Source organism: Hyla sarda, chromosome 3 (genome assembly GCF_029499605.1).
Source record: "Hyla sarda isolate aHylSar1 chromosome 3, aHylSar1.hap1, whole genome shotgun sequence".
Classification (NCBI taxonomy): Eukaryota; Metazoa; Chordata; class Amphibia; order Anura; family Hylidae; genus Hyla; species Hyla sarda.
In genome coordinates, this window is record NC_079191.1 from 282,990,771 (window position 1) to 283,121,874 (window position 131,104).

The 131,104-nt window shown below is 45.0% G+C and overlaps 1 protein-coding gene and 1 non-coding gene across 4 annotated transcripts; both read right to left on the bottom strand.

Annotated features, from left to right (window-relative positions):
- Positions 1-25,687: 25,687 nt before the first annotated feature.
- On the bottom strand, positions 25,688-88,558 carry KATNA1 (katanin catalytic subunit A1). 3 transcript variants are annotated; one of them, XM_056566769.1, is made up of 11 exons: positions 88,405-88,558; positions 76,662-76,825; positions 66,088-66,245; positions 62,982-63,165; positions 50,976-51,097; positions 50,747-50,852; positions 43,114-43,272; positions 37,415-37,541; positions 31,758-31,892; positions 26,214-26,340; positions 25,688-26,046 (listed from the first exon to the last, which is right to left on the bottom strand). In XM_056566769.1, exons 2-11 carry the CDS (start codon positions 76,818-76,820, stop codon positions 25,848-25,850), a joined length of 1,476 nt encoding a protein of 491 aa, XP_056422744.1. In that variant the 5' UTR covers positions 76,821-76,825; positions 88,405-88,558; the 3' UTR covers positions 25,688-25,847. The 3 variants fall into 3 exon arrangements, with proteins under 3 accessions (XP_056422744.1, XP_056422745.1, XP_056422746.1); XM_056566770.1 differs by lacking the exon at positions 88,405-88,558 and adding an exon at positions 85,411-85,430; XM_056566771.1 differs by lacking the exons at positions 66,088-66,245; positions 88,405-88,558 and adding an exon at positions 85,411-85,430.
- Positions 88,559-88,756: 198 nt separating this feature from the next.
- Positions 88,757-88,827, bottom strand: TRNAG-GCC (transfer RNA glycine (anticodon GCC)). The gene has a single exon. It is a non-coding gene; the product is annotated as a tRNA-Gly (tRNA).
- Between the last annotated feature and the right edge of the window lie 42,277 nt (positions 88,828-131,104).

Here is a 131,104-nt window from a genome sequence, read left to right on the forward strand (position 1 = left end):
TTTTCCGTATAAGCGGCGGTATGAGGGCTCATTTTTTGCGCCATGAGCTGTACTTTTTTTTTATACCACATTTGCATAAAAAAACTTTTAATACATTTTTTATAATTTTATTTTTTAATAAAATGTATAAAAAAATAGCAATTTTTTACTTTTTTTTTTCTTTTTTACGTTCACTCCGTTCACCGTATGGGATCATTAACATTTTATTTTAATAGTTCGGACATTTGCGCATGCGGCGATACCAAACATGTCTATTAAATAAATTTTTTACGCTTTTTGGGGGTAAAATAGGAAAAAACTGACGTTTTTACTTTTTTGTTGGGGGAGGGGATTTTTCACTTTTTTTTACTTTTTAATTTTAATTTTTTTTTTTTTTTTAACACTTGAATAGTCCCCATAGGGACACAATACCATGATTGCTAATACTGATCTGTTCTATGTATAGGACATAGAACAGATTCGTGTTATCAGTTATCTTCTGCTCTGGTCTGCTCGATCTCGGACCAGAGCAGAAGACGTCGGGAGCCGGACAGAGGCAGGTGGGACCTCCGTGCGGCGTTCTGAATGATCGGATCCCCGCAGCAGCGCTGCGAGCGATCAGATCATTCATTGAAATCGCGTACTGCCGCTGATGCCGGGATCTGTATTGATCCCGGCATCTGAGGGGTTAATGGCGGACGCCCGCGAGATCAGCAGCCGGGATCAGCCGCGCATGACACGGGCATCACTCCGATGCCCGCGGTTATGTACAGGACGTAAATGTACGTCCTGGTGCGTTAAGTACCACCGCACCAGGACGTACATTTACTTCCTGCGTCATTAAGGGGTTAATCACTATCTGCCGAACGAACTGACCATCAATTTTCTCTCCCAATCTCTCCATACACACAAGGGTTGGGCAGCAAAAATCAAACACGCCCAAGCCTTCTTTCCACCGACCTCTAACGGTGGGAGACTGCAGTACACTTTAGCAGGATTTGGCTGACTTTTGGGAGAAAAAAAAACTAGTGCCAGAAAATTGTACACATTTGTAAATTACGCCTATTTTAAAGCGTACCTGTCATTTCAGGATTAGCTGTCCTGTGTGCGTACATGAAGAGCAGCATTATTTCTGGCCATTATATAACTTGTATGTAGTATTTAACAGATTTCTGCTCTTCAGGCTTCATCTCTTGCAGCTCTTCAGGCTTCATCTCTTGCAGTTCTCCCAGAGCTTGTGGGCGGAGCTCCCCTCTTCATAGAATTGTATTGCAAACAGAATAAGGCTGAGTTGACTTTCAGAGAAGAAGATTTGAACAGCAGTTGGGGGAGGGGAAAAATGTTAACAGGACAAAGAAGCATCTTTGTCTAATAAGATTATATTCATTTGAACTACTGATCTATACAATGTTTGATCAAATGACAGTCATATTTAAGCATTCTAGTACTTATTAGCTGCTGTATGCTCCAGGGGAAGTTGTGTAGTTCTTACCAGTCTGACCACAGTGCTCTTTGCTGACATCTTTGTTCATGTAAGGAACTCTCTAAAGCAAGAGAAATGTATCCATATCAGGGAACTGTGCAGAACAGGAGCTAATCCCAGTAGCGCTGTGGTCAAACTGGAAATAACTACACAACTTATTTCCGGAGATGCACAAGTACTTTATTATTTAAGGGTGCGTTTACACGGAGTAAATGAAGAGTAATTCACGCAGAAAAATTTACGTGCGTAAATTTTTTTATTTTCGTGCAAAATTTGTGTGGAATTGCGCGCGGACATGGGGAGAAAGAAGTGAAGTGTTTTTCAGCGATTTCCACTTAAATTGCCCACGAATTCCACGCGAAAACGATGTTGGGCGGAATTTTTTTTTACCATTCACTTCAATTGATTTCTGCTAGCGGATTCCGCGCAAAAACGATGTCAGGCAGAATTTTTTTTACCATTCACTTCAATTGATTTCTGCTAGCGGATTCCGCTTGAAGAATGAACATGTTCTTTCTTCAAGTGGAACGGAATTCAGCGTCGGAATTCTGCTAGCAGAATTTCCGCAGTGTGAACAGGCCAGCAGAAATAACATTAAAGTCAATGGGCAGAGGAAATGTGCATTAGTTTGTAGCGGAGAATTCAAGAGGTAAATTCCTCTTGAATTACTCAGTGTGAACGCACCCTTAGGGAGAAGACTGTTAACCAATATATCTTTTCGGTGTTGTTCAGACTTGAGAATAGCAAAATTACAGTAAGTATACACTTGTAATATTTTGCCCACAAAAACTTTCAATACCAAAGTTAGGGTAACATTTTTGGCACCACACTATAAAAAGTTTATAATATAGTAACGGAAAAAGTAAATATGGTAAAATTTATTTAACCCCTTAAGGGAAATGGACGTAACTTAACCCCTTCCCGACCTATGACCTACCTGTACGTCATGAGTGGGAAGGTGTTCCCGACCCTATGTCATGAACATTTTTGCCGCTACTCGTGGCATCCCGCAGCGCCCGGTAAGATGGTGGCCACTGATAGCCAGCCATCTTACCATGCGACCACGGGGGGTTTCATCTCCCCCCCCCCCCCCAGCGATCGCTGCTATCAGCTAGTCAAATCTGACTAGCTGATAGCAGCGTTTCGCTATCAGAATACTTAGTAGCGCGGTGTGTGAGTTCCGATCACGGGGATCGGGACACACACCGCTCTGCTAAGTGTCCCTGACCCGTCCCCCGGCGTCACTTACCCGTCCATGCGGTGTCCCGAGCGGTCCCGGCGCGAGCGGCGTCCTCCAGGCGGTCCCGGTGGTGGTGCGTCCCGGCGGTGAGTTTGCAGCAGCAGGGTGGCATCTTCATTGGCAGCAGTGAGAATGCCGTAAAGCGATCTCACTGGTGCCTCTGGGAGTTTCAAAACTGCAACTCCTAGCATGCCCAGACAGCCTTTGGCTTTCTGTGCATGCTGGGAGTTGTAGTTTTGCAACATCTGGAGGTCCACAGTTTGGAGACCACTGTATAATGGTCTCCAATCTGTGCTCTTCCAGATGTTGCAAAACTACAAATCTCAGCATGCACAGTCTGTCCAGGCATGCTGGGAGTTGTAGTTCTCTAACATCTGGAAGAGCACAGATTGGAGACCATTATACAGTGGTCTCCAAACTGTGGACCTCCAGATGTTGCAAAAGTACAACTCCCAGCGTGCCCAGACTGCCCAAGCATGCTGGAAGTTGTAGTTCGGCAACATCTGATCCTTCAGATATTGCCGAACTACAACTTCCAGCATGCCTGGGCATGCTGAGAGTTGTAGTTTTGCAACAACTGGAGGCACACTAGTTGGGAAACATTGTCAGTTTCCTACCTCAGTGCCTCCAGCTGTTGCAATTGTTGCAAAACTATAACTCCCAGCATGCACTGACAGACCATGCATGCTGGGAGTTGTAGTTTTGCAACAGCTGGAGGCACACTGGTTTGGAAACACTAAGTTTGGTTGCAAAACACTTTAAAGTTTATCACTTAACTTAGTGTTTCCAAACCAGTGTGCCTCCAGCTGTTGCAAAACTACAACTCCCAGCATGCACGGACAGCCAAAGGGCATGCTCGGAGTTTGCAACAGCTGGATGTTTGCCCCCTCCCCCCAATGTGAATGTACAGGGTACACTCACATGGGCGGAGGTTTACAGTGAGTGCTGCAAGTTTGAGATGGCGTAAATTTTGTGCTGCAGCTCAAACTCCCAGCGGCAAACTTGCTGTGAACCTCTGCCCATGTGACTGTACCCTAAAAACACTACACTACACTAACACTACATATACACATACCCCTACACAGCCCCCCTTCCCAAAAAAAATGAAAAACGTCTGGTACGCTACTGTTTCCAAAACGGAGCCTCTAGCTGTTGCAAAATAACAACTCCCAGTATTGCCGGACAGCCATTGACTGTCCAGGCATGGTGGGAGTTTTACAAAAGCTGGAGGCCCCCTGTTTGGCAATCACTGGCGTAGAATACCCCTATGTCCACCCCTATGCAAATCCCTAATTTAGGCCTCAAATGCGCATGGCGCTCTCTCACTTTGGAGCCCTGTCGTATTTCAGGGCAACAGTTTTGGGACACATATGGGGTATCGCAGTACTCGGGAGAAATTGCCTTACAAATTTTGGCGGGCTTTTTCTTCTTTAACCCCTTATGAAAAGGTGAAGTTGGGGTCTACACCAGCATGTTAGTGTAAAAAAATAAATTTTTTACACTGACATGCTGGTGTTGCCCTATACTTTTCATTTTCACAAGAGGTAAAAGGGAAAAAAGACCCTCTAAATTTGTAATGCAATTTCTCCCGAGTACAGAGATACCCCATATGTGGGCGCAAAGTGCGCTGGGGGCACACAACAAGGCCCAGAAGGGAGAGTGCGCCATGTACATTTGAGGTGATTTGCACAGGGGTGGCTGATTGTTACAGCAGTTCTGACAAACGCAAAACAATAAATATCCATATGTGACCCCATTTTGGAAACTACACCCCTCACGGAATGTAATAAGGGGTGCAGTGAGAATTTACACCCCACTGGCGTATGAAAGATTTTTGGAACAGTGGTCTGTGAAAATGAAAAATAAAATTTTTGATTTGCACTGTCCACTGTTTCAAATATCTGTCAAACGCCAGTGGGGTGTAAATGCTCACTGCACCCCTTATTAAATTCCATGAGGGGTGTAGTTTCCAAAATGGGGTCACATGTGGGGGGGGGGGGCACTGTTCTGGCACCATAGGGGCTTCCTAAATGGGACATGCCCCCAAAAACCCTTTCAGAAAAACTCACTCTCCAAAATCCCACTGTCGCTCCTTCCCTTCTGAGCCCTCTACTGCACCTGCCGAACACTTTACATACGCATATGAGGTATTTCCTTACTCGAGAGAAATTGGGTTACAAATTTTAGGGTGATTTCTCTCCTTTTACCCCTTGTAAAAATTCAAAAATTGGGTCTACAAGAACATGGGAGTGTAAAAAATTAAGATTTAGAATTTTCTCCTTCACTTTGCTGCTATTCCTGTGAAACACCTAAAGGGTTAAAACACTTACTTGATGTCATTTTGAATACTTTAGGGGGGTGCAGTTTTTATAATGGGGTCATTCAAGTGGTATTTCTAATATGAAGACCCTTAAAATCCACTTCCAACCTGAACTGGGCCCTGAAAAAGTACGATTTTGAAAATATTGAGAAAAATTGGAAAATTGCTGCGGAACTTTGAAGCCCTCTGGTGTCTTCCAAAAGTAAAAACTTGTCAATTTTTTTATGCAAACATAAAGAAGACATATTGTATATGTGAATCAATATGTAATTTATTTGGAATATCCATTTCCTTTCAAGAAGAGACTTTCAAAGTTAGAAAAATGCAAAATTTTCATGAATTTTTTTGATTTTTTTTACCAAGAAAGGATACAAATATCAGTGAAGTTTTGCCAATAACATAAAGTAGAATATGTCACGTAAAAACAATCTCGGAATCAGAATGATAAGTAAAAGCATTCCAGAGTTATTAATGTTTAAAGTGACAGTGGTCAGATTTTCAAAAAATGCCCAGGTCCTGAAGGTGAAAATGGGCTGGGTCATGAAGGGGTTAAAGGGGTACTCCGGTGGAAAACTTTTTTTTTTTTTTTTTTTTATCAACTGATGCCAGAAAGTTAAACAGACTTGTAAATTGCTTCTATTAAAATTTTTTTTAATCCTTCCAGTTAGAGATGAGCAAAGTTACAGTGATTCGATTCATCACAAACTTCTCGGCTCGGCAGTTGCTGACTTTCGCCTGCATAAATTAGTTCAGCTTTCAGGTGCTTCGGTGGTCTGAAAAAGGTGGATCCAGTCCTAAAAGACTCTCTCTCCTAGGACTGTATCCACCTTTTCCAGCCCACCGAAGCACCTGAAAGCTGAACTAATTTATGCAAGCTAAAATCAGCAACTGGCGAGCCGAGAAGTTTGTGACAAATTGAATCACTGTAACTTTGCTCATCTCTACTTCCAGTACTTATTAGCGGCTGTATACTACAGAGGAAGTTCTTTTCTTTTTGGATTTATTTTCTGTCACGACCACAGTGCTCTCTGCTGACACCTCTGTCCATGTCAGGAACTGTCAAGAGCAGGATCATAGCAAAGATATGCTGCTCTGGACAGTTCCTAAAATGGACATAGGTGTCAGCAGAGAGCACTGTGGTAGTGACAGAAAAGAAATCCAAAAATAACTTCCTCTGATTTACAAATCTGTTTAACTTTTTGGCTTCAGTTGATTTAAAAAAAAAAGTTTTCCACCGGAGTACCCCTTCCCGACCCATGACCTATATGTACGTCATGGTTTTCCCGACAGTACAGCGCCGCGCCCGGTAAGATGGTGGCTATCACTGATAACCAGCCATCTTGTGTCGGGACCCAGGAGGGTTTCGTTGCCCACCCCCCCCCCCCCCCCTCACCGTGATCGCTGTCATCAGCTAGTCAAATCTGACTAGCCGATAACAGCATATCGCTGGAAAAATCCCGTTACTTTGCCCGGTAACAGGGATCATCTATGATGTTTGGCGCTGTAAAACACAGCACCAATCACCACTGAGGTTTAGATTAGGCCCAGTGGCGTTGCTAGGGTTGGTGTCACCCGGTGCGGTAGAAAATGGTGTCACCCCATACCTAACCCCCCCCCCCCCCCCCCCCGCATAAAAGTTTTTAGCCTGTTGTGACGGATGCCACTGGTGTAGCGCATTGTGAAAAATTCCAGTATAATAATTAAATATACCAATTGCCACAGAATGGGAAAGCGCTAAAAAGGTTTTCACCATTTAAAACTACAACTCCCAGAATTACTTAAATGGGTACTCCGCTGGAAATTATTTTCTTTTGAAACAACTGGTGCCAGGAAGTTAAAATCTGAATCCTTCAAGTAAGTAATTTACAAACCTGTTTAACTTTCTGGCACCAGTTGATTCAAAAGAAAATGTTTTGCAGCGGAGTACCCCTTTAAGCAGTGGTGAGGTTATGCTGGGAGTTAAGTTTCACTCATCTAACTGCAGAACTTACAAGTGACTATAGCTCTGATAGGACATAATGAGGAGAATACACAATGATATCAGTGACTACAGGTGACGTCTTCTCTATAGTGAGGAGAATACACAATGATATCAGTGACTACAGGTGACATCTTCTCTATAGTGAGGAGAATACAGAATGAGATCAGTGACTACAGGTGACGTCTTCTCTATAGTGAGGAGAATACACAATGAGATCAGTGACTACAGGTGACATCTTCTCTATAGTGAGGAGAAAACAATGATATCAGTGACTACAGTTGACGTCTTCTCTATAGTGAGGAGAATACACAATGATATCAGTGACTACAGGTGACGTCTTCTCTATAGTGAGGAGAATACACAATGATATCAGTGACTACAGGTGACGTCTTCTCTATAGTGAGGAGAATACACAATGATATCAGTGACTACAGGTGACGTCTTCTCTATAGTGAGGAGAATACACAATGATATCAGTGACTACAGGTGACGTCTTCTCTATAGTCTTTCCTTATCTAATTCAGATGGAACATACCACCGGGTCCAGCTAAATGTTCTCTCTGCAGAATGTGACGCCCAGATGTCTCCTCACTATGTCAGCGCATTCTGATCCTCTATATGAAAATAATAATTATTATTATAAACCTGCCAGACACTGTATCCTCTAAATATAATAAACTAGTATACACTAGGGCTGCACGATATATCGCAAAAACAATCGAATCGCAATTTTTGCCATATATCGATATGGCCCCCGGGAAAATTTGCGATTATCTGCTCGGGCAGATCCCGTGTGCGGCTGCAGTGCGGGCCGGCCAGGGCAGATAAAAACAAATTTTAATATTAAAAGTCTGTGTTTCCCAACCGGGGTGCCTCCAGCTGTTATGAAACTACAACTCCCAGCATGCCCGGACAGCCAAAAGCTGTCCGGGCATGCTGGGAGTTATAGTTTCACAACAGCTGGAGGCACCCTGGTAGAGAAACACTGATCTAAGTAAAGGGCGCAGGGATAAAAAATAATTAAAACATTATGCTCACCTCTTCCCGGTCCCTGCATCTGTACACCTCCGTGCGGTCCCGGTGTCTCTATACAAGCTGTAGGACCTTTACCTTTAGCCAGTCACTGGCCGCAGCAGTGTCACATGTAAAGCCAGTGATTGGCTAAAAGGTAAAAGTCCTCAAAGGTCTGCAAACACACACAAACATAGGGGAATATGTGACAAGGGGTGGAGGGGGCAGAATGTGACAAGAGGGGGAATATGTAACAAGGGGGGGGGAATATGTAACAAGGGGGGGAGGAATATGTAACAAGGGGGGGCAGGGGGAATATGTGACAAGGGGGGGAGGGGGAATTAGCTCAGCGTGTACTGCAGGCACGCTGGGCATCTCCACTTTAGTATAGCCAATCAGAATAGGCTGGAGTACACTGGCCTTGATGCACAGTAGATATATACTAGTTCAAACACTGAGCTACCGCTCTGCTAATTTTTAACTCATGTGAGTCTTCATTATATGTTTATGCACAATTACTTTAATAAAGCTTGTGGGTTCACCATAAAGATAATATATATGGGAAATTAGGGATTTTTGGATTCCTATTAATAGGGATCTATAGGTTGATAAATTAATTTAACCCTCCATATATTGGTCCGATAAGTGAAGAGGGGGAATATGTAACAAGGGGGGGGGGGGAATATGTAACATGGGGGGGAGGAATATGTAACAAGGGGGGGCAGGGGGAATATGTGACAAGGGGGGGAGGGGGAATATGTGACAAGGGGGGGAGGGGGAATATGTGACAAGGGGGGGGAGGGGGAATATGTGACAAGGGGGAGCAGAATGTGACAAGAGGGGGAATATTACAAGAGGGGGAGGGGCAGAATGTGACAAGAGGGGCAGAATGTGACAAGAGGGGGGGAGATGTGAGATGTGAAATGGGCGGTGGGCATAAAATGGGTGAATAGTTGTAAAATTGAGGAGATTGGACATGAAATAAGGGGATTTCACTATTTATTTATTACATTGCATCACATATCGAAATCACAATATTTAGGCCCAAAATCGCAATCGCACATTTTTCTCATATCGTGCAGCCCTAGTATACACTACACTCTATGAATATAAACCTCACACACCGTGCCCCCAGCAGTAGCACCCCCATCATCCACCAGCTGATGCTATTACCACAGAACAGGGGGGTAGGGGGAATGGGCGGGCGGGGGGTGCCCTGGCAACACCCTCCAGCAGTAGCACCCCATCATCCACCAACACCCCCCCATTCCCCCTATGGTAATAGAATCAGCTGCTGGATTATGGGGGTGCTACTGCTGGGGGAGGGTGCTGGTGGATGATGGGGGTGTTACTGCTGGGGGGTGCTACTGCTGGGGGGGGGTGCTGGTTGATGATAGGAGTGCTACTGCTGGGGGAGGGGGGCGGGTGCTGGTGCATGATGGTGGTGCTACTAATGGGGGGATGCTGGTGGATGATGGGGTGCAGCCTCATCATCCACCAGCAACACCTCCCCCCCAGAAATAGCACCCCCATCATAAACCAGCACCCCCCACCCAGCTGGATGATGGTGATGCTACTGCTGGGGGGTGCTGGTGGATGATGGGGTGCAGCCTCCTCATCCACCAGCAACACCTCCCCCCCCCAGAAATAGCACCCCCATCATCCACCAGCACCCCCCCCCTTCTGGATGATGGTGGTGCTACTGCTGGGGGGGGGGGTGCTGGTGTATGATGGGGTGCAGCCTCATTATCCACCAGCAACACCTCCCAGAAATAGCACCCCCATCATAAACCAGCACCCCCCACCAGCTGGATGATGGTGATGCTACTGCTGGGGGGGTCCTGGTGGATGATGGGGTGCAGCCTTATCATCCACCAGCAATAGCACCCCCATCATCCACCAGCACCCCCCCCTTCTGGATGATGGTGGTGCTACTGCTGGGGGGGGGGGTGCTGGTGTATGATGGGGTGCAGCCTCATCATCCACCAGCAACACCTCCCCCCCCCCAGAAATAGCACCCCCATCATCCACCAGCACACCCCCCCCTGCTGGATGATGGTGGTGCTACTGCTGGGGGGGGGGTGCTGGTGTATGATGGGGTGCAGCCTCATTATCCACCAGCAACACCTCCCCCCCCAGAAATAGCACCCCCATCATGAACCAGCACCCCCCACCCAGCTGGATGATGGTGATGCTACTGCTGGGGGGTCCTGGTGGATGATGGGGTGCAGCCTTATCATCCACCAGCAATAGCACCCCCATCATCCACCAGCACCCCCCCCCCCCTTCTGGATGATGGTGGTGCTACTGCTGGGGGGGGGGGTGCTGGTGTATGATGGGGTGCAGCCTCATCATCCACCAGCAACACCTCCCCCCCCCAGAAATAGCACCCCCATCATCCACCAGCACCCCCCCCCCCCCTGCTGGATGAGGGTGGTGCTACTGCTACTGCTGGGGGGGTGCTGGTGAATGATGGGGGTGCTATTTGTGGGGGGGGGGGAGGTGTTGCTGGTGGATGAGGAGGCTGCACCCCATCATCCACCAGCACACCCAGCAGTAGCACCACCATCATCATCCAGCAGGGGGGGGGGGGTGCTGGTGGATGATGGAGGTGCTACTGCTGGGGGGTGCTGGTGGATGATGGGGTGCAGCCTCCTCATCCACCAGCAACACCTCCCCCCCCCTAGAAATAGCACCCCCACCCAGCTGGATGATGGGGTGCAGACTCATAATCCACTAGCAACAACCCCCCCTCCCCAGAACTCCCACAGCACCCCTTTTTTCTCTGTACCTGGCTGGCTCGGCTGCTCCAACTGTCCCCGGGCTCAGTAGTGTGGGCCTGATCAGTGCGGACGGCGCGTGATGTTAGCGCCGTCCATCTAGCTCCGCCCGCCGACGTCCCGTCACAGGCCGGGACGTGTGCCGGAGCTACGGGGGGGGGGGTGTTTGGGGTGCTGTCAGCGCTGCGGACCGGGTGAGGGGGTGGGTTCTAGCTGTCAGCGCCAACTGAGGACCGGGGGGGAGGGTTGGGGGGTGCTGTCAGCGCTAACTGAGGACCGAAGGACCGGGGGGGGGGGTGCTGTCAGCGGTAACTGAGGACGGGAGGGGGGTGCTGTCAGCGGTAACTGAGGACCAGGGGGGGGTGCTGTCAGCGCTAACTGAGGACCGAAGGACCGGGGGGGGGGGGGTGCTGTCAGCGGTAACTGAGGACGAGAGGGGGGTGCTGTCAGCGGTAAATGAGGACCAGGGGGGGGGTGCTGTCAGCGGTAACTGAGGACGGTGGGGGGGGGGTGCTGGCAGAGTGGTGTCACCCCATCAGCCAGGTGTCACCCGGTGCGGTCCGCACCCCCCGCACCCCGGTCACAACGCCACTGATTAGGCCGCTCATTGTTGCTTTGGCTGCGATTGGATGGTCTAGGGTGACCAAGCCAATGGCAGCCAAAGCACTAAAATGTAAATAATAAACACCACTCTGCTCAACCCCATTCTGTTTCCCTTCGGCGAGCAGAGCGGTGTATGTGATCTGACCTCCATGCCCAGTAATCCTCCTGAGCCCCTCCATGTTCCAGTGTCCCTTAACAGAAGCTTGTCCCTCTTCTCTGGCTGCTGTGGCTGCCCTGCAGCTTTCTTCACTTCAGAGTGAAGATCTGTGATTCCCCACCCCCGCTGTTACAGCTAGTTAGCTGTACAACAGCTCCCCCTACAGTCATAAGCCTGCCACTACAGTGTTTTGTAGAGCAGGATTTTTTAAAACATTTTTCTGTTATTAAAAAAAAAAAAATAATTAGTTGTTAGGAGTTAGGTGGCGGATGTCTAGATTAGGCGATAGTAGTTGGCGTCTGTTTTGTAAAAAAAGAATATATATATATATATATATATACACACACACACATTAGATAAGTAGTTTAGTTTCCTGTTATAGGCAGGGTGTTAGGGTAGCAGACGTCTAGATTAGGCGGTAGGAGTCGGTGTCCAATTTATTGTTAAAAAATATATATATTAGATTAGGAGTTTAGATTCCTGTTCTAAGCAGGGTGTTGGGGTAGTGGACATCTAGATTAGGCGGTAGGAGTTGGTGTCCGTTTGTTAAAAAAAAAAAAAATATATATATATATATATATATATATATATATATGGAGTTTAGATTCCTGTTATAGGCAGGGTGTTAGGGTAGAGGACATCGAGATTAGGCGGTAGGAGTTGGTGTCCGATTTTTGGTTAAAAAAAATATATATATTTGATTAGGCGTTTAGGTTCCTGGTATAGGCAGGGTGTTAGGGTAGCAGATGTCTAGATTAGGCGGTAGGAGATGGTGTCCGATTTTTGTTAAAAATATATATATACTGTATATGAGATTAGGAGTTTAGGTTCCTGTTATAGGCAGGGTGTTAGGGTAGCAGACATCTAGATTAGGCGGTAGGAGTTGGTGACCGTTTTTTTGTTAAAAAAATATATACAGTACAGACCAAAAGTTTGGACACACCTTCTCATTCAGAGTTTTCTTTATTTTCATGACTATGAAAATTGTAGATTCACACCGAAGGCATCAAAACTATGAATTAACACGTGTAATTATATACATAAAAAAGTGTGAAAATCTGTCATATTCTAGGTTCTAGCCACCTTTTGCTTTGATTACTGCTTTGCACACTCTTGGCATTCTCTTGATGAGCTTCAAGAGGTAGTCACCTGAAATGGTCTTCCAACAGTCTTGAAGGAGTTCCCAGAGATGCTTAGCACTTGTTGGCCCTTTTTGCCTTCACTCTGCGGTCCAGCTCACCCAAAACCATCTCGATTGGGTTCAGGTCCGGTGACTGTGGAGGCCAGGTCATCTGGCGCAGCACCCCATCACAGCCTGGAGGTGTGTTTGGGGTCATTGTCCTGTTGAAAAATAAATGATGGTCCAACTAAACGCAAACCGGATGGAATAGCATGCCGCTGCAAGATGCTGTGGTAGCCATGCTGGTTCAGTATGCCTTCAATTTTGAATAAATCCCCCACAGTGTCACCAGCAAAGCACCATCACACCTCCTCCTCCACACCAGCACACCTGTGAAGTGAAAACCATTTCAGGTGACTACCTCTTGAAGCTCATCAAGAGAATGAGTGTGCAAAGCAGTAATCAAAGCAAAAGGTGGCTACTTTGAAGAACCTAGAATGTGATATATTTTCAGTTGTTTCACACTTTTTTGTTCTGTATATAATTCCACGTGTTAATTCATAGTGTTAATGCCTTCAGTGTGAATCTACAATTTTCATAGTCATGAAAATAAAGAAAACTCTGAATGTGAAGGTATGTCCAAACTTTTGGTCTGTACTGTATATATATTAGATAGAGGAGTTTAGGTTCCAGTTATAGGCAGGGTGTTAGGGTAGCGGACATCTAGATTAGGCGGTAGGAGTTGGTGTCCGATTTTTTGTTAAAAAAAAAATATTAGTTGAGCTTAGGTTCCCGAAATAGGCAGGGCTTTAGCGACGTTTATGTAACGTGAATAAATATAATATTTCTTAGACCCCCCCCCCACATGTGGTAAATCACTACATACACACTACATCACTACCTAACATATCCCCCACACGTGTGAAAACATTACATACACCCCACCCCAAATTAGAAAAACATAAAATGTACCGACCAACCCGCTCATCTTAAAGGGTGTTTGCAGTAGAAGAGGCTTATGACATTCTTGCCTTTCATACGGAGACGGCCAGTGATGCAGAAGAGGAATACGCCCCATTCCTCTTGCCCTCCTCATCCTCCAGTAGTGATGAGGAACCGCGACAAAGGCGTCGCAGGACACTGCCTGAGCCAGCACCCTAAACAAGTGACCCTGTGTGGACCCCAGTCCCAGAAAATGTATGAGGCCCAAACTTCTGAGTTCATGGCCTGCTCAGGAATCCAGTTTAATACAGATGACATTACTGAAATTAATAATTTCCCCCCAAATTTTTTCGGATGAATTGGTGAACATGACTGTACAACAGACTAATTTATATACCCAACAATTTTTGCCCCAGAACCCCACTTCATCATATTCAAACTGGACCCACGTCACTTCTGAAAAAAGGATGAAATTAAGGGGTCTTGTTCTCCAACTAGGCATTATTGGAGTGCAGACACCCTGTACAGCAACACCATGCTCCGCAAAAGATTTGAGGCAATCCTCAATTTCCTCCATTACAATGATAAAACCCAATGCCCACCCCCAAATTACCCCTCTTTTGATCGCCTCTATAAACTTTGGGCAATAATTGACCATTTCATTGCCAAGTTTTCAGAGGCATACATCCCAGAAAAAGACAAAGGCCAGCTTAAATTCCATCAGTACCTGCCCAATAAGAGGGCCAGGTACAGAATTAAATTGTACAAGCTGTGTGAAAGCATCTTGGGGTAAATTTAGAGTGTATGAAGGGAAAGACAGCCCCCCCGAATGCCCCCCTCTCTTGGTAAGTGGGAATATTGTCTGGGACATGGTGTACCCACTTTAAGACAAAAGGGTATCACCTTTACATGGACAATTTTTATTCAAGCCTGCCTCTCTTTCAGTGCCTTGCTGCCAGAACTACTGTCGACTGTGGCACTGTTCACAAGAACCACCAAGGCCTCCCTAAAACATATTGCGCAACCAGTGCCAAGAGGTGAGAGCAGGGCACTTTGCAGCAATAACCTCTTGCTGCTAAAATATAAAGACAAAAGAGATCTCCTTATATTGACATCCATCCATGGTGGCTCCACCCAGGGGCGGATCCAGAGTCGAGTCTCGGGAGGGGCACTATTAGAGTATTTTGTGTTGGCGGACAGAAAACAAGGTGTTGCTTACGGAACGTACAATATTATTAAATGTATCATACAGTCCTAACCTTGTTTAAGACTCTTAGGCCATGTTCACATGTCAGAATAATTATCAAATATACCAATTGCCACAGAATGGGAAAGTGCTAAAGAAGTTTTTACCATGTAAAACTACAGCTTCCAGTATGACCTAAGTAGTGGTAAGGGGATGCTGGGAGTTGTTGTTTCACCCATCATTACTGCAGAACTTCTTCAGTGACTACAGCTCTGATGGGGCACACAGAGGAGGATACAGAATGACATCAGTGACTACAGGTGACGTCTTCTCTATGGTCTTTCCTTATCTAATTCAGATGTACATACCACCGGGACTTGTTTCAGCTAAATGTTCTCCCTGCAGAACTTGATGCCCAGACGTCTCCTCACTATGTCAGCGGATTCTGATCCTCTATATGAAAACAATAATTATTATTAATACTGGCACATACCTTCTGAATATAATTCTGACACACTGTACCTCCTGAATATACAACACACTGTACCCTCTGAATATAATACTACCACACACTGCGCCATCTAAATATAATACTACCACACACTGTGCCCTCTGAATAGAACACTACCACACACTGTGCCCTCTAAATTTAATACTAACAAACACTGCACTCTCTGAATATAATACTACCACACACTGCACTCTCTGAATATAATACTACCACACTGTGCCCTCTAAATTTAATACTACCACACGCTGCACTCTCTGAATAGAATACTACCACACACTGCACTCTCTGAATATAATACTACCACACACTGTGCCCTCTAACTTTAATACTACCACACACTGCACTCTCTGAATAGAATACTACCACACACTGTACCCTCTGTATATAATACTACCAAACACTGCACTCTCTGAATATAATACTACCACACACTGCACTCTCTGAATATAATACTACCACACACTGTGCCCTCTAAATTTAATACTACCACACACTGCACTCTCTGAATAGAATACTACCACACACTGTACCCTCTGTATATAATACTTCCACACACTGCACTCTCTGAATATAACTTGCTGTGCAGTGCACCCTCTGAATAAAATACCCAAATGTATTGTGGCCCATAAAAAAATGTACCACCCCAGAAATTGCTCATAATCTACAATATACTTCTGAAATGCAAAACACTCCGTGCCTTCACATATAGTAATAATGCCCCATCTTGTGCCCCTACATATAATAATTATGACCCGTCCTTTTCCCCCCACATAATAATGCCCTGTGCCCCTAACATATATTGCCCCCTGTGCCCTTCACATATAATTCCCCATTCTTTGCCCCTCACATATAATGCCCCCATCATGCGTCCCTCACATATAATGCCCCTCACATATAATGCCCCCCGTGCTGTGCCCCTCACATATAATGTCCCCTGTACTGTTCCCCTCACATATAATGCCCCCTGTACTGTTCCCCTCACATATAATGCCCCCTGTGCTGTGCCCCTCACATATAATGCCCCCCATGGTGTGCCCCTCACATATAATGCTCCTGTCATATGCCCCACACATATAATGCCCCCTGTGCTGTGCCCTTCACATATAATGCCCCCCACATATAATGCCCCCATCATGCACCCCTCACATATAATGCCCCGTGCTGTGCCCTTCACATATAATGCCCCCCACATATAATGCCCCCATCATGCACCCCTCACATATAATGCCCCGTGCTGTGCCCTTCACATATAATGCCCCCGTTCTTTACCCCTCACATATAATGCCCTCATCATGCGCCCCTCACATATAATGCCCCCTATCCTGTCCAGTCAGGGGGCATTATATGTGAGGGGCGTATGATGGCGCATTATATGTGAGGGGCACAGGATGGGGGCATTATATATGAGGGGCGCATGATGGGGGCATTATTTGTGAGGGGCACAGCACAGGGGGCATTATATGTGATGGGCACAGAACAAGGGGCATTATATGTGTGGGGCACAGCACGGGCATTATATGTGAGGGGAACAGCACAGGGGACATTATGTGTGGGGCACAGCACAGGGGGCATTATATGAGTGGGGCACAGCACAGGGGAAATTATGTGTGGGGCACAGCACAGGAGGCATTATATCATATAATGCCCCCTGTGCTGTGCCCCACACATATAATACCCCCTGTGCTGTGCCCCACACATATAATACCCCCTGTGCTGTGCCCCCCACACATATAATTAATATGTGTGGGCATAGCACAGGGGGCATTATATGTGTGGGGCATAGCACAGGGGGCATTATGTGTGTGGGGCACAGAACAGGGGGCATTATATCATATCATATAATGCCCCCTGTGCTGTGCCCCACACATATAATACCCCCTGTGCTGTGCCCCACACATATTATGCCCCCTGTGCTGTGCCCCCCACACATATAATTTATATGTGTGGGCACAGCACAGGGGGCATTATATGTGAGGGGCACAGCACAGGGGGCCCCCCTGTCATGTGCTCTTAACATATAGTGCCCCCAGTGCTTTGCCCTGCAGCACCTCACATTAAAAATTCCCCTTTCTCTCCCCACTAAGTTTTTAAATCCCCCTCCCCTCCTATACAGTGCCCTTAACAGTGGCACATATTCCAAATCCCAAATCCCCTGGGCCCTGAGCATACTCTTCTTACTTACTGTATGCTGGCCGCGGGGACGGGATTTCCGGGCGCCGGCGCGATGATGTGACGTCATTGCGCCGGCCTGCAGAGGATCGCGTCCCCGCAGCTCACACGCTGTGTACTCACAGCGTGTGACTGCCTAGGTTAGTGAATGGTGGAGCGGAAGCTTACAGCTTCGGCTCCACCATTCTAGGGGGCGGGGGACAGCAATCTGGGGGGGGGGGCAATATGCCCATTGCCCCCCCCCCCCCCCTGGATCCGCCACTGGCTCCACCACTGTCCCTGTACGAGGCACAAGTTCCACAGTCTCCAAGCCAGATTGCATTCTGGATTATAACAAATACATGGGAGTGGTGGATTTATCAGATCAAGTCCTAAAACCATACAGTGCCATGAGAAAAACAAAGGCCTGGTACAAAAAGCTTGTGGCGCACATTGTGCAGATGGCACTGTAAAATGCATACGTGATATCACATAAAGCAGGTCAGGACAGGACATTTTCTTGAGTTAAGAAATTATTAAGGCCCTAAGTTTTGGACACCAAGAGGAGGAACGCCCCAGTACCTCATCAGGGAAGGGAAGGACCCAGAAGAGATGTAGAGTCTGCTACAAAAAAGGCATCAGAAAGGACACCACTTTTCACTGTGAAACTTGCCCCGAAAACCCTGGCCTGTGCATAAAAGATTGTTTCAAAGAGTTCCACAAATCCCTAAATTACTAAATGTATCTTTTATTAACCCTACTATCACCTTTTTATCCCCATTCTCTGCAGTTTCTATACGTCCCCACATCTAAAATCCAACCTTAATTTGGCACCCATAACACATTCTGTAATCATTTTAATTTTACCCCCAAACCATTCAAGCACAATCTGCGGTACTGTATGTCGGAATTTTTTTTATTGTACCCCAAAACCATTCCAGCAAAATCTGTGGTACAGTATGCCACAAAGTTTTTCATTGTACCCCAAAACCATTCCAGCAAAATCTGCGGTACAGTATGCCGCAAAATATTTAATTGTACCCCAAAACCATTCCAGCAAAATCTGTGTAAACTAAGCACAACATATTTGGCATTTAAATGGCATATCTGTGATGCAATCATAATTTTTCTTTTGCACAATCCCTAAGAGCATTAGCTTTTGGAAAACCTCTGTTGGATAAAAATGCTCAATTCCCCCTTTTATGAATTTCTTGAGAGGTGTAGATTCTAAAATGGGGTCACTTCTCCATTGTGACCAAAGTAGACCTGAACATGGGCTTGGGCTATCTCTCTCCTGAGCCCTGCCGTCTGCCCAGTCAGAAGATAACATGCCGCAAATGGGGTACTGGCGTGTTCAGGAGAAGTTGAGTAACAAAGTTTGGGGTGCATAATCCCTGCATTCCTTGTGAAAATGAGCCAACTTGTGCTAGATGTGCAATTTGTGCATAAAAATTAAAAATTTTAGTTTTGATGGCCTAATGTTAATAACTATCCTCAAACTACCCCCCTAAATGAATTCTCTGAGGGTTGTAGTTTCCAAAATGGGGTCACTTATTGGGTTTTTCCACTGTACTGGTACCACGGTGGGCATGCAGCTGGTGTGAGAAAACACATTCTTCAAAATCTGAGTCAGGGACTGACCAGGGGACAGGGAGAGTGAGCCTTAAACTGACCCTAAAACCGCTCTCCCTGCCTACTTGCCCATCCACCCTAAACGGTGGATCTACAACTGGGTGCCTGTCCCTCCCTGAACTAAAGTGCAGGGGCCTAATAAAAACACATACTAATTAGTAGTCGGTCACAAACCAGAAACACAACAGGAACATAGAACTCAATAGTATAAGTTCAGAGGACACAGATCAGTGAGCAGCACAGGGGACACTATGGATCAGCGGTAATGTACAGAACTCCAAAGATCATAAATCAAGAACTAATAAAAATTGAGTTCAAAACACCAGACAGGAAAATGGATAAGTCAACAGACTATAGGAACAGACAGGAATATAGCATAATCCCCCAGAAAATCCAGAAGACACAAGGTCCCCATGGACCAGAAGCAGGGATCTATCGCTAATCAGGAATATTCGCATTCCCTATGCAAAACCTCCAGTAGACACGAAGTCTCCAATGGACAGGTAATAAGGATGCCTAGACACACAGGATATATTTATAGAACATTGTTCACACTGAACACAAGACAGGAATAATCGCAATCCCTTCAGAACACTTCCAGTAGACAAGGAGTCCATGGAGCGTTAACAGGGATGCCTAAATATATTCATAGAACACTGTTCACACTGAACACAAGACTGGAATAATTGCAATCCCTTCAGAACACCTCCAGTAGACAAGAAGTCCCATGGAGCGGTAACAGGGATGCCTAGATACACAGGACACTGTTCACACTGGACACACAAACTGGACACTCCACTCCACTATAGGAGTAGCCATTAGTAATAAATCCAAATAGACTACTGGCCAGAGGCACACTCCACCGTGTGGTCAGGATGTTGGCCCAGTAGGAGAACAGAAATATAAAACAGAACTTCACAAACGGATACAAGAGAAAACAAAGTGTAAACAGACATATAGCAGAAAGATATACAAATCCTAAAACCGACTAAACAAACGCAGCTTAAAACCCACTAAGAGCATGCCACCTAACATGACTAAAACCAGAAAATACAAGGTGCATGCTAAAACAGAGATCGTAGATTAAAAGCTCAAACAAAGTGTTTCACCAAGCCTCCATTAGCAGCATAGCCAGCATGTTAGCAAGTCAGGTTGAAATGAAGTCAATCACCAGAACTGAGGCTAGGCTGGGTGGCCTTTAAATAGACACACCCTAAAGGCAATTGGACAACAGAGGCTGAGGCTGAAAAAGCCAGAGACATTAACCCCTTAAGGACTCAGCGTTTTTCCATTTTAATTATTTCCTCATCACCTTGTAAAAATCATAACGCTTTCAATTTTGCACATAAAATTCCATATGATGGCTTATTTTTTGGCCACCAATTCTACTTTGCAGTGACAGTCATTTTACCCAAAAATCCACGGCAAAACGGAAAAAAAATTCATTGTGCGACAAAATTGAAGAAAAACGGGCTTCCGTTTCTACGCGGTGCATGTTTCGGTAAAAATTACACCTTATCTTTATTCTATAAATCCATACGGTTAAAATGATACCCTACTTATATAGGTTGGATATTGTCGTACTTCAGAAAAAAATCATAACTACATGCAGGAAAATTTATATGTTAAGAATTCTCATCTTCTAATCCATATGACGCCGTGTTCTAAAGTTTTTATTGGTACCATTTTTGTAGTGATCTGACTTTTTGATCGCTTTTTATTCATTTTTTCATGATATAAAAAGGGACCAAAAATACGCTATTTTGGACATTTTTTTGCGCGTACGCCATTGACCCTGCGATTTAATTAACAATATATTTTTATAGTTCGGACATTTCCGCACTCGGCGATACCACATAAGTTTATTTTTATGTACACAGTTTTTTTTTTTATGGGAAAAGGGGGTGATTCAAACTTTTTTTTTCACCTTTTTTTGCAGTGCTATAGCTCCCATAGGGACCTATTGCACTGCACACACTGATCTCTTATGCTCATCCCTGCAAAGCCATAGCTTTGCATGGATCAACAAGATAGGGGCTTGATTGCTCAAGCCTGTAGCTTAGGCTTGGAGCAATCAAACCCCGATCGGATGTAAGGAGACCTCCGCTTCTGTCCTAGCTGATCGGAACATCGCGATTTTATCGCGATGTCCCGATCAGCCCGACTGAGCTGCCGGGAACAGTTTACTTTCACTTTCAGACGCGGTGGTCAACTTTGATTTAATTTTTAATCTATGTGTATATCTTGCTGTAACTGGCACGGGTGGGGCTTCTCTAAGTTAACTGGCACTGACGTCAGGGCCGCTTATGAATATTCATCCCCCCTCCCTCTAGTTCTCCCTCTCTTTGCCGCTCCTAACTGGAGGGACGGGGGATAAATATTCATAAGCGGCGCTGATGTCAGTGCCAGTTAACCTGCAGAAGCCCCGCCCATGCCAGTTACAGCAAGATATACACAGATTAAAACTACAATTGCGGGCAAACGGACAGACGGATCCGGGCGAGGTAGGGCTCGTTTTAATCAGCGTCTCCCGCACTATCCACCAGTAGTGTGGATAGTGCGGGAGAAAATATCTGACAGTTTTTCTGTCTTTAACTATTCCCTGACCAGGAAACATAAAACTGCTCACACACAGCAAATCAATAGCTGTCTGTGCTGTGAAAATGAGACAACTTGTGCTAAATGTGCAATTTGTGCTTAAAAATGAAAAATTTTATTTTCACGGCCTAATGTTAAAAGCTATCCTCAATCACCTGTGGGGTCAAAATGCTCACTACCCCCTACGTGAATTCTCTGAGAGGTGCAGTTTCCAAAATGGGGTCACTTGTGGTTTTTTTCCACTGTACTGGTACCAAGGTGGGCACTGCAAAATATCCTAAGAAATGTGCTGCATCATGTCTAAGACCTGCGTGTGAGTCAGGGAGCACACTAGGACGACATATGAGATATTTCAAAAATCTTTAGAATTGGGGTAATACATATACATTTCAGTTTTTTTTTTTTTGTTAATACCTTCCATGTCACCGAAAAAAATTGTTGACACAAGAAAAATGCTAAAGAAAATTTTACATTTAAAAATGTCCCTTCACTTTGCTTTATTCTTGTGAACCACCAAAAGGATAAATACATTTTTTAAGTGTCATTCTGAATACTTTGAAGGGTGGGAAGTTTTTAAAATGGGGTGATTTTTTGGGGCTTCAAGCATACAGGCCCCTCAAATCCACTTCATAACTGATGTGGTCACTAAAAGAATGTTATTTTGAAATTACCATAAAAATTTTTAAAAAATGCTCATAATATTATAAGCCTTCTAATGCCCTAAAAAGTAAAAGAATGTATATAAATGATGCAAACATAAAGAAGACATATTGTGGAATGTGAATTAATAATTTATTTTGCATAACTATTTCTCTTACAAGTAGATCATTTCCAAATTTTTCACGATATTTTTGAGTTTTTCACAAAAACTGCTGCATGTATAAACAAAAATGTACTACTATTATAAAGTACAACAGGCAGACTATGAAACAGCTGTGCTTGGTCCGTAAACAGCTGGTACCAGTTACAGATGAATAACAGAGATCGCCATTCTCCATCCATGACTGGTACCAGCTGTCACTTACCAGTACATTAACCCCTTAAGTGGCATGATCAATAGCATTCACGCCATTTAAGAGCCGCAATGACTGTGTCCCTAACCAAATGGCACTACTGCAGTGTTAGCAATCTTAATATTACATGTAAAAGTCTCCTATGGGGACTTAAACCATTAAGAACGCAGGGGGGAAAAGTGCACTGCTTAGAAACTGAAGCCCCCAAATTTTTTTTTATTTTTTTCAATTTTGTAAATGATTCATTACAAAGTAAAATTGGTAGCACATAAAACAAGCCCTCATATGGGTCTGTAGGTGGAAAACAAAGTGTTATGATTTTTAAAAGGTGAGGGGAAAAAGCTAAAGTGCAAAAACAGAAAAACCCTGAGTCCTTAAGGGGTTAAAGTGTAAATAAAATAAAACATTTTTAAAAACTTTTCTAATGAAAGTTAAAAATCACCCTTTTCTCATTTTACAAACAAAAAAAAAAAACTTTTGTATCACCGTGTGCGGAAATGTCTGAACTATTAAAATTGAATACAAAGTGATTAAAAAGTAATGTGCAAAAGAGGTACCGACAAAATCTATAGATCATGGCACAAATATGAGCCCTCAAACAGCCCCATATATGGAAAAATAAAGTTAGGGGGGGTCTGAATACAACAATTTTAAACAAAAAAGGTTAAAAAAAAAGTTAGAATTTTTAAAAAGCAGTACAAAAATAGGAAAACGATGTAAACATTATTATTATCGTAGAGAGAGCGGCATCAAACCTTACGTATAATTATACAGTATTAATACTTGGAATCTGAACAGAAAATTACTTTCAAACACAGTAGGAAACAATTTCCATTTCACTAGAATATTGAAGATGAATTTACTGTATAAGTTAAAAATTACTTCTAAAAAAAACTATTATACCAAGTCAAGAAGCTAACCTGTCTTTCCAGTAAAGGTGATTTGGCTAGAAGATTGTGTGCACACACCCTCCCATCAACCAATAGTCTCTGTGATGGAAGCCAATCACACAGTGTCTGTGCTAGCAGGTCCGCCGAAGCTCTGCTGACTCAGCGCTTTCATTTTCGTCTGAGGCATGATGCCTGATGGAGGAGGGATGAGGCGGGATGCCGTTTTGGCTGAAGGATAAGCGAGGTACAGCTGACAACTGAGGATGTCCTAAAATGGACACCGTATGACACTAAGTGACAGATAAAAGGAAACACTTGATATAAGTAAAAAACTGGTAGAGATGAAAAATGTGCACACATCTACACTTTTTCAGGCTGATTAGGATGTAAAGATTGTTGTAGTTGAGGATTTGATTCCACACAAGGTCTCTGGGACAAATGTCTTACGGATAAATCAGTAATGAATGGCCCTGTCATTAGACTCTAGTGCTTCGGGATTTAGTCTACAATTTCCCACAAGGAGAAAAGAAAAGATGTTAAAGGGGTACTCTGGTGAAAAACTTTTTTTTTTTCTTTAACTTTCTGGCACCAGTTGATTTAAACAAATTTGTAAATTACTTCTATTAAAAATTCTTAATCCTTCTAGTACTTATTAGCTGCTGAATACTACAGAAGAAATTATTTTCTTGTTGGAAAACAGAGCTCTCAGCTGACATCACGAGCACAGTGCTCTCTGGACAGTTCTTAAAATGGAGAGAGATGTCAGCAGAGTAGGAGAAAATCCCCATAGAAAACATATGCTGCTGTGGTCAGTTCCTAAAATGGACAGAGATGTCAGCAGAGAGCGCTGTGCTAAAAGAAAAAAAATTTACTCTGTAGTATTCAGCAGCTAATAAGTACTGGAAGGATTAAGATTTTTTGATAGAAGTAATTTACAAATCTGTTTAACTTTCTGGTACCAGTTGATTAAAAAAAAGAAAAAAAAAAAAAAGGTTTACACCGGAGTAGCACCTGCTGACAGATGCTTGTAAGAGCCGCTACCATGAGCCCTAGAGTACCTTTAATATGATGATGTGCTCTTGTGCAACGTTTATCTGTAATATCAGTTTTTAATATGCAAATGAAGTAGTTTAGTGCACTGAGGGCGCTCCTCCTACTTCTTGGTGGACCAAAATGGAGTCAGCCTTTGCACAGCAAACACCTACAGGACGCACTAACTTGATCTCCTGTCTACTTTGAATCTTTTAATCTTAGGGATTGTGAGGCACTATGGTTTCATGCTGCCGCCAACTCCAGGCTGTGTCATTCTGCTGCCACCTCTAGGCTCTGTCATTGTGCCGCCATGTGACTCCTTGTCAGATTGGGTTTTGTGGTCATACAGTATTAGTTCAAAGTAAACGCCAGGACATTAAACTTGGGAATCTAATAGAAATCTTAAATAAAATAAAAAATCGATGTAATCTTTTCAAGACTGAGGCCCTATGGTCGTCGACATCATATTACCTGTGCAATTATCACAAGAATCTAATGAAACAGCTTGCTGTGATAACAATGAACCATAACTGATTAAATGAAACATTCGCACTTTCACAGGGGGGCGCTGAGAGGCAGGGGCTAGAAAAGGTGGTATCTCACCCGGCAGAGGACCACCAGCTCGATGCTCACCAGAATGGGTAATCAAAAAATGTAAATAAATTCAAATCAACAAATAAAAATTACATAAAAAATCTGCCACATCCAGATGCTCTGCAGCAGTGATTCTAATATCGATGCCTGTAATCTGCATGTCATACTGAATAACAGTATTATTTCACTAACACAGCACACTCCCTATGCATGTTAGGACAAGGCAAAGTGTTCTATACCCCTATTGAGCCTCTCTGTAGGCCAGAAATAGTTTTTAATAGCGATTTGCCGCAAATAAATTCGGACCGAACTGAATTTTTCAGAAATACGCTCATCTCTAGTGACAGTGGTCAGATTAGCAAAAAATGCTCTGGTCCTTAAGGTCATAATGGGCTTCATCCCCAAGGGGTTAAGACTGGTTGTCTTCTAGTATAACTAATTACCACACAAATACCAAGTAGTAGAATCAAATAGTGCTTTTTATTACTTTAAGAATCATGGCAGTTTACAAAAGGATTTAAAAAAATAAAGCAGCCAGTGCCAAACTCTACAGGGACATAAACTAAAGAAACCAGTTAAGACTTGAGGCAGATAGTTTTCTTCTTTAAATCAAGTTTTAAAGTCAAGTTAACAGGACCCAAACTCCTCTATCCACTTTTCATACTTTTCTATGTCTGAGGCAGACACAGATTTAGATACTTTTTTCAAAGCCATCTCAAAGTCTTCCATTGTAGTGGGCATGTGCATGTCATCTCTTGAAAGATTGCGAATTTCTTCGGGAGTTAAACCTTCAATACGTCTTCTCATCGCCATTAAAGAAGCATCTCTGTGGAGACACAAGCATTGATATGATTAACTACATGACAACATTTTCTTCTGTTCTTCAAGAGTATGGCAGCTTCATTTTCTTCTGTTTTCCCCCAGGCTGAGTACATAAAAAATGCTCTGAATACCCCTTGAACTCCTAATACATTTCACTTTTGGAGCACATACCTGCATACATTGGTAATATCTGCCCCAGAATAACCATCCATGTTTTCTGCTATGGTGTCGATGTCAACATTATCTGCCAATTCCAACTCCTTAAGGTTTATTCTTAAGAGTTCTCCTCTGCCTTTAGCTGGAAAAGAAGCATCAAGTATTACACACTATGCTTAAAAAATAGATATACAGTGATCCTTATCAAATAAATATTTTCACAGTTCTGTTTTTTAATATTGAATCGTTTTAAATTTTTATTTAGTCCTATTGGAGAACGTACACTTGCCTAAGCCCTAGGCTGCCAGTATATAAATGTAAACCAATACAATTCTAATGCCAGAGCACACAGTCAAGTAAAAAAGATAACCTCTCTATGTCATCATTACTACTATAACCCCTTAAGGACGCAGGGCATACCCATACGCCCCCGTTTCAGAGTCCTTAACGACAGATACGCCCTGCGTTCTTCTGGCCCCTGCCGCTCGCCGGGCGGGGACCTGACCGGGATGCCTGCTGATATCGTTCAGCAGGCATCCGTGCATATCGCCCAGGGGGGTCCTGAGGTCCCCCCATATCGGCGATCAGCGCAAATTGCTGATCAGGTCTCTGATGACCCAACAGCCCGGAAAATAGGGATGATCGAAGATGTCAGAGACATCCCCGATCATCCTGAAGGATAGGAGCGAGGTGGCAGTGATGCCACCTCCTCCTATCCCCTGCCATTGGTTGGTTAGGACTAACCAACCAGTGACAGTTGGGGGCAGGGGCTTACAGTTGAAATTCCCGCTCTGCCCGCCCCTGGATGTTGGGCAGAGCAGGGGGGGAGGAGATGGCAGTGGGTACTGGAGCAGTTGAGGATGGCGGGGGGATCGTCGGCAGGATCTGCGGCAGTGAGGAGGAGGCGGCGGCGGAGCAGCGGTGAAGATCAGTGGTAAGTGACCTTCACTGCTGTCTTCTAGGAGTTGCCAAACTACAACTCCCAGCATGCCCAGACAGCCAAAGGCTGTCTGGGCATGCTGGGAGTTGTAGTTTTGCACCATCTGGAGGGCCACAGTTTGGAGACCACTATACAGTGGTGCCCAAGCTGTAGCCCTACAGATGTTGCAAAACTACAACTCCAAGCATGCTCAGACTGTCCAGGCATGCTGGGAGTTGTAGTTCTCTAACATCTGGCCCTTCAGATGTTGCAGAACTACAACTCCCAGCATGCCTGGACAGTCTCAGCATGCTGGGAGATGTAGTTTTTCAACATCTGGAAGATCACAGATTGGACACCACTACACAGTGGTCTACAAACTGTTCTCCAGTTGTTGCATAGCTACAACTCTCAACATGCCCTTCGGCTGTCTGGGTATGCTGGGAGCTGTAGATTTGCGAAAACTTTAGGCACACTGGTTGGGAAACATTGTCTGTTTCCTAACTCAGTGGTTCCAACCCGTGTGCCTCCAGCTGTTTCAAAACAATAACTCCCAGCATGCAATGACAGACCATGTATACTGGGAGTTGTAGTTTTGCAACAGCTGGAGGCATACATGTTGGGAAACACTAAGTAACAAACTCAGTGTTTTGCAACCAGAGAGCCTCCAGCTATTGCATAACTACATCCCTCAGCATGCACGGACAGCCAAAGGGCATGCTGGGAGTTGTAGTAGTATGCCTCCAGCTGTTGCATAACTACAAGTCCCAGCATGCCTGTCTGCTGTCCGTGCATGCTGGGGGTTGTAGTTTTTGCAACAGCTGAAGGCACACTGGTTGCGTACCACAGAGTTTATTAGCTAACTCTGTTTTGCAACCAGTGTGCCTCCAGCTGTTGCATAACTGTAACCCCAAGCATGCATGGACAGAGAAAGGGCATGCTGGGAGTTGTAGTTTAGCAACAGCTGGAGGTTTGCCGTGAGTTTCTCGCAGCAAGTTTGAGATGCAGCTCAAACTCCCAGTGGTAAACTCGCTGTGAACACCCGCCCGTGTGAATGTACCCTAAAAACAATACACTAACACAAAATAAAGGGTAAAATCACTAGATATACCACTACACATTTACACCCCCAGCCCCCAATAAAAATGAGAAATGTCTGGTAAGGCACGGTTTCTAAAACGGAGCCTCTAGCTGTTGCAAAACAACAACTCCCAGTGTTGGCGGACAGCCATGGACTGTCCAGGCATGCTGGGAGTTTTGCAACAGCTGGAGGCACCCTGTTTGGGAAACACTGGCGTAGGGCAATTTTGGTATCAGAAGCAAGTGTAATTCTTGTATCCGGGTCGGTCCCTATGCAAATCCCTAATTTAGGCCTTAAATGCGCATGGTGCTCTCTCACTTCGGAGCCCTGTCGTATTTCAGGACAACAGTTTAGGGCCACATATGGGGTATTTCCATACTCTGGAGAAATTGCCTAATAAATTTTGGGGGGCTTTCTCTCCTTTCCACCCCTTATGAAAATGTAAAAAATTTAATTTTTTACACTAACATGCAGGGGTTTCCCCATACTTTTCATTTTCACAAGTAGTAAAAGGAAAAAAAGACCCCCAAAATTTGGAACGCAATTTCTTCTGAGTACGGAAATACCCCATATGTGGACGTAAAATTCTCTGCGGACGCACAAAAAGGCTCAGAAGTGAGAGCGCCATGTACATTTGAGGCGATTTGCACAGGGATGGCTGATCGTTACAGCGGTTCTGATATAAACGCAAAAAAAAAAACACCCACATGTGACCCCATTTTGGAAACTACACCCCTCAGGGAAAGTAACAATGGGTATAGGGAGCCTTAATACCCCACAGGTGTTTGCAGAATTTTCGTTTAAGTTCGACGTGAAAATAAATTTTTTCTTCTTTTCACTAAAATGCTGGTTATCCCAAATTTTTCATTTTCACAAGGGGTAATAGGAAAAAAGTCCCCCAAAATTTGTAACCCCATTTCTTCTGCGTATGGAAATGCCCCATATGTGGATGTATGATGCTCAGAAGAGAAGGAGCGCCATTGGGCTTTTGGAGACAGAATGTGTCTGGAATTGAAGGCCATGTGTGTTTACAAAGCCCCCTGTGGTGCCAGAACAGTGGACCCCCCACATGTGACCCCATTTTGGAAACTACACCCCCCCCTCACAGAATGCAATTAGGTGTACAGTGAGCATTTACACCCCACAGGTGTCTGACAGATGTTTAGAACAGTGGTCCGTGAAAATGAAAAATGTAATTTTTCATTTGCACAGCCCACTGTTCCGAAGATCTGTCAAACGCCAGTGGGGTATAAATGCTCACTGCACCCCTTATTCATCAAAATTCTCCACAAGTCCAATGGCGCTCCTTCTGTTCTGAGCATTGCAGTGTGCCAGCAGAGCACTTAACGTCCACATATGGAGCGCGGGAGAAATTGGGCTTCAAATTTTGAAGTCCATTTTCACCTATTACCTCTTGTGAAAAAGAAAAATTTGGGGTAACATTACCATTTTAGTGTTAAAAATCTAATTTTCCATTTTCACGTCCAACTTCAACGCAGTCGTCAAATACCATACTCGAGAGAAATTGGGCTACAAGTTTTGGGGGGGCTTTTTCTCCATTTAACACTTTTAAAAATGAAAAAAAAAAAGGTTAGTGTAAAAAACGGAGATTTAGATTTTTTTCCTCCACGTTGCTGCTATTCTTGTGAAACACCTAAAGGGTTAAACTTTCTGAATGTCATTTTTAATACTTTGAGGGGTGTAGCTTTTATAATGGGGTCATTTATGGGGTACTTCTCACAGAAAGGCCCCTCAAATCCACTTCAAGCTTAACTGGTCCCTGAAAAATTCAGATTTTGAAATTTTCGTGAAAATTTGAAAATTGCTGCTATACTTTGAAGCCCTTTGATGTCTTCAAAAAGTAAAAACATGTCAACTTTCTGATTCCAATATAAAGTAGACATATTGTATATGTGAATGAAGATATAAATTTAGTTGTAATATCCATTTCCCTTACAAGCAGAGTTTCAAAGTTATAAAAATGCTAAATTTTCTACATTTTCATAAAATGTTGGTTTTTTTCACCAAGAAATGATGCAAGTAACAACGAAAAGTTACCACTACATTAACCCCTTAAGGACCAAGGACGTACCGGTACGTCCTTGGTCCTGCTCTTCTGATATAACGCGGGGTTACACAGTAACCCCGCGTCATATCATGGCGGGCCCGGCGTCATAGTGAAGCCGGGACCCGCCTCTAATAGCGCGCAGCGCCGATTGCGGCGCCGCGCGCTATTAACCCTTTAGCCGCGCGCTCAGAGCTGAGCCGCGCGGCTAAAAGTGAAAGTTCCCGGCTAGCTCAGTCGGGCTGTTCGGGATAGCCGCGGCTAATCGCGGCATCCCGAACAGCTGACAGGACAGCGGGAGGGCACCTTCCTGCCTCCTCGCTGTCCGATCGCCGAATGACTGCTCAGTGCCTGAGATCCAGGCATGAGCAGTCATGCGGCAGAATCGTTGATCACTGGTTTCTTATGAGAAACCAGTGATCAACATAGAAGATCAGTGTGTGCAGTGTTATAGGTCCCTATGGGACCTATAACACTGCAAAAAAAAAAAAGTGAAAAAAAAAGTGAATAAAGATCATTTAACTCCTCCCCTATTAAAAGTTTGAATCACCCCCCTTTTCCAATAAAAAAAAAAACACAGTGTAAATAAAAATAAAAATAAACATGTGGTATCACCGCGTGCGGAAATGTCCGAATTATAAAAATATATCATTAATTAAACCGCTCGGTCGATGGCGTGCGCGCAAAAAAATTCCAAAGTCCAAAATAGTGCATTTTTGGTCACTTTTTATATAATTTAAAAATGATCAATAAGTCCTATCAATGCAAAAATGGTACCGTTAAAAACTTCAGATCACGGCGCAAAAAATGAGCCCTCATACCGCCCCATACACGGAAAAATAAAAAAGTTATAGGGGTCAGAAGATGACAATTTTAAACGTATAAATTTTCCTGCATGTAGTTATGATTTTTTCCAGAAGTCCGACAAAATCAAACCTATATAAGTAGGGTATCATTTTAATCGTATAGACCTACAGAATACATATCAGGTGTCATTTTTACCGAAAAATGTACTACGTAGAAACGGAAGCCCCCAAAAGTTACAAAACAGCGTTTTTTTTTCAATTTTGTCGCACAATGATTTTTTTTCCCGCTTCACCATAGATTTTTGGGCAAAATGACTGACGTCATTACAAAGTAGAATTGGTGGCGCAAAAAATAAGCCATCATATGGATTTTTAGGTGTAAATTTGAAAGAGTTATGATTTTTTAAAGGCAAGGAGCAAAAAACGAAAATGCAAAAACGGAAAAACCTCCGGTCCTTAAGGGGTTAAAGTAGAATAAGTCACGAAAAAAATCTCGGAATCAGAATAAACGGTAAAAGTGTCCCAGAGTTATTAATGCATAAAGTGATAGTGGTCAGAATTGCAAAACAGGGCAGAGTCCTTAAGGGGATAAACACACCAACGATCAATACCACCATATTATTATTGATTGAAAAAACAAAAACACAGATAATTTCAAACTAAAAGGAAAGGATAACAGCCCACCTACCACATGGCAAAGGAATATAAATCCGCTTTTCCAACCGTCGTCTTAAAGCTTCATCAATATCCCATGGAAAATTGGTGGCAGCAAGGACCATTACCATTTTAGATGGATCATCGTTTTCAGAAGCCCCGCCCACACCTTAACAGGAAGAATAAATTACATTCTTGTTTATTACATTACTAATACTGGGGGAGATTCATAAAGGCCTGTGCTGAGGAAAAGTCCAGTTTCTCATAGCAACCAATCAGATTGCTTCTTTTATTTTTCAGAGGCCTTTTCAAAAATGAAAGTAGCAAGCCGATTGGTTGCTATGGGCAACTGGTCAACTTTTGCTCTACAAAAAGGTTTTAAAGGGGTATTCCAGGGATCAAAAACAAGATCTTTTTTCTTTCAAAGACAGTGCCCTTCTTGTCTCCACTTTGGGTGTGGTATTACAACTTTGCTCCATTCACTTCAATAGAACTGAGCTGCAGAACCACACCCAAACTGGAGACAAACAGGGAGTGGTCTTTGAAATAAAAAAAAAAAAAGGCCTGTTTTTTTAATTCCTGGACTACCCCTATAATGAGTCTTCCCCAATATGTGCATAAATATTCACATGAAGTACATATATAGATATGTACAATGCATAGGAAATGTTTAAAGACCCGATCACTTTTTTCACATTTTGTTAGGTTGCTAATGAAGGAAAAATCTATTTTCCCCATCATTGTACACTGAATACTTCATAATGAGCATGTGAAAACAGAATTTTCGATTTTTTGGCAAATTTATTATAAAAAGGAAAAAAATAATTTTTCATTGACACAAGTATTAAGACACTTCATATTTAGCTTGGGGGCCTCTTTTTTTTTATCATCTTTGAAATATTTTCACACCTTGATTGGAGTCACCTGTGGTAAACCAGGTGATTGAACAGGATTTGGAAAGACACACCCCTTTCTATATAAGGTCTCACAGCTGACAATTCATATCAGAGCAAAAACCAAGACATGGAGGCAGAAAGAACTGCCTGTAGAGCTCAGGATTGATTGGAAGCACAGGACTGGAGGAGGGTAAAAAAATAATATTCTGCACTGAAAGTTCCCAAAAGCACAGTAGCGTTATATACTAATAACGATAATTCTTAAATGAAAAAGATAATTCCTAAATGAAAAAGAGTTTGGAACAACCAGGACTTTTCCTTGAGCTGGCCGCCCCAGAAAACTAAACCAGGAAAAAGGGCCTTGGTAAGAGAGATAACCAAGAAACCAATGGTCACTCTCACTGAGCTCCATAGAGCCTGTGTGCAGATGGGAGAAATGTCCAGAAGGCCACCACTGCAGAACTCCTTCAATCTGGGCTTTTTGTCAGAGTGGGCAAAATACGTCTCTGCTCTCGGAAAGACACATGAAAGCCTGTCTGGAGTTTGCAATAAAGCACCTAAAGGACTCTTAAGTTTTCAGATAAGCACCTTAATGTAAGAGCCAAGATTTTCTGATGTGATGGAAGTTATGTATAGAGGAAACAAGTCACTGCTCATCACATGAGCAATACTATCCCTATAGTAAAGCATCGTGGTGGTGACAGCATTATGTTGTTAGTGTGCTTTTTAGAGGTTGGGACAGGGAATGTGGTCAGAATTGAGGAAAAGATAAATGGAGCACAGAGATATTCTTAAGGAACACATGATCCAGTGCTCTGGACCGCAGAATAGCCCAAAGCCCAGGAGTGGCTTAGGGACAACTCTGTACATTTCTGAGTGTCACAGACAGAGCCATGACCTGAACCAAAGCAAACATCTCGGGAGAGACCTAAAAATGGCTTCCACCGACAGTCCCCACCCAAAGCTTGAGAGGATCTGCAGAGAAGAGTGGTAGAGAATCCAGATGTGCAAACCTTGTGGCATCACACCCAGGAAGACCCAGGAATAGCTGACAATGGTGCTTCAACTTCAAAGTGGGTTAAGGGTCTGAATACTTATGTCACACATTTTTTTCATTTATAATAAATTTCCAAAGATTTGAAACACTGTCAGTATAGGGTATTGAGTCCAGAACGGTGGGGAAAACTTGAAAAATGTATTTTGTTTTAGCACTAAGATATAACAAAACACGAAAAAGCAAAGAGAGCTTGAAAACATTCTGAACACACACTATATCAATATGTTTGTGGAAGTCTGAGTATTGTGTGCATATATATATATATATATATATATATATATATATATATATATATATATATCTATCTAAGAAAACGGCTGCAGCACACCTATCCAAAAGTGCAAAAAAAAAAAAAGTTTTATTCCAGCTAAAAATAAGACAACGTTTCTGTGGTCTCACACCACCTTGACATGAGAAAGGCGATGTGAGACCACAGAAACGATGTCTTATTTTTAGCTGGAATAAAACTTTTTTTTTTGCACTTTTGGATACTCCGGTGTGCTGCAGCCATTTTCTTCGTTTTGCAAATTTTGGACCCAGGACCGGGGTCCCTGGAACTACTTTTTTTTACTCTCTCTTTTTGAGAGTGCTGCTTCTACCTTTGGTCATATATATGTATATACACACAGACGAAGGTTGCGTACCGAAACGTACGTTGGTGTGGTGCTATCCCGGTCTCTGCCATTGCTGCTGTACATCTTTATATTGGTCTGTATCCCTGAAACATTCTACCTCTTCTCTTGTTTACATGCACCTTGCACTTTTTACTATTTGTAGCACTTTGATCTCACTTAAGATATATGCAATATTTCAATGTTCATGTGCAATCATTTATATGTGTGCAATTTGTGTGCAGTCTTTCATTTTTTACTCGTTGCATTGTAGTTGATACAGATAATTTACTATATATACACACCACAGATAATGTTTTATGTGCAGAGCCGGTGATACCACCGTTTTGTTGCTGCATTCCTCTTTTGTATCATATAGTTGTTACTATTTATTGTATATTCTACGGAATTAATAAACTTAGCACTTAGTTCATTTTATAAGTGACTCAGTTTTCTCTCTCTGGTATTTTTTGTAATATGCATGGAGTTTACATATCTATGGCTTACACTTGTGCCTGGGGTATATGAGATCTATTTCGCCATTATATTGGCATGATCCTACACTATTATATTTTTTTCTCCCAGGTAATATTGTACGGTTCTGTTCTATTTATCCTGTGCACGGACATGTATGGGCCCCTTAACTATTATGGGGCTGCGGACCCGATCATAGCCAGCTAGTAACTAAGATCTGGTCATTTTCTCACCATGGTTAGCCACAATTTTCAGCCCGACAACATCCCAAAGCACGTATGGGTCATCAGCTATGACAGTCCCTACATGCAGGGCTGAGCGCAGCGCATGCTCAGCCTGTTGTAGTGACTGAGCAGGCACATCTCATAAAGCAGCCGCCGAATTACATGCCTGTTATACTCCATCCGTGAGAGGCTTTGGAAGGAGTCACACATTTTATTATATTATACACATACACACATATTTATTTATATATATATATATATATATATATATATATATACACATATATATATACATATATATATATATATATATATATATATATATACACACACACGTATATATACACAGTGGGGGGCAAAAAGTATTTAGTCAGCTGCCAATTGTACAAGTTCTCCCACAAAACAAATGATAAAAAAAAAAAAAATCATTAAAATCACTGTCTGATTTTTAAAGAATTTATTGGCAAATTATGGTGGAAAATAAGTATTTGGTCAATAAAAGTTCATCTCAATACTTTTTTTGTTATATACCCTTTGCTGGCAATGACAGAGGTCAAATGTTTTCGGTAAGTCTTCACAAGGCTTTCACACACTGTTGCTGGTATTTTGTCCCATTCCTCCATGCAGATCTCCTCTAGAGCAGTGATGTTTTGGGGCTATCGCTGGGCAACTGCCTCCAAAGGTTTTCTATGGGGTTGAGATAAGGAGACTGGCTAGGCCACACCAGGACCTTGAAATGCTTCTTACGGAGCCACTCCATTGTTGCCCTGGCAGTGTGTTTGGGATTATTGTAATGCTGAAAGACCCAGCCATGTTTCATATTCAATGCCCTTGCTGATGGAAAGAGGTTTTCACTCAAAATCTCACGATACATGGCCCCATTCGTTCTTTCCTTTACACAGATCAGTCATCCTGGTCCTTTAGCAGAAAAACATCCCCAAAGCATGAGTTTCCATCCCCATGCTTCACAGTAAGTATGGTGTTCTTTGGATGCAACTCAGCATTCTTTCTCCTCCAAACAAGACGTGCTGAGTTTTTACCAAAAAATTCTACTTTGGTTTTATCTGACCATATGACATTCTCCCAATACTCTTCTGGATCATCCAAATGCTCTCTAGCAAACTTCAGATGGGCCTGGACATGTACTGGCTTAAGAAGGGACACATCTGGCACTGGCGGCGTAGTGTGTTACTGATTGTAGCCTTTGTTACTTTGGTCCCAGCTCTCTGTAGGTCATTCACTAGGTCCCCCCATGTGGTTCTTGGATTTTTGCTCACCGTTCTTGAGATCATTTTGACACCACGGGGTGAGATCTTGCATGGAGCCCCAGATCGAGGGAGATTATCAGTGGTCTTGTATGTCTTCCATTTTCTAATAATTGCTCCCACAGTTGATTTCTTCACACCAAGCTGTTTGTCTATTGCAGATTCAGTCTTCAGTCTGTGGAGGACAGAGACTCTTGAAGAAGTTACAGGTCTGTGAGAGCCAGAAATCTTGCTTGTTTGTAGGTGACCAAATACTTATTTTCCACCATAATTTGTAAATAAAGTCCTTAAAAATCAGACAATGTGATTTTATGGATTTTTTTCTCTCTCATAGTTGAGGTATACCTATGATGAAAATTACAGGCCTCTCATCTGGGAGAACTTGCACAATTGGTGGCTGACTAAAAAAAAACTTTTTTGCGTGTGTGTGTGTGTGTGTGTGTGTGTGTGTGTGTGTGTGTATGTGTATCTGAGGACTCCAGTCATATACTGTTAACCACGAATACACAAGAAATTACTGCTGAATTACTGAATTGGGAAGCACAGTTGTGTCTGGGAGAAATTCTGTATTCTCCACTATTGATGTGTATTGGGATTAGATCCTATGCTACAGATTCTCTCTCATATATTCGGGATACTAAAGATTTAATTTACAAGTCTGAGTGTCCATCTTAGCATCTTTTGAATTTGTATATTTTATATTATATTATATATATATATACACATACATACACACATATATAAAGCAAAATCATCGGTAGTTGCAGTATCTTGTAATACCTTCTTTATTGGACTAACAAGATTTTGTAGAGACAAGCTTTCCCGAAAGCTTGTCTCTACAAAATCTTGTTAGTCCAATAAAAAAGGTATTACAAGATACTGCAACAACCGATGATTTTGCTTTATATATGTGTGTGTGTATATATATTATATATACACATACATACATACATATACACACACACACACACACATTATATAGTGTGATACAAAGGGAAAAAAATAAAAAAATTCAGGCAATGGTGTCACACGAACAGTCCCAAGATCATAGCAGCAGGGCATTTTAAATTATACCTTCCAATTGCATATTAGAAGTTCCAGAAATGTTGCCTGTTACTAGACACCCCTTTAAGTATTCTTAATGCAGTAAAGAGCAATAGTTACCATCCATCTGAACTAGGAGCTCTGATTTTACTCTTCTACTAGCTTCATGTTCTTCTGAGGTACCGCGCCGGCTACATATGGAGTCAATTTCATCAATAAATATAGTTGTAGGTGCGTAGAATCGTGCCTAAAAGCAAAGAGTTCAATCAGTTTACAGTAAAGAAATGCTCTTTCTTGCTCAGTAATGTAACAAGTTTTAAGTGTACCTGTACTTTTGAAAGAATTTTAAAAACCTGCATGTTTTGTTAGATTAACCTTTTAGTTCTCTTGCTGCTGTTACTGAGCCCCTTCCATGTTTCAAAGCCACAGTGCTCCATTAAGTAAAATGAATTGGTTCCAGCTTGTTAGCTGAAACTATTGTGTTTTAAGATCATAAATTTGATCTAAAGCCCCAAAACAAGAAAAAACTAAATATTCAAATTATTAAGAAAGATTGACCAGATAGCTAAATAGAGATAAAACCAAGTGCTTACATGTTAATGTTAGAAATATGTATGCATGGATGAATGGAGCTTCTTCAGGGATCTGTACAGTACACACAGTGTGCCAAAAAATAAAAAAACAACATCAAGCTGCCCTCACATAGTGTCCAAAAGAGCAGCTAGTCCTGGCACTGGTAAAGAACAGGACAGAACATTTAAACCTGCACTGTACAGTAGAGAGGCACTGCCAGACAGCCAATAAGTGCACACACTCCAATATTAAAAAGTTTTTTTCCCAGTAAATGCAAACTCTGATTTATCTTCTAGTGATTTACACCTGGGCCTTCAGGTTCAAACATTTTTTGATATATTAGGTTATTAAGTTGCAAAATGAGAAAACATTTTTAAAACAAGCAGGGGTGGAATTACATATTCCGTTGCATTCCACAGATCATTTATAAAGGATATATTTTTATTTTGTTTTTATTTTAGCCAATGCATCAACCTGTTCTTTGCAAAAACAGAGACAAATTATTGGTCATACATTTTTCTCTAGAATTTCATTATCCAAGGAGAGAAGCATTTTCTAAGGTTCAAGTGGACAGAAGAGAAAACAAAGATAAACAAATACTTCTAGGAGGAATTCTTGCACAAGTATTTCATATACACCACAGCTCCACAGAAGCTAATACATTGCAGAAAATATAAATATGTAGCATTAACATTCACCGCAACACGAATAAAGATCAGCATGCTGTAAATGTATATATTACTGATATGCTGTACACTGGTCAACAATTTGCAGGCTTCTATGGAGCAGACACTGTTCTTATCAATATAAGTAATGGTACGTTCATATTGAAGTCTTTCTTATGAAGCTGAAATTAGCGTACGTGATAACATATATACGGACAATAAATACTGGGCACATATACTATTGTAAACGCGCCAGAATTCTGGTGTAATCTCTGCTAAAAAATGGTTTACATGACTACATTTGTTATAAGAGTTCATCATTTTAAATTCACTGTTGCACCTCGCTAGGGTGAAAGGGGAAATGGCTTCTCAAAAATGGGGTGTGGATTTATGGAAAGCATTTACCGTATACACTCGAGTATAAGCAGAGTTTTGTGCTGAAAACACCCCCTTCGGCTTATACTCGAGTGAACTCTCCGCCTTCAGTGGTCTTCAACCTGCGGACCTCCAGATGTTGCAAAACTACAACTCCCAGCATGCCCAGACAGCCGATGGCTGTCCGGGCATGCTTGGAGTTGGAGTTTTGCAACATCTGGAGGTACGCAGGTTGAAGACCACTGGATTAACAGGCTGTGATGATGAAGGGGGGGGGATGATGACAGGGTAATGATGAAGGGGGGGTGATGAAGGAGGGGATGATGAAGGCGGGGTAGGATGATGTATTTCCCACCCTAGGCTTATAGTCGAGTCAATAACTTTTTTTCTGGGTTTTTGGGGTGAAATTAGGGGCCTCTGCTTATATTCGGGTCGGCTTATACTCGAGAATATACTGTATATAGGAATATGCACATAATTGTGGCATAACATTCTGGAGTGAAAGAAGCCAACTTACAGTTGGGCTAAACTGTCTGAGACACTATAATTAAACTAGCACATTTTTAGACTGTTTTTAGAAGTTTTCACTGACTCTTGCACATGATTAGTAAATCTGTCTCAGTCTTTTTTTTCGGTGTTGTAGCCATTTCATTTTTATTCATGAATCCTATCCTGTGTGGTTTGTCATGTTGGGAAAGCTTGCTGCCTGTTTTTCCTGTAGACACAGGCTGGGGTTATAAAAATATCTGTGTGGACATTTCACCGACAGCGAAGCGCTGGCAGAACATGCCAGCAGTATGACCGCTTGGAAATGTATTGTCTCAAAGATGGCAATGCATTTCCGTGCGGACTCCAAAGAAAGAATAGACATGACTATTATTTCTTCGGATGCCAGAATCAGAATTTTCGCGCCAGAAACATCTTGCATGGAAATTTTGCCATGTGAACAATGCAGCAGAATTCCATTGAAATCAATGGGACTTTGCTGCAGAGGAATTCCACACAGAAATTCCATTGAGTGAACGTAGTCCGAGTGTGCTTTATGGTAGCTGAAATGAAAAAGATTGACATCGAACTGATTACCCTTATAAGCTGTACTGGTCAGCAAAGCTGATAAAGTACCGAAAATGGCAACTTGCTATGGCTGCTTGAGTGGCCAGCCTAAAAACCAGAATATTTTTGAATGTGGATAAACACATAAAAAAACACAACAAAAATGTTTGAAATATGGGTACAAAATTAACTTGATTTAAGTAACATGTCATTTTCTAAACTCTTCCAGAAATCTGCTGTACATATATGGCACTGTCGACAAGTACCGTACTTCTGGTTATTAATGACCATGGCAGTAACCAATAATGACAAAACCCTGGCAGCTAGACATTAAGAGGGAGACTCGTCATTTTTTAAATGATGATATAGTGTTTTATTGTGCAAAATTATGAAACTTTTATTATATGTTTAATGTATATAAAAAAAAATGTAAAAAAAAAAAAAAATGGCTCTCAAAAGGGATTTTTTTTTTTTTTTTATACTACAATACCTGATTCTGATGCATGTTTTTATTAAAGTAAACCGTGCAGTTCAAAGTGATATTAAAGGACAACTGCAGTGGTATGACACTTATCCCCTATCCACTGGGACCCCCCCCACGATCTCCCTAACGGGGTGCTGCCATTAGCGCCCGTCTCCTCCCCGTCCCCATACAGTTCTATGGGGGGAGATGGGGAGGCACGAACGCTGCCTCCCCGCCTCTCCCATAGATATGCATGGAGGAGGCGTGCTGGCTGCAACGCCCCCCTGCAATGGACAGCCGTGGCCCCGTACAGGAGATCACAGGGGGTCCCAGCAGTCGGACCCTCTGTGATCAAACACTTATCCCCTATCCTGTGGATAGGGGATAAGTGCTAATCACGCTGCAGATGCCCTTTAACAATAGGTATGTCCAAGCAGAATTCCGCCAAAAAGAATGAACATGTTTATTCTGTCAGGGGAATTCGGATCCATGTCAGAATCTCTGGTGTGCACTGAGCAGCAAAATCCCTTGAAATTAACCCCTTAACGACCACGGACGTATATTTACATCCTGTGGGCGGCTCCCGATCTGAGAAGCGCGCTTCATATCTGCGGTGTCCCGGTTGCTCTCAGCAACCAGGACCCGCGGCAAATACCGGACATCACTGATCGACCTGATATCCGGAATTAACCCTTTAGATTTCGCAATAAAAGTTGATCTCGGCATCTAAAACAGGAGAATACACTACCGGAATTTTTTAAAACTTTTTTCTTTTAATTTTTTTTATTTTTTTATTATTATTATTGTTTTTTATACTTTTTATGTCCAGAGCAGGTGACTACGGGAGACGGACGGAGGCAAGTGAGGGGACCTCCGTCCGCCATTATAGATGATCGGATCCCTGCAGAACCGCTGCAGGCGATCTGATCATCTATTTTAACATGCGCACTGCTGTGATCTGTACTGACGGCGGACGGCGCGGATGTCGGCCATTACCGGCGGGTCCCCGGCTGCTGCTAGCAGCCGGAACCTGCCCTGTATGGCGCGAGCACCGCTCTGATGCTCGCGGTCATACACAGGACGTAAATGTATGTCCTGGTGCGCTAAATACCGCTGCACCCGGACATACATTTACTTCTGTGGTCATTAAGGGGTTAAAAGGGATTCGGCTGCAAGCAGATTCCGCTCAAACTTAAAGGAGAACTCCAGAACATAAAAATTGTCCCCCATACTGCCGGCAGTAAAAAAAATAAAGATGTACATACCTTCCTTAGCTCCCCCGGAGCCTCTGGTAACCGGCTCCGGTCTCCGCCACGATCCTCTTCCTGGTGGTCGGAGAGTCATACTGCGCTCAGCCAATCACCGGCTGCAGTGAAGTCCCGGCGATAGTCTGAGCGGCAGTGTGAACGCTTCAAGACACAAAATTCTTCACTACACCGGCACACTGCCGCTCAGCCTATCATCGGCCGAGCCGGGACTTCACTGGGGCCGGTGATTGGCTGAGCGCAGTATGACTCGCCGACCAACAGCAACCAGGAAGAGGATCGTGCCGGAGACCGGAGCCGGTTACCGGAGGCCCCGGGGAGCGAAGGAAGGTATGTACATCTTTATATTTTTTACTGCCGGCAGTATGGGGGAATTTTTTGCCTAAAGTCTATGTGCATGTTATACGTCGATACACCCCCAGGAAAGGCAGGGGGAGAGAGGCCGTCGCTGCCCGCTTCTCTCCCCCTGCCTTTCCTGGGGTCTAGAGCCCTGCTGCCGGCCCTTCTCTCCCCCTGGCTATCGGCGCCGCTGCCCGTTCTGTCCCCCTGACTATTGGTGCCGGCGCCCCATTGCCAGCGCCGATAGCCAGGGGGAGAGAAGGGGCAGCGGCACCCATTGCCGGCGCCGCTGCCCCGTTGCCTCCCCCCATCCCCGGTGGCATAATTACCTGTTGCCGGGGTCTTTTTTTACCCAAATATCCTTGGTAAAACGAGGGTGCGTGTTATAGGCCGGTGCGTGGTATACCCCGATAAATACGGTATTTATAGTGGCATAGACTCATGGTACAGGGACATGATATTACTGCTTTATAAAGCATTAGTGCAGTCTCATCTGGAATATGGTGTTCAGTTATAGGCACCGGTTTAGAGAAAGAATGTCCTGAAGCTGGTAAAAGTACAAAGACGTGCAACAAAACTAATAGGGGGCATGGAGCATATTAGTTATGATGAAAGGTTTAAAGATGCATGCTCAACTTATTTAAGTACATGAATGGACCATAACAAAATATGATGAACAGGGGGCACTTTTCTTTACCATAAGAAATGTAAATCTTTGGACAGTCTACCTCAGGAACTGGTAAGAGCAAAAACTGTTGAACAAAATAACATTCATACATATGTAGAAGTATAGACTTTGTGTCTATAGTTGCACACATTACCTTCTTTATTCTCCAACACCCCTTCCCTTCATTCATGTTTTCCCCTCCTTGGAAGTACTTACAGGACTATTCAATCTATCAGTGGTTGTGCATTTGTGTTTTGAGCTCTGTGCACTAGGATGTAAATATGCACATCAATCTTGGTACTGGATGGTGTTACAGCTATTTTTTCTAACTACTGTCTTAAGTCAGTAAGAGGCAGGGCAAGAAAAAACATTCCATGTAATACCTTGCTGCTCAGTGGAATATCAAAACAAGTGCTTACCATTTCAAACAAAAGGCGGACAAGCTTCTCAGATTCTCCTCTGTATTTGGATGTAAGTGTAGAAGATGAAATATTGAAAAACGTAGTCTTGCATTCTGTTGCCACAGCTTTGGCTAAGAGAGTCTTCCCTGTTCCTGGCGGTCCAACCATCAGAACACCCTTTAGAGAAGATGTATAACTGAAAGTAACTACGTCTGTATGTTCAAGAATAACTTGCGAATGGTTAGAGATACTTCAATGAAACTTGGCACACATGTTACTTGGTACATATGTCAACTAAAAATAAAGTACAGTTAAAATCACCCCTAAAAACAAAGGCCCATTTGCAAGGTGAGGTTTTTGTCTGATGTCCCATGAAAGTCAAAAGGGTTTCCCAGTACACCTCCTAATCGCATTATTCTAGGGCTGCAGAGATTGCCCAGGATTTTTAAACATCATGCCGACTGTCCGAAAGACAGGTGCAGAGAATAGTTAGTGTGGAGAATGGGATATGGGGACAAGAGTCATTGTTGCTTTTCCAATCTTACAAAGTTTAGTTATGAAGTCAGGTGCTTAAAGGTTTTTTTTTTTGTGTCAGATTTACTGAACAGGACATTGCCAAGAATCATTTTTAACATAATTTCCATAACAGAAGCTTGCTTCCTGCCCCGCAGCACTCCTTCAGTTAGTTACATTACATCCACTGAGATGTGCACAATGATAAAAATGAATCATGGTACACCATGACAGGCCCTGGCTCTGGAAAGAGTTATTTTCAAAACAGTAGGTATATTGAATGTACAATGGAGATCAAAATTAGAGAACAGTTTATGAACACTTTTTTCAGAAATAATGCAATCATCATTTAAAGGATTTTTTTGTAAGGGGTATACCATGCCAATTGAACAGAGTTTTACAAAATAACCAAAGAACATCAACATAAAAGCTTTATTTTTCAAAAAACGTGATGATCCTAATTACAGAACAGCAATGACTGTAGCACAGAGAAAGATTGTAAGTAAATTTTCTGAAGGTAACAACAGTAACCAGTGGGAAGTGTACAGGCCTTTACTTTGAATGACTTCAGCACATCTGTCCACTCTTGTTCCTGTCTCTTCCACAGTTCTGTGACTGTTGTGGGTTTCTTGGCCACAACTTTTTCACCAAGGATTTTCCAGAGGTTTTCTATTGGGTTTGGATCAGGACTCTTGGCAGACATTTCATAGTTTCAATGTTATCAGTTTCAAGGAACGGCTTGAAAATTGCTGCTGATTGAGTGATGAAAGCAAGGAAGGAACCATGTGTTATTGAAGAAGGTTCTGATACACACTTACATTCACTCTGTAGCCATGTAGCTGTACGAGAGGTCCAACGCCTGCTACAGAAAACATTCCCCAAACCATGACACTTCCTCCTCCACCTTTCAAGGACTTCTTTACACACTTTGGGTTCAGTCTTTCCCCAGTTTGTCGACGAACATAATGTTTTCCATCAGACCCAAATAAATTAAACTTGTTTTCATCACTAAAATGAACTCTTGACCACTTCTTCTCTGTCCACACAACATGCTCCTCAGCAAAGGTGAGTCTAGCCTTTTGATTCTTTCTTCTAATGAGAAGTTTGGTTCCTGCAGAGTGGGCTTTCAGTCCAAATGCTCTTAAATGTGCACTCTCATTAAAACTAATTTTTACTGTCCAGAGCACATTTTCCCCCCATCTTTTGCATAGACTTTGGACTCCTGCTGGCCTGGCAGAAGTCCAAAACACACATTTAGTTTTTTCCTGCTATCCCTGAGGGGTGCCCTATTAGGATCCTTTTTGTGTGTGTGTGTGTGTGTGCAGGCCAACATCTTCTGCACGGTTTTAGAATTAGGGAACGGGAAACAGGCAGTTGCCAGGGTTGTTTTCCTCCCGGGTGACCGCTTATAGTATAAGTACACTAGAGATAGTAAATAAAAAAGAGAAAATGAGGAGGGGAAAAAAAAAGTAGGAAGATTGATGGTGGGTTCACAGGACGCAAGTAAACGGTCGATATTGAGTAATCTATTGAGGTCAGAAGGCTTAGATATAGCATTCCTTTAAGAAACACATTCATTTACCCACTCAAAAGTTTAAGCTCACCAGTAAGAACTTTCTAACTGCATACCAGTTATACGGATAATCCCAAATCAAAAGGAATTATCATTTTCATTACACAAAACATCCCGTGGGTATATTTAGATAGTTTTAAAGACAAAGGAAGGTATATTTTAATGAAGGGGATGATAGCTTCACAGAAGGTAACTTTGGCATCAATATACCTCCTGAATATTAAACAGGGGCTAGTACTACGCCAAATATTGTATAAACTGGAAAATTCTAATCTTGGGAGGGGATTTTAATTTTGCATTGGAACCCCAGGTGGACACATCGCGGGGATTGTCGTATATGAGTTTATCTGCGGTACGGCAATGCAAAAAGATGTTGTACGACTGTCAGTTGGTGGATGCCTGGCGCATTTTACATCCGAGAGGGATTACTCCTGTTATTCAACTGTGCATGGCTCATTTTCTAGGATTGATTTTTTTTGTTGAAACAGAGAGACCTGGAACTGCGACATGCAGCATCAATTGACAGTAAATTTTTCTCGGATTCACCAAAAGATCACCGAAGTGATCCACTAATTCCCTATATTTCCCATATATTTGTTGAAAGGTATAATCTTTATTAATTTCAAAACACCAACAAAAAAGGAGTTAAAATTTGCAGTGTATCTCTCCTCCTGTATTATTAATTATCTGTGCCAGCCAGGCATCACCTATTATCTACCTGTGTGTACCTGCAGTGTACACACGGTTAGTGGAGGAGTCTGCACTGTATATTAAAAAACCTATCCTATGCCCCCCTCGACATGTTTCGCCGCAAGACGCGGCTTTGTCAAGAGGCTTAAGGGCACTTAAGCCTCTTGACAAAGCCGCGTCTTGCGGCGAAACATGTCGAGGGGGGCATAGGATAGGTTTTTTAATATACGGGATTAGAATTTAATATACGGGATTAGAATTTCAAGCAAAAGTGAAAGCTTATATAGCAAATTCAGGGTTGCCAAAGCTAGAGAGATGTGAAGTAGAAGAATTAGAAAAGGCCATCTCGGAAGAGGAATTAAATCATGCTTTAAGTTAAATGCAGGAAGGGAAATCACCAGGGCCCAATGGGCTGACATTAAGCTATTATGAATGAATAGCTTAATGAACCTTTTTTTTCTTAAAAGCTTTAACTCAATAGCCCGAGGGTGTCAGGTACCTAAAGACACGACTAGAGCATATGTAACAGGGATACTTAAGGAAGGGAAATATGCCTCACAATGTATGAGTTATAGACCTATTTCCCTCCTGAACGGTGATTTAAAATTATTCTCAAAGATACTAGCTAGAAGACTATCTGCGTTTATGGAAAAGATAGTACACTATGATCAGGTGGGGTTTATTGAGAGAAGGGAGGCTAAGGACAATACCATCAGGACTGTTATTTTGGTCCAGTTCGCCCGGCCAAAGAAGACTCCACCGATGTTGTTAGTGACTGATGCCAAGAAGGCATTTGACTGGGTTAACTGGACCTATATGGAAGAGACCTTAAGACATTGGGGCCTAGAAAACAACTTTTTAAATTTGATTCTGGGACTGTATCAGACCCAAACAGCTAAAGTAAGAGTAAATGGAACACTATCAGATGACTTGGAGATAAGAAATGGAACTAGACAGGGGTCTCCCCTGTCCCCCCTAATTTTTACATAAATTCTAGAGTCATTCTTATGCAAGATCAGAGCGAATAGAGATGTGGAAGGGTTGGAGATACGCTGAACACAATGTTGTGGCCTATGCAGATGACCTAACATTCTATATTGCAAAACCACATGTTACATTGCCCATATTAATGTAGAAGTTTGTAAAATACGCTAGACGGTCTAATTTTAAAGTTAACTGGGGGAAATCAGAAGCTCTCAACATTACTCCGTGAGAGGAAGTAATAACACAACTTCAACTAGTGTTTAAGTTCAAATGGGCAATACAGACAATTAAGGTCCTGGGAATATAGATTCCCGCAGATCTAAGATTGCTGCATAAATTTAATTATGCCCTGCTAATAACAAACAGCCAGAGTCAGTGCGTGAAGTGGTCATCAACATTTTTTTAATGGTTTGGGAGATCTGCGCTTTATAAAATGACTATTTTACCGCGGATTTTGTAAATTTTCCAATGCGTGCCAGTGAGATTACTGCAGGTGTTCCTTGGGACCTTGGCAAAGTTAAGAGGGTACTATACCGCAGTTCATCTGGCACAGGTAGTAGAGTGGTGCATCCAAAAACAAAACTCTGGGTCTAAGTAGAACAAGCTACAACATCAATTCCATTGAATTGTTTACCTTGGTGCCAAGGTACAGAACTGAAAGAGCTACGACAACACCCCACGATTGGGGCTACATTGGAAATCTGTGGTGAGGCAATAGTACGGAGGGAGTTGATGCCGATTAACTCGCTAACTACCTCTATTATCGGAAATCCGATGTTTTCTAGGTGAGGAAATAGTACGGAGGGAGTTGATGCCAAATAACTCGCTATTGACACCTATTATCGGAAACCCGATGTTCCCTACTAGTGTGGGGGACCCGATGTTTCTGCAATGGATTGAGGGTGGAAAATTTCGAGATCATTTGAGAAAAAGGGATGCGCAGGATGAATGGACTTAAGAGGGAGAGGCAGCAGACCCTGGGCCACTGGGTTTTTGGAGAATTTTGCAATTGAAACATTTAAGTTGCCCAATCCCAGTTGCTATCTGAAAAAAGCAACGGATTTAGAGGAACGTGCCGTTCAAGAGAACCCGTAAAAACATGTTCTCTCTAAGATCTATAAAATATGTCTCGCTCTTCATGGACAGCAGCAACATTGATACACAGTTAAGTAGGAAAGAGATTTAGGAATTTCATTATCGGAGGAACAATGGTTTGGCACACTCTTCCTCAGTTAGTGCGCGCATGCAAGAGGCAAATTATAAAAGGTACTAGCTAGGTGGTACAGGGTCCCAGGCTTGATCTTCAGTAAGCGAAAGGAAATGTGGGGAATCTGAAGGAAATATCCTCCATATCTTTTGGTCTTGTCCAAAATTAAAACATTTCTGGAATAGGGTACAGGAGATAATTGCTAAAATAACATAGCAACGTACCTATAAAGCAATATAAACACTCCCTACTGGGGTTCCCAACAATGACAGCTAGGAACTGCATTCCCCTACTATGGAAACAAGAAAGGGTCCCTACATTGTCACTTTGGTTCAGCAAAGTTAATGAGGTGTGGTTTATGGAAAATCTGAGATCTGTGCGACAAAATACAAACTCTGAATTCTTCTGCACATGGAGGAACTGGGTACAATTCCAAGATTATGAAGATTATGAGACACTAATGAAAGAGTAGGTCTAGGAAGAGGAGTGATAAGGAGGAGAGGATAGGAGAGAAGAGGAGGGAGGGGGTTACAGGGGGAAAGAAGGGAGGGAGTAGGGAATATATTTTGATGTTACCCACCATGCTAGGTTGAGAAATGTATTTAGGAAAAAGATATTGTGTACATACATTTCCTATGAGAAACCATTGAATGATTTAAAAGATCAGTGTGTGCAGTGTTATAGCTCCATATGGAAGCTATAACACTGAAAAAAAAAAAAAAAAAAAAAAGTGCAAAAAAAAAAAAGTGAATAAAGATCATTTTACATCTTCCCTAATAAAAGTTTGAATCACCCCCCTTTTCACATTAAAAAAAATAAAAAGTGTAAATAAAAATAAACGTGTGGTATCGCCGCATGCGGAAATGTCCGAATTATAAAAATATGTCATTAATTAAACTGCGCGTAAAAAAATTCCAAAGTTCAAAATAGTGTATTTTGGGTCACTTTTTATATAATGAAAAAATGAATAAAAAGCGGTCAAAAAGTCAGATGAATACAAAAATGGCACTGCTAAAAACTTCAGATCACGGCGCAAAAAATGAGCCCTCATACCGCCCCATACGCGGAAAAAAAAAAAAAGTTATAGGGGTCAGAAGATGACAATTTTAAACTTATACATTTTCTTGCATGTAGTTATGATTTTTTCCAGAAGTATGACAAAATCAAACCTATATAAGTAGGGTATCATTTTATTCGTATGGACCTACAGAATAAAGAGAAGGTGTCATTTTTACCGAAAAATGTACTGTGTAGAAACGGAAACCCCCAAAACTTACAAAATGGCTTTTTTTTTTCAATTTTGTCTCACAATGATTTTTTTTTCCGTTTCGCCGTAGATTTTTGGGTAAAATGACTGACGTCATTACAAAGTAGAATTTGTGGTGCAAAAAATAAGCCATCATATGGATTTTTAGGTGGAAAAATTGAAAGAGTTAGGATATTTTAAAGGTAAGGAGGAAAAAACTAAAATGCAAAAACAGAAAAGCCCTGGGTCCTTAAGAAGTTAAGGATGTGGGGGTGATAATGTTGTTAATTAGGTGTACGTATTGTTTAACTGTAAGGGTGCTAGAATAAAAAATAATAATAATTATATTCCATACAAAGGAAATCCAGTCTGGAGTGCTGAGGGGGGGGGGGGGGGGGTGTCCAGCCTTATCCAATCATAGTTCCTTTCACACTTAACTGCCGTTTGCTGTTGGTTGTAGATTAAGGTAGGAAGTTCCCCCCTGTATGTCAGATGATGTAACACCTGCTGGGCAACGCCCCTTCCCAGTTTTTGAACCTGAACCTGAGGCTGAGCAGAAAATACAAAGAAATATCAAGGTAGAAAACTAACAAATAATAAAAATAAAGGCAGGGGGTGGTTTATCATGAGGAGGGCAGTAAACTGGGAGGATTATTAAATGTATCAAGTTAATGAGATGCACTCTTTAAACGTTGAGACTCTGTATGATGAGACATCTGCAGTGTTGAAACAATTACCCATGGAGATTCTCCGCATTATCCTTTCCTCTCTTGCATTTGTCTTTCGAGGGTGACCAACCTTCCTGGGGAACTTGAATGAGTTTGTGTAGTTGTAAAGATGCTATATTCTAGAAATCACACAGACTTGGAACGACCAACTTCTCTTGCTAGACTGATATGGTCACCCCTTTGGCCTTCATTAGGACAACCTGCTGCCGGAGGGTTTCAGTCACTTTGGAACGGCACACCATTTTTGCAAAGTCAGCAAAAACTGGAAAGTTAAGCTGCCAGTTAAATAGGGTTTGTCAGATAATTAAGGAAATTAGCACCAGTTGCCAGATTAACACCAATTACTTGCAGGTATCTGAAAGTGTTCTCTCATTTTTATCAGTGTTCTTTTTCAATTATCTCATTTACATTTTTATTCTGTGCTTTAGATGAAATACAACTTATGAAATAATCTTAAAATACTGCTATTTTACTCATGGTAGGATATATTCACATAGGACTTCACTATGACCTTGACATTTAGGAAATTGTGTGTTCTCTAATTTTGATCTCCAGTTTATATTCATTTTCCAAAATCATGTGGAGTAAAGGGGTTTTCATAAATCTATATTAGTCTTGAAAAACTTAAAGTATACTATATGCATCCTGTTCATGAAAGGACTAATAACTGCATGATAAAATGTATTCAAAATGTTTCATTTAATCTTTACCTTCCAGGGTCGCCTTATTCCCTTAAAAAATTCTGGCATCCACATTGGCAGAACAACAGCTTCCTTCAAAAGTTTTTTGGCTTCTTCCAAGTCTGCAATGTCATCCCTATGTAGAAAATGTCTACATTTAACTAAGATATACATACATATAACTTCTGTAGGTACGACAGTACACACTGCGGTCCAGGAACAAAGAAGCAGGCAAAACTGTACTGCTAGTCACACTAACCATCGAACATTGGGATTCTGTGAAATGATGTCTCTTTCCAAAGCTTCTACGAGATCCTTATCGTATCCAGTACCATCAAATCTCTTGGGCTCATTCTCTGGTTCATCAGCGGATGGCTTATTCTACAAACAGATTGTTAAATTGACAATTCATAAAAGTAAGCTTTTACCGTTGTTGAATTTATTGACAGAGTAACAATTCTCTATAGATTAGCATGTAAACTAGACACACAATGAAATGTACTTGCCAATACTATATAAAACACAAAAGGGGAGGGGGGGAATTTATTAAAGGTTTTGTGTAGATTTTGGCCAAAAAATAAAAATAAAATTGTTGCAAATTTGTGGGCAATCACTTATTTGCACAATAAATTTGCTACTTTTTGTTGTGTTCTGTACGCCCTGACGTCCTGGTATTTAAGGACACAGGGCGTACTTATATGCCCATGGGAATTCCTGTCCCCGCCGATCGCCGGCCGGAGACCGGACCAGGATGCCTGCTGAAATAATTCAGCAGGCACCCTGTACAAACCCCCGGGGGGGGGGGGGGGGGGGGGGAGATTTGCAGCGATTCCGGGTCAAACGGGTCCTCTGTGACCCGGAAAATTAGGGTGATAGGTGCCGTCCGGAACAGCACCTATCATCCTTTAGCAGCAGGAGTGAGGTGGCACTGGTGAATCAGGACTCCTGCAATGGGGGTGTGCCTAACGGCACCTGCTCTGCCTCTATTCCCTAGGGTACCCGGTATGGAGTCAGAGGCAGCAGGAGGAACCGGCATGTGCAGCAGCAGGAGGTAAGGCTGGCCTCCTGCTGTTGCTTTGCAACAACTCGCAGCATGCACAAAAGGGCATGCTGGGAGTTGTTGTTATGCAACAGCAGAAGGCACAACTACAACACCCAGCACCCTGCATTGATAGTTGCATGCTATGAAAAAGTCCATTCTATGAAAAAGTGTGCCTCCAGCTGTTGCACAACTACAAGCCCCAGCATGCACAAACTACCAAAGGGCATGCTGGGAGTTGCACTAGTGTGCCTCCAGCTGTTGCATAACTACAAGTCCCAGCAAGAGTTGTTGTTTTGCAATAACTGAAGGCAAACTGGTTGTACAACACAGAGTTTGTTAACCAACTCAGTGTTTTACAACCAGTGTGCCTCCAGCTGTTGCAAACTACAGCTCCCAGCATGCACTGACAGACCGTACATGCTGGGAGTTGAAGTTTTGCAACAGCTGGAGGCACACTGGTTGCTAACACTGAGTTAAGTAACAAACTCAGTGTTTTGCAACCAGTGTGCCTCCAGCTGTTGCTTAACTACAACCCCCAGCATGTATAGACAGCCAAAGGGCATGCTGGGAGTTGTAGTTGGGGGTTGCCCCCCCCCCCCCATGTGAATGTACAGGGTACATTCACGAGGGCAGGGTTTACAGTGAGTTTCTCGCTGCAAGTTTGAGATGCAGCAAATTTTCAGCTGCGGCTCAAAATCCCAGTGGGAAACTCCCCACCTGTGTGAATGTACCCTAAAAAACACTACAATACACTACACAAAATAAAGGGTAAAACACTACATATACCCCTACACAGTTACAACCAAATAAAAATTAAAAACATTTGGTACGGCACTGTTTCCAAAACGGAGCCTCCAGCTGTTTCAAAACAACAACTCCCAGTATTGCCGGATAGCCATTGACTGTCCAGGCATGCTGGGAGTATGCAACAACTGGAGACACCCTTTTTGAGAAACAGAAGGGTAATTTTGGTATTGGAGGCAAGTGTAATTCTTGCATCTAGTTCCGTCCCTATGCAAATCCCTAATTTAGGCCTCAAATGCGCATGGCGCTCTCTCACTCTGGAGCCCTGTCGTATTTCAAGGCAACAGTTTAGAGCCACATATGGGGTATTTCCGTACTCGGGAGAAATTGCCTAACACATTTTGGGGGGGCTTTTTCTCCTTTTTCACCTTATGAAAAGGTAAAGTTGGGGTCTACTCCAGCATGCTATTGTAAAATGTATATTTTTTTACACTAACATGCTGGTGTTGCCCCATACTTTTCATTTTCACAAGAGGTTAAAGAAAAAAAATAAATAAATAAAAGACCCCCAAAATTTGTAACGCAATTTCTCCTGAGTACGAAAATACCCCATTTGTGGACGTAAAATGCTCTGCCGGCGCACAGCAAGGCTCAGGAGTGAGAGCGCACTATGTACATTTGAGGTGGTTTGCACAGGTGTGGCTGATCGTTACAGCGGTTCTGACAAACGATTAAAAAAAACAAAAAACAAAACATCCACATGTGACCCCATTTTGGAAACTACACCCCTTATGGAACATAACAAGGGATATTAGTGAACCTTAACACCCCACAGGTGTTTGATGAATTTTCGTTAAAGTTGGACGTGAAAATGATTTTTTTATTTTTTCACTAAAATGGGTAACAGGAAAAAAGCCCCCCATAATTTGTAGCCCCATTTCTTCCGAGTATATAAATACCCCATATGTGGATGTAAAGTGCTCTTCTGGTGCACTACAAGGCTCAGAAGAGATGGAGTGCCATTGGGCTTTTGGAGAGGGAATTTGGCTGGAATTGAAGGCCATATGCATTTACAAAGCCCCCATGGTGCCAGAACAGTGGACACATGTCCCCACATGTGACCCCATTTTGGAAACTACACCCCTCACGGAATGTAATAAGGGGTGCAGTGAGTATTTACACCCCACAGGGGTCTGACAGATTTTTGGAACAGTGGTCCGTGAAAATGAAAAATTTAAATTTTTCATTTGCACAGCCCACTGTTCCAAAAGTCTGTCAAACGCCATTGGGGTGTAAATGCTCACTTACCTCTTATTACATTCCATGAGGGGTGTAGTTTACAAAGGGAGGGGTCCATCTTCACTGCAGGGACCATCCGCATTCTGGTGGGGAAGGCGAGCTGGTCCTGGCCATCCATCTTAACCGGGAGGCACTCTTCTCTGCTCCGAGCAATCCCCGGACTAGTGATGCTGCATTGACGCTGCCGCGCAAGGATGCCCATGCTGGGCAGACATATGCAGCGTCACTAGTCGAGGATGGCCCAGAGCAGAGAAGGCCTCCAGGTGAAGATTGACGGCCCGGCTCAACCTCCCTGGATGGTCCCTGCAGCTACTAGAGCAACAACTGGGGAGGTGAGAAGAAAATGAAAGTGGGGTCTGGAGGATGACAGGGGGGGGGTGATATGGACCAGGGGGGGGGTGATATGGACCGGGGGGGGGGTGATATGTACCGGGGTGGGTGGGTGATATGGACCGGGGGGGGGGGGGGGATATGGACCGGGGGGGGGGGGGATATGGACCAGGGGGGGGGTGATATGGACCAGGGGGGGGGGGGGGTGATATGGACCAGGGGGGGGGGGGGGTGATATGGACCGGGGGGGGGGGGGGGGGGGTGATATGGACCAGGGGGGGGGGGTGATATGGACCAGGGGGGGGGGTGATATGGACCGGGGGGGGGGGGGGTGATATGGACCGGGGGGGGGGGGGGGGGGGGGGTGATATGGACCAGGGGGGGTGGTGGTGATATGGACCGGGGCGGGGGGGAGTGTGATATGGACCGGGGGGGGGGGTGATATGGACCAGGGGGGGGGGGGGGGGGGGGGGGGGAGTGTGATATGGACCAGGGGGGGGGGGGGGGAAGTGTGATATGGACCAGGGGGGGGGGGGGTGATGATATGGACCAGGGGGGTCTGGATGATTATAGGGGTGGAGGAATGATATATTTCCCACCCTAGGCTTATAAGTTTTCCTAGGTTTTTGGGGAGAAATTAAGGGCCTCGGCTTATATTCGGAACGGCTAATACTCTAGTATATATGGTAAATTTTCCTGCATGTAGTTAAGATTTTTTTTCCAGAAGTACGACAAAATCAAACCTATATAAAGTAGGGTATCATTTTAATTGTATGGACCTACAGAATAAAGAGAAGGTGTCATTTTTACCGAAAATGCGTAGAAATGGAAGCTTTCAAAAATCACAAAATGGCGTTTTCTCTTCAAATTGGTCGCACAAGGATTTTTTTTCCCGTTTCGCCGTAGATTTTTGGGTAAAATGACTGATGTCATTACAAAGTAGAATTGGTAGCGCAAAAAATAAGCCATCATATGGATTTTTAGGTGCAAAATTGAAAGGGTTATGATTTTTAAAAGGTAGGGAGGAAAAAAATGAAAACGGAAAAACGCTCGGTCCATAAGGGGTTAACAGTGGTAAATTTTCGTCCATACTTGTATCCTTTCTTGGTGAAAAATCCCCAAATTTCATGAAAATTTAGCATTTTTCTAACTTAATAAATTATATATTGATTCACAAATACATAGCAGCAAAGTGGAGGAGAAAAATCTAAATCTGCATTTTTTTACACTAACATGTTCTTGTAGCCCCACTTTTTTCATTTTTAAAAGTGGTATAATGAGAAAAAGCCCCCCAAAATTTGTAGTAAGGAAATACCTCAAATGTTAACATAAAGTGCACTGCGGGCTCACAGCATGGCTAAAGAGGGAAAGAGCAACTGTGAGATTTTTGAAAACGCATTTTGCTGAAATGTTTTTTTTGGAGGGGTCATGTTGCATTTAGGAAGCCCCCATGGTGCCAGAAAAGCAAAAAAAAAAATAAAGAAATAAAAAAAAAAATATATATATGGCATACTATTTTGGAAACTATACCCCTCAAGGAACGTAACAAGGGGTATAAGTGAGCCTTAACACCTTACTGGTGTTTGACGACTTTTCGTTGAAGTTAGGCGTGAAAATGAAAAAATAGATTTTTAACACTAAAATGATGGTGTACCCCAAATTTCTCTTTTTCACAAGGGATAATAGGTGAAAATGGACCCCGAAATTTGAAGCGCCGGACATCTCCTTTAAGAAAACACCCCATATGTGGATGTTAAGTGCTCTTCTGGCGTACTACATGTCACCCCGATCAACGGATCGCTAAGGAGTCGGGGGCCGGCCACCACAAATGTCCAAGAACTGAACCATCACCAAGGTTAAAGGAATCGGAGAGCCGCTTAAAAGGAAGGCACACCACAGCACTGCAGGACAGAGTCCAAATCCAGGGGACCAACAGCAATAGATCAGAGTGGTCCGAGTAGACCTGAGCAGCCCCAAGAAACATCCCATCAGAACGGAAATGGAGGAGGACCAATGATATCCCAGCTCGAAGACTGTGGAGTCAATGCAGTGCAACTGACCCAGATAAAAGGGGTAGAAGGACATACAGAGCCCTAGGAGGCAATAGCGGACAGAAAGCTCACAAGCCTAGATTGTAAAATCCACTGTCGAATGCATCTTAGCAAAAACCAAAGTCCCTCCAGAAGGGAAAAACCAAGGGTGGTTGAGACGACAACTCAAGTAGAGTCCTATGACAAGCACCCTGGTCCCCGCATCCCAAGTGAAAAGGGGGAGCGGCAAGCGCGCAAGGAGCAGGGAAAAGCAAATACTGGTCCAGGCCCCAGCAGCAAGCCTCGCCACCCGAAGGAGCCACGGTGCGATCCAAGAGAGATCGGAGCCCTATACCCCGAAGCCAGGCAAAAAATACAAGACCTGTTGAGGATTAGTTCAGACAGTCACGAGGAGTCACCCCGGACAAGAACACCCGGAAGGACAGGGAGGGGCTGAGCCGACAGGCGTCCCAGCAGGCCCCATGGCAGAACAGAGGTGCTCAACCGCCACGGAACTGCAGGGACCGAAAGTCCCTGGGCGCACTCACCGTACAAAAGGAAGATGGCTCGAACCTACAAAGCGGTCCTAGCATATGTAGGACCCCACGACAACAGTGGCGTACCAAGACCGCGGACACGGGAAAAACGCAGACATACAAAGGACCAGCAGGAAAGGAGGTATGCCCACAGCAGACCAACAGTGCAACATAAGAAAGAGGAACAGAGTGACGCAGCTGTTGCTGTGAAAGGCCCTGGAACCCACAGATAAAAAACCCACACCCCATCTCCTAATGGTGCCAAACACCAAGGCTGCAGCCGCAGACACAGGAGATGAAGGAATGTGGAGCAGGAAAAAGGCCGACACCGCATGACCTATAGGAAGAAAGGGTCCTAAGAACCCACATGCACACGCTCTGTGGGACTGCACCTGGGAGAGAGACAACGGACAACATCTGCAGTGGCAGCCGAATGTGGGAGGTGACAGGTGGATTATAACACCGAGCAGACACAGTCTGGCTCTTGGTCCAAGAGACCATGGGTACGTCTGGTCCCGCACATGGAGACACACGGTGGTGGAAGATGACCCAAGGTAGCAGTCTCGCTGAGCAAGGGAACAGCCAGACCGGAGATAACCGAGCACCTACGACAAAGAAGGAAGGGCAGGGAGGCTAATAAACCCTGCCCCCAAGAGAGAGAGAGGGAAGCAGAGGAACTGTGGAATGCATCCCTGACATCCCGTATAGTGTCCGTGGGACACGCTGGGTCAGGTCCACGTATACCACGCACAACAGTGGGGTATTGGAACACTAGCCGCCAAAAAACATCCGCCATGGGGCACTCGGCAGAGGAAAACATGCAGACAACTGTCTGGCCAACTGGTGCGAGTCCTCAAGGGACAGCGAGTCGTCCCGGCGGAAACCCCACACCGTAGTGAGGTCGTAGAAGACCATCGCAGAAACACCGGAGACGTGATGTGTAACAAGTGGCGCAGGAAACCAAGCAGACCACTACCTGGCTTACAGGTATATGATCATAGAAGACAAATCATGTTATTGGCACCTCGCTCAGCAGTGAGGCACCGGAACTCCAGCCTCAGATACATCAGGCGTGTGATGTATGACAGGCGGTGCAGTCAACCATACAGACCACTGCCTGGCTCACTGGTATGGGTCCATAGCAGAGAAAGGAACACTCCGATGGGCGCCTCACACAATAGTGGGGAACCGAAAAGGCAGAAACACCAGGTGGTTGATGCAGGACAGGCGGTGAAGACAACAAAGCAGACGAGTGTCTGGCGTACTGGTATGGGTCCAAAATAGACAACGATGCATCTCACCAGCAATGAAGTCCCGGAACCCAAGCTGCAGATACACAAGATACATAAGCAGTCTAAAGATTGACAGACGGTGCAGCATCCATGCATATCACTGCTTGACCAGACAAAAGTCATACCCTCGGCACTTCGCCGAGTAGTGAGGAACCGGAACCCCAGGCGCAGAGACATCAGCCATGTGATGTATGACAGGCGGTGTATACAACCATGCAGACCACTGTCAGGCTTACTGGCATGGAGTCACCGAAGACAATTATGCATCCCAACGGTACCTACCCGGTAGAGAGGGACTGGAACGCCAGCCTCAGAACAGCAGCAGGTGGAAGTATAACAGATGGTGTAGTCAACTATGGATCCACGGAAGAAAACCATACATACCATCGGTACCTCGCTCAGTAGTGAGGAACCGGAAATCAGACGCAGATGCATCAGTGGTGAATCATGTGACAGGCGATGTAGGAAACCATCCGGACTACCGCCTGGCTGACAGGGATGGTCCATGAAGACACATTGGGCAGACTTCCATATACCGCACACAACAGTGGGGTATTGGAACTGCAGCCACAGGCATCTCAGCCGTGAGACGTGTGAGAAATGGCAGAGGAAACCATGCAGACCACTGTCTGGCTTACTGGTATAGGTCCTGAAGAAACATTGATCAGTTCTCCAGATACCGCACTCAGCAGTGGGGTATTGGAACTGCAGCCACAGGCATCTCTGCCGTGAGACGTGTGAGGAATGGCAGAGGAAAACCATGCAGACCACTGACTGGCGCACTGGTAAGGGTCCTGAAGACATATCGGGGCAGTCCTTCATATACCACACCCAGCAGTTGTGCCGGCCCAGAGGTATGGGTGAATCATCAGACACCTCGCACAGTAGAGAGGCGCTGGTGGGCCAGCCGCAGGTACTTCAGCTGCTAGATGAGTGACTCTAGGAACCCAGGACCGTAGGCATGAACATTGAAAAGTAAACCAAATATAAGGCAATGCAAGGATTGGCCACAAGAGGGTGTGCCCGCAATCAGCGGGCAGCCTCAGGAGCGGCGGCGGCCGGAGCAGCAGCTTAGAAGCATCTGCTAAGCCGCATAGCTCCGAGGCTAATAGAAGCAGAAGCAGCCCGGACGGGAGAAGCTCCCGCAGGGCCGCAGCTTCGGGAGGCCGGTGAAACAAAACGCTGCCGCCTCCCGAAGAGGTGGAGGGGGTGGAGCTGAACTCCGCTGGAAGGCACCGCCGGTGCCGGATAACTGAAACCGAAAGCGGCCCGGACAGGAGTAGCTCCCGCCGGGCCGCAGCTTCGCGAGGCCGGTGAACAAAATGCCGCCGCCTCCCGAAGAGGTGGAGGGGGCGGAGCTAAACTCCGCTGGAAGGCACCACTGGTGCCGGAAAATTGAAACCGAAAGCGGCCCGGACAGGAGAAGCTCCCGCCGGGCCGCAGCTCCGGGAGGCCGGTGCACAAACTGGAGTCGCCTCCAGAAAGGGCGGAGGGGGGCGGAGCTAAACGCCGCTGGCACTGTAGTTCCAAGTGCTAGAAGGGAGCATGGGGCACAGAGCGCCCTTGGAGAGGAGGAGCTGTCAAACCCATCGGCTCGTGCGGGAATCAGGGGAAGAAGGGCGGAGCTATGTGTCGCCATAGTTCCCCAACTCCCACCAGCCGAGTGCCCCGGAACGCACCCCCGCCTGAACCGCATAGCGGATGGAGGGGGGACGGCTCCAGTTGGCAGGACGAGCCGTAAGTCAAAAGGCAGCCCCATCCCCCCCCCCCGAGCCCATAGATGCAGTCGAGGCTGCATGAATAAAATAGCGAGGGTTAACCCCTCACTGTCCAGGCTCCTCAAAACAGCCCCAGAAATAGTAGAACACAACCGCTCGTATTGCTAGGGGAGAGGGAGAGAGAGGGGGAGGGGGATATACTTACCCGACCATCTTTACATACTCACCTGTCTTCTTATACTCACCTAAGATGTCTTCGGCCAGCATTTTAGTCACCTGCATCACGTCATGCTGCTACAGCCCAAGACGAGCAGGGAAAATAGGGGGACCTGGACCCACGATGCAACCCCAGGAGCTAGCCGTTGGCGGGAAGGGGTTGACGGTGCATTGGAATCTTCGTCAATGTCCCATGCCCCTTAGCCGCATATGGGGTAACAGGTAGCGCCATGCTCCCGAATCGCCACTTGAAAAAAGGAAACAAAAAGGAGTAAAGAACCTGACTAAACAGCCCTTACTGGAAAATAATAAAAAAAAAAAAAAAGACCAGGTCTGGAGAGCTCCAGACCTGTGTGTCTACCTCCTAAGTGACACTAGCTAAAACTGGTTGCCTCACTGCAGGTGGGCGGGTATATCCTGCCAGGGAGGAGTCGACTTTTTTCTTTCCTAGTGTCAACGCCTCCTAGTGGCAGGAGCATATACCCATCAGTTAGGTGTCCCCCAATGAAGAGCGACCGAGAAACAGGGCTTAGGAGTGAGACAGCACCCATGAGATTTGAGGCCTAAAGTGGTGCTTGCACTGCAATGGTTGAGGTTCTGACATAAAATGTAAACCATGCCTGGGGGGCTTGACTAGTATGAGCGCCAGAGGGACTCATACTAGCATGGGGCACAGGCTCAGGAGCAGAGGAGGTTTGCGGTCTCGCATGGTGGCGACTCAGCCGCCTTGGTGGCTCATCATCAGAACTAGATGATGAGGAGGACAAGGAAATAAGGAAGCTGGGGTCTTCCTTGTCCTCTGTGGAGCTTTCAGTGTCAGAGGCAAGTATGGCATATGCCTCCTCCGCTGAAAACGCCCTGCGGGCAATTTGCCTACTCTAATGGGGATAGGGGGTGCGGGAAAAACATTATTTGTGCATGTGCTGTGTGTGTGGTGTGGTGCGAGACTACCTCCCTAACCTAACTAAACCTACCCTAACAGAAAAAATATAAACGGACAAAAAGGGGGAAAAAAGCCATGCGCCCAAAAAAAAGTTTACCCATAATCAGTGGTGTGCACACTGATTAGTGCTTGGTGGCAGCAGTGAGTGCAGAAGTCAGTGGGGGGGGTCAAGCCAGAACAGTGGCTGGTGGCAGGTACAGATCCCCACACAAAATACCCCCCCCCCCCCCCCCCCCCAAAAAAAACAAAAAAAAAAACGCTTAACCCCGAAAAAATGCACCCGCTTGAACCAGAGAAAAAAACATTGATCAGTACTAAGGCACAGAACAATGCCAGATGGCACTTTTATGACTGGGGGGTGGGGGGGGGGGGAGAGATACAGCACGGGGCTCCGCTCTCATCAGCACCAGATGTCAAATGGTGCAGAACAGAGCGGAGCAGCATGCTCCTGCTCTCCTCCCCACTCAATGACATCTGTACGGGGGTTATCGGGTCTCGGCGAGGTGCCGGGATGCCTGCTGAATGATTTCAGCAGGCATCCAGCTCCGATCCCCACCCACTGGGCAGGGAACGGAGTCACAGCAAATAGCCGGTCTAAATTGACCGGCGATTTGCAGCAATTGCCAATATGGGGAGACCTCAGGACCCCCCTCGGCGATGTGCCGGGATGCCAACTGAATTATTTCAGCAGACATCTCGATCTGGTCCCCGCCTGGCGAGCGGTGGGAACCGGAAATGCTCAGGGCATACAGGTATGTCCTGAGCATATGCCCTGCGTCCCCAAGAGGTTAATGCTTAAAGTGACAGTGGTCAGATGTGCAAAAAATGCTCTGGTCCTAAGGTCATAATGAGCTTGGTTCTTAAGGGGTTAAAAGCGTTGCACGAAAATTTGTGATTTTTTTTTTTTTTTTTTACACATCAGTTTTATGGTGAAAGCATATATGGAAACAGTCCTACTGACTGTTTCATATATTTTATTTTCTTAGTCCAATTAAGCACAAAAGTAACATAGGTACCTAGGCACATAGGTAACGGGTAACACAGTATTCTTGGTTTTGGGTCCTTTCTGTCCCTGTAGAGTTCCCAGATTTTTTATTTATTTATTTATTTTTATCTATTTTCTGGTGAAAGCACTGATAAATGCCTCCCAGAGACTTGTCAGTCATACACTAAAAATGTATGTATCAGTCAGTTTGTTGCCAAGAAGGGAAGCTGCATTCCAAAGGATGAGAAAGAGGATGGATATAGCACACTTTACAAGTGACACTAACTGAACTATCAGACATGGATGCAACATGTTGCATCTTGCTTTCAAATATTAAACTAACAAACAGCATACGCAAGATGAGCTTGTCTAGGACACTATCAACATTTCTAAATTGATTTTTTCTTGGTTCGAAACTGTATTAAATTAAATTTAATGTTATGCTGCATATAATTCCTGAAAGGAGACCCGAATTGGACTTAAAAGGAGAACTACGGGATTGAAAATTTTATCCCCTATCCTAAGGATAGGGGAGAAGTTTCAGATCGCGGGGGGTCCGACCGCTGGGGCCCCCCACGATCTCCCGTACGGGGCCGCGGCTCTATGCATAGAGAGCGCGTGTCGACCACCGCACGAGGCGGCGGCTGACACGCGCCCTCCATTTCCGGCTATGGGAGAGCCGAAGCGCTGCCTTCGTCAATTTCCGGCTCTCCCATAGCAGTGTATGGAGGGGGTGTGTCGGTTGCTGCTTCGTGCAGTGGTCAACACGCCCTCTCTAACCAGAGAGCCGGGGCCCCGTACGGGAGATCGCGGGGGCCCCAGCGGTCGGACCCCCCACGCTCTGAAACTTATCCCCTATCCTTAGGATAGGGGATACATTTTTCAATCCCATAGTTCTCCTTTAAAAAGGACCTGTTAACCATTACATGTATGGCAGGAGTTAAAAGCCCTATCAGGTAGCCCGATACTCCCTAAAAATGAGCGCCAATTTTGAAGATTATTTTTTTTATAGGCTTCCAGGAAAATTTAAGAGGAAAAGGACAGAATGGACTTGTTTTGTGACAGCCCCTTTTCCAGCAGAATTAGATATAAAAGTCATCAACAACAATACTGTAACATTTAGGAATTACCTTTTCTTTTACTTTTTGCAGTGGATCTTTCTTCTCTCGTGCTCTGGCAGGCTTTACTTTCTGGTTATTGGAATTTTTTGAAGATGAGGGATTTGCAACTTTTCCAGCTACACTTATGCGGTTGTTATGTACACGATTGTCACTGAACTGGGCAGACTGTCGTTTTCTGAGTCCTGGTGAAGGCCTAAAATAAATTTGAGACATGAAAACAACAATATGAAAGAAAATTATTCACAATATGATGCATTAAATGTCCATGTAGGTGAACATATCATACTGTCATGCAACACAAAGAGAAACACAGCCGCACATCCACCAGTTGTGATTTGATTTACTTGCTTCTCAGCATAATTTCAAAAACTAACAGGTTGTTAGTATACATTTTGATCAAAAAGTACAAGCCCACTCGCCATGTCAAGGCCACCTCGTTAGAGAAGCAGCGCCCACGGGTCATATGATTGGGGGGGTGGAAAATACCGTTAAATACTGTGGAACCGCCATAACTTACAAAAGTACCGCGACACACATTTTTGGTCATACCGCCCAACTCTAATTCAACTATTAGATTTCTTCGGATGAAAATGTACAATAGAAAACTTTGTAGCATACTTCATAAATTATGCTCTATTACCAGGTCCAGATCTTCTCTGTTTGCAAGCAATGCATGGGATATTATGTCACATGACCACAGAGGTGACAAAGAAGACCTGGGACAGTGTGGGAAAGGGTAAATATACAAAGAGCCCAGACAACCTAAGTTATTTTCTCTCATTTACAGAAAGTCTATGGTCATCTCTACTGCATCACGTATTAGGGTGCATTCACGCCACGTTTTTGCAATACAATTCCCATATAAGTTTTCAATGTGAAAACCATATGGAACCGTATTGAAAACCGTATGCATTGACCCTCCATTGAAAACCGTATGCCAAATGATGCATCAGGTTGTGTCTGTTTTGCATCCTGTACGGTTTTGTCAGTTTTTCTTCCGTACCCAAAATTGTAGCCTACCTCGATTTTTGGTCAGGGTGAAAAATCGCATTAAAATCGTATGTTTTTTTTTTTTTTTTTTTTTTTTTTTTTAACATGGGTGTCAATGGGAACCGTACAGAACCGTATGTGCGTACGGGTTCACCCGGTCTTCACCATACAGTTTTTGACTTTGCACAGGTTTTTTTTCTTGGAATTTCAATCATACAAGTGAAACTTTATTAATAATGGAGTGAAAAGTAAAAAACGTATACCTTTTTTCTTAAAAAACAGGTGAAACTGGAATTTTTTTAAACCGTATATGGTTTTTAACAGTATACAAGTTAAAATTTGTACACACGTTTTGATACAGTTTAGCCCGGTTTTGAGGAATACGTTTTTCATCAAAAACCTGATACAGGAACTGGATTGCAAAAACGTTGTGTAAATGATGCCTTACACATTCTGAAAAAAATTGTAGTGTTGTAGCTTTAATACTGTGCCGACTGAGGCTTTCAAGAGACATAGATGTGAAGTGTCCATTTGAAGATTTTGAATAAATTCTACAGCACCAGGTAAAATAAATACAAGCTCTGTTTGAAAATATGAATCCTATGCTTCTTGCAGTGAAAGCTCATACATTATAAAGGCATTTTCTGGGATTTTAAAATAGATGGGCCATTAATATTAGATCAGTGGAGATCTGACTCCCAGCAACCCTGCAGGTCGGCTGCTTGAAGGGGCTGTGGTGCTCATGCAAGCACTGCAGTTTCTTCAAGGTCAACTTCCACTTGCCCTTTCAGTCAACAGTCTTGTCCCATTCAAGAGAATGGCCAACTTAAAATTTAAAAGGATATCTGTCATTTTAACAAACTTCTGACAATTTTCTCTTTCTGGGGGCCCAGGAGCGGAGACTCTAACCATCTCTAAAGTTGTGCGCTGTAACCAAGCTAAGCAGAAATGATCAGGCACAACTCTAAGCGCAGTGCCTCTGCCTCTCTATTTTGGTGATAAGTGGAGGTTTCAGCAGGAACCCCACACCAATACAAACTTCTGGTACAGGTATACTTTAAAATACCTTAAGCAACCCGAAAGAAAGAATCAAATTACCCCATCCCCCTCCTCCAAAAAAAGTCACATATCCTCTTAGCAGGTAAGTCATTAAAAGCTGCGATTTGTCTTTTTCCAATTATTTAAGGGACTACAATACATTTATCAAAGTATTATCAGGTAACTAGCAATTTGTTTATAGGTAAACCTTAGCTCAGTGGTTCTTAACCTGGGTTCGATCGACCCCCAGGGGTTCAGTGAGTCAGTCTTTCGGGTTCGGCGGAGGTCAAGACACACACCCGACTCCAGGCCCGTTGCAACAGGACAGGCAAACCAAGCAATTGCTTGGGGCCCCAAACAGAGCCGGTGTTTGCCCGTCCTGTAGTGACGGGGCAATTCCCCCCATCACTATTAACTCCCTGTGGCCCTGCGTTAAATTTAAAAACGCAGGGGCCGCCGGGAGATAGCGCACACCAGGACGTCACTGACGTCCCCGTGCGTGCGCCCATAGAAACGAAGGCACCGAGGACCGAGAAGGAGGAAGACGCGCACTGGCCAGCTTGGTAAGTGACCAGCGGCACGACATCTTCAGTGCTCCGACCACCGGTCCCGGGACCTACTGCTGTGAAGTGGGCAGTACACAGGCATATAGCCTCCAGCCATACACTGTATATGGCTGGGGGATGTATGTCTGTGGGGGAACACTGCCTGCGCCTAATGTGTCTTAATGGTTTTGTTCTTTAATGGTTTTGTTCATTTTGTGCACCTATGTATAAATATATACCTCCTATGTTTTGAATTTGAAAAAATCATATTTTATTTTTCCAATTAAGAAGGGTTCGGTGAATGGGCACATGAAACTGGTGGGGTTCAGTACCACCAACAAGGTTAAGACCCACTTAGCTATTTAAGGAGCAGCCATACAATTCACCTTGTCAAATACCAAAGATAATTTTTACATATGTTGAAAAACTAAACATTAAAACTTTCAATAGAAGTGTAAAAAGTAGTGTAAGAAGCAAGAAAAAATACAACGCACAACAAACTGAATATTTTCTGCAGTACAATTAATTAACTTTCAGCTCACCTACGTTCAACTGGCACTGGTAATGACCAGACCTCCCCGTCCTGAGCTGGAAAATCATGTTGTGCCGCTTTCACTGGAGAGCTGTCCAACTTAAAACTTTCCAGAGTAGACATAATTTCCTTCACATGTTTTGCTTCCACACTGATCTCATGCCAAACCTGCCAGATAAATAAAACTTGGATCACAGAAATAGCAGAACAGACAGAGAGTGCCAGAGACTATTAGCATTGAATAGTTTTAAAGTTAAAGGGGTACCCCAAAACAAGAAGAAAAAAAATTCAAATCAACTGTTGCAGAAAAATGTACAGATTTGTAAAGTACTTCTATTATAAATCTTAAGCCTTCTAGTAATCTCCAGCAGAGAGCACTGTGGATAGTCTGGAAACAGCTACACAACTTCCTCTGGAGCATAAAGCAGCTGATAAATACTGGAAGGCTTTTAAATAAAATTAACAAATCTGTATAATTTTCCGACAGTCAATTTTAAAAGTTTTTTCCACCATAAGGTTATTTTAGTACTTACCTGCCTGACAGTAATCGACATGCTAAGGAAGCATCTGTGCTTGTCTTGAGGCTAATTGGCTATTTTGTGATTCCACTATAATGCTGCAAATTTCTTTTTGTGAAATGGCTATTTGCTGTTGAAGTTCCCTCCCTCCAACTACAAGTCCCAAAATTCCTTGTTTGTAAGTGTGAGGTCACTTTTCTCCCTCCCACACATCAGCCACCCGACCTATTGAACCACAGGTGTGCCGACTTTTATGCTCTGCTGTAAACAAAAGACCAGTGTTTTCTAACCAGGGTGCCTCCAGCTGATGCAAAACTACAATTCACTGAAGAATGATATCCTTCCCACCCAGCGGTCACTCCACCCATTGAAGCAGACAGGCTCCCTATGAACACCTGACTAGTGATGTAATATCCCATGCCACACTGCAACCTGGGAAAACCTGAGACTACATTTATTTTGTATGCTGTTTAAAAAAAAAAAAATTTATTTTTTGTACTCCCCGTAAAATCTCTCTCTTGTAGCCTTTACTGGGGGACACAGAGACCATGTGTATATGCTCTTGCCACTAGGAGGCACTGACACTAGGAAAAAAAAAAAGTTGGCTTCTCCCTGGCAGGATATACCCTGGAAGTGAGGTAATCAGTTTTGTCACAAAAGCAGTAGAGAAGCCAACCAAGAAACAAGTCCGAAGGACCCTAGAAAGGAATCCCAGAGAAACACTCAAGAACCGGAAAAGGCTATCCGGACAAGAATGAAGACATAGGTGGGTGCTGTGTCCCCCAATGAAGGCTACGAGAAATAGATTTTACGGTGTACAAAAAATTAATAAAAATAAAAATCTCCTTTTCTCTGTCGCTCTTCATTGGGGGGGACACAGACCATGGGACGTACCAAAACAGTCACTGGGGTGGGAGGAACAACACCAGAGGAAGGCAGTAAGTCCAGAGACTGAACCCCAGCCGGTCGTAAGACTCACAGGGACCATGGGCTAAAAGGCAATCGAGGCCTGGAACTGAACGTCCAGCAGTTCCTACTGTCCATGGAGATAGATTAGGACGCCAAGGAAGGGACCGTCCTTAGAAGAGACTCTAAACTAGCAGGCCACAGAGAGAGACAAGAAGGGGTGATACAGAGACACGATGGGCAGAACCAACCTGGAAGGAGGTAGGAAACCAACTCCAAGAAGCACAGAACCAGACAGAGGGAGAGCCCGGTTGGGAACAAAAAAGGAAAAGGGAACGACAAGAGAACCCCATACAGATGACCAACTGAAATCAGAGAACCTGGCGAGAAAATGCTAGGGAGAGCCGAAGGCGAGTCAGTCAAGGTGAAGACCAGAAACTTGTGGAAAATAGAGACGGGAACCGTCTCCGGAGAGGCATAGTGCAGAAGATCTGAACCAAAAAGCTGTAGGTGCCAAAAAACACTGTCCCAGGGGCACAGCATGAGCACCCTCGGAGAAGAGCGAACTTTGAGAGGATGCCACACAGGCTGAACAGTGGGAAGAAACCACAGCCATGCTGCAGCTGAAAAATGACCCGACTGGAACAACCTGGTAGACAGACTTGCCATCCAACCCCGGAGTAAATGGACCCTGAAGGAGGAAAAGGAAAGTAAGGAGTAACCCGCAAATTAAAAAAAATTGAAAAGGAGACATGGAATTAGAGACTCGAGACACCGGGAGGAACACCCCCTGTAGGGGGAGCAAAATCAACAACTGCAAAACGCTCCGGGAAACCTACTGCTATGTCGGGACAAGAAGAACAGAGCGGTACAGAACGACCTCCCCACAATGGAATCGTTGAGGAGCCTGGGCAGGAACACTACACATGACCGGGACAGCAATCATCACAAATGCCCGAAAGGACTAGGAGGACCGACCCAGAAAATAAGGTACACCACAGCAGTCTAGGAGAGAGCCCAAAACAAGGATTAATTGGTCTTGGACCTAGGGCTGGGCGGGATGACCAAATATGTGTATCACGGTATTTTTTTTTTACTTACGGCGGTTCCACGGTATATAATGGCATTTTCTCACCCCCCCCCCACCCACCCCAATCATGTGACCCGCCAGCGCTGTTCTGTCCCCCCAAGCCCCCCCCCCAATCATGTGACCCGCGTTCGGCTCCCCTCCCCAAATCATCTGACCCGTTAGCACTGTTCTGCTCCCCCCAATTAATTATCAGACCAGCAGGGTACTACTCACAGATGTCAAGCACTGCCCTCCTCCTCTTTGTTGGGGGCCGCCGGGGATGGAACTTACATGGCAGTGGGCTCAGCCCATGACTGGCAGGGGCGGGACATCGCTCCGGCCGGTGATAGGCTGACGGCTGTCCGGCATTCCAGGGCCGACATAGGCAAGTTAAAAGTTTATTTTCTTTAACTTTTGCAACCGGCATAGGGATACAGGGTACAGCAGTGGTCTCCAACATGAGGACCTCCAGCTGTTGCAAAACTACAACTCCCAGCATGCCCGGACTGCGGTTGCTCTCCGGGCATGCTGGGAATTGTAGTTTTGCGACATCTGGAGGTCCCGCAGGTTGGAGACCACTGGTACAGTATAGCGTTCCAGCGCCCGGTGGCCCCCAACAAAGAGGAGGAGGGCAGTGCTTGACATTTGTGAGTAGTACCCCGCTGGCTGGGCTGATAATTCGGGGGGGGAGCAGAACATAGTAACATAGGATTAGTTCCCTGGGGACAGCGCTGCGCTGATAATACATTTCCAAGGGGGAGGGGCCCAACCGGTATTGCGGTATGGGCTAAAATTCATATCGTGCAGCCCAAAAATGTCGGTATTCGGTATGAACCGGTATACCGCCCAGCCCTACTTGGACCCAGCGATCGGAGCGAACCAGAGCACTCCCAGCAACGTCTCGTCAAGATGGAAATGGAGGGAAAAGCAAAAGGGGACCCAGCTTGGACTCCCGGACTCTGGGCACACGAAGGTTACTCCAAAAGATTGGAGTGGCAGTGTAACGCCACCGACACTGACAAAGGGAAGGATGAGCACACCCTTCCCGGATATTGCGCCAAGGAAGGAAGAGAGCAATGGCAGACTGGCTGTTGCTGAGCTATACACGATTGTATAAACCCCTCCTACAGAGGAAAATGCCCTAGCTGCATGAGCAGCAGTAGACAACCAGAAACAGGAGGAGAGCCAGGCTGCAATAGTAAGCACACAAGCAGGGCAGGTGAAAAGCACTTCCGATCACTCCCAGCAACAACAAAAAAAAGACCAGCAAGGTACACCACCATGTAGGGGGAAGTGTGAGATCTTGGCAGAAGAAAGTGCTCATTTAAATAGTCCCCCTAGTGGAGGTGGAGACAAAACTCAGGCACTGACCATGCCAAGCTTCCTGATCCCAGTACCCCCAGTGAAAGGGAATTTCCCAAGAGCGCCATGTACTGTAGGAGTAAGGAAACGGATCAAAGCACTGGGTGGATGTAGCCTCCAGGGATCCTGCGAAAACACACCGAGGCACGGAGGAGCCATGTTGTGTCCGCAGAGGGATTTGAATCCTGGACACTGGAGCTGGGAGATACAAAGACATAACTACTAGAGATGAGCGAACTTACAGTGATTCGATTAGTCATGAACTTCTCGGCTCGGCAGTTCCTGACTTTAGCCTGCATAAATTAGTTCCGTTTCCAGGTGCTCCGGTGGGCTGGAAAAGGTGGATACAGTCCTAGTAGACTTTCCCCTAGGCTGTATCCACCTTTCCCAGCCCACCGGAGCACCTGAAAGCTGAACTAATTTATGCAGGCTAAAGTCAGCTACTGCCGAGCCGAGAAGTTTGTGACGAATCGAATTACTGTAAGTTCACTCATCTCTAATAACTACGAATGCAAGTAAGAAGCACATGTAGCAACCTAAAGCATTGGGAGGAAACACCCAATTAAGGCGAAACCTTAGAACAGGCAGTTGCCCCAGCAGACCCCATGCCCGAACAGAGGTGCTCAACTGCCACAGACCTGTGGAAACAATTACACAGGAAGGCCTGAGGTACACCCCACTGAAAAGGAGGGGAGGAAGGCTCTACATGAACAGGGTGTTCAGAGCATATGTAGGGACACAGACATGGGCACCTCATGATAGCAGAGAGGTAACAAGACTGCCACCACGAAGGGAACCACAGACATCCAAATGTCCGGAAGCATGGAAACTAGCCTCAGCACTCAATGGCGTGCCACAACCATGCCCTGAGAAGACTAACATTACGCTGTTAGAAAGGGGAACCAAGGGTGCTGCTGCGAGGTCCAGATACAACCTGCAGGAAACGCCCACACCCCATCTCTTAGTGGCGCTAGACAGCAGAACTGCAGTTGCAGACTAAATATATGTAGGACGAACGAGGTGCAGGAAATATGCAGACAGTCTAACTTACCGGTAGAAAGGTCCACTCAATCCACAGAGCCACTTCTTCGGAACTTCACAGTGAAAATGAGTCACCGGATGTCTGACGCTGGAGCGGCAGGAATAGGGAAGGAGACCTGGTGGATGAAAAAAACATGCAGACAGTCTAGCTAAAATGGCACAGGGACCGTGGACACATCAGTCCCGTCCTTGGAACCACACTGAAAGTGGCTTACCAGCCCTTATCCGTGATAGCAGCAGGCCTGTGGAGAGTGACCTGAGAAAGTAGAGAACCCTGCAAACCACTACGTGGTGCATTGTTAAAGGCCCATGGAGCAACATGGGGTCCCTTGCTCAGAACTACATCTTGGCAGTGGGATACCTGAACTTCCGCCAAAGTGTGGGAAGTGTATGGTAGGTGGCCCGATGTAGTAGTAAACCACGCAGACCACCACCTGGTTGACTGGTATAGGGTTCCTGAACGCACTTCTGCGAACCCTCCCACCAAATGTGGGGTACTGGAGTGTGGCCATGGACAACCCTCAAGCAGAAGAAAGTCTGTGACTGACGTCAGTCCTGTGTACCTGCAGGGGACCCTCTTCCAGATTTCTCCCACCAGAAGTAAGGTACTGGAAACCCCAGCAATGCATGCGGCAGCCCATGGATGGAGGCAGACTGCGTCGGAAACAGTGCAGACAACAGTCTGGCTGAACGAGTACACCTCCAGGTGCTGGCGAAAAATTAACAACAGTCATATCGCCGATCACTATGCCCCCTTGGTCGCAGGTGGGAGGACAGGGAGGCCTAGGAGCCATGGATAAAATTCCCGCCAGCCTGGGAGATCAGGGGAGACTGAAGAGCCATGGATGGTATCCCCGTCGCCCTGCATAGGGTCCATAGGACACGTTAGGGCACTTCTTCGGATACTGCGCACTGGTAGTGGGGTACCGGAACTCCAGCCGCAGAGACATCAGACATGTGTGAAATGACAGGCGGTGTAACCACGCAGACCACTATCTGGCTTACTGGTATGGGTACATAGTATGCAACAGGTGACTCCGTTGGACATCTTGCACTGGCCGAGGGGTAACGGAATGTCAACCGCGGATGCGGCAGATATGAGATTGGTGACCTGTGGAGGAGGGAATCATAGTGTATGCACCTGCCAAGAACCCTCCTCTGATAGATGACCGTCAGAGGAAGAACCCCGAACCAAAGGCAGTCGGTTGACAGCAGTGCCCTGCTAGACAGGCTTCTGCTGAGCTGGAGGAGAAATTGTCCTGAACCAGGGAGTTAGAGGAGGGAGACAGCCTCTGACATCCCTGGTAGCATGAACAACTACTGCAGCACCCTAAGCCTGGAGTGCACGCTGCGGCATGAGGGGCGGAGCTAAACTCCGTTCATGAGAGGCGCAGAAAGGCGCTGGGCCTTTTCTGTCTGGCGCTCTCAAAACAGCTCGGACAGAGGGGGAGAGAGTCCTCCCTCAGTCTCCAGATTTCCTCGCCAAGCATGGGGAACTAATTAATTTTTTTGCTATTTCACTCCTTATGGTAAATAAAGAAAATCTCTCATGTACTTTGTTTTAAAAAAAAATATACTAGGTGTCCCTCTACTTGTCCAGAGCACATTTCCCCCACATTTCTTGCACAGACTTTGGACTCCTGCTATGGGAGCCTAACACACACTAAAGAGAACTGTGTTACACACACACACACACACAGTATAGGTGGTCACGTGACATACGCACAACCTAGGGCTGGGCGGTATGACCAAATGTGTGTATCACTGTATTTTTGTAACTTTCGGCTGTTCCACAGTATATAACGGTATTTCCAACCCCCGCCCCCCCAATTAATTATCAGCCCAGCGCTGCACACATCGGGGTAAATACATGTCACCTGCTAGCGCTGCCCTCCTCGTGCTGTTTGTTGCAGCCGCCGGCGCTGACACAAGGTAAACAAAATAAACTAACGGCATGTTCCGACGCCGGCCTTACGCTGGGGACAGGAACGTCGGAAAGCCATCAGCCTATCACCAGCGGCAGCGATGTTCCGCCTCGGTCGCTGATAGGCTGAGCCCACTGTCATGTAAGGAGCTCTGGATGGCTTCTTACAAGACAGTGGGCTCAGCCTATCAGCGGCCGAGGCGGAACATCGCTGCGGCCGGTGATAGGCTGACGGCTGTCCGACGTTTCCGTCCCCAGGAAGAGCGTAAGGCTGGTACCTGACCAACGGGAGGTAAGATAAAGTTTATTTTGTTTATTTTTTGCAGCCCGGGCATAGGGATACCACACAGTATAGAGTAGTGGTCTTCAACCTGCGGACCTCCAGATGTTGCTAAACTACAACTCCCAGCATGCATGCTGAGAGTTGTAGTTTTGCAACATCTGGAGATCCGCAGGTTGAAGACCACTGGTATAGAGTGTCAGCGCCGGCCGCCGCAACAAACAGGAGCATGGGGATAGCGCTAGGCTGTTAATTATTTGGGGGGGGCAGAACAGCGCTCGCGAGCAACATATGATTAGTTCCCCAATGTGGGGACAGCGCAGCGCTGGGCTAATTCATTCATTCCCAAGTGGGAGGGGCCCAACCGGTATTGCGGTATGGGTTAAAATTCATATCATGCAGCACAAAAATGTCGGTATTCGGTATGAACCGGTAGCCCTAGCACAACCCCCCCCCCCCCCCCCCCAGAACCAATGGTAGAGGGAGAGTGTGCGCGTGTCAGTCAATAAAGCATCCTTAGTCCAGCACTGAAAAGTGCCAAGTCATCTATGATATTCTGCATCGAAACACAGAAATTTTTGGTACACCTGCAGAAGTCCAAAAATCAGGAAATGCAGTCTGGAGTGTAATTGGGGGGGGGGGGTGCAGCCTTAGCCAATCATCGCTCATCTCATACTGAACTGCTCTGGACTGTGTGTAGCAGAGTGAGGGAGGAAGTTCTCCCCTGTATGGCTTCAGATGATGTCACACCTGTGAATCTGACAGACTGAGCAGAAAATACAGAGCAATATCAAGGTAGAAAACGAAAAAATTATAAAAATAAAGGCAGGGGTGGTTTATCATGATGGGGGCAGTGAACTGGGAGGATTGTAAAAGGTAACAAGATCATGCCAGGTACTCTTTAAGGCTTTTGATTTCTGAGCACCACAGCCAGTGTGTAGGCAGACATAACTCTCACTGGTCAGGACATGTCATTTCATGCACACAGCAGGTACATTCTCATGCAGTGAGGCACACTACAGTAATGAACTCATGTGGGTGGAATGATAACAGCTTACAACCAATAAAAACAAAACCATATATTGCTATAACACATCAGTCTACTAAATAAAAGATTGCTCATACATATTATTATGGTTATTAAAGAACTCTAATCACAGCTCGCATGTGGCAAATCTACTAATGTGTACAAGTAAAACTACATTAAAGGTGTACTCCTTTGGGACTAGCTGGCTAAACAAAGTTCTACAGATTTGCACATCTCAAGCCTTCCATTTCTCATAAGCTGCTGTATGCTCTGGATTTGTAGTCTTTTCAGCCAGACAGGAGGCTATCCCTGTTGTGAACTGTGCAGAGAAGGAGAGGTTTGCTCCTGTTGTAGACAGTTCCTGACACAGACAGATGTGGCAGCAGGGAGCACCATGTCTGACTGAAAACACAACTTTCTCCAGGGCATCCAGCACCAGCTTACAATAATCCCAAACGGAATTGAATGTTTAGGGCCCAGAAGAGGGAAAAAATATTATCCACCATATCTTTATTAAATCCTGAATGTTTGAGTTTGGCCTCAGAGTAAGCACCCTCCCAGGCATGGAATTGACCAGGACTGATCATAAAGTAGAAAGAGAACTGTTTTGGCTAAACCCACAATTTGCCAGCATTTCCATAAGTTTTTAATTGGTGTTTTTCACAGAATTTAAGGGATTTAGAGTTTAAAAACACAATAGAAAAAATGCTTACTACAAATGAAATAAAAAAAGGCCAACAATAAAGTGTAACAATCAGGCTGTAAAGAAGTTAAAGGGGTACTCCACTGCTCAGCGTTTGGAACAAAATGTCCCGAACGCTTAAAGCCGGCGCCGGGAGCTCGTGACATCATAGCCCCACCTCTCATGACAGCCGTTGCACCCCTTCCCATTGACTTGCATTGAGGGGGCGGGGCTATGAAGTCACGAGCTGCCAGCTCTAAGCATTCGGAACATTGAGCAGTGGAGTACCCCTTTAATTACAAAGTTCTGAGCAGCTTTGTAATTTACTTCAATTAAAAGGGGTTGTACAACATTAGAAAATCGCTGATAATTTTTTTTGCACAAACAGTACCATTCTTGTTCACAAGTTGTGTTCGGTATTGCCTCTCAGCACTGAAGTGAGTGGGAGTGAGCTGCAGTACTACACACTTACCTGTGGACAAGAGTGGCCCTGGTTTTTTCAAACAGGCATATCACATCTAACATGCTGACTGGAGAAAAACACTGAATGTACAAATTACCGTTTTTCTGGATATTGTGATATTTAGAGGTTAACAGGACATTATTGCTAGGGTTTAAAATATTTCAGTGTGGGCAATAACCTTTTTCTTACTTGGAGCCAAAGTATTGGATTTACGCTTTAGACCGTTACCTGGACAGTAATCAATAAAAGGCTTAGACACACTGTATCCGGAATTGTATGTCCTTCTGCACACTTGCATTCTCCCAGCCTCCATTGTTTACAGAGGCACTGCAGCTAGCAGGAGGCATAACTTTTAATTATGTAAATTACCCTTATTTTAAAGGGGTACTCCAGCCCTAATACATCTTATCCCCTATCCAAAGTATAGGGGATAAGATGTATGATCGCACCGGTCCGTCACACCCCCTCCCATAGACTTGCTGTGAGGGGGCGGTGCGTGACAGCACACGGGGGCAAAGTTGTGACGTCACACTTCACACTCTGAGCCTCCAGCGCTGCAGAGAGCTCACAAAAGGTGGGTGCGGAATAACAGATTGCGGGGGGTCAGCGGCGGGACCCCCGCGATCATACATCTTATCCCCTATCCTTTGGAATGGGGCATAAGATGCATTAGGGCCGGAATACCCCTTTAATGTTGTTCACCTGCACTATAACCCAGTATATTGGGATTAGTGCGGGTAACAGGCCGTCTGTTTCCCTTTAAAAATAAAGTCAGTACCAAACCCATGCTAATAAACACAATAAGAACTACAAAAACAAAAATAATAAAAAGGGACACAATGAATACAAATCATGCAAATACACGCTTACCTACATCTCAAACCTCCAATGATGCTATGTAGGAGGATAAGAGGGGAAAAAATAGCTCTCTAAATTTCCACAGAATAAATTCGTACAAAGCTTTCCCAAATGCAACCAAACATTTCTGATTTTATATATATATATATATATATATATATATATATATATATATATATATATATATATATAGACATATATAGACATAACCGTTTAAATTCCAGTTTCTGACTACATCTAGTTGTATTTCTTATTTAAGAAATCATGATATAGACCAGTGTATCTCAACCAGGGCGCCTCCAGCTGTTGCAAAACTACAACTCCCAGCATGCCCGGACAGCCTTCGGCTGTCCGGGCATGCTGGGAGTTGTAGTTTTGCAACAGCTGAACAGCTGGAGGCGCCCCAGTATGGAAAACAATAATATAGACTGTTCTGAGAAACCTCATAACTTACCTGCTGCCATTTCTGTTGTAGGAAGGTGTCCTTGACATATAAATATTTATTCATCTGATCCAATACACCTTGATAGTAAACCATGGCGGAATCATAGTTACCCAGAAGAGCATACTCTCGTGCTAGCTTCACGTTCTCACTTATCATAAGCAGACTCATCTCAACTGCAAAACCAAAAAGGACAAGAAATTAGTTAAATACCAGAACCGGAGGAGTAAAATGTAATACTGCACCCATAATAATATCTTGTCAACCAGACTTATTTTGGGCCAGGGCATCAGTAGATATACCTAGCACATGGTCACTAAATATTGAACAGTGCCGTGATAAACACATCTGAGGTGAAAACCTTCATGGCCGTCCGAACACAGCACACATTTAATGCGGTTTTATTTTTATTCACTAAAAATTCTTGACAGAGTTCCTGTACAGTATTACAGTGACAACCCTTACTTATCACAAACCTGCGGAGTAACAACCTGTACACAGAAGGACATAACACCTAAAAAATCAGAGAGAAAAATGAGTCATGGTGAGGTGAACAAGTACATTAACCAGCCATACAGGTGCACGTGCAGTGTATATGTGTGCTGGTAAAATACATTTCTGATGGCACACTCATTACACTGTGCACATGTTCTTGGAGCACTCCGTGTCCTTGTAGAACTCTACATACTGTATGTCCTAAATGAAACATTGTGGCCGTCATGGTTTATGTAACTATTCATGTTCTGCCTACTGAACGCAAGGGAATATATTAGAAGTATTTTTTGACAATTAATCCTAAATACACTGAGCTCTCTATATTCAGTATGTAGGAGCTATATTTTACCAAAGAGAACCAGTCGATGTCATTTGGGATAGACATGGTTCCCTAATATGTCTGAGATGGAATGGGTGCACTAAGAGTACAGATGCCCAGTGTCCAGAAAGACTGTTAGGTCGGTTATCGATTCACACAGTCTCTTTGGATATGATGTCTGTGGATAACATAACAGGGAATATGATTAAAGGGGTACTCTGTCCGTAGACATCTTATCGTGACGTCAGGATTAGAGATGAGCGAACTTACAGTAAATTCGATTTGTCACGAACTTCTCGGCTTGGCAGTTGATGACTTTCCCTGCATAAATTAGTTCAGCTTTCAGATGCTCCTGTGGGCTGGAAAAGGTGGATACAGTCCAAGGAGACTCTTTTCTAGGACTGTATCCACCTTTTCCAGCCCACCGGAGCACCTGAAAACTGAACTAATTTACGCAGGATAAAACATCAACTGCCGAGCCGAGAAGTTCGTGACGAATCAAATTTACTGTAAGTTCGCTCATCTGTAGTCACGATCTTCCATCCCCGTGGTCGGGAGGAATTAGCCCGAGAGCCTCCAGCGCTTCCGGAAGCAGTTACAGGTGGGTGCTGCTTGCCAGCGGCGGGACCCCGGCGATCTGACATCTTATCCCCTATCCTTTTGATATGTTGAAATATGAAAGTTATCACCCCCAACATGTTAAACGTTCCTTACCCTTCGGAAAGTTCATTAAATTAAAGCGGATTAATTCCAGAGAGGAGTCATTTGAACCACAAGCACGGGAGTTGTGGTGGAGATTAAGACAGAGGGGGTATCCAGAAGGAAGTCTTAATGAAGCTTTAGATAAAGGGATTCCTCGTAAGCAATTACTCTTGGGTAATTCAAAAAAGTGGAAAGAAAAATCTAAATCTAAATAAAAATAAAGAAAACATTCAGAAAGAAAAAAACGCATCATGTGAATCAGGTAGTGAAGTGCGAGGTAAGCGGTTTGTTTTTTGTTTGCTTTTGGTCCTATGGAACAAAATATTATAACAGCCATATATAAAAATTGGTATCGATTTCAAAGTGATGAGATCTTGAGCTCGTTGAATATAGGTAGGCCACTGGTTTTGTTCAGTAGGAGCATAAATATACGAGATATACTGGTTAATGGATGCTTAAAAAATGTACAGGACAATTGGCCACATTTAAAATTACCTTCCACAACGCAATTTTAAATGTGGCCAATGTAATGTGTAGTTATTGTTCCAATGTAAAAAACGTCCGCTTAGGTATGCATGACATAATCATTCAAGATTTTATTACTTGTAAAACAAAGTACCTTGTACTGTGGATGGGATCACATTGGAAAAACAATACGACCACTCCATGTACGTGTCCGAGAGCATTTTTGATCCCTACAAACAGGACGAGGATGCCGTCGTGTCATAGAGCATATGAATAATGTTCATCATAATAAGCAAGAGGATTTGAGCTTCATGGGACTTGTAGTAGTGAGAACACATAAGAGGAGACAGACACAAACAACTATTGCAAAAAGAAACGGAACTGATACTTAGAAGAGACGCGTTATGTCCGGTCGGTCTGAACGAATGAGGGGACCCGAGCGTCTTTGCGCATTAACAGGTGCGAGTTAAATCAACCTTAACACCTATACTGTTCCTTTCCAATTGTAGGTACTAGTTAGAAACTATCATTTCTAAGTGTTTTTATGGATTATTCTTCATTTGAGAAAATACAGAAAGTGCAATGAACCCTGAAAAAAAAAAAAAAAAAGAAAGACTATTTCATGTTTTTAATTGTATGTGATTTTTGTGTTTTTGTACTAATAAAGTTGTATATATAAGGGGAAGGGTTTATGCAATTGTTAGGGTGCATGCACACCATGTTTTTGCTATCCAGTTCCCATATACAGGTTTCAAGTTAAAAACCGTACGGAACGGTATAGAAAACCGTATACATTGACTTAACATTGTAAACCGTATGTCAAACGCATCATCCGGTTTTGTCCGCTTTGCATCTCATACGGTTTTGTCCAGTATTTTTTACCCATACCCAAAACCGTAGCCTACCACGTTTTTTTGGTCCGGGTGAAAAACTGCATTAAACCATATAAGTTTTTTTTTTTTTTTTTTTTTTTTTTTTTTAACATGGGAGTCAATGGGAACCGTACAGAACTGTATGTGCATACGGTTCCATCAGGTTTTCACAGGGATCGACCGATATCGGATTTTTAGGGCAGATGCCGATAATCTGTGGAGGTTAGGGCCAATAGCCGATAACTTATACCGATATTCTGGTATAAGTTATCGGCTATTTAAACCCCCCCCCCCCCCCCCATAGACCACTGCCGCCGCCACCCGCTTCTCTCCCCCTGCCTGTCCGCGGGTCCTGAGTCCTATCACCGCCACCGCCCCACCCCACCCCTGCCGCACCGTGCCCCCCACCGCACCGCCCCCATTGCCTCCACCATCCCCGGTTTTATAATTACCTGTTCCCGGGGCCCAGGGTCCACTCTACATCTGGCTCCGGTGGCGTACGCCTGAGCTGTCACTGTGCGCACTGCCGGTGATGTCACGTCACTCGTCAGTGCGCACAGCAGGACACAGCAGGAGCCAGAAGTAGCGTGGACCCCGGTAACAGGTAATTATAAAACCGAGGATGGGGGAGGCGATGCGGTGCGGTGTGCGGTGCGGTGGGGGGGGCGGTCGTGGTGCGGTGGGGGCGGTGCATTATCGGCATATCGGCAAGGTAATTGCCGATACCGATAATGCCCAAAATCGTGATTATCGGCCGATAATATCGGCCAAACCGATAATCGGTCGATCCCTGGTTTTCACCATACGGTTTTTGACTTTGCACAGTTTTTTCAATCAAACAGGTGAAACTTTACTCAAAATGAAGTGAAAAGTTAAAGACGTATACGTTTTTTTTTTTTTTTTTAAACGGATGAAACCGGACATAATTTTTCAAACCGTATACGGTTTTACAACCTTATATGGGTTCAAATTTGTACACAATTTTTGATACAGTCAGGTTTTGAGGAATCCGTTTTTCATCAAAAACCTGATACAGGAACTGTATTGCAAAAACGTGGTGTGCATGTACCCTTAGAGGTCACGATTAAGCTCCCTGCGTGGCGAGAAAACAGCCCATCGGCCTTGTTGTATCCTTTACCGGATGGATTTTTGATCCTAAATCCAGATACCTTCATGGGAGAGCGCCATCGTTCATTGCTTCTATCTATACTTGGTGATATCTCTACATAAGGATAGAGCACCTCTCAAGGAATTTTGGACTTTCAACGTGAGCCGTTCTGATGTTCAAGGTGCATATTGCAAGTAAAAGCAGCAATGCCGATTGTGCATCTTTCTGAACACCTGAAAGATCAATGTGGGTATGGCATTCGGCAGTGGTCTTCAACCTGCGGACCTCCAGATGTTGCAAAACTACAACTCCCAGCATGCCTGGACAGCCAACGGCTGTCCAGGCATGCTGGGAGTTGTAGTTTTGCAACATCTGGAGGTCCGCAGGTTGAAGACCACTGGCATACGGTATTGCAGCATAATACACTTTCCCCAGTCTGTATGCATGAATCTGTCACACTACCTAATGTGTATAGGACAAAGATCCATGTGATTGTCATTTTTTCTGTTTTGGATTCTAATTCTCCATATAAACGAGATGACAAGCTCCTAACATGCGCCCATTATGGCGGCATCATTGCATTTAGTATTCCTCCCAGTAAACAAGCATGAACAGGATCAAGGAGGTATCTACACAGGATGTTTATAGGAAAGGTGCTGATCCGCCTCTACTAGAGACAAGGTAGCATTTTCTAATAAAGCTTCCCACAAAACAAATATATGGGTGGATGAAAAATGCTTTCACGGCTAGATTCCTTTCTTCACGCTCCAAAACCAAACCTATTATCATTCTAGTCTACAACATCTAATGAAAGGTTACTCGAAAAACAGAACTAAATGCATCATATAAAATGTGGCTGTATAAACCTAAAGAGGGGTTGTCTAGTTTAGAAAATCCACATTTATACCTTAGGGTATGATTATTACATGTGTGTGTTTTCTGCTGCAGATTTTCTGTAGTAGATTTTGCTACCTATGGAAGTCAATGGGCAGCAAAATCTGCAGCAGAAAATATGCATGTGTGAACATACCCTAAGGGCTGAGTAAATCTAGCTGAATCTCCGCTTGCGGAATTCAGCATGGCAGCCCCCGTAGAAATTCACTGACTGCTATGCAGTGCTCGCAGACTTCTGTGCAAAGAATGAATATGTTCATTCTTTGCACGGAACAATTTCAGCGGAACTGTCCGCCGCTGAAATTGCTCAGTGTGAATGGGTCTTGTGGAAGACTTTGGCAAGGTTCAGACTACGGAATTTCCATCTGCAATTCCGCTTTGAAATTGCAGGTGGAAATTCCGTTTGCTAAAATGTATAGTATAGTGAATGGGTTTCCGTTCACAAATTCACACTTCGGAATTTGTGAATGGAAAATCCGCTTGGAAATTTCCGCCTGAAGAATGGCGTTACTCTTTCTTCAGGTGGAAATACTCGCGGAACACATTGCAGTCTATTGGAGACTGCAGTGTTTGCGCGGTCCTAACGCCGACTGATTCACTCGGAATCTCCGGGCGGATATTTTCTGCCTGGAGATTCCGTAGTCTGAACCTAGCCTTATTCACACTGATGTCAAAGTTCACAGCGCGTAATTCCGCCCACAGAATTTTGCAGGAATTAAATAGTGTGAACGCACCCTAACAAGGGTACGTTCACATGGGTGGACTTTGCTGCAAACTTTTAGCTGTTATTTTTTTCTGCTTATTTTTGTTCGTAAATCAATGTAAAAAAAACAAGCAGCAGAAAATATGCAGCAACATCTGCCAGTGTGAACGTCTATTCACAGGGGCTGATTTCCTATGGATTTTTCGCATTGTATTTGCTGCAGAAAATCTGCAGCAGATATAGCTATTATTGACTTAATAGTGCTGCGTCGTCAAGTCTTCTGGTCCCCCCGCTGTCCTCTGTTTCCTCTTTCCAATATAGTTTGGTGCAGGCAGTGACTGGCTGAGCAGGCACAAACAACATTATTGGAAGGAGTAAGAAAAGGACTGCAGGGGGGGGGGGGAGACAGCAGGAGCTGTATGGGAATGTAAGTATATAGTCTTTTTTATGTTTAGTGTATCGGGAGGCAGGCACATTTATTTTTCACCAGGAAACCTTTGTAATAAAAGGAGGTCCTCTGTTAGGAAACATCATCTCTTGGCTAAAGAAGAGAACTCCTATAAAGGAAGATTTTTCCTCTAGAAGACCTGTCCAGTATTACACAAACAACTACTGGTAACTGATATAAATGGACATTGTAAAAAATAATGGGCACTACAAGGTAAAGACTTAAAGGGGTACTCTGGTTATGCAAAACTGAGGCAGGACATGACTGCAGCTGGTGATTGGCGGAGCAACCAGCCAAGACAGAACAGTTTGTCTTCAAAGTTGTGTCTGGAACTGTAAGAGACGGCCCTGTTCTGGAAATCACACAATTAAAGGGGTTCTCCGGTGCTTATACATCTTACGACCACAGGGCCAGCGGTGTATGATGTCACGCCTCCGCCCCTGTGTGACCTCATGCTCTGCCCCTCAATGCAAGTCAATGGGAGGGGGGCGTGATAGCTGTCACGCCCCCTCCCATAGGCTTGCATTGAGGGTGCAGAGCGTGACGTCACACGGGGGCGAAGGCATGACATCATACACCGCTGGCCCTGTGGTCGTCGGTAATCAGACTCGGAGCGAACATGCACTGGGGACTGATTACAAAGGGGGTGCTGCGTGCAAGATCACGGGGGTCCCCAGCGGCGGGACACCCGCCATCAGGCATCTTATCCCCTATCCTTTGGATAGGGGATAAGATGTATAAGCACCAGAGAACCCCTTTAACCCCTAATCTGTGAATAGGGGGATACATTTTGCATAATCGGCATACCCCTTTAGGATGTCCATATACCTTCAGTAACTGTAAGACAAGCAGCCTACATTTATTGGTAAATTGCTGCGTCCACTAGTGCTGGCAATTTACAAATACTTTTGGGCTGCACATGGACTTGCCCCTGCTTAAAGCGGCAAGTCCTGGTCCAGCCTGCAATTATTGACGCAGCGTCACAGCCACTAGTTCTGCATGTAAGGGCACCTAAAAGGCATGTTACCTTGGCATAACCCAGGGAACTATGCTGCCATGGCAACTTATCAGATCCCCACAATCAAGTCAACAGTCAAGCTGACAGAAGCCCAATCCGCTGTCTAACCATTTAGATGCCATAGTTGCAGCAGTGTGACAGCTGTATATTATCATCCCCTTAATGTAAGGGTTAATTCACATGGGTTAATACTGCATAGTTTTTATATAGTGTTATGACTCGCTCTTGCAAACAGGTGCGGTTGCAGTATAGAGGCAAGGAGAATTAAAGTTCAGTGTTTTATTCACACTTGGCACACAGCAAACAGTCTTTAAATGTAGAACAAAGGAAAACGTAACAAAAGTCCACCTGTATTCCTTAGGTGTTTGTTCACACCTGAGTTCATGCCATGCGGCGTCAAGCAAGTCTTTTCCAAGCCTCCAGCTAGGCTGTCCCGCAGCTTCCACTCCTGGAGCTACCACAGGGAAGAACTCCACACTCAGCTCTCTCTGGCAGTGTGAACTGCAACTAGCAAATCCCCCTCAGCTGGCGAGGCAGCCTAGCTTTAAGGCCAACAAAAGGCGGCCTGGATTGTAGGGAATGACCCCCACCCTGCACTTGGTCATTCCCAGTAAGAGCCGTCCCGGATTGGCCTTCCAGCCATACTACAGCAACAGTATCAGTCTGCACCACAGCACAGACACTGGAAAATTACCGGCTCTTACTTCAAGGCCAGGAGCCCTGGTGACACATGTCGCCCATCAACCACCATGCCTTTCACCTTCTCACAACAAAAACAGTCCATTTCTACATGATAAAAAAGAAGTTTTCCCTTAAAGGGGACAGATATCTCTCCAAAACAGCCCCACACCTGTCCTTGGGTTGCATGTAGTATTGCAGCTCAGTTCATTGAAGTACGGTAGATGTTGTTGTAATACCACATGCAGCCTTAGGACAGGAGTGGTGCTGTTTTTAAACCAAACTAGCTCTGTTTTGCCCTTCCTGGATAACCCCTTTAAAAACCCTTTTTAATTATTTCAATGAGGGAAAATGTGTTGCAGAAAACAGTACCGACATGACACTTTTTCTGCATCATTCAACTTTAAGCTCTCATTGAAATTAATAGAAACTTTAATAAAACTGCACTGGAAAAGAAAATCAAAAACAGAAACAATATTTGCATGGCAGATTCAGCTCCATTTTTGATGGAATTTTCAGTACGGTTTTAGTCTTAAAGGGGTAATCCAGTGGAATTTTTTTTATTTTTTTTTTTTAATCAACTGGTGCCAGAAAGTTAAACAGATTTGCAAATTACTTAACACTTCCAGTACTTATTAGCTGCTTAATACTACGGAGGAAATAATTTTCTTTTTGGAACACAGTGCTCTCTGCTGACATCTCTGTCCATTTTTGGAACTGTCCAGAGCAGCATATGTTTGCTATGGGGATTTTCTCCTACTCTGGACAGTTCTTAAAATGGAGAGAGATGTCAGCAGAGAGCTCTGTGCTTGTGATGTCAGCAGAGAGCTCTGTGTTCCAAAAAGAAAAGAATTTCCTCTGTGTTGTTCAGCAGCTAATAAGTACTGGAAGGATTGAGATTTTTTAATAGAAGTAATTTACAAATCTGTTTAACTTTCTGGCACCAGTTGATTTAAAAAAGACAAGTTTTCCACCGGAGTACCCCTTTAACTGTATGTGCCATCTACTGGATAATACTGTACATCCATTTGCGGGAATGCACTGCCAAAATGTTCATACAGTTGTGTCCATTTGCAGAAACCCATTAATCTAAAGGTTTGGGGTGAAGATGTGCACCACTGCCACAATTAGAAATTTCCATCCTACGTTTAAAAAATAAAATAAATCAACCAACTCTCCACATAGCTTTTGGAAGGATATATTGGGGGAGATTTATCAAAACCTGTGCAGAGGAAAACTTGCCTAGTTGCCCATAGCAACCAATCAGCTTGCTGCTTTCATTTTTATGAAGGCCTGTGAAAAATGAAAGTAGCAAGCTGATTGGTTGCTATGGGCAACTGGGCAAGTTTTCCTCTGCACAGGTTTTGATAAATCTCCCCCATTGTGTGCATGTTCTGATCCTGCAGTTGTGCATTCCTCTTCCCTGTGCCGACTGGCTTCTAACCATAGGAAGGCATTTGTGGTCAGTGCTTCTGCACATCTATGGATTATTTATGTATGTGGCTGTATTCAGTTGTTCATACAGGTATATAACCCCTTTACTGTACCTCTGTATACCTCTATTTATTAGTCAGTATCCGCTATCTCTTGTCAAAATAGCGCATTCTTCGTCACCCTCACTGAACAATGGAAAAGCATGGTATCAAAGCACAATATTTTGCTTCTAAGACACGACCAAAACACAATACATTGCAATACATTGTAGGTAGCGGCTCTATTCAGTTTAAGGTTACATCCACACGTACAGGATCTATCTGCTGCTGATTTTGCTACCCATTGACTTCAATGAGTAGCAAAATCAGCTGCAGAAAATATGCAGCAAATCCTTTACATTTAAAGGGGTACTCCCATGGAAAACTTATTTTTATTTATTTTTTTTTAAGTCAACTGGTGCCAGAAAGTTAAACCGATTTGTAAATTACTACTATTAAAAAAAAATCTTAATCCTTCCAGTACTTATTAGCTGCTGAATACTACAGATGAAATTCTTTTCTTTTTGAAACACAGAGCTGTCTGCTGACATCATGACCACAGTGCTCTCTGCTGACATCTCTGTCCATTTTAAGAACTGTCTAGAGTAGGAGAAAATCCTCATAGCAAACATATGTTGCTCTGGACAGTTCCCAAAATGGACAGAGATGTCAGCAGAGAGCACTGTGCTCATGATGTCAGCAGAGAGCTGTGTTCCAAAAATAAAAGAAATTCCTCTGTAGTATTCAGCAGCTAATAAGTACTGGAAGATTAAGATTTTTTAATAGAAGTAATTTACAAATCTAAAAAGGATAAAGTATGCCAGTCCTCAGTACATTAACTCTTCAAAAAGTTAAATGATATCTGTCTGGTATCACCAAGAAAGGAAATAGATATATTGTTCCAATGAATATAGATTTATTATATATAAAACTCAATATATGAGAATGAAATATTGATAAAATACAATAAAAAAAAATCTGGGGAACAAGGAAATGGGTGTCCTGTCAAAATAGAGCAGCAGGATGCCCATGCATGCCACAGCTTCATTTATTTTCTGTGGGGGATGGACAAATGCTGTACTGCTGTACTGTACCCCCCTCCGTGATCAGACGCTTATACCCTATGTTTTAATGGAGTATCACTTGTATTTAGCTGAAAATAAACTGCTGTATGCAAGGCGGTGTAGAGAGTGGTTATGCACATCCTTTATATCAGTGTTTCCCAACCAGGGTGCCTCCAGTTGTTGCAAAACTACAACTCCCAGCATGCCTGGACAGCCTTTGGCTGTCCAGGCATGCTGGGGGTTGTAGTTTTGCAACAGCTGGAGGCACCCTGGTTGGGAAACACTGCCTTTTAATACTTCACAAGGCACTAAATAAGTGACTAAAGTAACAATGACCTTATGTTTTCCTGACAACTGAAACTGATGTGTAGTCTTTTCTGAAGCCCGTAACTAGTGAACTTGGATAAGCAGCTTAATCTTCATGAAACGTGAGACATTTATTCAGGCTTTGCTAAGGACTCTGTTCACATCACCTTTGAGCTTTCCATTACAGCACATAGAGAAATCCTTTCCACATAGGGCAATTGATAGGTCGCCCATAGTGTCCCATACAAAACGTATAGAGTGCGGTATAGTTTTCTCTGTATTAAAGGGCATAAACAGAGAAAACCTTTCCACATAGGGCAATTGATACGTCGCCCATAGTGTCCCATACAAAACGTATAGAGTGCGGTATAGTTTTCTCTCTATTAAAGGGCAACAACAGAGAAAACCTTTCCACATAGGGCAATTGATACGTCGCCCATAGTGTCCCATACAAAACGTATATTGTGCGGTATAGTTTTCTCTCTATTAAAGGGCATAAACAGAGAAAACCTTTCCACATAGGGCAATTGATAGGTCGCCCATAGTGTCCCATACAAAACGTATATTGTGCGGTATAGTTTTCTCTCTATTAAAGGGCATAAACAGAGAAAACCTTTCCACATAGGGCAATTGATAGGTCGCCCATAATGTCCCATACAAAACGTATAGAGTGCGGTATAGTTTTCTCTGTATTAAAGGGCAGACTGAAGAAAAAAAAGTATATTGGTGAATGCCCCAAAACATAGGTCACAACGACAACCCAGTGACATGTCAGGTAGATGCGGCCTATAGGATGTGGTCAGTGTATGGACAGTTATGGGGGAATTGTTTACAGGCACAAAAAAATACTACACAATAAACTAAGTCCATATACAACCCAATCTAGGTCTGTGTCCCCCACTGCCCCCATGTCATCCCTATCTCCATATGTGAAGAATAGGGACCTAGTTACCCCATATAGACAGGGCAGTAAAGGGGGCACCAGAACATTTCCATACAAACTATTAAAAAAACAGCTGCCAACCTGCCGCCTAGTATGTGCCCGGCCCTACACATTGAGGACACACAGTCCTGGAGAAGACGCTCCCTGGCACCGTACAGGTGGCACACAGATACCCCGGCGTTCTATAGGAAACCTCTATACATGGCTGTACACAGACGAGGAGTGATCTGGCAATATATATGGCATCACAACACCTATTGTACATTACCTGGAGGGCTTCGGCTTCCTCTCCACTGCTCCTGACGGGACCGAGAAGTGACACTGAAAGTTGCCCAGACTACACAGCTCCCTGCTGGCTGCTCATTTCCATATCACCGCCTCCTCCTCAGCACATTCAAACAGCCGCAACGTCACTTCCGCCCGTCCTGCCGCCTATCGAGCGTCACCTGCACGTCCCTCCTCATTGTCCCCAATAGACCAGAGCGCTTCCTGGTCTAAATATTGTCTTCTGATAACACAATCATATGCTTACTGATAATATAATATATAACTGGTTAATATGTATATACAGTATTCCTGGGCAGAAATCTAGTAACGCATTAGAATAAAAAAAAAGTAACTGCATTGGCCGGGAATCGAACCCGGGCCTCCCGCGTGGCAGGCGAGAATTCTACCACTGAACCACCAATGCTTGTTATTCTGTTGAAAGCACATATGCGCATCTGATCTATGTACATTCTATGTGTATGTTTCTTTATTATTTTACACATGTTCACACGGCCATTTGCCCCCGTTCCGTTTAAAAATAAAAAAAAAAAGGATTTCAAAAATGGATAGAAACGGCTGATCAAATGGGTATCCATTTTGAACCGTTTTTAATCCTTATTTTTTTTTTTTTCAGCCACCTACAGACTCCCACAGCCAGGATTACTACTACTCCCATCATGAAACAGACTTGTTTCCATGGGGGGAGTAGTAGTTCCTGGCTGCAGGAGTCTGCTGGCGGCTGGGAAGGCAACATTAGTGCTTGTACTACTATCCCCATCATGGAACAGACTCTGTTCCATGATGGGGGTAGTAGTACAGGGGCTGAGGGATTGATCGCACTGGGTCTCACTTCTGAGACCCGATCCGATCAGAAATTATTATGCAGAGGGAGCGGACGGCATGGTCAACAACCCTGCGATCACCAATGTATTTTACTTCTATTTTTAAATTCCCCACAGGGAGCTCGGAATGGCCAGTACCGAGGAGCCAATCAGGGCTCCCTGTGGGGATTTCAAAATGGACAATGTATATTAAAAGTGCTGTGGGGGGGCAAGATATACAGCGCTATATATCTAGAAGTGAGAAGTGAGACCCAGTGCGATCAATCCCTCAGCCCCTGTACTACTACCCCCATCATGGAACAGAGTCTGTTCCATGATGGGAATAGTAGTACAAGCACTAATGTAGCCTTCCCAGCCGCCGGCAGACTCCTGCAGCCAGGAACTACTACTCCCACCATGGAAACAAGTCTGTTCCATGATGGGAGTAGTAGTAGTCCTGACTGCGGGGGGGGGGGCTAGATATATAGCGCTATATATCTTGCCCCCCACAGCGCTTTTAAGATACATTGTCCATTTTAAAATCCCCACAGGGAGCCCTGATTGGCTCCTCGGTTCCAGCCATTCAGAGCTCCCCGTGGGGAATTTAAAAATGAAAGTAAAATACATCGGTGATCGTAGGGTTGCGGACCATGCTGCCCGCTCCCCTGCATAATAACTTCTGATCGGATCAGGTCTCAGAAGTGAGACCCGATGCGATCAATCCCTCAGCCCCTGTACTACAACCCCCATCATGGAACAGAGTCTGATCCATGATGGGGATAGTAGTACAAACACTAATGTTGCCTCCCCAGCCACCGGCAGACTCGCGCAGCTAGGGAATTACTACTCCCATCATGGAACAGACTTGTTTCCATGGTGAGAGTAGTAGTCCCACAACACTGTAGGAGTCTGCCTATGTCACCTCTTCTAAGCATGCTCAGATGTAATTACGGATATTTTAAACCCGGGTGTGAACGGATGACATTAAAGGTTCATCCGTTTGCCATAGACATCAATGTTAAAATTATAATATCCGTGTTTTCTTTGTTTTTTTTCACGGAAGAAAAAATATTGCATGTGCCGTTTTTTTCTTCCATCAAAAAAATGGAAATGAGTGCAGACGGATGTAAACGGATTGTAAAAAAAATCCCATTGACATGAATGGGAATTTTTTTAACCGTTTTTAATCCGTTTACAGTCTGCAAAAACGGAACTGAAACGGGGATAAAAAAAAATTGGGGCAAATGGCCGTGTGAACGCACCCTTAAATGGCACCAACAAAAACTAAAAATCATCCTGCAATAAATAAATAAATAAATAAATAAAACAAAACATTATAGGTCTTAGGCTACATTCACACTGCCTGTTATTTTATGATCGGGAAAAGCCGGAGAAATAATAGTGCTTGCACCGTCTTTTTCTCAGATTTTCTCTCCAAAAATAACGGCACCCGACGAACCCCATTGACTTTATTGGGGTCCATCGGGACCCGTTATTGGCCGTGATGACCTGTCAGAATTACGGCCATAAAACTGCAACAAAAAAAAGGGAGTTTGACGGCCATATTTGGCAGTGGGAAAGGGGCCTGATGCTGTTTTTTAAACCCCTCAGAACAGGCCCAATTTTGGCATTAAATAAAAGAGACATGTCAATAGTTTTGGTAGGTTGCTAGAACCAGCTTTTTCCACGCTCGTTCTAACAATCGGTCTAAACCTTAAGACCCAGACAGATCAAAACTTTTGACATGTGTCTAGGACATGTCAAAAGTTTTTTTTTAACTCCCAGAGGACACACACATACCTGTACACCATGGCTGCGCAAAAGGACACTGTGTTTGTTTCACAGAAAGCGGGTCCTGTCCTGTTGCAAATGGGGGACAACAATCACGCTAATGCACGCCATTAACCCTTCAGATGCTGTAATCAATCCTGATCACGTCATCTTAACACCTTAAGGACTCAGCCCATTTTCACCTTAACCCCTTAAGGAGATAGCGTTTTTCCGTTTTTGCACTTTCGTTTTTTCCTCCTTACATTTTAAAAATCAATTTTGCACCTAAAAATCCATATGATGGCTTATTATTTGCACCACCGATTCTACTTTGTAATGACATCAGTCATTTTACCCAAAAATCTACGGCGAAACTCAAAAAAAATCATTGTGTGACAAAATTCAAAAAAAGAATTTGGGGGCTTCCGTTTCTACGCAGTTCATTTTTTGATAAAAAATGACACCTTCTCTTTCTTCTGTAGGTCCATACGGTTAAAATGATACCCTACTTATATAGGTTTGATTTTGTTGGACTTCTGGAAAAAATCATAACTACATGCAGGAAAATTAATACGTTTAAAATTGTCATCTTCTGACCCCTATAACTTTTTTATTTTTCTGCATATGGGGCAGTGTGAGAGATCATTTTTTGTGCTGTGATCTGAAGTTTTTATCGGTACCATTTTGTTTTGATCAGACTTTTTCATCGCTTTTTATAAAAAATTTTATGGCATAAAAAGTGACCAAAAATACGCTATTTTGGATTTCGGAATTTTTATGTGCGTACGCCATTGACCGTGCAGTTTAATTAATTATATATTTTTATAGTTCAAACATTTACGCATGCGGCGATACCACATACGTTTATTTTTATTTACACAGTTTTCTTTTTTAAGTGGGAAAAGGGGGGTTATTTTTATTTAATACTTAATCATCTTTATTAACTTTTTTTATATAATTAATTTTAAGGAAGGCGCCTTCCTGATGCGTCCTAGCTGATCGGGACATCGCATTTTCAGCGCGATGGTCCCAATCAGCCCGACTGCGCTGCCGGGAAGCTTTCACTTTAACTTTAGATGCAGCGATCAACTTTGATCGCCGACTCTAAAGAGTTAATGCCGGGCACCTGCCTGAACGGCGATGTCCGGCATAAGCCACGGGTCCTGGCTGCTGATAGCAGCTGGGACCGTATGGTATGATGCGAGCTCAGCATCAGCGTTTTGCGGCAAAGGGTTAAAGGAGAAATGCAGCGCAAAACTTTAAACTTTCCCTGTGCCCAGGCTCCAAAAACTAAAAAAACTAACTTTAACTTACCTTCCTACATTTCTCCGTTGCGCCGGTATCGGCGTCCCGTTCCTCTGGCTCTGATTGACTCCCTGCTTCTTAGGCTCGGGACATCACACTGCGGTCAGCATATCGCTGGCCACAGTGACATCCTGCCTCAGCCTGTGATAGGCTGAGCGCACTGTCATGTAAGGAGCTCGGGCCGGCTCCTTTCATGACAGTGCGCTCAGCCTATCACCGGCCAAGGCGGGACATTGCTGCGGCCGGTGATAAGCTGACCGCAGTGTGACGATCCGAGCCTAAGAGGCAGGGAGCAGAGCAGCACCATATAGGGGCTTGTTTTTTGCGCCACCAATTGTACTTTGTAATGACATCACTTATTTTATAACATAATCTGCGGTGAAACAAAAAATAATTTATTTGTGGGGTGAAATGAAAAAAAAATGAGGCCATTTTGCAATTTTTTAGGGTTTCCGTTTCTATGCAGTGTACTTTTCGGTAAAAATGACACCTTATCTTTATTTTATAGGTCCATATGGTTAAAAGGATACTCAATTTATGTAGGTTTTATTTTATTTTACTACTAAAATTATAACAACATGCACTAAAATTTTTATTTTTAAAATTGTCATCTTCTGACCCCTATAACTTTTTTATTATTCCACATAATGGGATATGTAAGGGCTTATTTTTTGCACCATGGTCCGTAGTTATTGGTACCATTGTTTTGATGGGACTTTTTGAACGCTTTTTATTAATATTTTTATGGTATATGAAGTGACCAAAAATGCACAATTTTGGACTTTGGTATTTTTTTACATGTAGCGGTTTAGCTAACCTTATATTTTAATAGTTCGGACATTTATGCATTTATTAACTTTCTTTTTTTTTAACGCTTTTTCCTCTTTTTTATTTTTTTGCCCCCCTTAGAGGGCTATACCATGCAACCTTTTGATTGCATAAACTGTTCAATGCTATGCCATACCATAGCATTGATCAGTGTTATCGATGCTCTGCTGCTCCAGCCTGCATGAAAGGCTTGGAGCAATAGAACACCGATCGGACGGAGAGGAGACAGGCCCTCCCGCCGTTGTCTAAGCTGATCAGGACATCTCGGTTTCGTCGTGATAGTCCCGATCAGCTTCGCTGAGCTGCCAGGATGCTTCCACTTTCATTTTAGACACAGCAATTAGAGATGAGCAAATCGAAGCTGACAAACCTGAATTCGTTACGAATTTCATGAAATATTCGATTCGCAACGAAAGCGAATATCGTTGCGATTCTATCGCGTGAATCACTTCATGAAACTCCATTTACTGTGGTCCAGGCTCCAGGGCATTACAAATGGCGGACCCACATGTCAGTACATGGGGCAAGGAACACTGGGAAGGCGGGAAGGCAAGGCGGGAAGGGAAGAAGGCGGGATGACCCTGAATCACATGCAGGATGCAGCCTATCAGCAGTCAGTCACCCCTGTGATGTCACAGCCCTATATATTCGGCAGCCATTTTGCAGCTCATCATATCATTCATTACACTGCAGAGAGATCGGACGGACATCGCTGTGTGTGTTACACAGAAAAGCTTGTTGCAGCAGCGTTTCACCTCAGCCTTCTGTAGGTCAGAGCACAGCGTATTTGCACAGAAATTAAATCTTACTGCAGCGATTAACCCCTCAGTCACTGTGAACAGCATTGTATTACAGAGAGGAGCAGAGAGCTGAGTGTTGCCTCAGCTGCAGAAACATTTTCACAGGAGGGAGAAATAATTTTTTAGGGCAAATCTGTGTCTTTGTTCCACAACAAATGGTCTGCTGGTTATACTAGTCTGTAGACGGTATAATCCATACCCAGCAGTCCATTCCTAATAGTATTTGAGAGAGAGTCTTTTTGCAATTTGGGGTTTAGTAAACAGTGACTGTGTGCTCTAGCATTGTTGTATACTGCTGGTGCTGTGGGCAATTATTTTTTTTTGCGCACTGTAGCGCATTATTCTTCCCTCATAAGTGCATACCACACACCTAAATCTAAGTGGTGTACTATTTTGTACCTGTTAATCTGTCAAGGGCCTACATACTGTGAAAGGACAGCCAAAAGTGATCACCGACTGGTGTTTTACTCCAATACATTTATTAAGTGTACTCTAGCGCATTTTTCAGTCCTCATAAGTGCATACCACATAGCTACATCTAAGTAGTGTACTATTTTGTACCTGTTAATCTGTCAAGGGCCTACATACTGTGAAAGTACAGCCAAAAGTAATCACCGGCTGGTGTTTTACTCCAATAGTTTTTTTTTAAACGTTAATAGTCTGTAAAAGAGTGCAATTTTATGTTTAGTACACAGCAACTGTGTGCTCCAGCAATGTTGTGTACTGCTGGTGTTGTGCAAAAATAAGGTTTTTTTAAAGCGTTTTAAGCGTACTGTAGCTTTTTTTTCTGCCCTCACAAGTGCATACCACATTCCTACCTCTAAGTAGTGTACTATTTTGTTCCTGTTGTTACACCAAGCGCTCCGGGTCCCTGCTCCTCCCCGGAGCGCTCGCGGCGTTCCTCTCTCTGCAGCGCCCCGGTCAGACCCGCTGACCGGGAGTGCTGCACTGACACTGCCGGCGGGGATGCGATTTGCATAGCGGGACGCGCCCGCTCGCAAATCGCATCCCAAGTAACTCACCTGTCCCGGCCCCCGGCTGTCATGTCCTGGCTCCTTTAAAGGGCCAGTGCACCAATGATTGGTGCCTGGCCCAATCAGCCTAATTAGCTTCCACCTGCTCCCTGTGTATATTACCTCACTTCCCCTGCACTTCCTTGCCGGATCTTGTTGCCTTGTGCCAGTGAAAGCGTTTAGTGTTGTTCAAAGCCTGTGTTCCAGACCTTCTGCTATTCCTATTTGACTACGAACCTTGCCGCCTGCCCCGACCTTCTGCTACGTCTGACCTTGCCTCTGCCTAGTCCTTCTGTCCCACGCCTTCTCAGCAGTCAGCGAGGTTGAGCCATTGCCGGTGGATACGACCTGGTTGCTACCGCCGCAGCAAGACCATCCCGCTTTGCGGCGGGCTCTGGTGAATACCAGTAGCAACTTAGAACCGGTCCACCGACACGGTCCACGCCAATCCCTCGCTGACACAGAGGATCCACATCCAGCCTGCCAAATCGTGACAGTAGATCCGGCCATGGATCCCGCTGAGGTGCCGCTGCCAAGTCTCGCTGACCTAGCCACGGTGGTCGCCCAGCAATCGCAGCAAATTGCCCAACAAGGACAGCAGCTGTCGCAGTTGTCCACCACGTTACAGCAACTTCTGCCACTGCTACAGCAGCAACCATCTCCTCCGCCAGCTCCTGCACCTCCTCCGCAGCGAGTGGCTGCTCCTAGCCTCCGCTTGTCCCTGCCGGACAAATTTGATGGGGACTCCCGACTCTGCCGTGGCTTCTTGTCTCAATGTTCCCTGCATATGGAGATGTTGTCGGACCAATTTCCTACAGAACGGTCTAAGGTGGCGTTCGTAGTGAGTCTTCTATCTGGAAAGGCTTTGTCTTGGGCCACACCGCTCTGGGACCGCAATGATCCTGTCACACCCACTGTCCAGTCCTTCTTAGCTGAAGTCCATAGTGTCTTCGAAGAACCAGCCCGAGCTTCTTCTGCCGAGACTGCCCTGCTGAACCTGGTCCAGGGTAATTCTTCAGTAGGCGAGTACGCCATCCAATTTCGTACTCTCGCTTCCGAATTATCTTGGAATAACGAGGCTATCTGCGCGACCTTTAAAAAAGGCCTATCCAGTATCATCAAGGATGTGCTGGCCGCACGAGAGATTCCTGCCAACCTGCAAGAACTTATCCATTTGGCCACCCGCATTGACATGCGTTTTTCTGAGAGACACCAGGAGCTCCGCCAGGAAAAATACCTTGATCTCTGGGCACCTCTCTCACAGTATCCTTTGCAATCTACCCCTGTGCCTCCCGCCGAGGAGGCTATGCAAGTGGATCGGTCTCGCCTGACCCATGAAGAGAGGACTCGCCATAGGGATAACAATTTATGTCTGTACTGCGCCAGTACCGAACACTTCTTGGTGGATTGCCCTATCCGCCCTCCACGTCTGGGAAACACACGCACCCAGCTCACGTGGGTGTGGCGTCTCTTGGTACAAAGTCTGCTTCTCCACGTCTCACTGTGCCCGTGCGGATTTCTCCTTCTGCCAACTCCTCCTTCTCAGCCGTGGCCTGCTTGGACTCTGGTGCTTCTGGAAATTTTATTCTGGACTCTTTGGTGAATAAGTTCTGCATCCCGGTGACCCGTCTCGTCAAGCCGCTCTACATTTCTTCGGTCAACGGAGTGAAGTTGGACTGTATTGTGCTTTACCGCACAGAACCCCTCTTAATGTGCATTGGACCCCATCACGAAAAGATTGAATTGTACGTCCTTCCCAACTGTACCTCTGAAGTCCTCCTCGGTCTGCCATGGCTCCAGCATCATTCTCCCACCCTTGACTGGACCACCGGGGAGATCAAGAATTGGGGCCCTGCTTGCCGCAAGAAATGCCTCACGTCTGCTCCCAGTCCCGTCAGGCAAGCCTCAGTGCCTCCTCCTACACCTGGTCTCCCCAAGGCCTATCAGGACTATGCTTTGCCTCCTCATAGCCCCCGTCCTGGTAACACTCTGCCCCGTGCCAAGCTTCACCCTCCCTCCCCATTCCCACTCCTGCTGAACTGCCTGCCTTTGATGAGGAAACCCTACAATCGCTCCCAGTGTCCTCGTCCCACATGAAGCAATTACCGGACAAAAAAAGGGGGAGACCCTAAGGGGGGGGGGGTACTGTTACGCCGAGCGCTCCGGGTCCCTGCTCCTCCCCGGAGCGCTCGCGTCGTTCCTCTCTCTGCAGCGCCCCGGTCAGACCCGCTGACCGGGAGCGCTGCACTGACACTGCCGGCGGGGATGCGATTTTGCATAGCGGGACGCGCCCGCTCGCGAATCGCATCCCAAGTCACTCACCTGTCCCGGCCCCCGGCTGTCATGTCCTGGCGTGCACGGCTCTGCTCCTTAGGGCGCGTGCGCGCCAGCTCTCTAAGATTTAAAGGGCCAGTGCACCAATGATTGGTGCCTGGCCCAATCAGCCTAATTAGCTTCCACCTGCTCCCTGTGTATATTACCTCACTTCCCCTGCACTTCCTTGCCGGATCTTGTTGCCTTGTGCCAGTGAAAGCGTTTAGTGTTGTCCAAAGCCTGTGTTCCAGACCTTCTGCTATTCCTATTTGACTACGAACCTTGCCGCCTGCCCCGACCTTCTGCTTCGTCTGACCTTGCCTCTGCCTAGTCCTTCTGTCCCACGCCTTCTCAGCAGTCAGCGAGGTTGAGCCGTTGCCGGTGGATACGACCTGGTTGCTACCGCCGCAGCAAGACCATCCCGCTTTGCGGCGGGCTCTGGTGAATACCAGTAGCAACTTAGAACCAGTCCACCGACATGGTCCACGCCAATCCCTCGCTGACACAGAGGATCCACATCCAGCCTGTCGAATCGTAACACCTGTTAATCTGTCAAGGGCCTAGATACTGTGAAAGTCAAGGCAAAAGTAATCACAGGCTGGTGTTTTACTAAAATAAAAAAAATTTTAAGCATACTGTAGCATCAGCATCTCGTATTGACTTATTTTTAGGCAGTAGAGAGGTGAGGGGTAGAGTTAAAAAGATTATATGCTATCCCTGTTCGATCTCTGACCATACCCCAATGGTCTTGTATTTGGAGACTGGGGAAGGTAGGGAACCCAGATTGCCTCTAAGGATTAACTCCCACTGGCTTACAGTCCTTGGGAAGGATGAATTCTTGGATGAGGAAATTAAGGCCTTTTGGCTAATAAATAAGAAATATTGGAGTAGGCTGGGATGCGTTTAAAGCTTTCTTTAGAGGATTGCTGGTTTTTGAAATTAATAAAAAAAAAAAAAGGGGTTTTAGGGAAAGAGAGGAGGAGCTGACTAACTTAGTTAGGGATGCAGAAAATGAATTCTCCATACTTAAAACCACTACTAACTAGAATAAATTCAAAGGTGCCCAAGGGAAACTGGCTATGTGGCAAAGGGAGAAAGCACAGAATAAGGTATTCTTTGCAGGCCAAAGGTATTTTTGTGAGGTAGGAAAGCCGAATGCCATGTTAGCCCGCTTACTTAAGTCCCAGGGTTCTAGCCAGGTTAGCGGATCTATATATGATAATAATGGGGATTTGGAGAATGTGCCCGAGAAGGTAGTGGAGGTGTTTGAGCAGTCCTTTAAGAAACTATATACCTTGGAAGTTCGTGTGGGGGAGTCTGACTGTAGGTGCTTTCTTGAACAGGCTAATCTACCTAGAATAACGCCACAGGAGTGATTGGAGTTGGACTCTCCCATAGAATTGAGTGAGGTGAGAGAAGTTATCCTCTCCTCTCCAGTTAAATCAGCCCCAGGCCAGATGGATTGCCCTTTGGTATTTATAGGAAATGTATTAATGTACTGGTCCCTATAATTTTAGATATAATTAATGAATCCTGTAAGGGGGGGACACTCCCCAAGTCCATGTTAGAAGCTCACATCTTACTAATCCCGAAAAAGAACAAAGATTTGTTATTTGCTGAGTCATATAGACCAATATCTTTACTGAACTCTGATGCAAAGATCTTTGCTAAGATCCTGGCGAGGAGATTCAGTCGCGTTATTGGAAATTTAGTTAATAGGGATCAGTCTGGCTTTATTCCGCAGAGAAGTTTATTTACTAATATCCAAAGGGCATATGAGAATATTCAAAGGGGTGAGGGTAGGCTCCGCTCCATCCTGTCTTTGGATGCCACAAAGGCGTTTGACAGGGTGGAGTGGAGCTTCCTGTGGGAAGTACTGAGGGTAGTTGGGGTTGGGGAAAGATTTATAGCTCAGATTAAATTGTTATACTTATCCCCATCCGCTAAAATCACATGGGGTAAATATCTATCTAGAAGTTTTGTACTAGATAGAGGGACTCGTCAGGGTTGCCCCCTGTCATCCCTCCTCTTCTCATTGTATATAGAGCCCCTGGCTAACCTGATTCGATCTCTATCTACGGTAGAAGGATTTAGATTATATGGTGAGGAACATAGACTTTCGTTATATGCGGATGATCTCCTTCTCTTCGTACAGGACCCGAGAGAGGCTTTGCCAGAAATTATAGAAATATTTGTAAATTTTGGAAAGTATGCAGGGTTGGAGATCAACTGGCAGAAATCATATATTATGCCTATCGGGTTCAGTTTGAAGGAAGGGGATGTACCACTTAGAATAGTGAATGAGGAACAGAGCTTGGAATACTTGGAGTCAAGATTACAGTCAACCCGCAAAGATTCATGGAAGTTAATCTGAACCCCCTAGTAAAGAAAATTGAGAAAAGGATGCAGGTATGGGGGAGATTTCCCCTCTCTATGGCTGATAGGGTTGCCCTGATAAAAATGATAATTCTGCCCCAGCTTCTTTTTCTGCTAAATTCGGCTCCAGTCTGGATTCCAGAATTTTGGTTCGACCAATTCCATAGGAAGTTAAATTGTTTTATTTGGGGGAGGAAAAGGCCGAGACTGAAATATGAGGTGCTGTGTGCAAAATCTGGGGAGGAGGGTTGTGCGGCCCCGAACTTCAAATTGTATTACCTGGCCCGCATAGTTAAACTTATTTTGGATAAGGATAATTGGTTGGGTTTACAACATTGTAGGTGGATTAATTCATGGGGTGGTTTTGGAATATTGGAGAGTTTAGAGGCTAATCAAATAGATTCCTCTTTCTCATATGGAAGGATGATTTTGAAGGGTTGGGTTTTACTTAAAAAAGTTATTGGGATTAAGGGGTGCACAGAGATCACACCTCTATGGTATAATCACAATTTGGCAGAATTTATGAAGATGGAAGATGCCGGATTTTGGATAAACCTTGGAGTTAAATATGTTTCACAAATACTAGAGGGAGATAAGATGGTCACGTTTGATACTTTATTTGATATATATGCACTAAATAGGAACCAATACTTTAGGTTTCTCTTATGGAATCACGCTTTTCGAAGTATAGAACAACAAGAATGATTTACTCATTCAGAATCACGGTTTGTTAGAGTTAATAAAGATGAACACTTATGGTAAGAAAATAATGGTTATAATATATGGGTTACTATTGAAAGAAAATAAGAAGAAAATATATTTGAAATATAGTGCAACTTGGGCTAAGTGGTTGGGAGAGATTTCAGAGTCCCAGTGGGGCAATATTTTGAGGAATGTCCCCAATATTTCGATTAATAATAATTTTTGCTTTACTCAACTACAGATTTTGTATAATACATACCTATCCCTGAAACTATTGGCCAAGATGGGGCCTAATGTAGGCACAACATGTCCTAGATGTACGATGAGTGAAGCGGATTTTATACACATAATATGGGGGGGAGGGGCAATTTGGGAGGTTTTACTATGTATTCGTTGTACCATCTATGTATTATGGATTTGTTGTATTTTTATAGTCCAAGTTTCTGTAAGTTTTTGATTGTTTGATAAAATAAAATTTGCAAAAAAAAAAAAAAGCATACTGTAGCACATTTTTCTGCCCTCATAAGTGCATACCATATATGTACATCTAAGTAGTGTACTGTTTTGTACCTGTTAATCTGTCAAGCCTAGATACTGTGAAAGTCCAGGCAAAAGTAATCACCCGCTGGTGTTTTACTCAAATACAGTTTTTAAGCGTACTGTACCGCATTTTTTCCCCTCATAAGTGCATACCACATGCGCACATCTAAGTAGCGTACTATTTTGTACCTGTTAATCTGTTAAGGGCCTAGATACCGTGAAAGTCTAGGCAAAAGTAATCACGGGCTGGTGTTTTACTCCAATATGTTTTTAAGCATACTGTAGCGCATTTTTCTGCCCGCTTTGTTCCACAACAAATGGTCTGCTGGTTATACTAGTCTGTAGACGGTATAATACATACCCGGCAGTCCATTCCTAATAGTCTGTGAGAGAGTGCAATTTTGGGTTTATTACACAGCGACTGTGTGCTGCAGCACTGTTGTGTACTGGTGGTGTTGTGCAAAAATACGTATTCTCCCCCCCCCCTTTGTTGGGGAACACCAAACACCCCAAACTTTTTCAAAGGGTATGTTTTTTCAAACTAACCGTTTCACTTTTTAATTACTGTTCAAGGGTGCTGACTTCATTTTTCACTTAAGAGCTGAAAAGTGTCAATTCAGTTTTCTAATACAAGAAAACAATTATTTAAATCACAAAATCTTTCAAATATAAATAACAATTACAAAACAACACAATCATACATTGTGACTCCAAACAAACAAATATATAAAATAGTTATAGACACTTTAAGCAAGTGCCCTGAGGAAAACTCTTGTATAAAAAAAAATGGAAATATATATAAAAATATGTTTTTTGCTTATAAAAATGAAATACTGGCGAAACATATTAACTTTTGATAATATAATGCAAAAACATACAAAAAAGTTAGCACAGAAATGTGCCAAAACTACAAATGTCATTGCCATAAATAGTACTACTGCAAGTATTCAAGTACAAATTTTTTGCAATTAAAAATTCAGATATTGAATCCAGAGATCATTGTCTTGTTTCTTCATTATTGCCAAGAACTCCATGGCCAGCCTGTATTTCCAGTAGAACTGTAAGAGTATGGATTTGTCACTGGATTCTGATTTGAAGAAGAGGATGGATCTGCATAATTGTATGGCAAATTGGCACCAAAAGGGCCAGAAACTGAATACATCTGTGCTTGAATCTGTCCGTTGAAATCAGAGTAAGGCTGGTTTGTATTATAGGAATTTGGCATTGCAAATGCAGATGACTGATTATAAGGATTGGTTGACTGCGTATTGTAGGAAACATGTGGGTATCCTTGAGTTACTTTCCCAGCATTATTGCCATGTCAATACCAGTAATAAAAGGAATATTGCAAAGGACTAGCAGAAACAGGGAACTGTGGATACTGACCACCAGCTGTTGGAATTGACTGACAATCCCAGGAGGTAGATTTACCATTTTGAAGTTCCTCAGTTCCAGTAGGCTTTAAGTCATTCATTCTTTGTTGTGGTTATTCAGTTGCAGAATTAAGTTATATCATGTTTTCCTGTTCCTCGGATGAGCTAATGTCACTGGAACACACAATACTCATATTGAGGGGCATTCACTAAGGGGTTTAGTCATTTTTTTCTGACTATTTTTGGCGATAAATTGTCGCAATTGCGCCTACCCTATTTTTCGTGCGACTTTCTCTAGCAACAGCTAGAAAGTCAATTTTTTTCCCGCTTGATTTACGCTAGTTTGCATTTTTGACTTGCAGTGGTCAACTGCGACAGTCGCAGCTGCACAATAAACAGTCGCAACGGCCGTAAAAATTGACTATATTTACTCCAGCTCCAACATGGAGCAGGAAAAGCTACTGCCGCCCGGGCTCCGACATACTTTCTTCCCGCTACCCTCACTTCGCTACAGGGACACTGCAGTGATTTACATCCCCCTCCCCCCTTTCACCTGCCAGCGCCACACAACTCCCATCTGTCTGCTAACTGTTGCAAGACTACAAGTCCCAGCATGCCCTTACAGTGAGGACACGCTGGGAGTTGTAGTCTTGTAGCAGTGGGAGCTGAACGGTGCAGGCGGGAGACAAGGGGGGATGTATATCAGTGTCCCCATAAGTGAGGGTAGCGGGGAGGCAGTATGAGGAGCCCGGGCAGCTTCACTGTAATGTCAGACCGGGCTCCTGCCCTGACAGCCAAAGGCTTTGGCTGTCAGGGCATGCTGGGTGTTGTAGTTTTGCAACAGCTGGAGGTCCACAGTTTGCAGACCACTGGTTTGTGGTCTGTAAACTGAAGTCCTCCAGCTGTTGCAAAACTAAACAGCTGAAGGGGACTGGCGAAGACGTTCACTCACCCTTCCGAGGCTCCAGCGACGATCGGTGACGGAGATCGTCAGGCGGCACTGTCGTGCGGCAGTGTCTTGCGGCAATGTCGTGCGGCGCTGGATCCTACGGAAGCCGGTAAGTTGTCCAAGCCCTAAAACAGTGTTTCCCAACCAGGGTGCCTCCAGATGTTGCAAGACTACAACTCCCAGCATGCCTAGACAGCCTTTAAATAAATAATTAAATATTAAAAAAAAAAACACATAGGGTTCCGCCTATTTTTATTCTCAGCCAAATACCAACCAAACAGTAACAGCCTGACGTTACCAGGGTGGGCGAGGACCATTGTTACTGGCCCTCCCAAGCCTAAATAACGCCAGCCTGTTACCGCCTAGGCCCAGGAGCGCCATTTTTGACGCTCCGGGCCTGTTGGTACCGGCTCTTCCAGGCACCCCTGTGGCATTGGGTACCGGGGTAATAATTGGGGGTTAGCGCTAACTGTTTTTGTGGCTAACGCTAAGCCCGGCTTAGTAATGGACTCCATCTGTAAGACAGCTTCCACTACTAAGCCTGTCCATTAACCCCTTAAGGACTCAGGGTTTTTCCGTTTTTGCACTTTCGTTTTTTCCTCCTTACCTTTTAAAAATCATAACCCTTTCAATTTTCCACCTAAAAACCCATATTATGGCTTATTTTTTGCGTCGCCAATTCTACTTTGCAGTGACATTAGTCATTTTACCCAAAAATGCACGGCGAAACGGAAAAAAAAATCATTGTGCGACAAAATCGAAAAAAAAACGCCATTTTGTAACTTTTGGGGGCTTTCGTTTCTACGCAGTGCATATTTCGGTAAAAATTACACCTTATCTTTATTCTGTAGGTCCATACGGTTAAAATGATACCCTACTTATATAGGTTTGATTTTGTCGCACTTCTGGAAAAAATCATAACTACATGCAGGAAAATTTATACGTTTAAAAATGTCATCTTCCGACCCCTATAACTTTTTTATTTTTCCACGTATGGGGTGGTATGAGGACTCATTTTTTGCGCCGTGATCTGAAGTTTTTATCGGTATGATTTTTGTTTTGATCGGACTTTTTGATCACTTTTTATTCATTTTTTAATGATATAAAAAGTGACCAAAATACGCTTTTTTGGACTTTGGAATTTTTTTGCGCGTACGCCATTGACCGTACGGCTTAATTAATGATATATTTTTATAGTTCGGACATTTACGCACGCGGCGATACCACATATGTTTATTTTTTATTTTTTTTACACTGTTTTATTTTTTTTATGGGAAAAGGGGGGTGATTCAAACTTTTATTAGGGAAGGGGTTAAATGACCTTTATTAACACTTTTTTTTTACATTTTTTTTGCAGTGTTATAGGTCCCATAGGGACCTATAACACTGCACACACTGATCTCTAATGCTGATCACTGGCGTGTATTAACACGCCTGTGATCAGCATTATCGGCGCTTGACTGCTCCTGCCTGGATCTCAGGCACGGAGCAGTCATTCGTCGATCGGACACCGGGGAGGCAGGTAAGAGCCCTCCCGTGTCCGATCAGCTGTTCGGGACGCCGCGATTTCACCGCGGCGGTCCCGAACAGCCCGACTGAGCAGCCGGGTCACTTTCACTTTCACTTTAGAAGCGGCGGTCAGCTTTGACCGCCGCTTCTAAAGGGTTAATACCGCACATCGCCGCGATCGGCGATGTGTGGTATTAGCCGCGGGTCCCGGCCGTTGATTAGCGCCGGGACCGACGCGATATGATGCGGGATCGCAGCACGATCCCGCTTCATATCGCGGGAGCCGGCGCAGGACGTAAATATACGTCCTGCGTCGTTAAGGGGTTAAAGAAAAAAAAAAAAAAACAGGTTTGAAAAATAATTTTATTACAAAAAAACACTCCCCCACAAGCCCTCATTAACCATTTTATTAACATCTAACAAAGAAAAATGCTGGTCGTCGAAGTAGTCCACCAAATCCGAAGGAGTACACAGGATACACGGATCTGTAGAAGAAGTAACAAAAAAAAAAAAAAAAAAAAAAAGAATAAGTACATTTAGGGAGAAAAAACTGTGCTAAAAAAATGTAATAAACACACACACACACACACACACACACACACACACTAAACACCGTTTACCACTATTCTGAGCCATGACTACAATTTAGTTATTGAATTATTTAGATGTGGTGAAAAAGCTAAAATAAACCTCAAAAACAAAAGATCCAGAAGGAAACCTAGCAGCCAAACCTATTCAGACAGCAGGAAAAAGGAACAGACTATTTTTTCTACTACATGAAGTAAATTTCCCACTTTTGCCTACGTGTGCCAAATTTATTAACGCCGTGCAACAATTTAGTAAATTTGTCGCACATAGTCAAAAAAATGAAGTAGAAAAAAACAGGGTAAAAACCAGACTACATAGTAAAAGATTAGTAAATGCCCCTCATTGTTATCTAATGAAGGACCTGTTACAGCCTGCGCTCCGGCCGTGAGCTCATTGGGGGGAATTTATCATTGTATATAGAGCTATTTTGTGTCTATTTTTTTGCGCAAAAAAAGTGCAAGTCTTTTTTTTGCGCAAATTTTGATAGAACTTTTCATCCCCTTGTATATGGTTGATTCTACCATAGAACTTGAAAAAGAGAAGGGAACAAAAGGGAACAAAAGACCAGCGCACCCTGTGCCGTTACCTCGTGAGGACAAGAGTCAGGTGGAATAGGAATGGAAAACTGCTCACCTTATTGTGTCGCGCTGCGAGCGAGACACCGTTGTGGGCTTTGTATGGAAATAAGATGATCCGCGGCAGCCTGTGTCCTTCCGTTTCTCGACATAGTCGAGGCGGTTCAGTCAAGATGCGAGTTCTGAGGTCAATGACCTGAGGAAGAGGGGTGATCCCTCGAAACGCGTTGTCTGTTCTTTATGAAGCAATAAAGACTGAATTCTTTATCACACCTGAAGTCTCTTACCTGATTGACCACTAACACGTATCCTGCGAGCGCCAGAGAAGTATCCGATTTTTCTAATCTGTGACCTCTGCCATGAGCACAGAAATCGCATCCTAATTCTACCATAGAGCATTTTCTACTGTAGAATCAATTTACTAACTGCATTTTTTTTTTGGTGCAAAAAATATGCGCAAACAGCATTTTCTTGTGCAAATATGCACCACCTCGGAGGACACGTACCAAAAGTGTCTATTTTGGCACAGTAAGGACTGCTACTCCCATCATGGGACAGACTCTGCTCATGATGGGAGTTGTAGTCCAGGGGCTGAGGTGCAGATCGCAGCGGGTCATTCTCTAGAGACCCGCTGCGATCCGCATTTATTAACTTTAAAAGTCGGCGGTACAAGCGCTACACTGCGCTGTCACCGGCTTCTATATACAGCTGTCATAATTCATAATCCCTGCCGCCGGGAGAGGGGAGCTCTGATTGGTGGATAGCTATTGACCAATCAGAGCTCCCCTCTCCCGGCGAGGATTATGACTTATAAGAGCTGTATATAGGAGCCTGCGGGCAGTTCAGTGTAGACGCATGTGCCGCTGACTTCTATAGTTAATAAATGCGGATCACAGCAGGTCTCTAGAGAATGATCTGCTGCGATCTGCCCCTCTGCCCTTTGACTACTACTCCCATCATGGGACAGAGTCTGTCCCATGATGGGAGTAGTTGTATTACCGCAATACTGAGGGATGGCACTTGCACATCCCCCGGCTGCGGGACATTTAGAATTACTACTCCCATCATGGACAGACTCTGCCCATGATAGGAGTTGTAGTCCAGGGGCTGAGGTGCAGATTGCACCGGGTCATTCTCCAGAGATTGATTAACTGTAAAAGTCGGCGGTACATGCGTCTACATCGCGCTGCCACCGGCTTCTATATACACTGTCAGAATTCATAATCCCCGCCGCCGGGAGAGGAGAGCTCTGATTGGTCAATAGCTATCCACCAATCAGAGCTCCCGTCTCCTGGCGGGGATTATGAATTATGACAGTGTACTGTATATAGAAGCCGGTGGCAGCGCGATGTAGCAGCATGTACCACCAGCTTTTTAATTTAAACGCGGATCGCAGCAGATCATTCTGGAGATCTGCTGTGATCCGCGTTTATAAACGGCATTCAGTTAACCCGGCGATGTGCGGCATCGCATCTGTCGATGGTCCTGGTCAGCGATCACTGTGATTGGTCCCTGTGGACCAATCAGAGTGAATGAGCTGACTGGGGGGTAAATTTCATTTTCCCTGCTCTGCCCGCCGCTAGAAGTCCAGGCACAGAAGGGGAAGATGATGCCGAGAGCTGCGGCGGTGACTTACTGCACTTACCGAACAGCTGGAGGCACACGGGTTGGCGGCGGCAGGTAAGTGGAGGCGGCGGCGGCATCTCCATCAGAGGCAGCAGTGAAGCTCTTCACTGCTGCTTCTGGTAGTTTAAAAACTACAACTCCCAGTGTAGTGAATATAGACTGAGGATATTATTTTTGGGGAAAATATGGTGGATAATCTTTGTCTCCTTACTGTCTGGGACCCTGTTTGAGATGTATATATCCTTTTGACCTTTGATTATTTTCCTTTGGCTGTATACACCCTGTTCTGTTTTATCTTAGCCCCCTCCATATGTTGTCACTTCTGTATTCTTTTATCTCCCTGTTGGTTACTTTACATATCCCTTGGCCCCTAGCTGTGAGGAGCCTCAAGACAGCTAGTTTGCTTATTGGGTCAATCGTGCACATCCTGCCAGTTTGGTGCCAACTGGAACAAAAGGTTTATATTTTACATATAGTGAAATATGTCCCAGTGTAGAAATATGTTTTTCAGGGCTCCCCTTAGTAGCCATAGTTATATATCCCCCAGAATCATGATCCCCGAATAATAGGCTGTATGTAGAACCCAAACATGACCCCATTGTACCCATAGATTAAGCTGTATGTATCCCTAAGCTGTATGTATCCTATACCTATGTATAACCCCTTCATGCATCCTATCAAAATGTGCGTTATAATGTCACCATATCAATAAGTGTACTGCCATCTATGTCACATCTGTTGTGTACGATGGGAGTTATGATTTATGGACTATCAATCTGTGTTTGAGAGGAGGTTGGGACATTTGGGAGGTGGGATGATGTGGGCTGATCTAAGAAGACACTGGAGACCTCCCTTCTAACCCAACCCTCTGCTGCACCCATAAAAGTGGTGGTCCAACACAAGCTGGTTGTTACAAGTTTGGGGCCCATTCTGAATGGACTTGTGCCGCTTTTTCTTCCTTGGCCCCAGGACGGATTAGGACTTTGCTCAATGACGTTAAGTATGGAACTCTTCTGATTTTTATTCCCCTTTTATTTTGTATAACTGTTTTGCACATTTTGTATGTCTGTTTCTTTAACTCTTTTTGTAATTAAGTACTGTACCCTTTATGTATATTAAAGCCATAACTTTAATGCGTAGCCTTGTATGCTCTAACGAACCTATAGCCCTATAGCTTATATAGTTGTATTAGTGTATAAGTGTGGCTCGTGCCGTTACCATAGTTTTGGTGTCAAAGTGCAGAGTGCAAGAATCTGTGTATGAACGGAGGCGTTCTATCGGCCTACTGATAGATGGTGGCAGCGTATTGGTGTGTGGGAATGTGGACTGGTTTTGGGGTGTGTGTAGCTCATTTTTAGGGCCTATTGTGGTAGGTGTGTGTGAAAGTGAGCGTGGAAGCAGAGTACCCCTATACCTTCCCAGCCGAGGTCATGTGTGCAGGAAAGACACAGGGACCTACAAACAGTGTGTATTTAAGTTGTGTCACAGGCTCATAAGGGAGCAGAGCGTGCTCAAGGGAGCTGAGAGTGAACGTGCTACTGTGGCAGCTTAGAGTTAGAATATTAGAGTAAATATTCTGCTGGTTTTGAGTTTCTGTTGTCCGCTCACTCTTTTCTGAGAGGCGTGGACGTGTCCGTACGCCAGGTCGTGAGGGCTGTACGTGACAACCAGCATGCCCAGACAGCCTTTGGCTGCCTGAGCATGCTGGGAGTTGCAGTTTTGCAACATCTGGAGGGCCGCAGTTTGGAGACCACTGTACAGTGGTCTCCAATCTGTGCTCTTCCAGATGTTGCAAAACTACAACTCCCAGCATGTCCGTTATTTAGGCTGGGGAAGGCCAGTAAAAATGGTCCTCGCCCACCCTGGTAACATCAGGCTGTTGCTGCTTGGTTGGTATCTGGCTGATACTGAAAATAGGGGGAACCCTATGCGTTTTTTTTTTTTTAATAAATAAATAAAAAAAAGTGTGTGGTTCCCTCATTTTTTCAGTATCAGCAAGATACCAACCAAGCAGCAACAGCCTGACGTTACCAGGGTGGGCGAGGACCATTGTTACTGGCTCTCCCCAGCCTAAATAACGCCAGCCTGTTACCGCCTAGGCCCAGGAGCACCATTTTTGATGCTCCGGGCCTGTGGCGGTGGGTACCTGGGTAATATTTGGAGGTTAGCGCTAGCTGTTTTTGGGGCTAACGCTAAGCCCCGGCTTGGTAATGGATTCTGTCTACTAGACGCCTTCCACTACTAAGCCTGAAAATTCAATTATAAAAGACACAACACATTAAAAAAAAATTTTTTATTTAAAAAAACACTCCCCCCCCACAGCCCTCGTTAACCCTTTTATTGACATTTAAAAAAAAAAAACGCTGTTCATTGTCGCAATCCACCAAATCTGACATAGTCATCCGCATTCACGTATCTAAATTTCAAAGAAAAAAAAAAAAGTTTTGTACTTTTTTTGTTTCCACACACCAGCAAAAACCTTAGTAAAGAACACAAGAAAAACTGACAAAACACAGGAAAAAGCTGGGACAGTTTTTCTGGCATTTTTGCTGATGGACAAAAAAATGGAATCCGACCTCACAGCAATAGAACAAAATCCCTACGTCCACTTTTCCTGTGAGGTAGAGAAGGAGTGCACGGATAGAGCGAGGGGAGGCGTTTCTATATTTGCACAAGATTTATCAAAGGAGTGTACAATAGTGTTGAGCGGCATAGGCCATATTCGAATTCGCGAATATTCGCGAATATATGGACGAATATTCGTCATATATTCGCGAATATTCGCATATTCGTTATATCCTCGTTTTATTTTCGCGTATGCGAAAATACGAGTTTACGAAAATTAACATATGCGAAAATTCGCATATGCGAAAATTAGCATATGCTAATTTTCGCATATGTGAATTTTCGCACGGCAGTCTCACACAGTAGTGTTACAGCCTTCTTTACACCACACAACCTGGAAGCAGAGAGGGGTGATCACTGTGATGTGTACTGTGAAGAAAAAAAACAAAAAAAAAAACGAATATTCGTAATTACGAATATATAGCGCTATATTCGCGAAATTCGCGAATTCGCGAATATGCGATATTCGCGAATAATATTCGAATTGCGAATATTCGCGAGCAACACTAGTGTACAACCTTAGTAAATTCTGAGCAAGAGTGTACAATAGACAAGAAGTGTAAAGGGGTAGAACTGTGTCTACAATAGACACATAGTTACATAGTTACATAGTTAGTACGGTCGAAAAAAGACATATGTCCATCAAGTTCAACCAGGGAATTAAGGGGTAGGGGTGTGGCGCAATATTGGGAATGGATGAGATTTTATATTTCTTCATAAGCGTTAATGTTATTTTGTTCCAGGAATGTATCTAATCCTGTTTTAAAGCTGTAAATTGTTCCAGCTGTGACCAGTTCCTGAGGTAGACCGTTCCATAAATTCACAGTCCTCACGGTAAAGAAGGCGTGTCGCCCCTTGAGACTAAACTTTTTCTTCTCCAGACGGAGGGAGTGCCCCCTCGTCCTTTGGGGGGGTTTAACCTGGAACAGTTTTTCTCCATATTTTTTGTATGGGCCATTAATATACTTATATACGTTTATCATATCCCCCCTTAAACGTCTCTTCTCAAGACTAAACAATTGTAACTCCTTTAATCGCTCCTCATAGCTAAGATGTTCCATGCCCCATATTAGTTTAGTCGCGCGTCTCTGCACCCTTTCCAACTCCGCAGTGTCCCTTTTATGGACAGGTGTGCAAAAATGAACAGCATATTCCAGGTGAGGCCGTACCAATGATTTATAAAGGGGAAGTATTATGTCCCTGTCCCTTGAGTCCATGCCTCTTTTGATACATGACAATATCCTGCCGGCTTTGGAAGCAGCAGCCTGACATTGCATGCTATTCTGTAGTCTGTGATCTACAAGTACACCCAGATCCTTCTCTACCAGTGACTCTGCCAGTTTAATCCCCCCTAAGACATACGATGCATGCAGGTTATTAGTACCCAGATGCGTAACTTTACATTTATCCACATTGAACCTCATTTGTCAAGTGGATGCCCAGACACTTAGTCTATCCAAGTCATCTTGTAACTTATGCACATCCTCTATAGACTGTACTGTGCTACAAAGCTTGGTGTCATCTGCAAAGATAGAAACAGAGCTGTTAATACCATCCTCTATATCATTGATAAATAAATTAAACAACAGCGGTCCCAGTACTGAACCTTGGGGTACACCACTAATAACCGGGGACCAATCAGAGTACGAATCATTGACCACCACTCTCTGGGTACGATCCATGAGCCAGTGTTCAATCCAGTTACAAACTAAAATTTCCAAACCCAAAGACCTTAACTTACCTGTCAGACGTCTATGAGGGACAGTATCAAACGCTTTAGCAAAATCCAGAAACACTATATCCACAGCCATTCCTCTGTCAAGGCTTCTACTCACCTCTTCATAAAAGCAAATTAGATTGGTTTGACAACTTCTATCCTTAGTAAACCCATGCTGGCTATCACTTATAATACAATTATCCCCTATGTATTCCTGTATGTAATCCCTTATAAGTCCTTCAAACAATTTACCCACAATGCACGTTAAACTTACCGGTCTATAGTTTCCTGGGGAAGACCTAGAGCCCTTTTTGAAGATTGGCACCACATTCGCCTTGCGCCAGTCCCTTGGCACAATACCAGACACCAGAGAATCTCTAAATATTGATAAATTCCCCCCCCCCCATTGTCCCTACTGCCGGCGGAGCCGGGATGCGCATCTCAGGACGCGCCCGCATGTGAATCCCAGCCCGTCACTAACCCTGTACTGCTGCCGCTTCCGCTCCTGTGTCTCGGCTCTGTTGCATGCGTCCCCGTTTCCTAGGGCGCATGCGCGATGGAGCTCTGAGATTTAAAGGGCCAGTACACCCATAATTACTGTTTGCACTTGACACTACCTTATAAAGTCCCTGCACCTCCCACACTTCCCTGCCGGATCTTCAGTGCCATTTGCCTGAGAGAAAGCGTACCCTTTGCCTGATTGCCATTCCCGTGTATCCAGACCTTTCTGCTACGTTTTTTGACTACGAAGCTTTGCAGCCCGCGTTGACCTTCTGCTACGTTTGACTACGCTACAGCCTCATCCTTCTGTACCTCGCCTTGCTCAGTTACCTGTGTGTTCGAGCCGTGTCGGGGGTAGCGACCTGGGTGTCGCCTGCTGTAGCAAGCCCATCCTGCCTTGCGGCGGGCTCTGGTGAAAACCAGCGGCACCTTAGACTCCGCTCCCCAATACGGTCCGAGTCATTAGCCACACAGGTGGAGGATCCACTTCCAGCCTCCAGCCAGGTGCATAACAGCAAGATCCGGCCATTGATACAACTGGGGTTCCTCTGCCTGATAACAAGGATCTTGAACCTATCGTGGCGCTTCAGTCCCAGCAGTTGGCCCAGCAGGCACAGCAGCTGACTCAGCTAACCGCCATGATGCAGCAGTTGCTTTCTGCTCAGCAGCAACAGCCTCAGTCTTCTACTCCAGCTCCAGTACAGCCTTCCGCTGCTGCGCTCTCCTCCGGAACCAAACTCCGTTTGTCGCTGCCAGAGAAATATGAGGGGGATCCCAAGTCCTGTCGTGGTTTTGTGACACAGTGTTCCATGCACATAGAACTCATGGTGGACCAGTTCTCCACGGAACGTGCAAAGGTAGCTTTCATCATTAGTCTCCTGTCTGGAAGGGCTTTGGCCTGGGCAACCCCACTGTGGGATCGCAGTGATGTCGTCACCACTACTCTCCAGGCATTCCTGAACGAATTACGCACTGTCTTGAGGAACCTGCTTGAGCCTCCTCCGCAGAGACGGCTCTGCTGAATCTTTCTCAGGGCAACTCCACTGTTGGCGAGTATGCCATCCGGTTCCGAACCCTGGCGTCAGAGTTGTCCTGGAATTATGATGCTCTCTGCGCTACCTTCAAGAGAGGATTATCTAGCCAAATTAAGGATGTCCTCGCAGCCCGGGAATTGCCATCTACCTTGAACGAACTTATACAATTGGCATCCTGGATTGATATCCGTTTCCTCGAACGACGAGAGGAATTACGACAAGAAAGGGAATCTGCACGACCTCTGCGATTTCCTCGTCTGGCGCCAGTCTTCCCCCAACCACCACAACCTTCTTCGTTGCCTCCCGCAGTGAAGGGCATGCAGGTGGATCAGTCTCACTTGACCCTGCAGGAAAGGACTCGCCGACAAAACGAATATCTATGCCTTTACTGCGCCAGTGCAGATCACTTCCTTAAGGACTGTCCTCTGCGTCCTAGGGTTTGTAGGAGAGGCCTCCCTAGGTGTGAATTCCTCCTCTCCACGCTTACATTTGACGGTCCAGCTTCTTCTTCCCTCCAAAGAGATCATCTCCGTTCTAGCCTTCCTGGACTCTGGCTCTTTGGGAAACTTTATTGATGCCTCGCTTGTGCATAAGTATCGACTGCCTGTGTCCCACCTTCTGAAACCCCTGTACATCTCTACGGTAAATGGAGAAAGACTACACTGTATCGTGCTATACCGCACAGAACACCTGTCAATGCAGGTCGGAGTCTTACATAAGGAGAACTTGTCCTTCTACGTACTCCCACACTGTACTTCTCCTCTCCTGCTTGATCTACCTTGGCTACAGCTCCATGCCCCACAGTTAGATTGGAAAACTGGAGAAGTTCAAGCTGGACTTTTCCTCGGCCTACCACCCTCAGCCCAACGGACAGGTGGAGAGGGTTAATCAAATCCTAGAGACTTTTCTTCGGCATTTTGTTTCAGCTTGCCAAGACGATTGGGTTGACCTTCTTCCCTGGGCTGAATTCTCATATAATCATAAGGATTTTGAGTCCACGAGGTCGTTTCCCTTTTTTGTTGTCTACGGACTGCATCCCCGTCCTCCTCTTCCTCTCCCAGTCCCAGTCGCCTCCGGTGTGCCTGCTGTTGATGAGCTGGTCCGTGACTTCTCTACCATCTGACAACAGACCCGACAGTCGTTATCTCAGGCTTCTTCACACATGAAGACATAAGCGGATAAAAGTAGAAGACCTCCTCCGTCCTTCTCTCCTGGTGACATGGTGTGGCTTTCATCCAAGTACATCCGCTTCAAGATCCCCTGTTACAAGCTCGGTCCTCACTACCTTGGTCCCTTCCAGATTCTAAAAAAAATAAACCCTGTCTCCAACAAACTCCGTCTACATGCTACGTTATGTTTTCCTAATTCCTTCCACGTCTCTCTCCTCAAGCCTCTTGTCATAAACTGGTTTTCTCAGAAGAATCTTGTCCCCACACCTGTCTGATTCTTGCTACAAAGACTGTGTGAGGTAAACTATTTTTTTGGGAGGGTTACGGCCCTGAGGAGAGATCTTGGGAGCCTGAGGAGAATATCCTGGGCCGTGACCTTCTCAGAAGTTTTCTGAGTCGAAAATGGAGGGGGAGACCAAAGGGGGGGGTACTGTTACGTTATGCACTCTGGCCACACACGCCGTGAGCGCATGGTTCCGTTACCTGTTGCTGCCGGCAGGACACACCCGCATGCGACCCCCAGCCTCTGTCTCACTGCTCCGTCGCGCGTGTCCCCGTCCCCTAGGGCGCGTGCGTGCCGGAGCTTTAAGATTTAAAAGGCCAGTGCGCTTATTAGTGTGATTCACCTGTGGCTCATTTATATATTCCTCCACCCTCCTCACTCCCCTGCCAGATGTTTGTTGCCTTGAGTCTGAGAGAAAGCATTCCTGTTTCTGCCTTGCTGTGTAGCTGATCCTTCACTTTGTGACCCAACCTTGCTTCTCCGCCGCCTGCCTATTGACCTCCTGCTACATCCTGACTAGGCAACCGTGCCGCCTGACCTGACCTTCTGCTATACAGACTATGAGCTGCCTTTTCCCTCCTGTGCCTCGCATCTCCTCAGCCGCCTGTGTGGTCGAGCCGTGTCAGGGGTCACGACCTGGGTGCCACCTGCCACAGCAAGTCCATCCCGCTTTGCGGCGGGCTCTGGTGAAAACTAGCGGCACCTTAGACTCCTCTCCCTGGTACGGTCCGAGTCATCTGCCACACAGGTCCAGCGGATCCACTTTCATTTTTGACCTTTTTGCTATTTATATAGTTAATGAGTCTTTTTAGTCTTTTATATAGGCAATGAGTCTTTTTGTCTCCCCATTTTTGTGGCTTTTATCTGTTTTTTACATAATTTACATTTTTCTCTATAGCTTCTTCACTGCCGTCCTGTTTTAGCTGTTTAATTGCTTTATTTTTGTCATTTATTGCCCCCTTAACATTTTTTTCTTTTGGTTTTCTTTTATTTCTGAACCTTTTATTCCCATAAGGTATGTACATCTTACAGTGAGAATTTAATATATTCTTAAAAGTCTCCCATTAAGTGTCAGTATTCTTGTTTTTGAGGACATTATCTCACTTTATATTGTTAAAGGCTTCTCTGAGTTGATCAAACTTTGTGTTCCTAAAGTTCATTGTTTTTGTGGCCCCTCGTGAGTTTCCCTTAATGCCGAACAAGTTATAATGTATTATATTATGATCACTATTCCCTAGGTACCGTATTTATCGGGGTATACCACGCACCGGCCTATATCACGCACCCTCATTTTACCAAGGATATTTGGGTAAAAAAACTTTTTTACCCAAATATCCATGGTAAAACGAGGGTGCGTGTGTGCGCGTGTATACCCTGATATACCCCCAGGAAAGGCAGGGGGAGAGAGGCCGTCGCTGCCCGCTTCTCTCCCCCTGCCTTTCCTGGGGTCTAGAGCCCTGCTGCCGGCCCTTCTCTCCCCCTGGCTATCGGCGCCGCTGCCCGTTCTGGCCCCCTGACTATATTTAGAGGGTATAGTGTGTGGCGGTATTATATTCAGGGGTACAGTATGAGGCAGATTTATATTCAGAGTGTACAGTATGTGTTGGTATTGTATTCAGAATGTACAGTGTGTGGTAGTATTATATTCAGTGGGTATGGTGTATGGAAGGTTTATAATCAAAGAGTATAGTGTATAGTAGTATTATATTTAGAGGATACAGTGTCTGGCAGGTTTATAATAATATTTGTTTTCATATAGAGGATGAGAATGCACTGACATAGTGAGGAGATGTCTGGGCGTCACATTCTGCAGAGAGTAGTTTTAGCTGGAACAAGTCCTGGCGGTATGTACAATCTGAATTAGATAAGGGAAGACTATAGAGAAGACGTCACCTGTAGTCACTGATATCATTGTACGTTTTCCTCTCCTAGGGCTGGGCGGTATACCGATTCATACCGAATACCGATTTTTTTGTCTCCCTCACGATATGAATTTTGCCCATATCGCAATACCAGTTGGGCCCCTCCCCCCCTCGAATGAGTGAATTATCCGCCGCAGCACGCTGTCCCCACATCGGGGAACTAATCATATTTGACTAGCGAGAGCTATTCTGCTCCCCCCCCATATGAATTATCAGCTGTGCTGTCCCCACATCTGTCCCCACATCATGTCACCCGCGTGCGCTCCTCTGCTCATCCTCAGCTAGAAATCTGTACTACAAATAACGCTGCAAAAATAAACAAAACAAACTTTAACTTACCTTCCGATGTGGTCCCTCCTCATGGTCCCTCCGCTGCGGCCCTGGGGATGGGAACGTCACAGAACCGTCAGCCTATCCCCGGCCGCAGCGATGTCCCGCCTCGGCCGCTGATAGGCTGAGCCCACTGTCATGTAATGAGCATACATGACAGCGCGCTCAGCTTATCACCGGCCGCAGCGATGTCCCGCCCCGGCCAATGATAGGGTGGTGGCTTTGTGACTTTCCCGTCCCAAGGAAACTGCAAGAGTACCACAGCGCATGACAGTGAAGACGGTAGCAGAGCAACGGGGGAACGTAGGCAGGTTAGTTAAAGTTTATTTTGTTTATTTTTGAAGCCTGGGAAACGTTATTTGTAGTACAGATTTCTAGCGCTGGCGGCCCGCAACTCATGGGAGGATGAGCAGAGAAGCGCACGCGGGTGACATGATGTGGGGACAGATGTGGGAACAGCGCAGCTGATAATTAATTGTGAGGGGGGGGGGTGTTGGGAGAGAAGCGGCGCCCAGGTCACATGGGGGGGGGGGGCGCGCAGGGGGAATACCGTTAAATACCGTGAAACCAAAATCACTTAAAAAAATACAGTGATACACGTTTTTGCTCATACCGCCCAGCCCTACTATGCCCTGTGGAGCATACACCAGCTTATAAGTACTGTAAGGATTAAGATTTTAAATAGAAGTAATTTAAAAATCTATTAAACTTTCTGGCACCAGTTGATATAAAAGAAAATGTTTTCCAGTGGAGTACCCCTTTAAGTAATTTTGGGAGCTGTATATTTAAATGTTGAAAACTTCTTTAACACCTTCCTATTCTGTGGCAACTGGTATATCTGATTATTATACTGGAATTTCTCACAATGCGCTACACCAGTGGTGTCTGTCACAACAGGCTAAAAACTTACTGGGGGGAGGGGGTAGGTATGGGGGTTACACCATTTTCTACCGCACCGGGTGACACCAACCCTAGCAACGCCACTGTGCATGCTGGATGTTTACATATTGTTAGTCCTTATGGGACTATTTTCAATTCTATACATTGTGCAAGTAAATGTTCCTATAGCTATATGTCTTGCCACCCCCCCCCCTCTGTGCTATATGGCTTGCCCCCGCTGCGCTATATGTGGAAAGTATAATCACCATGGCACTGACTGACTTTAACCCCTTAAGGACGCAGTCCATTTGGGATTTAAGGACGCAGACAATTTTATTTTTACTTTTTAGTTTTTTCCTCGCCTTCAAAAAATCATAACTCTTTTATATTTTCATCCACAGACTAGTATGAGGGCTTGTTTTTTGCGCGACCAGTTGTCTGTTGTAATGCCATCACTCACATTACCATAAAATGTATGGCGCAACCAAAAAAATACTATTTGTGTGGGGAACTTAAAAAGAAAACCGCAATTTTGCTAATTTTGGAAGGTTTTGTTGTCACGCCATACAATTTACGTTAAAAATGGCATGTGTTATTTATTCTTTGGGTCAATACGTTTAAAATGATACCCATGATAACATTCTTTTCTATTACTGTTGCGCTTTAAAAAAAAATCACAAACTTTTTAACCATATTAGTACGTTTAAGATCCCCCTATTTTGAACTTTTTCATTTTTTCGTATAAGCGGCAGTATGAGGGCTAATTTTTTGCGCCGTAACCTGTACTTTTTATTGATACCGTATTTGCTTATATAAAACTTTTAATACATTTTTTATTTTTATTTTTTTGGGAATAAAATGTTATAAAAAAAAAAAAGCTATTTTGGAAATTTTTTTTTTTTACGTTCACCGTACGGTATCATTAACATTTTATTTTAATAGTTCAGATATTTAGGGAAGTAGTTCAGATATTTAGGGAAAATTTTACAATTTACGTTTTTATTAGGGAGGGTTTTTTTCACATTTTTTTACTTTCTTTTTTTTACTTTTTTTACTTTTATTTTTACACTTTAATAGTCCCCATAGGGGACTATTTATAGCAATCATTCGATTGCTAATCCTGTTCAGTGCTATGTATAGGACATAGCACTGATCAGGGTTATCGGTCATCTTCTGCTCTGGTCTGCGGGAAGGCAGATCAGAGCAGAAGACTCCCGGAAGGCAGCGGAGCCAGGTGAGGGGACCTCCGTCTGCCGTGCTGGATGATCGGATCGCCGCGGCAGCACTGCGGGCGATCCGATCATCCATTTAAGTGACCGCGATGCTGCAGATACCGTGATCTGTATTGATCACGGCATCTGAGGGGTTAATGGCGGACACCCGTGGGATCGCGGACACCCGGCATTACCGGCAGGTCCCTGGCTGCGATCAACAGCCGGGACCTGCCAAGCATGATCCGGCATCGCTCCGATGCCCGCGGTTATGCTTAGGACGTAAATGTACATCCTGGTGCGTAAAGTACCAGCTCACCAGGACATACATTTACGTCCTTCGTCGTTAAGGGGTTAAAAACCCCGCCGGGAGCCCTGAATGGCTCCTCAGTTCCGGCCACTCAGGGCTCCCAGCGGGGTATTTGAAAATGAAAGTAAAAGACACACGATATATTGCAGGGGGGCGGAGCATGTTGCCCGCTCCTCTGGTTAATAACTTATGATCGCATGGGGTCTCAGAAGTGAGAACCTGTGCAATCTGTCCTTCAGCCACTGTACTACTACCCCAAACATGGAACAGACCATATTCCTTCATGGGGGGAGTAGTACAAGCACTTATGTAGCCTCCCCCGCCTCCGGTGGACTTCCGCAGCCAGGATAACTACTACTCCCTTCATGAAAACAAGTCTGTTCCATTATGGGAGTAGTAGTCCCGCATCACTGCAGGAGGCTGCAGGAGTTCACTTCTTTTGATCATGCTCAGAAGTATTAACGGTTAAAAATTGGATTTTAAAAACTGGGTGCAAACGGATACAATTAAAGGCATGTAGAAGGCACTTCAAAAAGGAATACAACTGCAGCTCAATGTGTGTGGACCAGGTGTGGATATGAATCAGGATGATGAGGTGGGAACCCCAGACGGGACCTGCTGCAGTGCTGACATATGTAGAGCAAGGCAACAAAACTGCACGTAGAAGTAAAGAATGTCTGTCACGATGCCGGCTGGCAGGTAGTGGATCCTCTGTGCCAGAGAGGGATTGGCGTGGACCGTGCTAGTGGATCGGTTCTAAGTCACTACTGGTTTTCACCAGAGCCCGCCGCAAAGCGGGATGGTCTTGCTGCGGCGGTAGTGACCAGGTCGTATCCACTAGCAACGGCTCAACCTCTCTGGCTGCTGAAGATAGGCGCGGTACAAGGGAGTAGACAGAAGCAAGGTCGGACGTAGCAGAAGGTCGGGGCAGGCAGCAAGGATCGTAGTCAGGGGCAACGGCAGGAGGTCTGGAACACAGGCTAGGAACACACAAGGAAACGCTTTCACTGGCACGATGGCAACAAGATCCGGCAAGGAAGTGCAGGGGAAGTGAGGTGATATAGGGAAGTGCACAGGTGATCAGACTAATTGGAACCACTGCGCCAATCAGCGGCGCAGTGGCCCTTTAAATCGCAAAGACCCGGCGCGCGCGCGCCCTAGGGAGCGGGGCCGCGCGCGCCGGGACAGGACCGACGGAGAGCGAGTCAGGTACGGGAGCCGGGGTGCGCATCGCGAGCGGGCGCTACCCGCATCGCGAATCGCATCCCGGCTGGAGGCGGTATCGCAGCGCCCCGGGTCAGTGGACCTGACCGGAGCGCTGCAGTGAGAAGAGTGTAGCGAGCGCTCCGGGGAGGAGCGGGGACCCGGAGCGCTCGGCGTAACAGTACCCCCCCCCTTGGGTCTCCCCCTCTTCTTAGAGCCTGAGAACCTGAGGAGCAGACTTTTGTCTAGGATATTGTCCTCAGGTTCCCAGGATCTCTCTTCTGGACCACAACCCTCCCAATCCACTAAAAAAAAGGTTTTCCCTCTGACCTTTTTGGATGCCAGAATCTCTTTGACGGAGAAGATGTCCGAGGAGCCGGAAACAGGAGTGGGAGGAACAGATTTGGGAGAGAAACGGTTGATGATAAGTGGTTTAAGAAGAGAAACGTGAAAGGCATTAGGAATACGAAGAGAAGGAGGAAGAAGAAGTTTGTAAGAGACAGGATTAATCTGGCACAAAATTTTGAAAGGACCAAGATAGCGTGGTCCCAACTTGTAGCTAGGGACACGGAAGCGGACATATTTAGCGGAGAGCCATACCTTGTCTCCAGGGGAAAAAATGGGAGGAGCTCTTCTTTTCTTATCCGCGAACTTCTTCATGCGTGATGAAGCCTGTAAGAGAGAATTTTGAGTCTCTCTCCATATGATGGAAAGGTCACGAGAAATTTCATCCACAGCGGGCAGACCAGAGGGCAAGGGGGTAGGGAGGGGGGGAAGAGGGTGACGGCCGTACACCACGAAAAATGGGGATTTGGAGGAGGATTCAGAGACTCTGAAGTTATACGAGAATTCGGCCCATGGTAGAAGATCTGCCCAGTCATCCTGGCGGGAGGAAACAAAATGTCGTAAATAATCACCCAAGACCTGGTTAATTCTTTCTACTTGTCCATTGGATTGAGGATGATATGCAGAAGAAAAATTTAATTTAATCTTGAGTTGTTTACAGAGAGCCCTCCAGAATTTAGACACGAATTGGACGCCTCTATCCAAGACGATCTGCGTAGGCAACCCGTGAAGACGAAAAATGTGTACAAAAAATTGTTTAGCCAACTGAGGCGCTGAAGGAAGACCAGGAAGAGGAATGAAATGTGCCATTTTGGAGAATCGATCAACGACCACCCAAATAACAGTGTTGCCACGGGAAGGGGGTAAGTCAGTAATAAAATCCATACCAATCAGAGACCAAGGCTGTTCGGGGACAGGCAGAGGATGAAGAAAACCAGCGGGCTTCTGGCGAGGAGTCTTATCCCTGGCACAGATAGTGCAGGCTCGTACAAAGTCCACAACATCCGTCTCCAGAGTCGGCCACCAATAGAAGCGAGAGATGAGTTGCACAGATTTCTTGATGCCCGCATGACCTGCGAGATGGGAGGAGTGACCCCATTTGAGGATTCCGAGGCGTTGGCGTGGAGAAACAAAGGTCTTTCCTGGAGGAGTTTGCCTGATGGAGGCTGGAGAAGTGGAAATCAGGCAGTCAGGAGGAATGATGTGTTGCGGAGAGAGTTCAACTTCAGAAGCATCCGAGGAACGAGAGAGAGCATCGGCCCTAATGTTCTTATCGGCAGGCCGAAAGTGAATTTCAAAATTAAATCGGGCAAAGAACAGAGACCACCTGGCCTGGCGAGGATTCAGCCGTTGGGCAGACTGGAGGTAGGAGAGGTTCTTATGATCGGTGTAAATAATAACTGGAAATCTTGATCCCTCCAGCAGATGCCTCCATTCCTCAAGTGCTAATTTAATGGCTAGAAGCTCTCGATCCCCGATGGAGTAGTTCCTCTCCGCCGGAGAGAAGGTCCTAGAAAAAAAACCACAAGTAACAGCATGCCCGGAAGAATTTTTTTGTAGAAGGACAGCTCCAGCTCCCACTGAGGAGGCATCAACCTCCAATAGGAAGGGTTTAGATGGGTCAGGTCTGGAGAGCACGGGAGCCGAAGAAAAGGCAGACTTGAGCCGTTTAAAGGCGTCTTCCGCTTGAGGAGGCCAAGACTTGGGATCGGCATTTTTTTTGGTTAAAGCCACGATAGGGGCCACAACGGTAGAAAAATGTGGAATAAATTGCCTGTAATAATTGGCGAACCCCAAAAAACGTTGGATAGCACGGAGTCCGGAGGGGCGTGGCCAATCTAAGACGGCAGAGAGTTTGTCTGGATCCATTTGTAGTCCCTGGCCAGAGACCAAGTATCCTAGGAAAGGAAGAGATTGGCATTCAAACAGACATTTCTCTATTTTGGCATAGAGTTGATTGTCACGAAGTCTCTGAAGAACCATACGGACATGCTGGCGGTGTTCTTCTAGATTGGCAGAAAAAATCAGGATATCGTCCAGATATACAACAACACAGGAGTATAAGAGATCACGAAAAATTTCATTAACAAAGTCTTGGAAGACGGCAGGGGCGTTGCACAGGCCAAAGGGCATGACCAGATACTCAAAGTGTCCATCTCTGGTGTTAAATGCCGTTTTCCATTCATCCCCCTCTCTGATGCGGATGAGATTATAAGCACCTCTTAAGTCCAGTTTGGTAAAGATGTGGGCACCTTGGAGGCGATCAAAGAGTTCAGAGATGAGGGGTAGGGGGTAGCGGTTCTTAACCGTGATTTTATTAAGACCGCGGTAGTCAATGCAAGGACGTAGGGAGCCATCTTTTTTGGACACAAAGAAAAATCCGGCTCCGGCAGGAGAGGAGGATTTACGGATAAAGCCCTTTTTTAAATTTTCCTGGACGTATTCAGACATGGCAAGAGTCTCTGGGGCGGACAGAGGATAAATTCTGCCCCGGGGTGGAGTAGTGCCCGGGAGGAGGTCGATAGGACAATCATAAGACCTGTGAGGAGGTAGAGTCTCAGCTTGTTTTTTGCAAAAAACATCCGCAAAGTCCATATAGGCCTTAGGGAGACCGGTTACAGGAGGAACCACAGAGTCACGGCAAGGGTTACTGGGAACCGGTTTTAGGCAGTCCTTGGAACAAGAGGGCCCCCAACTCTTGATCTCCCCAGTGGACCAATCCAGGGTTGGGGAATGAAGTTGAAGCCAGGGAAGTCCAAGGAGAATTTCAGAAGTGCAATTGGGGAGGACCAAAAGTTCAATCCTCTCGTGATGAGATCCGATGCACATTAGAAGGGGCTCCGTGCGGAAACGTATGGTACAGTCCAATCTTTCATTGTTTACACAATTGATGTAGAGGGGTCTGGCGAGACTGGTCACCGGGATGTTGAACCTGTTGACGAGGGAGGCCAAAATAAAATTTCCTGCAGATCCGGAGTCCAAGAAGGCCATAGTAGAGAAGGAGAAGGCAGAGGCAGATATCCGCACAGGCACAGTAAGACGTGGAGAAGCAGAGTAGACATCAAGGACTGTCTCACCTTTGTGCGGAGTCAGCGTACGTCTTTCCAGGCGGGGAGGACGGATAGGACAATCCTTCAGGAAGTGTTCGGTACTAGCACAGTACAGGCAGAGATTCTCCATGCGGCGTCGTGTCCTCTCTTGAGGTGTCAGGCGAGACCGGTCGACCTGCATAGCCTCCACGGCGGGAGGCACAGGAACAGATTGCAGGGGACCAGAGGAGAGAGGAGCCGGGGAGAAGAAACGCCTCGTGCGAACAGAGTCCATATCCTGGCGGAGCTCCTGACGCCTTTCGGAAAAACGCATGTCAATGCGAGTGGCTAGGTGAATGAGTTCATGTAGATTAGCAGGGATTTCTCGTGCGGCCAGAACATCTTTAATGTTGCTGGATAGGCCTTTTTTAAAGGTCGCGCAGAGGGCCTCATTATTCCAGGATAATTCTGAAGCAAGAGTACGGAATTGTACGGCATACTCGCCAACGGAAGAATTACCCTGGACCAGGTTCAACAGGGCAGTCTCAGCAGAAGAGGCTCGGGCAGGTTCCTCAAAGACACTTCGGATTTCCGAGAAGAAGGAGTGTACAGAGGCAGTGACGGGGTCATTGCGGTCCCAGAGCGGTGTGGCCCAAGACAGGGCTTTTCCAGACAGAAGGCTGACTACGAAAGCCACCTTAGACCTTTCAGTGGGAAACTGGTCCGACATCATCTCCAAGTGCAGGGAACATTGGGAAAGAAAGCCACGGCAAAACTTAGCGTCCCCATCAAATTTATCCGGCAAGGATAGGCGTAGACCAGAAGCGGCCACTCGCTGCGGAGGAGGTGCAGGAGCTGGCGGAGGAGATGATTGCTGAAGCTGTGGTAGTAACTGCTGTAGCATAACGGTCAGTTGAGACAGCTGTTGGCCTTGTTGCGCTATCTGTTGTGACTGCTGGGCGACCACCGTGGTGAGGTCAGCGACAACTGGCAGAGGAACTTCAGCGGGATCCATGGCCGGATCTACTGTCACGATGCCGGCTGGCAGGTAGTGGATCCTCTGTGCCAGAGAGGGATTGGCGTGGACCGTGCTAGTGGATCGGTTCTAAGTCACTACTGGTTTTCACCAGAGCCCGCCGCAAAGCGGGATGGTCTTGCTGCGGCGGTAGTGACCAGGTCGTATCCACTAGCAACGGCTCAACCTCTCTGGCTGCTGAAGATAGGCGCGGTACAAGGGAGTAGACAGAAGCAAGGTCGGACGTAGCAGAAGGTCGGGGCAGGCAGCAAGGATCGTAGTCAGGGGCAACGGCAGGAGGTCTGGAACACAGGCTAGGAACACACAAGGAAACGCTTTCACTGGCACGATGGCAACAAGATCCGGCAAGGAAGTGCAGGGGAAGTGAGGTGATATAGGGAAGTGCACAGGTGATCAGACTAATTGGAACCACTGCGCCAATCAGCGGCGCAGTGGCCCTTTAAATCGCAAAGACCCGGCGCGCGCGCGCCCTAGGGAGCGGGGCCGCGCGCGCCGGGACAGGACCGACGGAGAACGAGTCAGGTACGGGAGCCGGGGTGCGCATCGCGAGCGGGCGCTACCCGCATCGCGAATCGCATCCCGGCTGGAGGCGGTATCGCAGCGCCCCGGGTCAGTGGACCTGACCGGAGCGCTGCAGTGAGGAGAGTGTAGCGAGCGCTCCGGGGAGGAGCGGGGACCCGGAGCGCTCGGCGTAACAATGTCATACTCACCGGTCCGGTATAAAACTTCTTTCCCTTACGTCCTAACCAGCAGCACAAATGGGGTGTTCTGCCCCTGTGAAGCTGGCAGGACGGTTGAATTTTTAATTCTGCCCAAGTAATTAAAGACTTAATTAGACCCCCATATAAGGCCTCCTCCCTTAGGTCACATTGCTTTTTTTCTGTCCTGTGCAGGACAGCAGGACGGTGTAGGCTCTGGTTTTTTAGCAGAGCCTGCATGGATTTTCCCTTCCCCCTCTTTTTATGTGGAGAAGGGATTGTTTTTTTCTCTAGGGTTGCAGCTTGCTGCCCCTTCCTTTCTGTCAGCCTGGGCGGCATTTTTTGCGCTGCCCCAGCTGAGTTTTTCAGACTCTGTATCTATGACCCGGGACTTCGGTCCGGGTTCGTGGATACAGTTTCTTTCTTTATTCAGGCGCGCTGAGTGCCGCCCTCTATGGTTCGGGGATCCTCCGATCCCCCTGTTACTCGGGCAGTCCGCCCTTACCTTCCCAGCAGCGCCGCTGTCTCGCCCCGGTCCTCTGCTGTGTGCGGAGCCGCGGACTGGAAGTGCGTCATCTGACGACTTCCGGTCCGGCATCGGAGCCTTCTGGCACAAAGAGCGCTAGTTTTAACTATTATTTTAATTAAATATATTAGTTAGCTGCCCCTTCCAAGGTAAGGAAGGGGCTCAGAGCAAAAGTTTTTTACTTTAGATCGTTTTCTAGATTTCGATCTGCTAGGTGCTCTGACTTCCTGGAGGGGCAGGGCTTATTTTAAATTTGCCGCCCTCTCCCCTATTTAAGGCAGTACTGGCCTTCATTTGGCCTCTTGCTGCCTCTCTAGCTTGACTACACTTGTGTGGTCCCTGCTATTCTTGGGTTTTGTAAAAGAGCGTGTCTATTTTTCAATAGGTACTTTTTTTCCATTTGCGCTGCAATGGTAACAGTTCTGGTGTCTTTCTAACCTATTGTTTTAATTCCAGAACTATGTCCACTCCTCCATCGAGTGATATACATGCTGGTAGTCGCAAGTCTGGTTCAAAAAAGCGCCATCTAACTTGCGCTGACTGTGGTACTCCACTGCCTGATTCCTATGAATACAACAGGTGTCCTGGATGTCGTCCACCCGCTAATCCAGCTGAACCTACAGTCCAGGACATGTTCATCTGGATGAAGGAATTCATGGGAAATTCTATCAACGAGATCAAAAATTCCCTTGCGCCTAAGAGGCCTAGGACCGAGTCTGGTCCTCCGTCTGTCGTGGAGGATTCCGTTATGTCCGTGGGCGATCAGTCGGAACAGTCAGTAGAGGAAGTGATCTCTCCGCCTCTTTTTCCTGTGGAAAAGACGCAGAGATTGCTTAGATCCATCCGATCAAGGGATCAGGATGTTGATCAAGGGGAAGCCTCAACATCCACCTCTAGAGGACCTTTGGTTTTCAAAGTGGATGATACACTTAAGAAGCTGATGAAAGCCGAGTGGAAGCACCCAGACAAGCCTGCTGTTGTCACCTGGAGGTTCAAGCTGATGTTTCCACTATCAGAAGCTGAATCGGATTCCTGGATGCCACCGCCAAAAGTGGATATGGCTGTTAACAAGCTGTCCAAGAGGGTGCTAGTTCCTGCAGATGATGGCAGTAACCTCCAGGACCCCCTTGACAGGAAAGTGGACTCCCTTCTAAGACGCAACTATTCGGCGGCCTCAGCATCTGCCTCGGTGGCTGTTGCTTCAAGTGAGGTTGCGGACTTTGTCAAAGAACGCGTACAACGCATTCAGTCTGAGATTGAAAGTAATGTTGCTTGGGAGGATATTCTGGACAGCTTCAAAACGCTACTTCTCGGGGTAGACTTCTTATGCGAATCATCCCAACAGCACCTCAAACTTGCTGCCAAGTCCATGGCGCTCTCATTCGCAAGCAGGCTCCCCCTGTGGTTGTGTCCCTGGGTAGCTGATAATACTTCAAAGTTCAACCTCTGTGGGATGCCCTTTGAGCCTAATTGGCTCTTTGGGTCTGAGTTAGATCGAATCATGGAGGGTTTTGCGGATAAAAAAGGTAAATGTCTACCTGTACAGTCCTTTCGTGGCAAAGGTAGATCCAGGGGGGGGGGGGGGGGGGGAAGTTCCAGGGCCCTTCCAGATCCCAGAGACGCCAGTCTACTCAAAAGCGTGGTGGAGGATGCGGCCGCGGTAAAGACCGTAAGGCCAAGCTATGACTCTCCTCTAAGGTCCACCAACGTTTCCACTTTCCCTTTCCCTCGGGAAGTTCAGGTAGAGAAGCTATCTACCAATCCTCCTCCGGTCGGAGGACGTTTAAGTTTGTTTCTGTCAACCTGGATGCGAGAAATCCAGGATCCTTGGGTTCTGGACGTCATTCAGTCGGGATACAAAATAGATTTCATCTCCCCTCCTCCAAGGAAATTTATTTTAACAAAGCTACTTCCTCAGAAAAAACAGGCTGTTCTAGGGGACTCTGTCCTACAGTACGTGGGGAAACATGCACTAGAAGAAGTTCCCCCCGACCAAAGAGGGTTAGGGGTGTATTCCCCAATATTTCTGGTGCCGAAACCATCGGGCGACTGGCGTATGATCATAGATCTTTGCTTTTTAAACCGATTTATAAGGAAAAGGCGCTTCAGGATGGAAACCATTCGCTCAGTAGTCAGTATCCTGGACCCTCAAGATCTCATGGTAACCATCGACTTGAAGGATGCTTACCTTCATGTTCCTATTTTTCCTGCTCACAGGAAATATTTGAGGGTTGCTGTCACCATAAACGGTATGGTAAAGCATTTCCAGTTCGCTGTTCTGCCTTTCGGCATCACTTCAGCCCCCCACACCTTTACAAAGGTGGTGGCTCCAGTGGTCTCTGCTCTCAGACTAAAAGGTCTAGAGATCATTCCTTATCTAGACGACTGGCTTCTAAAAGCCGCTACTCTAGACGTTCTACAGTCTCATCTTCATCTGGCTCTAGATTTTCTCCAGCGCTTGGGCTGGCTTATAAATTGGGAGAAATCAGAGATCAACCCGTCCACCTCAAGGAAGTTTCTGGGGTTTGTTCTGAACTCCTCTCAGATGACTCCATCCCTCACTCCAGAAAGAAAAGATCGAGTCATAAGAGCTGCCGAGTTTTTGATGGTCCCTCGCAAGGTTCCCATCAGAACTCTAATGAAGATGTTGGGTCATATGTCAGCGTCTGCAGAGGCAGTCCCCTGGGCCCTATGGCACCTCCGGCCTCTCCAACATCAAGTCTTAAAGGTCTGGAATCACAACCCCAGAGGGTTGGACAAAAAGTGCAACCTGTTGACCGAAGTCCGTGCATCTCTCAGATGGTGGACGAATCTGACAGATGGGAAGTCCTTGATTCAACCTCAGTGGATCACTTTAACCACGGACGCCTCCCTTCTGGGCTGGGGAGCCCATCTGGACGAGAATCCAGTACAGGGTACTTGCAACCCTCAGGAGAGACTTCTCTCCTCCAACATGAGAGAACTGAGAGCAGTTCGTCTAGCTCTTCTCCATTTCTCACCCCTTATTCTAGGGAAAGCGATAAGAGTTCGGTCAGACAACACTACTGTGGTGTCTTACATCAACAGACAGGGTGGCACAAACTCCCAAGTGCTCCTCAAGGAGACCGGACTAATTCTCTCTTGGGCAGAGCTCAATCTAACCCACCTTTCTGCAGTCCACATCAAGGGGGATCTCAACATAGTGGCAGATCGTCTAAGTCGCGGGCTTCTGGTCCAAGGGGAATGGTCCCTGAACGAAGACATCTTCAAGAAGATAACCCTAAGGTGGGGTATGCCAGAGATAGATCTCATGGCAACTCGTCTGAACGCCAAGGTGAACAAGTTTTGCTCTCTTTACAAAGAGGGCAATCCAGTGGCGATAGACGCTCTGTCCATTCCATGGAGGTTCAGGCTGGCCTACATATTCCCTCCACTTTCCATGATACCGAGGGTATTGATGAAAGTCAGGCAAGACCAGACTTCAGTGATTGCCATCATACCATTCTGGCCCAAGAGGTCCTGGTTCACCCATCTCATGAGGATGAGTCAGGGGTGTTATTGGAGGCTTCCCCACCTGCAGAACCTTGTGTCTCACAACACAGGCTCCTGCCTAGATCTGAGGAGACTCAATCTGACAGCCTTGAGATTGACAGGACCCTACTAAGTAGTGGGCTTCCTGCGGAGGTCTTGAGAACTATTGCACACTCTAGAGCAGAGTCTACAAACAAGGTCTATTCTAGGATAAAGAAGATTTTCGTTCGATGGTGTGCTACGAAAGAGGTAGTAACCTCAGATCCTCCTCTTTCTGCAAATTTACGGGTTCAAGTTTCAGCGCTCTCTGCCTTTTTAGGCAGATCTTTATCACAAGAATCCCTAATCAGAAGATTCCTTAAGGGAGCTGAAAGACTTAAACCTACAGTTCTCAGACCCATTCCCAAATGGGATTTGACTATTGTTCTTAAGGGGTTATGCTCACACCCCTTTGAACCTCTGGAAGAAGTCGACTTTAGGTATTTGTCCCTTAAAGTCACCTTCTTATTGGCCATAACCTCAGCCAAAAGGATTGGCGAGCTTCAGGCCCTTTCGGCTTTCGAGCCTTATACGCTTTTTCTCCAGGATAGAGTCCTGTTGAGATTTTTGCCCACCTTTGTTCCTAAGGTCCCGACGTTCACCAACATCAATCAAGCTATATCCCTTCCAGTTCTGTGTCCTAATCCATCCTCTCCCGAGGAAGCTGCTGACCATACTCTGGACATTTCAAGAATCCTCAGAATCTACATCTCAAGAACTGGAGAATTTAGAAGATTGGAGCACCTTCTTGTTTCCTTTTCAGGGAAGAACAAAGGTCTTAAAGTATCTAAACCCTCTCTGAGTAGATGGATTAAAGAGGCATTTGTAGCCCAGGAGTTAGCTCCTCCTGGCTTTGTCACTGCCCATTCCACTAGGGCAGTCTCCACTTCCTTTGCAGAAAGAAAAGCTTTTCCTCTAGAACAAGTCTGCGCCGCTGCCTCCTGGAGCACGCATAATACATTTATTAGTCATTACAGGGTTAATGCCAAACGTTCGGAAGAGTTGGCCTTTGGGCAATCAATCCTAAGTGCCACTCTGCCGTAGTCCCTCCCTATTTGTGTTGTTACTCGCTAAGTCCCCACTTGTGCTGCTGGTTAGGACGTAAGGGAAGCGTTAATTTTTAACGTAAATTTGTTTTCCCTAAGTCCTAACAGCAGCACACAAATTTTCCCGCCCGAATTGTTTTGTTTTACTTGTTATTAAGCAATGTGGCCTAAGGGAGGAGGCCTTATATGGGGGTCTAATT

What these genes read in the sequence shown, in the direction of transcription:
- KATNA1 (XM_056566769.1), bottom strand. Translation starts at nt 76,820, where the DNA reads ATGAGTCTGCTTATGATAAGTGAGAACGTGAAGCTAGCACGAGAGTAT. An exon ending in CCAGTGCCAGTTGAACGTAG is followed by an intron (nt 63,166 to 66,087) that starts GTGAGCTGAAAG and finishes AATTTATTTTAG; the next exon opens with GCCTTCACCAGGACTCAGAA. An exon ending in TTATATTCCTTTGCCATGTG is followed by an intron (nt 26,341 to 31,757) that starts GTAGGTGGGCTG and finishes CTTCTTTTCCAG; the next exon opens with CTAAAGGCAGAGGAGAACTC.